This window comes from Drosophila montana, unplaced genomic scaffold, assembly GCF_035044405.1.
Source record: "Drosophila montana isolate Dmon_TW-CO22-7 unplaced genomic scaffold, ASM3504440v1 contig_1963_1, whole genome shotgun sequence".
NCBI classification, from domain to species: domain Eukaryota; kingdom Metazoa; phylum Arthropoda; class Insecta; order Diptera; family Drosophilidae; genus Drosophila; species Drosophila montana.
In genome coordinates, this window is record NW_026996880.1 from 41,029 (window position 1) to 163,282 (window position 122,254).

General features: G+C 36.6%; 15 protein-coding genes and 3 long non-coding RNA genes across 25 annotated transcripts; 10 read left to right on the forward strand and 8 right to left on the reverse strand.

Moving 5' to 3' along the window:
- Positions 1-3,028: 3,028 nt before the first annotated feature.
- On the forward strand, positions 3,029-4,168 carry LOC135426057 (uncharacterized). The gene is made up of 2 exons (XR_010435832.1): positions 3,029-3,302; positions 3,709-4,168. It is a non-coding gene; the product is annotated as an uncharacterized LOC135426057 (long non-coding RNA).
- An 11,404-nt stretch (positions 4,169-15,572) lies between these two features.
- On the reverse strand, positions 15,573-20,087 carry LOC135426060 (uncharacterized). The gene is made up of 6 exons (XM_064679034.1): positions 19,879-20,087; positions 19,554-19,820; positions 18,366-19,479; positions 18,204-18,302; positions 18,025-18,135; positions 15,573-17,952 (listed from the first exon to the last, which is right to left on the reverse strand). Exons 1-6 carry the CDS (start codon positions 20,052-20,054, stop codon positions 16,036-16,038), a joined length of 3,684 nt encoding a protein of 1,227 aa, XP_064535104.1. The 5' UTR covers positions 20,055-20,087; the 3' UTR covers positions 15,573-16,035.
- Positions 20,088-26,931: 6,844 nt separating this feature from the next.
- Positions 26,932-29,184, forward strand: LOC135426063 (serine/threonine-protein kinase haspin homolog). Its single transcript, XM_064679038.1, has 6 exons — positions 26,932-27,096; positions 27,162-27,454; positions 27,514-28,181; positions 28,246-28,449; positions 28,514-28,809; positions 28,883-29,184. Exons 1-6 carry the CDS (start codon positions 27,032-27,034, stop codon positions 29,085-29,087), a joined length of 1,731 nt encoding a protein of 576 aa, XP_064535108.1. The 5' UTR covers positions 26,932-27,031; the 3' UTR covers positions 29,088-29,184.
- Positions 29,185-29,219: 35 nt separating this feature from the next.
- On the reverse strand, positions 29,220-34,496 carry LOC135426065 (uncharacterized). Of its 2 annotated transcripts, none has more exons than XR_010435834.1 (2): positions 34,310-34,496; positions 29,220-29,362 (listed from the first exon to the last, which is right to left on the reverse strand). It is a non-coding gene; the product is annotated as an uncharacterized LOC135426065 (long non-coding RNA). The 2 variants fall into 2 exon arrangements; XR_010435833.1 differs by lacking the exon at positions 34,310-34,496 and adding an exon at positions 29,918-30,107.
- Positions 29,406-32,234, forward strand: LOC135426064 (uncharacterized). 2 transcript variants are annotated; one of them, XM_064679039.1, is made up of 7 exons: positions 29,406-29,422; positions 29,817-29,904; positions 31,077-31,291; positions 31,348-31,459; positions 31,515-31,670; positions 31,734-31,907; positions 31,979-32,234. In XM_064679039.1, the coding sequence occupies exons 3-7, from the start codon at positions 31,085-31,087 to the stop codon at positions 32,143-32,145; spliced, it is 816 nt and encodes a 271-aa protein (XP_064535109.1). In that variant the 5' UTR covers positions 29,406-29,422; positions 29,817-29,904; positions 31,077-31,084; the 3' UTR covers positions 32,146-32,234. The 2 variants fall into 2 exon arrangements, with proteins under 2 accessions (XP_064535109.1, XP_064535110.1); XM_064679040.1 differs by having other exon boundaries at positions 31,734-31,912; positions 31,979-32,121.
- A 125-nt stretch (positions 34,497-34,621) lies between the features above and the next one.
- On the forward strand, positions 34,622-36,311 carry LOC135426061 (TBC1 domain family member 20). The gene is made up of 4 exons (XM_064679035.1): positions 34,622-34,819; positions 34,890-35,674; positions 35,729-35,838; positions 35,901-36,311. Exons 1-4 carry the CDS (start codon positions 34,765-34,767, stop codon positions 36,097-36,099), a joined length of 1,149 nt encoding a protein of 382 aa, XP_064535105.1. The 5' UTR covers positions 34,622-34,764; the 3' UTR covers positions 36,100-36,311.
- Positions 36,312-36,969: 658 nt separating this feature from the next.
- On the reverse strand, positions 36,970-37,760 carry LOC135426062 (uncharacterized). Its single transcript, XM_064679036.1, has 2 exons — positions 37,609-37,760; positions 36,970-37,547 (listed from the first exon to the last, which is right to left on the reverse strand). Exons 1-2 carry the CDS (start codon positions 37,651-37,653, stop codon positions 37,062-37,064), a joined length of 531 nt encoding a protein of 176 aa, XP_064535106.1. The 5' UTR covers positions 37,654-37,760; the 3' UTR covers positions 36,970-37,061.
- Positions 37,761-38,321: 561 nt separating this feature from the next.
- LOC135426054 (uncharacterized) lies at positions 38,322-45,065 on the reverse strand. Of its 3 annotated transcripts, none has more exons than XM_064679025.1 (6): positions 44,630-45,065; positions 40,830-42,017; positions 40,195-40,772; positions 38,910-39,344; positions 38,677-38,843; positions 38,322-38,619 (listed from the first exon to the last, which is right to left on the reverse strand). In XM_064679025.1, exons 2-6 carry the CDS (start codon positions 42,004-42,006, stop codon positions 38,358-38,360), a joined length of 2,619 nt encoding a protein of 872 aa, XP_064535095.1. In that variant the 5' UTR covers positions 42,007-42,017; positions 44,630-45,065; the 3' UTR covers positions 38,322-38,357. The 3 variants fall into 3 exon arrangements, with proteins under 3 accessions (XP_064535095.1, XP_064535094.1, XP_064535093.1); XM_064679024.1 differs by having other exon boundaries at positions 44,593-44,839; XM_064679023.1 differs by having other exon boundaries at positions 44,589-44,839.
- A 1,083-nt stretch (positions 45,066-46,148) lies between these two features.
- IntS3 (integrator complex subunit 3) lies at positions 46,149-50,682 on the reverse strand. Its single transcript, XM_064679044.1, has 11 exons — positions 50,412-50,682; positions 49,733-50,343; positions 48,963-49,596; positions 48,719-48,908; positions 48,444-48,652; positions 47,557-48,375; positions 47,190-47,347; positions 46,976-47,120; positions 46,776-46,901; positions 46,525-46,713; positions 46,149-46,451 (listed from the first exon to the last, which is right to left on the reverse strand). The coding sequence occupies exons 1-11, from the start codon at positions 50,496-50,498 to the stop codon at positions 46,380-46,382; spliced, it is 3,240 nt and encodes a 1,079-aa protein (XP_064535114.1). The 5' UTR covers positions 50,499-50,682; the 3' UTR covers positions 46,149-46,379.
- Positions 50,683-51,121: 439 nt separating this feature from the next.
- Fis1 (fission 1 protein) lies at positions 51,122-52,466 on the forward strand. The gene is made up of 6 exons (XM_064679043.1): positions 51,122-51,278; positions 51,336-51,403; positions 51,479-51,527; positions 51,633-51,800; positions 51,871-51,983; positions 52,157-52,466. Exons 1-6 carry the CDS (start codon positions 51,234-51,236, stop codon positions 52,176-52,178), a joined length of 465 nt encoding a protein of 154 aa, XP_064535113.1. The 5' UTR covers positions 51,122-51,233; the 3' UTR covers positions 52,179-52,466.
- A 596-nt stretch (positions 52,467-53,062) lies between these two features.
- Positions 53,063-55,640, reverse strand: BckdhB (Branched chain keto acid dehydrogenase E1 subunit beta). The gene is made up of 6 exons (XM_064679041.1): positions 55,305-55,640; positions 55,162-55,239; positions 54,068-54,314; positions 53,713-53,931; positions 53,560-53,652; positions 53,063-53,492 (listed from the first exon to the last, which is right to left on the reverse strand). The coding sequence occupies exons 1-6, from the start codon at positions 55,532-55,534 to the stop codon at positions 53,265-53,267; spliced, it is 1,095 nt and encodes a 364-aa protein (XP_064535111.1). The 5' UTR covers positions 55,535-55,640; the 3' UTR covers positions 53,063-53,264.
- Positions 55,641-56,194: 554 nt separating this feature from the next.
- Positions 56,195-57,504, forward strand: Naxd (NAD(P)HX dehydratase). The gene is made up of 3 exons (XM_064679042.1): positions 56,195-56,294; positions 56,359-56,720; positions 56,779-57,504. The coding sequence occupies exons 2-3, from the start codon at positions 56,394-56,396 to the stop codon at positions 57,358-57,360; spliced, it is 909 nt and encodes a 302-aa protein (XP_064535112.1). The 5' UTR covers positions 56,195-56,294; positions 56,359-56,393; the 3' UTR covers positions 57,361-57,504.
- Positions 57,505-58,362: 858 nt separating this feature from the next.
- On the forward strand, positions 58,363-59,754 carry LOC135426059 (gamma-interferon-inducible lysosomal thiol reductase). The gene is made up of 4 exons (XM_064679033.1): positions 58,363-58,566; positions 58,919-59,089; positions 59,145-59,327; positions 59,389-59,754. Exons 1-4 carry the CDS (start codon positions 58,462-58,464, stop codon positions 59,638-59,640), a joined length of 711 nt encoding a protein of 236 aa, XP_064535103.1. The 5' UTR covers positions 58,363-58,461; the 3' UTR covers positions 59,641-59,754.
- On the reverse strand, positions 59,682-62,507 carry LOC135426058 (NHL repeat-containing protein 2). The gene is made up of 3 exons (XM_064679032.1): positions 62,251-62,507; positions 60,978-62,182; positions 59,682-60,916 (listed from the first exon to the last, which is right to left on the reverse strand). The coding sequence occupies exons 1-3, from the start codon at positions 62,432-62,434 to the stop codon at positions 60,095-60,097; spliced, it is 2,211 nt and encodes a 736-aa protein (XP_064535102.1). The 5' UTR covers positions 62,435-62,507; the 3' UTR covers positions 59,682-60,094.
- A 531-nt stretch (positions 62,508-63,038) lies between these two features.
- On the forward strand, positions 63,039-74,073 carry uex (metal transporter uex). 2 transcript variants are annotated; one of them, XM_064679026.1, is made up of 8 exons: positions 63,039-63,544; positions 69,688-70,024; positions 70,090-70,278; positions 70,333-70,548; positions 71,740-71,913; positions 71,990-72,635; positions 72,711-72,977; positions 73,043-74,073. In XM_064679026.1, exons 1-8 carry the CDS (start codon positions 63,162-63,164, stop codon positions 73,600-73,602), a joined length of 2,772 nt encoding a protein of 923 aa, XP_064535096.1. In that variant the 5' UTR covers positions 63,039-63,161; the 3' UTR covers positions 73,603-74,073. The 2 variants fall into 2 exon arrangements, with proteins under 2 accessions (XP_064535096.1, XP_064535097.1); XM_064679027.1 differs by lacking the exons at positions 63,039-63,544; positions 69,688-70,024 and having other exon boundaries at positions 70,137-70,278; positions 70,333-70,402.
- Positions 74,074-76,072: 1,999 nt separating this feature from the next.
- On the forward strand, positions 76,073-80,618 carry Rhau (RHAU helicase). The gene is made up of 6 exons (XM_064679021.1): positions 76,073-77,926; positions 77,982-78,374; positions 78,949-79,062; positions 79,129-79,401; positions 79,462-79,590; positions 80,365-80,618. Exons 1-6 carry the CDS (start codon positions 76,125-76,127, stop codon positions 80,447-80,449), a joined length of 2,796 nt encoding a protein of 931 aa, XP_064535091.1. The 5' UTR covers positions 76,073-76,124; the 3' UTR covers positions 80,450-80,618.
- Positions 80,520-82,710, reverse strand: Ns4 (Nucleostemin 4). Its single transcript, XM_064679022.1, has 4 exons — positions 82,435-82,710; positions 82,043-82,377; positions 80,785-81,985; positions 80,520-80,730 (listed from the first exon to the last, which is right to left on the reverse strand). The coding sequence occupies exons 1-4, from the start codon at positions 82,511-82,513 to the stop codon at positions 80,615-80,617; spliced, it is 1,731 nt and encodes a 576-aa protein (XP_064535092.1). The 5' UTR covers positions 82,514-82,710; the 3' UTR covers positions 80,520-80,614.
- An 8,382-nt stretch (positions 82,711-91,092) lies between these two features.
- On the forward strand, positions 91,093-91,703 carry LOC135426066 (uncharacterized). 3 transcript variants are annotated; one of them, XR_010435837.1, is made up of 4 exons: positions 91,093-91,149; positions 91,208-91,309; positions 91,388-91,534; positions 91,590-91,703. It is a non-coding gene; the product is annotated as an uncharacterized LOC135426066 (long non-coding RNA). The 3 variants fall into 3 exon arrangements; XR_010435835.1 differs by lacking the exon at positions 91,093-91,149 and having other exon boundaries at positions 91,158-91,309; positions 91,378-91,534; XR_010435836.1 differs by lacking the exon at positions 91,093-91,149 and having other exon boundaries at positions 91,158-91,309.
- The last annotated feature ends 30,551 nt before the right edge of the window (positions 91,704-122,254 follow it).

Sequence of the window (122,254 nt, forward strand, 5' to 3'; positions counted from 1 at the left end):
CACACACACTCGCACTCACACACGCACACAGTCGCATGCATGCATTAACGAATTTCATGCATTTGCCGATGCTCTTCGGCTCTCCACAGACCGTGTCACTAATTTAGCTGGTAAAACGGCAAAGAGCAGAGCTTAAGTTAGCCGCATCCAGCAGACGCGACTCAGAAGCCTACAAAAAATGGCCTGATTCGACAATTGTCAAATGCTCACACACTCCCATAACCACACGCCCTCTCCACTTATCTCATACTTATTTGCTGGGCTGAGCGCGTTTGTTTGTCGCATCTACACTTTAGCAAATGCAGAGAGCCTGATAATGTTTTCAACATTAAATTCCCATTAAATTCTGTTTTATTGCACTTGACGCTGCATGCATAATTTACTCGCATCCTGCTACGTGCCGTTGCATACCCTAAAGTGCATGTGGTCGACCGCAGATACAGGGTCCCCCCTGCTTGCGTGTAATTGTATCATTGCCAGCCTGCATCATACCAAATATCTCAAGTTTTCTACCGAGCAAATACATTTATGTAGCTTCAATTGTTTGATTTGTCATCACAAAGCAACTAATTTCGTTTTCAGGGATTCTGTAAAATGCTTTCTGGGTAGAAAGCGGCTGCCAAAGGTTGCATGAGCTAAATTTTACTTTTGTCCAATTCGAAAACACAATTATAAAGATCTATAAAATGAATGCTTTTGTTTGGATTTCCTGATTTGGAAAGTCGCCTTCTCGGCTGCGATTTGTATAATAAACACTTGACCCAGACAGGGCAGGGTAATACAAAAGGGCCCATAGCTTCAATCAAAATCCAAACATGTAGGTTAGTATATACAAATAAATACCAAGCTGAATTCACTGAGATCTTTTTCAATTAAATTTCGTCCAATCGGAATCAAACTTTTGTAAAAACCTCTGCACAACAACTTAATGAATATGTGCGCTAAGATCTTTAGAAATTCCGCCCGCAACTGCGAAAAATTGGCGGAAACCTATTGCATGCCTCATACTTTTGTTTACCATCCGCATGGTCTCAAACTCATTTTACATTCACAGAGTTTACAAATAAAAAAATTCAAGGCCTGATAAAATAAATAACAACCAATTTAATATTTTGTATTCGAATTTGTTTGATTAACTTAATTGAGAAAACTTTGGTAGGTTTTCGAAAACATGTTGACAGTTTTTAATTTAAACATTTTCACCAAACAGTCCCAGAATTAAATTTTATATTATATTAAATCCTTAATTAAAAAGTAATTAATTTTAAAATAAGCCCTGCATTTTATGTTTGTGTTCATTTAGTTTAAGCTCGTCAAACTACATCAGAAAAGTACTCGGGTTTTATCTTGACTTTTTTTTATTTATTTATTTTATTTTCCTTCTGTGACTGTGTGACATACACGTACTCAGGTACAAATGTACCTAACTACCTTGTTTGTATATTTAATATGTAAAAACAGACCAAAAAGCGTGCCTTCAAAATATTGACCACGCAGATACTGGATTTCATTGCAGTAGCAATAAATTTGTAGCTGGGCAATTTAGTTTATTTGCCTGGTCAAATTGTATGCATGCCACAAAAACAATATATCTGCAATACATGAATCACGCAGACATGTTTTAGTAAGTTGCTGTACTTGGCCTTAAATAAGAGTGTATGTTTCTGTGTTAATGCATCATAAGCTAAAGTAAGGCCAAAATTATATGCCCGGAACTCTGCTGGCGTTTTGGCTTCTAGCATAAATAAACAAGAACGCATGCCACAAACTGCAAAATGAATTCCTGAGTAACTAGTCCGTTCTCCTTGAAAACTTTAGGGCCTAATATGGCGAAAATAATGTTTGTACATTCCAAATCTGTTGGGAATGGGTTGGAGTATCCAAAATATGAAAATGACTCAAAACCTTTGACTTTAGCGTACTCTATAAAAGTGTTCACCAAATTGGACAGGCGACTTTAAACTGGAGATGCATCGAATCGAAGAAACAACCTAAGTCCTTAGATTATCAATCATCGTTGGTTTTGGTCCTTCGAGTCCCTTAATCGTTCGTTTTGGTATAGGTATAGAACGATTCGATTGCTCAGCAAAACTTAAACGATTGAACTTAATCGTTTAATTAAACTTCGCTTAACAGCTCTAGTTTAGACTGCAGATGATCTCTGCAGATCCCCGCCGGCAAATTGATATTTCCTAAAGTTTCAGCTATAAAGTCACTGCATTGCAGTTTAGATAGTTTTCTTGTATCTTTAATTTTACTGTTATTACACGAGCAACTTACAGTTATATAAATAAACTCTAATTCAACTTATTTTTCTACATATAAGTCCCGCATAAGAAAATTAACAAAATAATTTGGTTGTCTAAACCGATCTGAGAAGAGAGTATTGCGCAATCGGTTACACGTTGTACTTAGCCTTTATTTAAATTAACAAATAACAGTTAGCCAATCAATTGGTAATTAATATATATGAGAATATATGCATTGCAACAGAAATACATATGACATAAAAATCAGGGAACATTTATCTGAAAATTTAGTCGTTGAACCATTTTGTTAAGAGTCGCGTTGTAACTAGTTAGTTTGTTTAAACCACATAAGCAAAGTTTCGAAACATTTTGTTTAAAATATATGAAATTTATTTTGTAAGTCTTATCTGTTTGCGCTTAAGCCTAAAAAAATGCAATTATCAAAATAAAAGTCATATTAAATGTTAAAATAAAAACAAACAATATGATTGCCCCAGTTGACAGATAATTAAGGATATTGGCATAAGCCGTATTATTTCTGTAATTTATAGATAATGGATAATTGTTATATATAAAACTTATTTCAATAATAAACATGATACTTTATAGGTTCCCGTTTATTTAATAATACTACAATAATGTACATGTACACATATATTATTATAAACATTTGTAAAAATATTTGAATATACACATATTTAATAACTAACAACTGAAATACTCAGAAATGAAATACAGGACAATAAACATATATACTATTTGAAAAGTATAACAAGTACATGTGACATTAAAATCGTTCTTATGTTAATAAATTACAAAATAAATATATATAAATGTATATTCGACTTTGGCTTTAATATTTTTTGTTTAATTCATTTTCAAATTGACTTCGTCAGTCGCTCTGAGTCTTAAAAGCAATAAATAAGGCTCAACATTTGCAAAGCAACTCGAGATGATGTTAAAGAAGAAGACTGCAATGCCCATTGGAATTTTATAAAAGAACGAGAAAGTAAGAATATCTTTGGCCCGCCAAAAATATGCGGCTCGAATATGGTAAGTTTGTTGAAATATCTTTGAAAACAGAATATTTTGCCATATATTCCACCACTATTCCACCGATCTTACCCATCGCAGCTATCTTATATGGTGTTCCGATGCTGACAGTTAAACTTGTAGTAAAACTTTTAAAATTTCTAGAATAGTACATATATATCAAGAATCTTTCATTTTAAAGCTATCGCCCTGCCTACACCCCTAGGTTGTAAATCAAACAAATAAACCAATTGCAACTACCCACCAATTTAGGCCATCATTTTAAAGGAATTGTCTCTTTTGAGAATATACGAATATTATATAGCACAACAAGATCTACTTTTTATCAAGATTGGTTAAGAAGCACAGAAGTTATATGTGTTTCTGTATGCTTTAATTTAGTCATCAACTTTTTTTTTCCTTAAAGCTGTTCAATAAAAACTAAATAAGGAAAAAAGCAAGAAAAACTGCTTTTAATATTTAAAATGCTCAAAAAATATTTTAAACATGAATGAAATAGGCAAAAAGTAAACTTATAGCTCTGTAAAATGTTTGCTCCAGTTGACAATTTCCGTTCCTACTGAGCCGAAGGTTGGCGCATCACTTTCCAATTGTCGCCATGTGTTATCAACAAGCCAATTGGAAAAAGAATTAAAGTAGCCCACAAATGGGAAGCAGACAGAAAAGGAACAGCGATGCGGAGTTCGCAAGTCGAGTAGAAGATACCCTGTTCAGCACTTAAAGTGATTTCAACTTTTCAAATTTGAGGCCATAAAGAACTAATTCAAATATAAGAATATGCAATGTTACGAAACATTTGTTTACTTTGTTTCTTTTTAAATTTATAATATTATAATGTGAAGATTTACACAAAAATTATAAATAAATATTTTTCGATTTAAGGCAGATGTGAAAAGCTTTGGTAAAAATAAAATTAATTTGTTCTGTTTTTTTAAAATTTATTTATTTTTTTTTTAATTAAGTGTATTTGTTTTTAAAAAATATGTACAAATTACTTTTTCTTTTATAGTGACTTATGATGTGACTTACCGTTTTCACAGATTGAACAAAATTAATCCTTTGTGGATTGTTCTTTTGCGAGAGGTACATACTTTTCCTTACCCGTTTTCAATAAGTACAGGGTATAAAATCAATCCCAACAGTATGCAAAAAGGCAAGCGAAGATACCGGCTGCACGCTGTGTGCACTGCTTAGCGATTAGAATGTCGGCGGTCTCTTCGTGGCCGAGCAAAAACAATCTGTGCTCCCAAGAGGATTATGAAATATGGCTCTCTGTGTTGTGCTGGTATCGGAGGCAGTGCAAACCAGACTAAAGCGAGAGAATACTGGTAAGAAAATTGCAATGCAGTCCAACCGTATCAACTGCAAAATACTTCATTCACAGCGTTACATCAGCTTTAAGTTGGTTGCTTTTAGCTCCAAAAATATATCTTTTGAACTGAATCTTGAGGAACTGTAAACTCTTGCAATTTGCGGGCGCGAGTGACCACGCCCACGCATATAAACAATTATATTAGCTCAATCTCTATAGTAGCTTATCAGTAATCAAGCTGATACTCTAAATAAGGTATAAAAGGCACATTCGTTTTTAAAAAACGAGGTTTTGAGCATATGTACTCTGCAGGCTGCAGGTCAAAAGGCTTCTGAGGCATAGCTTAAAAACAAGTAAGAGTCCTCTAGTCCAGAGTACTTAACTAGGAGACACTTTAAACTCCTTCTGCCACGCACTCCGGGACAAGCTTTCTATAATCAAAATATAATGCCATAGATAGACCTTATATAACTTTTTACGCATTCCTTATTTAGTTCAGGTTATAATTAATAAACTGCTTAATCATCTAATGAAATGTATGTAACAGGCAGAAGGAAGCATTTCTGATCTATTGATCTGTCTGTCTGTCTGTCTGTTCGAATCGAACAATCAACCAATACTTTCGTATGGTATGATTTTGAGTACATTAAATATATTAAATAATGGTAAATATGTTTTGGTTACATCAAAAGTTAAGCTAACCTATTGTGTGAAAGGGTTCTTTGCTTTTCCAAAAATTAAATATTAAGCAAATTGGCGGGGCTTTTTGCCAGTAAGCAAGTGGAGAAGAAGAAGACATGACTTTTGCGTATCAACTACAACAATATGTTAGAAGAGCGAAGTAGCTTAGAGCATCGGATGTAGAACTAAACAAAAAGGGATGGCCAAGACAAAATTGGGTCGTTCATTTTGATTATTGGTTGTTGTTTTTTTATTAGAAAATCCTGCTGGGCTGGCTAGTATAAGATAGAAGTAGAAGACACATGTTGATTAATAAGTAGCAATAACGAAGTCTGAAGTCTGATTTGTGATGTTGAGCAGAGCAGACATGGAAAAAACCAGGACTCAAGAACTCATTGAAAGAAAGTATAAAGTTGAAGCTGAAGTTTATATACCAAATATAAATTATAATGATAAATAATCAAAGTAATGGAATATATAAAAAAAACATCGTACACCGAATTTACTCAAGAATATTTTTCATAGTTTAGAAATGGAGTAGCTGCAGCGTGAGGACCTACATTTAAAACTGCAAGTCTATATCCCTGGACAGAAAGAATAACATGACTAGATCGACTCGGCTATTGATTTCCAAGAAAAATATAAATACTTTATGTGGTCGAAATTGTTAAATCATTACGAAGTTATAGGTAAACTAATGACAAATGTTAAGTTGCTAAACCAAGATTAACAGCAAACCTATGTCCTTTATTTTTAGGTTTCACACAGAGTTGTACAAAATATTTTGGGTCCAAAAGTACCTTGAAAAACAGGTCGGTAGTGACCGACTAGCAGATACCATAAGAACGCACCGAACTTCAATTAATACAGCAACATTTTAGATTTCTTCATTGCATACATGCACACATACACATACAGAAACGGGACTCAGGGTATCTCCAAGTCGGGCACTCTAGAGTAAAGCATTTTTCTTGCAATATAATTTCTAGGAGCTTTAAAAACTTCGCTTCCTCTAACCGCTCTAAGCTACAGTTGCACCGCTTGGAATAATTGTATTGTTGTCTGTTGCTCATTCAAGCTTGGCAGCAATTAACGCTTTTCAGATTAACTTAGCCTACGGTGCTTTTTTTTTTTAACCTTTCCGACAGTCACAATCATCCCCAGCCTGGTGGCCCGCTGGACTTTTTGACTGCCTTCTGATTGCTATGTTCCGTTTTGTTGCGCCCAATTATAATTATAATTGCAGTATTTTAATTGCATTTTGTTAACTATTTTGCAAGTCATTTCCCGTACTTAAAACGATAAAAATACTTTTTACTTAAGAGTGTCGCCAAATGTTGCACTCTAATGGCTTTTTGAGCGAGGCATTTGACTAGAAGAAGAACTTTTTTCTATACAGTTTAAGTCTTTAAAGGATTCAATTTTGACAGCCGGTCGAGTAACTGTCTAAAAGAGATGAAGTGAAATTCTTGAGATATTGTGTAAACTATCTCTATATATGCTTGTAATTGACTGACTGACTAGTTGGTGATCAACAGGCAGACCAAACCAAAAGCCCTAGAATCTTTTGAATACTAGAACTAGCATCTTAATGAATACGTGTTAAAGCGATTTTGAAAATTCTAATACGTGCTTATTTACCGATGAACGATTGTATTTACAAACTCATTTTCAAAGATCTCTGTGAGAAATTATTTGATACGTTTTTCACTCTTTTTGCCAAATTTTCTATATAGACTTAGGTAAAAATTTCCCAGCCCTATAACTCGGTCAAAACTCGAGCGATTATCATAAGGTTTGGATTTTTGTTCGTGGTTTGGCCTCTAAATAAATTTGACAATCAAATCTGGCAATTAAATTCTTGGTAAAAATTCATGTGGAAATGGTACCCTCAAATATCCTATATAGACATGGGTCAAAATTTTGCACCCCCATAACTTGGTCAAATTTTTTTTTTTTGGTCATGGTTTGGTCTCTTTATAAATTTGGCATCTAAATCTGGTAACATTATTCTTGGTTAAAATTCATGTGGAAATGGTACCCTGAAATATCCTATATAGAAATAGGTCAAAATTGTCCACCATCACAGCTCGGTCAAATCTCATCTGATTTTCACAGGGTTTGGATTTTTGATCATGGTTTGGCCTCCTAATAATTTGGCATCTAAATATAGTAACATAATAACATTTGAAAAGCACAAATATTCTGAGTATCAGAAATCAATCTTGAATCATTTGAAGCAAAACATTTAATTTATTCATGTTTTATAAACTCAAACATAAACATATTTGATTGAAGTCTGAAATAATTTAAAATAAGTCTTAATTAAGATTCTAAAACTGAAGAAAGCGATAAAGCCAAGAGAAATGTCAGGCGCTCTCTTAAATTATTTATATTTTTTTCTCTGCAGCTGGCGTGTGTCATTTCCTTTTATAACTTTCATGAGTGAGTGCGCAAACATGAAAGCAAAATCAAGTGAGAGTGCTCTAGTCGGGAGTGCCTGACTAACAAATACCCTAAAGCCAGCGCCGAACTTCTGTTAAAAATATTCAAAATTTCTTTTATGAATTTGCGCTTGAATATGGCATACAAAAGTGTGTGTTTACCAAAGCACACGGCAACACCTTCAAAGAAGATTTTTAAACTGTAACAGAGAGATGAATCCAAAAAGAGTCCTGAGTACTCTAAAATACCACGCATCCCAAAGTGAGCGTCTCTAGCTGTAAAGAGCTTAGATTTAGTGCGATCGGAGAGAATTACTGATTTTGTAATAATCTCGATCGTTAAGTGCACTGCAAGCGCTTATACAGATGCAAAAGTAATATACCCTTCAATTCCATTTAGATGAGTATAGGCTATCGCTTTCTTACAGCTGTTATTGGAATGCACATGAGTATTATGCAGTCGGTTTTACCAAACAGCAAACATTCTTACGTGTCATACTGATGATGTCACGTACTGATGACCCCCTTTTGAAACCACCCCTCGACTGCCAATCATAACAGAATATTTCCTCCAATTAGAGTTCCAAATGAACTGTCTTAAAATAAATATAATCAAGAAGGCCACTTTTTTATTGAGAGAGATTGATACAGAGTATTGTGCAGTCGTGGTTTTCTTCATGGCAGTCAAACCGTAGTATTGGTCGAATTGATGAATATTTTTCCAAACGTGGATATATATATATATATGTATATATATTAAAGTATTGTTGGGTATGTGTGTGTTTACATAGATGTAAATACATGTTCAAAATAATCAATGTATGCAATTGTGTGCATTGTATATTTAAAGATGCGAATGCGTTCGTAAATACATAACATTAAATATTTTTGTTTGACAGAAATTATACATTTTCGCATATAGTATGCACACTTATGTGCGTGCACATGTATATGCATATATGCATTTATGCATATACATACGTATTTTTCAGCATATGTATGTATTCTTAAACGCGAATATGCGCCGAGATGTTACACACATTTGTACATATGTACATTCATATGCTTTTTTATGAATGCCAATTTAACAATTTTCTGGCCCGACATTCGGCTTCGAATTAGTGTTGCCAACTGCCACTACCAAAAGTAGCTAAATCTAATGTTGTTGTAGCCAAATTAAATTAGTAAATGTGTCCCCAATGATTAAGTGCACAAGATTGGCAAACAAAATGGCCAGTTTCTTGGCAAGATCAACTTGTCTGTTTGGACAATGCATCGAAAACTTCTCGTAAATGTAAATTTTCTTTATAGATAGACAAATAGCAGTGTTACTTGTACTTGTCATTTAAAAAAAAAAAAACAGAGAAAATGAGTTTCATTTTTATGCTGAAATATAAGTTTACTGTATTGTGTACAAAATATTTTTCTAAACGAAATTGGCATATAACTCGGTTAAAAATAGCCTGATTATCACAGATTTCAACAATTTCCCGCTAGCGACCTCTGAAAATGGCCAAACTTAGCTAGAAAATAGCTGAGTTGGTGGCACTGCCGGCATGCGACACCCTTCGATATCGTATTCGTGAATTGCGCCCACACGGTCACTGTGCGTCGTTCACTATTTACTGGCGTTGACCAGTTGTGCTCGGAATATTTGCAGCGTCAGGAAAAACATGCAAAAAGTCTTCTTATGTATATGTAACCCACAATGTACATACCCAAGTATTTACAGTGGACTTTGGGTAAAATTACGCGATTTCCTGATACATTTTACAAACAGGTTCCAAAAATCATGCATTATCTGTGTCTACTTATGAAATCCTGTATCTGATATTCGAAAAAGTTAAGAATCTCTGACGTCAGCATATTCGTACAAATTTAAATGTGTATAAATATAAAAGTATCTGTATATACAAGGTATAGTCCCCATTGACTGAACGGTAAGCAACGTACTGAAGCTTTGGTTTTGGAAAATTCTATCTGCAAGTGGAGGAAAATTGTGTTCAAAGTTTGTACGAAAAACATGTCAACACAGCGTTATAATGGCGCTTTATACAGGTGTCTTAGGTGTCTGAGCGTCGAACTGACAAGCAACAAGTTGCCGCTTCAACTCCAACTTTAAGTTTTGACATTTACTTTTGGTGAATGCTTTTAGGGTGCATCTGATATGTTTGTAACACTTGCATTTTCTACATTATTATATATATAATACTAGGGGGACTCCTGATTCCTACGAGTCTGATTTAGATTAAATTTCGCTTCGCTTGCAAAATAAATCAAAAGTAAACAACAAAAAATACATAAGACGTAAAATGTAAAAAGTTTTTAAACTAATTTCGTTTACCTTCCTTTCCGAGAACCATTGATTTTCTAGCTCCATTTTAAGTATAAATCAGAAAATGAGTGCAATTAGCATACAAAAAAAAAGGCACTACTACACCACAGTTGGACTTTGGGGTCTCTACAATTGAATTCAAATTTTTTACAATCTTGTACTATTCAAACTACCAAAAAAACCAGACCAAAGGAAACACAAATTCTTTAATTGTTTCTTTAAACATTTTTAGAAGAATGGCATAATTTTTGTTGGTTAGCCCTGGCCGGCACGAAACAAAAAATATTATTAAATATTTTTTATAAGTAGATATAGTTTTTATTAATCTTTGTGACGAACAGCTTATGTTGAACCAGCACAGATTTATTTAACAACTACTTCGTGTTTTTTTTTGTTTTTTTTTTTTTAGTGTGTTTTATGTTTAGGTGTGTTTTTTGAAGAAATAATCAGCAAATAAATATTTGGTTATTCTCTTATACAATGCATCAATTGAAAATGAAATGCAACAGACAGAAGAAGAGCTTTTCGATCGCCCATACTAAAAGAGTTTGAAGTTTTTAATGTATCTTCTTCTATCGCACGCGCAGTACAAGTTTATTTGAACTCATCGAGTTTCCCGTTTCCATCAAATCAATAATTCTGTGTTTTGAAAATATATATTCAAAACTGCTTCAGTTGCGTGACCGAATAGAAGATACCCTGACCCTGCTCTAAAACCAAATGCAGCTCGCAATACGAAATACAAAAGTACAGGAGCTTTAAGACTACGACTTTAAATTGTTGTGTGAATTCAATTGGAATTCTTATTTATTTGATTTTGTGTGATCTTGATCTGTATTATTTTATCTGTATTTATTGAACGAGCAGCTACATGTCAAATACGTTGTTTATAGTTTAAAAACTTAACAATGATTTGAAAACGTATCGAATTGTTAATTAATGGGTTCAGGGTATATTTTATCAAATTGCTTAACCGTGAACACAAATGTACAGAAATGTATTTTTGTCGCTCAATATATCTTATGATAAACAAAAGTTTATGAATTCCCCTCTAAGTTAAAGTTTAATTTTCTTTTCATGAACGCTTTTAAATATTTAAAAAACAATTGATTGAACTAAAAAAAGAAAAACAAAGATTGCCAAACAGCTTCCAAATTAGAAATTTGACCAAAAAATTCATGCGAATTGTCCATAGTACAGTAACCGAGAGTATTGTCACTTAAACGGCAGTGATATTTTTTTGGGAATCAAGGCAACAACAGCTGGGTCACACATCGAAAGCGCTTCGATTGCTACAGCCAAGGATGTAGACAGACTTTCCACAACAATCGGAACCCCCACATTAATAAAAAGAAGAACGACAAAAGACTATAAGGGTCAAAGTAATTGGAAGCATCCTCGTTTACATAACCTAAGTAAATATGTATATATGCACATATCATCATGTACATTTATGTGCAGTATAATTCGCTGTTAATTGTCGGAAATGTCTCAACAGCAAATCAAAAAATGCAGTTAGATGAAATATTTTGATGTATGCTACAATTCAGTGGAGACACATCCGAGCCCCCATAACGATGTGTATTAGATCAGGTCGACGGGCTGAGTCTATCTATATACACATTTACGTTTTGTCTAGAAACGTAAATTTGAAAGGTATGTCCTAATATATCATCTATATCATATATCATATTTATATTATCATTTCACTTTGTAAATTATTTATTTACTTGATAGGTATAAGAAGCTGTGCCAATGTATCCATGTCTGCCCATCTCTGTATATGCCAACTAGTCTCTCGGCTTATTGCCATCGTCATGAAACTTTGCATAGGTTTAAACGTCTTTATCATATTGCCGCCATAGAAGTGATCGGTCACGCTACGCACAAGAGGCACTAGTCGGGAGTTCCTGAACACAGGATACCCTGAACCCTTTGCTACTTTAGCTTTAGAAGAATTAAAAATGAAATAAAAATAAGTTGCCTCTATTGGACTGGATACCCGTCACTGACTGAACTACTTGCCACCACCTCAACTCGACTGTACCAACAGCTCGCTCTCTACATATATACAGATATGCTTTCTTCTGCCCGTTACATACATATATATACGGTTCAGGTTTGTGCTGCAAGCTGCGCAGATGTGCCGTTGTCGATGCATGGTCAAATTATTGCCAACCCTGCATTGGGTCGTTGTGCCCTGCATCTTCCTAGCATCCACTTGTTACTTATTGCCCCAGGAACTAGGTTTACTAGGTTTAAAAAAAGGAGACAGCTGGGCATGTCCATCCTTTTAGAATTATCCAGACAGTGCATATGTACTGCATCATGCCCTAGACCTTTGTGGTCATATCTTATTTTGCTATGGAATGTGGAGTCGTGCAGACCTTTAGTTAATATTTTATGATGTCACTTTATCCTACAGTTGATACGTATTGAAATCTATGTCTTTGGATTTGAGGGGACTTTTTATTGCCGCCAAAGAATGTTCTCGGCTCAACTTTCCTTATATTGACATTGCTTAGATTTCTCAGGTCTCACAGCAAAGCCGGGTTGTTAATCCTGAACATGGTAATCGGTTGTGGATAGGCTAAATTATTCTACGCCAACGACAAATTCCGGGCATCTACAGTTACGAGTAGAATTTCCAAACTCGCTGACTTGCTTCATGTAATTCCTATGTTGGGCTTAGAAAATAAGTTTGATGCCGATCGCAAAGAACTTAAAACTCCACCCGCAGTTGCGAGTGGAATTTCCAAAATCCATAAAACACGTATTTATTTAATTTTTATGAAAGCCTTTGAAAATAAGTTTGAAGTGGATCGGACAGAACTTAAAACTTCTCCTTTATAACCTTCCACCCGCTTTTGTCTTCCAAGAGGGGCGGATTTTGCGAAAAGCGTAAATACACGTCTCAAATTAATTTTCACAAGATTTTTGAAAATGGCACAAGACAAGAAAAATGTAAATTTGTCGCCCTACACAAAACACGGATAAAGTCACGTCCACTGCGAGGCGATCAAAAGCAAACATATAGACATCCCAATTTGTATACCATATACTTAATGAAAATATTCAATACTTTCCAATTTTCAAATATATAGATAAAAAACTTTGAGACACATTCTCCACAATATTTACATATCGGGCCTTTCATGAAGATCTGACAACAAACATAGGAGTTATTCAACATTGCCTTGCAACTACATTTTATAATAACTGAGGGGTACAGGGGATTCTGTAGTCGAGCACACTCGTCTACATCGTTTTTACTTAATATAAATATGATAAAACAAATCTGAGTTAAAGTGGGATTTCTCCATGTAATTCCCAAATTAAAAACAATATTACTTTACCTGACATATCGAATTCCGAGTTCCAATTAGTTTCTGTGTTTATGAATTAGCCATTTTGTTTTTACCTTCGCAACTATGCCGAACATTTCTGGTTTTAATCATGGCACCACGTCCTTTTAACTGGCTGCTAAAGGCCCTCCTTTTACCATAATGATCACGCAAAGGGGTTAATTAAAATCGCAGCATATACGCACTGCACAAAATATGCAACAATGCAATCACAATTATAATTATATTTGTAGAACTAAAAAAAAACAGAGGCATACATACATATGTATGCATGTGCTAAATTATACAGAAATTCTTGACAAGCTTTGAATTTCAGTTAACCGATCTTGAAGAAGTCTTCCGCAGTATATCTTATAACGCCATTGAATATTAGGCAACATCCTTAAAATCGTGGCTATATTTCCAATTGGAATGTATGTAAGATTTATAATGTTGTAACGTTTATTTAATTAATAATTTCAACTTTACGCTGCTGCAGACCAAAACCGACTACTGGCAACAGATGACTTGTGCATATCGCCAGCTTATCGATATATCGTAATATGTTAATTAACAGGATAGTGTTAACTCCAGCCTTTACATGTATGTGTGTACATATCCATTATATTTTTATTTTGACTTGATCCATACTTGACCTGTGTGTTCCATACTGAATCGTTCTACATGTAAAATTTGGCCCTTAAAACTGGCACCTCAATAAACAAGATTTCGATATCGATTCTTATCGATAGCATGGAAACAGAGAAAGTTTCCGATCATTTGATGAATAAACTAACACTACGCAGGCACTTGGAGGACCATGTAGGTTTTGAGATCGACCAGTTCATACATGCGAGCAGAGGGACATAGATAAATACACTGACCCAAATATATATATATATATATATACTTTTTTTCGTATCGTAATTTGTGTGTATGGCCCACTGTGCAGAAAACAAAATATTACCAAACATAATGCTCTAATATCTAAGTGTGTGTGTGTGTGTGTGTATGTGTCTGTTGTGTTATAAATATTTTTATTTAGAGTCAACGCTCAGATCCCGCATTTATTTACCTTCCCATTGTTTTGGTTTCATATAGAATTTTTATTGTGTAACATGAAACAATTTCATTCGTTTGGTTTCGAATTGCATCTGACAGAGACAATTTTACTGCAGAGTCTGCAGCTGCTGCTACTGCGATAACACAGTACCTCCTTTGTCCTCCCCCTAACTCCGGTGCATTAGCACAACTAATGATGACTGTGGAATTGCATCCAACGCGGTTGTAGCCTTCTACTCGGTCCTTTTGCTTTATTCGCCCCGTCTCCGCCTCTCTTTCCACTCTCCCCACCTCTCTCTCTCTCTCTTTCTTTTTATCTCTACCTCTCTCTCTCTGCGCCCTTTTATATGCTAGCTCTGGACGTTGATGATAGACCATTGCATTAGCGCGGTAGAGCGCAACATAATGTCGTTGTGCACTTTCCACAGCAATTGCTACGGCAGCCATGGCGTTAACGGAGACGGAGATAAAGGCAGGGAGTCTGCAATGGAGCTTATGGTTGAGGCTGTAGCTGCAGCCTAGGCCCGAACATTTCTCGTTCCGTTATGTGGATTTTATAATTACGTGCGCTGAGTGCGATTATTATGATTGTTTCTTAATTCACGGATTTACAATATGTGTGTGGGCGAGAGTGTGCTTCCACACAATAATAATTATATGTGCATGTATGTATGTATACACACATGTATGTGTGTGTGTTTGCTGGGATGGTTAATTTTGAAGTCGCTTCTATTTTATTCTAACTTTATTCCTTCTTTCACTCGACGAATAATATGAAACTCTTTTAAATCCCTCAAAGCTGCGAATATCGCTCTTTGAAGTGTGAGTACACAAATGTGATTATATGTGCATGTGCATTATTCGCGCGTGTTCCAGATTTCAATTCCACTTAAAAATTAAATTCCGAAGCATTTTGACTTTTTTCAAATATTTATCGTTATTTTATTGTTTTATCAGAGTAACGCACAGAAAATGTCGTTTTTCACTTTATTCAGGTAAAAAAAAACATACATACTATTGTCTTAAATGCAATTGCTTAAATTTAATACAGCCCAGCTTATAACAATATTTGGCATAGACTTATAGAAGAAATATTTATGATATAAATAATTAATATATAAATGGTAGACTTAACTTTCAGTACTTACATAAATGTATATACAGGCATTTCTGAAAAATGTTTGTATGCTTAAATTAACTATGCTATGCAGCAAAATGTTCTGTCTTTAGCAACCTTTTTACGTTGTATTTCTAAGAAATCTTGAAGATTTTTTTTCAGCAAGTAAACAATGTGATTCTGATTAGAATCCCAGGCGAGTTTTTTAAAAAAAAAGATAGGGTAATAGCTTGTATAACAATTCTTCAAAAGAACACCAACAAATCCAAATGTTTTTTGTTGAGTTTTGATTTCAAGCTTAAGAGAAGTATAATATTTGTCCCAAATCCTGACAGAGTCAGTCATATATATGTTTACATGTTCTTATTCTTATAATTTAAAAATAACAACTTTTGCGACTTAAAAATTCCGAAGTTTTGTCAATTATCAACATATAATCTATGTTTTTGTAGTTTTGGAACCTGCATCGACTTGATGCATTAAGAGCGGAGACATTATGCTATATCCATCTGGCGTGGTAGGGGAAAAGGAACCATTACTACTGAGAGGCACACTTACCGCACCAGATTCGCCATTTTCTACGAAATCTGATAATTTATCATCGCTAATTGCATTAAATTCTAGCGTATTGCCAGAACCTTTCTTTTGTGGAGCAAAAATGTCCAATTTGGATTCGTGATTTGGTGGTGAAATCTTACGGCAAGTCGGTAAAAGTTCCACTTCGTCGCAATCGGACTCTGGCAAGTGAACCGCCGTCCCGGGAAAGTCATGGGACGGAGTCAGCAGTCGCGGATAGGTAGATATATAATCAATGATCTCCAAGGCTGTGGGACGCTTACTGGCATCCTGGCTCCAACAAGCCTTTAGAAGACCCTCCAACTGTGGCTTGACACCGCTCGGAATTTGCAGAGTATTGCCAGCCTTTACAAAGTCAAGAACCTGATTGTTTGTCAAGTCCTGATAGGGATACGATCCAAATGAAATGACTTCGAAAAGTACAACCCCAAATGACCAAATATCCGAAGCATGCGTAAATATACCCAATGACAGCGTTTCCGGCGGCATCCAGCGCACTGGGAACAGTTTTCGGACACCTTTTCGGTTATAGCAATAATAATCGCTTTCAAAAGTCGGTCTGGCCATGCCAAAGTCGCCTATTTTAACGATTCGCTGAGAATTAACCAAACAATTTCTGCACGCAATATCACGATGCACATATTTTTGCTCGGCAAGATATGCCAAGCCCCGGGCTACGTCCATGGCGTACATGGTCAGCCGTTTTGATGAGATGTCAGATTCATCGGTTATTTTTTCATTAACCATGTTTCTTCTGGCCAAAAGGTAGGTTCTCAAATCGCCATATAGCATGAACTCCATTATCGTATAAATTGGCTCGCTTTGCAAACAGACGCCCAAAAGTTTTATAATATTTTTGTGATTCAATTTCTTCATAGCTTCTGCCTCGGCCAAGAAATCCAATCGGTCCTCGGTGGCGCCCCCAGCCTTGAGCGTCTTTACGGCCACAGCTGTCCAGTCGTCCGAGCCCAGCCGGGCTTCCCCGCCGTAGACCGTGCCGAATGCGCCCTCGCCCAATCGCCGATTGACCACAACGTTCTCCTTTGGCACCTCCCATTTGTCCAAGGTATTGATTTTATTACGCGATGGAGAAATTAAGTCGATGCCGAACATTTTCATTATCTGCGCTGATCGCCGCACTTTGCGGTCATATCGCTGTTTCCAAAAGTAAAACGAAACTAGGGACATCAGCACAATTACCAGCAGGCACATGGAAATGCTGAATATCATCGAGGACACCTCACAATTCACATGCAAAAAACGGGCTAAGCCCGAAAATCGACAATCGTATCTGCCATCTTCTGGCACCTCACCCGGAAACACTCCACTTGGCAAACGTGTTAAATTTCCTCCGCTTATATGCACGTTTGCTCCTCTGCCCTCAACTTTAGGCTTGAAATTGGCAACTTTCACGTAAGTTCGATTTTTCCATTGTAAAATATCCAGATCAATTATACGTGAGCCACCGAATTCGCCTTCTCCGAATCTCACGTTGCCGGACAAACCATCAAAATTGGTCTCCCAAATGCGTTTGGCGAACTGGCTAGCAAATTCCTTAGATCTTAGTTTGTTAATTGCATACGAATCTGTCTGCAATAATTTATGTGCTGCAATAGCATAGGCCCATATCGCATCGTAAACGAATCCAACATAATTCGAAAACTTTGGATACTCGCTCCTATAAGAGCTCAGCCAAGAGCTTATAGAAATTCCCTCCTGCATTTTTGCATTTGGCGCGCCGAAAGGCGTGTGCCTCATACTAAAGTGGCCTTCGATCGCCTAAATTTAATTAATATTTAATTTGAATTTAAATATTATTATCATTTGAAGTCTTTAACAAGAACTACTTACATTTCGCAGCTGCTCGGCCGTGCATCGATTGCTCACTTTATTGCTCCACATTTGAAAGTCCTTCGAAAGCCATGAAGGCAAAAACCAGACATAATTTTCCACCTGGGTCATCTGCGAGGCAGAATATACAAATGGATGATTATTGATTTGAAGAAAAAAGAACGAATAAGAGAACTTACACCCAATTTAATAGCCTCGCACACGGCAACAGCAGCATTGCCGCTTTGAAGCTCGGCTATAATGATCCTCGAGTGAGCTTCTTTTAATTTACCCAAGTGCTGCGAAATATATAGTATATAATTTAATTAACATATTAAATTTGGGTGTGTTTAAGCACGTACCTCTCTCATATCGGCAGCTGTGATATCGCTTTGAACCTTCCGACTAAAAGCCAGCGTGAAATTATGAAGTCTTAGCTTGCTCTCCAGGCGCGACATATACTCCGTGTATTGTTGGCTGTCTTCGGTCAGAGTCGAGACCCGAATCCAGCCGAGTTGTTGCATTATTTCTATATACGCATCAACATATTCGCTATTGGACCCAATGGTGCGAAAGAAGTACGGATACGCATTTCGATCGACAAACGAAGCGCCTTCCGCCGAATACGACATCACCATCATATTCAAATGTTTCGAAATTCCAGCTATGGGCTCCACAGTTTCGCTGCAGGCAGGTCCCAATACGCCCAGCATATTGGGTACATTGTAATAATGTATAAATGCCTTCATCACCATATCCGACTTGCACTGTCCGTCGTTAATCATTATTTCCAGATGAAAGTCTGGCAATATTGTTGTATTTCTGTTGATTGCATCGACTGCTTTTTGCGATGCCCCAATTATATTCAAATGTCCGCGATCCGTGATATTGATTGGGAATATGCCACCAATCGATAAGGTTGTCACCTTTTTGGGCAGTATCCAGTTGCCGTATGTCTTATTATTCTGTCGCAGCCAATTGCAGGCAACATTATCATAAATTACTTCAGTATCCATTGAATTCATTCTCTGAATACTCAAGTCCTTTTGAATGTTCTCGAGGTCCTTGTCTGATATGTAGAATGCCCGAAGCGCATGCATCAATTGTCTATCCGAAGACAAGCTTCGTGCGTAGTATTTGAGAATCGGAGTTAGTTCGTATCGGCAATTGGAGCTTTGCAAGTATTTAAAGTCTTCGCATCTGGGCAATGTTATTTGGGTGAATTTTATTTCGGCGTCAATTATTTCCGACGGTACCCAATGTAAGACTATAAATCTTTTTTGTCCCTGTGGGTAATCTGTCTCATATATTTTGGCCAACTTCGTAATCGTATCTTTGAATTCGAATCCCAGCCAAATAACATTTAGAAAGCTCTCCGTCAAATGATATTCAATAAAATATGAATCATTGCGCCATTCTGCCAAAAGCGTAGCGCATTTGATAATGGCACAGTTCGGATTTATATATTCCTCAACACTATAATTAAGAAATAATATAAAATATTATAATATAATATTAGTCATTAAGTAATTTCAAATTATTTTTCCTACCTTCTATTTCTCAGTAACTGAGTAATTTTTTCATCCAATGTGTAAAGAGAATAATGTTCATTATTTATATCTCTGAAGACCTCGTAATGCAAGCTGCAGTTCTTTGTGTCAGTCGAAATTTGTGATTTGGGCACAAACCAACTAAATCGACCCGGAGTTATAGACGCTCCGGCACTGAAGATGTTGTCGTGCGAATTCTTATATACACTGTAGGGCATCCACACCTCCAAATTGATCATAGCTATATTATGTAACCGTTTGTAGCTCCTAGAACGTCATAAATAAAGGTCATATGTTTACATTATGATATCGAATGTTTTGTTACCTTACATAATCCAATGTGTACAACGGATTATGAGGATCCGATGCATTTGTGTAATGTATGGGAATGATTTGAACATCTTTATAATTGAGAACCTCCGTCAGAAACATATAAAATATGCGCGTCATCACCTGATGCGTCGATCTATTTGTCACCTGAAGACCAATACCAAATCCCATAGCTGTATCAATTGTAAAGCTATCTAAAAACAAGTTCAGCAGAATTATGGTCAGTTTACGCAAAATATAATAGTATTAAGTAACATTTAATTATCTTAATATTTAGTTAGCGCTGAAATGCACTCTAAAACTAAAATTCAAATGCTTATTAATAGTTTTTAAAGCTGACATACTTGTGCTCTGTAAAAGATGTTTAGAAAACAATCGAGAAGGTAAGGTATTTCATCGAAGATTTAATACCCATGTAGACATTTGAAGATATGTAAGAATATTAAAGCTCGAAGTTGAGTTTAATAAAAATATCTTAGAAAACATAATATAGACAGATATATATAGACTCACTTTTCGACAGATAGTTTCTATAGCACCTATATTTTATGTTAGCCCTTTGTTGATAAGAACTTACATTCATGTTGGGTACATAGTGGAACCTATAAATGGCGAGTTTTGAAAAAGAAAAACTTTTCCATACAAGTGCTTAATTTTCGCCCGATCGCTCCTATAGCAGCTATATGATATAATGATAATGATCCAATGTAGATAAGATTTTGTATATATGTAGGGAGCATAGTGAAACGCATAATTGAAAAGTTTGGTCAATATATCTTGAAAAACAAAAACTTTTTCAATAAAAGTACTCAATTTCCGCAGCTATAGGATATAGTGGTCCGATGTTGATAGAATTTTGCATATATATGAGGATCTTATTGAATCTAATAAATGCCGCGTTTGCTCAAGATATTTTGCTAAACAAAATAGTTGTTCATATAGGAACCTACTTTTCGACCGGTCGATTCTATGATTTCACATAATATAGTTGTCCGATCCGGCCGGTTCCGAAATATGTACTGTCTGAAAATTTTGAACATTGACGGCGTAAGCTCTTTAATAATGACTGCTTACTCGAAAGAGAACACATTTATTCTTGTCTACTATCAAGTAAGTTTTTTCAGCGCAATAAATAAATGGTAAATAGAAAGATAAAATAGATTTCCAGCTAAAATTGAATTGTAAACAGACAGAATTTAACATAATTAATATAATATATACAACGCAATTAATATAACATAAACAAAATTTTAAAGAAATGCAGAGTATAAAAAATAAATTACGTCGTTATCAGAAACTCTTGTCTGTGCAATAATTTGTGTGCAATTGCGCGATTGAAGGGGCTTGCGTCAGCAGAAAAATAATTAACTTACACAGCAAATCTGTCTTTGGATTTATTTGCGTGTAATTGATTAATTCATTCACACGCCCAACTATATATAACATCAATACGCCCAGATATATTTCTTCCTTTTGGGAACACAGTATCAAATACCTCGTCTCTTAAGGCTAATCGATGTCAAAACGGACACTGACTTACTATACAAATGATTATACTTATTATATGAACACCAAATTGTAAATATACTTGTACTTACTATTGGTTTCAATACATTTATTGTGTGGTTCGCTCTGACAGGGTTGACACATCATGACAAGAATAACTCCTTGGATGAAGAACAAATGTTTTTGCTTGAAATGCATTTTGAGGCAGCTTTGCAATAATCGTTGTCAGTAAGCAATTTTCACACTGTGGAAGAAAATATTTGATTTATCGATTGTTAGTTATAAAATATCAAAATCATCATAAGAGAAGTAAGATCTTTCAGATCTTCCGACAATTTTAATACTTGTATTTGTTTTCGATTCTTCTCCGATATTCTTGGTAACAAAACAGCCGTACCCTTTGGTACATACGTCTGTATAATTACAACAATCTCGGAAAGTAAGAAAAGCTAGAGACTAAGCTATTTTTTAATAATAATAATAATAATAAATAAGTAGAAGTTCTCTAGTCAGGAGTGCCCGACTAGAAAATACCTCAAGCCTCAAGCCAAAAGCAACTCCAGCTAAAAGCTCACTCACTTACGATTTAGCCAAAACAATGCAAGTTTTTTCCTAATTAATATAATTGATTATAATATAACTATTAATATTAAAAATAAAAAAAATAAAAATAATTTTCAGCTGCTGGAATTAATCTTTTTGTGGCACTAGCCGCAACGTGGTTTGCCAAAATGATCACACTTTTCCTTTAATAACTTTTGTTTTCCGAAGCCCTTCTTTATTAAATTTTCTGGACTAAATCTAAGTGTGCCACAAAATGTTCGTATGTTCATAAAAAATACAACATGCAATTTAAAACTTATTGTATTGGATTTTCTGACAGTTATCGATGAAACGCATTCGTACTGCGCGGGAATTGACAGAAAAGCAGTTATGGCTAGCTCACCTGGAAGATGCTTCTTTCGGCGTGTTACATACCCTTATACCCTTTTTATCTATTTTTAACAAGTACAGGATTCTAAAAAGAAGTCTCACTAGAGACAGTGGGATGCTCCCTAAGTGTGAAAGAGTTGATCAACCTCTTTTATAAAGGAGTACAACTTTGGAAGGAGCCCCGATCTGAACTGGAGAATCAAACACTTTTCCTCCTATCCAAAGTATTTGTCAAAATGATATTTGACTGTTTAGGAAAGCGAAAAAGTCTTAAGTAATTTCTTCGAAAATTTCCATTTCCTAAAGCTATTGAGGGATGCTAAGGTTATCGCGATTCCTGATTTGGTGGAAGCCCCCGGGATTCCACACAAGGGGTCTAGGTAAATTCGAGGGGAGCCTCAAGGGAAGCATAACCTAGATGGAAAGACCGTGGTTCAGATATACTTTGCAATAGAAGTTCTACTGCTAGGACCCTAATTCCCTGAAAATGCTCTTAAATTAAAGTTAAGTTAATTAAATTTGTTAAAATGTTGTATAGACGACAGCTTAATTGTTCGGATTCAAATGACTATATAATCGCTAGTATAAACTTCTGCTACAAGGTCAGTTTTGAAGCTAGTAACCCATTAGTTAAATCTCTGTCAATTTTAAGCAGTTATTGCACAGCGAACAGAGTATTGCGCGGATATTTGCAACGCCTTTAAAGTTCTTTAGCTTTGTCATATCATGTTATTGTTGTGACGAATAGAACTCAGGAAAGTTTTTCGCACTCTAGCAAGCAATATAATTACGTTTATTGCACCCTGAACCCATTGAAAATGGGTAAAAAAACAAATGCAAGAAACATCTCCGATCCCAAATATACTCTTGATCAGAAGGGCGAACTGAGTCCATTTCTGTCTATTTGCCTGTCTGTCTATATGAAGCTAGATATCTAAAATTTGAACTTAATATACAATATGTCACTTAATAAATCCAATTAATGAATAAAGATGTTGAAAATTGGATTTAAGCTTTGCTCTTTAATTAAAGGGTATGCTTGGTATGCTCTAATGAAAATACCTCGCCCCATTGTTCCCCAATATGGGAAAAGAAAACTTCTTCAAATTAGCTATAGATGTTATTTATATACACGCATATGTGTGCCATAAATTTGCACTGAAAATCCCAAAAAAAAAACACGCGGACTATAAGCACTAAAGCTATGCATATAGAAGAAAAGTTGGGGGCCTGGAGCCAAGTGCAAGATATCTCTTGGTCGATCACTCCCGACGAAAGAAATATAGAGTATATTGTTTTCATTATTATTTGTAGCTTTTGACATTTGATTAGGTGTGACCCAAACGAAATGATTCTTTCCGTCGTAACTTCGCTTTACTCGTTAAAAATCCAACAAAATCTTTTTAAACATAATTGATATGGCTCAAAATTGTGTTCGATTCAATTTTATTTATTTTGTAAACAACAAATTCGATCAGCATTATGAAGAAAGTTGTGCTTTTTTCTCCATTAATTAATGCGTCGCTTTTTTAATTATATTCTTTGATGCAATTTTGTGCAATATGCGATCTGAGTTTTTGGTCAAATAAAATAACTTAGAGAGCTTTACAAACTTTTATGTATTTGTTTCACCAAAACGATTATGGTCGGAGCTCGCATAGAGAACGGTCAAGAACTGCAAATAAATTCCATATTTTGGTTCAGTTTCAGCTAATAAACGCCCACAGACGAGTTCTTAAAATAAAGCTGGAAAGAATGCTTATAGCGAAACGTTTTGTCTTTTTATATATTTATATTCAATTTTACACATAAACATCTACATATAATATAAGTATTAACATAATAAAAGCTGTTTTTATTTATTTATTTGAATAGACACTTTTGAAAACAGTTCATGTGACTAAAATTTTGCTATACCGCATTTAATTCATAAAAATATATATATAAATATATATACCTTTTTTTTTTGTTAGCAGTAAATTTAAATATTATAGAAAAATATCGTATCATATCACTTAAAAAAAAAAAAACTTATTAAATGCACCTTATTTCGTTTTATTGCCAGCTGTTTTGTGAAACATCGAAGCACTTATTTTGGGGCCGAAGCTGTTTTACTTTAATGTAAAAAATGCAATAACATTTTTATATTGTTTTTAATTTTGTTGTATTCACTCTTCGTATATGTTTTTAGAAACATTTATTGTATATATACGGAAAGCATTTGACACGGTTCGGTATGTTGCCCGATGAAAGCTCGATATTGTACTGAAACTGAAAATGTAAAACGCAAAATAATAAACGGTCTATGCGAAACAAATTCAAGTTTCATATTCGACTGTCTGTCACCAGTCCAAGTTCATGAAAAACAACAAAAATATACTCCACGTTCTCTTGCTCGGCAATTACAACGAAAAACAAGTAGGTGTGTTCTAGTCGGGAATGCCCGACTAGGAGATATCCTGAATCTTCTCATACCAAAACTAGCCGTAGCTAGCAAACAATTTTTAACCTACATAATGGGCGAAGAGATGTAACTAACATTATTAACATTAAAACAATTTATAGATATATTTTTCATAGACTGGGTCAACCGATCCTAAGGCCCTACCAACATTTGTATTTCTATAGAAAAAAATTGTCTGTGAATCCAAAGAGTGTAACATCCTTCATATTAAGCCAATTCAAACTTATCAAAACTTATCATTTATGTACTTCAAATTTCATGGAGATCGGGAATGAGATCGGGAATGATTCCTTCTGACTGTTGCCAAAACTTTTGAACAAACCTATCATACCCTTTTTAGCCATTTACAATGTGTTCCAGGGTATAAACAGAAATTCAGCTGCGACGGAGAGAAAAATGCCGCTATTACAAATGCTGAAGTATTAAAAGTATCAAATGAATTTATATTTTGCATTTAATAGCAAATGTAAAAAAAGAGCAATGCAAGCAAATTTTGCAAAGATAAACAGATATTACTTAAACTATATTCGCGTGCACTCACATGTGCACTTACCAAATTGAGAGAGAGAAAACCAAAAACATACGAACTCATTTCTGTGGTATATTATAATCTTAACCTCCGTATAAGTATGCCGCTTTTAAAAGGATAAAAATATGTTTATTTGTTTTGTGTAAAGAAGTATCTCAAAAGAAGATTATCTGGATTGCGCTAATATTAAAGATCTTGAAATTTTGAAAATATAATCCCTTCTATAATTCCAACAAGCCTTTTTTTCTTTGTAAGTTATTCCCGAATCTATTTTCGGAAGAATAAAAGAAAGTTTAAATGTTCCTGACGGAAATCTGGAGCTATGTGCTAAGTATCTCCGTCGAGGAATCTTGGTTTCTAATTAGTTGATTTATCTCAATAAAGCAAGCCAAAAGCATGACCTACGCTAAAAATATTATTTTTTTTCTTCAGCTCTTATAGTCGACAACGCTCCCCGAAAATAAATGAACGGATAAAAAGCGCTGGTACCTAGAAGAAATTAAAAATCCGCTTTAAATCTTAACTTTACCTGATTTATGGAGTAGCCAAAAAGCTTAGACTCAAAATTTTTACTTTCTTTGGCCATATGGTAATCTTCAGTCTATCCTAATGACCTCATCAAGCCACGTAGTCTTTACTGACTCAAAAACAATTATTATTTTTTCTAAATAATCTACAAATTGTGTTTTTAAACTTATTAAAAACTGTTAAAAAGGGTATAATTTATTTGTAACAGGCAAAAGGAAGCATCTCCGAGCCCAAAAAGGCATATATATATTCTTGATCAGCTTCAATAGCCGAGTCCATCTAGCCATGTCCGTCTGTCCGCCCGTATGTATGAACCCTAGGTTCTCAGAAACTATAAGAGCGTAGGTTTTCTTAGTGCCCGCTTAGTACGAGTTTGTTTCCGATAATCGATAACTTGCCCCGTTTCCCAGCAATCGATCAAAATCGATATCGAAATCCTCTTTTTATGGGCAAATCTCGTAGGTTTAAGGGCTAGAATAAACAAAATTGACATGTGGCTTCTTGGCATATGGCATATCATACAAGAATCAAATTTGGTGTTGTGGTCCGATCCGGCCGGATCCGACTTACATATGTACTGCCAGCAACAGAAAGACGGCCATATGAAAAGTTGAATGGCAATAGCTTTAAAGTTGACATACTAACTGGCTTAAAAAGGACAGACGCACATATATACAGCTTTATTTTGTTTTTATATGAAATAGTTTTTGATTTTAACTCTGTACATGTCTTAATCAAACTCTGGTTCGCTATTATCTTTACAAATCTCCAACATCTCGTTCCCTTCGGACTTCTGTATGATAAATATTCTTTATAAATAATCGATTAGAAATTGAGTTTTTGTATAAAAAGCATTAAATATAGAAATAATTCGCAAATTTACTTCTTTTCTGAAAGGGTGCAAGGGTCTTCGGCGTGTCTTATTATTTTTTCTTGTCTATGTTTTTTTAAGAGTTCGATAGCTCGCTGGCATGAAACAAACAAATTGCTCGATATATAATATCGCTCTGTTATTACTTAACAGAAGGTCGCAATGTTGCTCTTTCTTGCGTTAGCAGTGCCTCATTTTGCGCTTAGATTCCATTTCGAATGAAACAGTATAGTTTTGTGAACAAACAGGAATTAATTTATTTTATAATAGTAGCATGCATAAGCATTTGACTTTTTCTATAATTAACAAATTATAAAATGGACAATACTCTACCAGACGACGCCTGGATGGACTCTTTCGACAGATTATTAGACCGCAGACCGTATGTCGTACAACGTTGAAGGCATCATTTGTTATGCCACTTAAATTAATATATTTTAATTTTAGGCAACTACGGGAACGCAATATAATTAAGAAGAATGTGCGGGCATCATTTAATATTGACTCTAGCGTTGAGAATTCCAATCCAAACATTTTGAGCGTCACCGAGTGCTCCTGGCAAAAGCCGAAAACAATGGATGCTGCTGATGAGCTAAACATAAAGAAGCGGGGCAACTCCATCTCAACTCCTTGCGCGAAACGCCTGAGCTCAAACTTGTTTCATTGCGCATTATCACCAATTACTGGCATGAAATTAGACGGATTACAAAATGCAGATAATCATAAATTGAGTGGCACCGGTAAAACTACAAGACTCAATTTAAGTGGTAATTTAAATATTTTTAATTGTATCTTGCAGAAAAAGAGCAACCGCGGAGGACCGTAAAGCAAGTTTGCTTTGAAGTGAATACATTAAGTCCTGAAAAGTCCAGTGACTCGATTGTTGAGAATAAACGTTTAAGGTTAATGCTACCCAAAAATGCTTGTAGACAAAGCCGATCTTCACTTGTCCTCCAGCCGGGAAAATGGCGCAAGTCTTTGATCAGCTGGCGACGAACATACTTAAACGAGGTGCCGCCTGGGGTTTTGAGCCCAAAGCAATCGTTTCTACCGAGGGCTGTTACTTCGGAAGGTTTGGGAGCCATTCATATACCCCAACGAAAATCAGTGCACTTTAGCGAAATTTCGGAACCGAACAAAAAAATCAACTACGAAACAGAAGTGTTGAAGTACTGTGGTCAGACCAAGCCGTATAAATTTGGTAGAGCTTATGCAGCTGCCAAAATGAGAGATCCTTGCAAGATTGGCGAAGGAGTTTACGGTGAAGTATTTAGGTATGCACAAAAAAATGGCTCAAAAACTGACATAGTCATGAAGGTGCTTCCGATTGAGGGTACTGCTTTAGTTAATGAGGAAATTCAAAAGACTTTTGAACAAATATTGCCCGAAATTATAATTTCTCAAGAGCTGAGCAAACTACAAACAAACCAAACTAATTCGACTGCAGGATTTGTGGATATTTACAACGTAAGAGCTTAAATATCTATAATATATATCTAATATACACAAATAATTATTTTTTTCATTGCAGGTATGCTTAGTCAAAGGGAAATACCCGAAACATTTATTAAGCCTTTGGGAAGAATATGACGCGGAAAAGGAGTCTGAAAATGACCATCCTAAAATGTTTACTGACAACCAGCTCTTTATAGTTTTGGAGCTTAAGTTTGCGGGCAAAGATATGTCAACATTTACCTTCTTAAATGCCGAGCAGTCGTATTTTTCACTGCAGCAGGTAAGTTAATATTGAAATAGTAGTTAACGTGACTGTTTTGTTTTTTTCGATATGTCAACATTAGATCATATTAACACTAGCTGTCGGAGAAGAAGCCTTCCAGTTCGAGCATAGGGATTTACATTGGGGCAACATACTAATCAAGAAAACAGACAAGAAGCAAATCGATTTTAAGCTTTGTGGAAGGGACTTGTCGGTTGCATCAAAGGGAGTTAAAATAACCATCATTGACTATACATTGTCAAGAATAACTGTTGCCGAATGCTGCCACTATAATGACCTCTCCCAAGATGACGATTTATTTGTGGCTACAGGTGACTACCAATATGACATTTACCGCATGATGCGAGATGAGCTAAAGTGAGTATTACTAAAATGATATAACAAAGTGAACATGAGAAATGAAAAATATTTACTTATTATACTTTTAAAGAAACAATTGGTCATCGTACTCTCCAAAGACCAATGTACAATGGCTATCATATGTTAATGCCAAAATGATCGATGGCGTCAATTACAAAAGTGTCAACACGAAGGCACATAAAACTTATATGCAGAAGCTGAAAGCCTTTAAGAAAATCATCCTGACATTTGACAGTGCTGTTGATTGCGTCCGACACCTGTATAGCTTTAATTAGATCCATTTTAGTTTATTTATTTTTAAATTCTTTAAGACATTTAATTATATTTTGTATATTCTTTATTCATACTGATTTGTTTATAAAGCATTCAAATGAACGAACAAGCTTTTTGTCGGCCAACCTTTGATAAGCACCCCTGCGTTTAAAAGCTATTTTAGAGCTTTCGCTCCCTTTCTCCAAAGCTGCTTTCCCAAGGAATTCAGTTCCTGCCCATGACACTTATTTACAAGTGTAGTGAAAAGTGCAGCATTTTCCACAGGCCGAATTGTTATCTGGTGTAAATAAAGAGAAAATACAAAGAACAATATATACATTTTAAAGATCGCATAAATGTATGTAACAAATACAATTTAAGGATTAAACCTAACAAATATGTGAAAACTAGAATTCAGACGAATAGTTTAAATAAAAAACACAGGAAAACTAAAAAATCGATACTGAATCATAATTTAAAATGTATTATTATGCAAAATGAAGCACATATATGATATATATATATATGCATGTAATATATTTAAATATATATTTATTTATATTAAATATATATTTATTCCATAAATACGCATGCATGTATATATTTTATATTATGTGTATATATGTATATATAAATTATTCATATATGCATGTAAACTTATATATGTATGTATTTAATAACTTTTTGCAAATGATTGTACATCAATGCACCCATTGCATATGTATATACATGATTTTTTTTTACTAGAACAGTGCTAAAGATGAATTGAGGATATCTGCGTAATATGTTCAATTAACGAATAAACCGGAGAGCTGTTCTTTTTCAAACGTACATACAAAGGTAAGTAACTTACATACAAATGTATGCGAATGTATGTATATGAGTGACACAAAGTGCATATGTTTGCATGTGTAACTATTTACATATGTATATGTGTCACCCTTATGTACATATACATATATACACAATTTTAGGGGTTGTTTAAGTTATTCACTTGACCGAAAAATCATTGCAGTGTCTTTATCTATTTATGCATCGATATATTTAATAACATATGTATGCAAATCAATTTGTTTTCATGCATTAATTTAATTTAAATATATATACATATATACATATGTATATAAGTAAACTTTATTTGCAGCAAAAACAAAAAACAATAAATTTTGAATTGAAACCTGTTGAAATGTTGCCATGGTGATACATTGTATACATTTTGATGTGCATGCATGTGTTGCTTTGTTTTTCTTTTTCTTAAATTGAATCCTGAACAACTTCTGTTTCTTGTCCGATTTTTATTAAATTTTAAGCGTATAAGAAATATGTGTATATACCAAATCTCAGGACATCAGTTTTGAGCAGTGAAATTTTCTCAATATGTGTATACTATAAAATAGTTTTAGAGTCTGCTTAAAAGGAAGAGTCTCAAAACTCTCGAAAGAATATGATGATTATCTCGTTTTGAGTATGGTATAGGAGAATATAAAGTTGGCTTATGTTAAATGAAATTGTTATTTTAAGAAATGTAAAAATTGTTATATTCTAGGATCCCCAATAGCTCGTTTTATAGACGTCTAAAACAGGGTTTACCAATCAAACCTACAGACGACGCTTCGGTATTAACCCTTAACCAAACCATCTCACATTTTCGTTGGGCTTGTATAATTGGCCTAAACTTATTTTTTTGGGCTATATCCCTAGAAGTATAGTTTATTTCGGGGAAGCAACCTGTTTAGACTACAGCCAGGCCCAACTGACAACAATTCATCCAGCTCGACTGGCAAACTGATAGACATGGCCTGATCGGCCTGACTGTTGATGCTGACTAAAAATATCTAGATCTTGGGGTCAAAGGTGGTTCCATATACCTGTGAAATATCTCTGTATAAATATACTATACTTTTTCCATACGCATATCACGAACCCTGGCACTGGTTACGGGCACAATTTCTTGTTATTTTCTACTACGTTTACTTATTATTATTCAATTATTCTGCTTTCTTATATGAAAGGTTAAAAAATGCATTCGGTGGGTATACACTCCGCCATGGCGATTAAGCGGCAACGCAAACGTCGTGATGAGCAGAAGAGAGCCAAGGAGCGGCGGTATAGCACCCAAAGCTCGGAGAGCGGAGAAACTTTTCATTCGCCGAGCGGATCTGTGAGACGTAAATATAACCATCCCCATCATACGGTCAAAGCCGGGCCAGGAATGTTGGATACCCAGGTTAATATAAATTTATAGGTCACGTTACCAAGTGAATGCTGAGATTTCTCTTTTAGGTCGTATCAAGTATCGGAATGCTGCACATTGGCATTGTATTTATTGTTTTTGGAGTTTTCTTATGTGGCGCTGGCATTATTCCAGATGAGGCCATGTCCTGGAACGTATTTAGTAAGCTCACTCCCAGAATGTTAACCTTAATAGGTATATATTAAAATTATGATAGGCTCCAGTTCTGCTTGGTGGAATGAGGTCACATGCACGGGCCTTTTTTCCTTCGGCTTAGGCTTATTCCTGTTGATTCTAAACTGTGTAATAAGCCGAAAAGAGGAAGAGGATCTGGAAGACTATGTGCAACGGCAGCTAACAAGATCGCGTTCAGGTAAAATATGCACCCACCTTGCAATAAATCATGCAAATTTAATACAATCTACATCATTTAAAGGACATCGACTGGAGCGCGATGTAGAAACTGGAGTATTAACTACACGACATGCGCGAAAAGCTGTCGCCTTGCAGAAAAACGGACGGAATGGCTCGGCCTCACCAACAGATGTCGCGGTCGTACATTGTAGCTCTACGGAAAATATATCTAATGGTCAGATAGTAGGGCGTAATGGTAATGTAAATTTTCGAAATATTCATTTTAATTATTTTTTAGCATAAGAACTAATTTAAGAAGTTTCTCAGGTCTAAATAATTCCGGCGATATACTGCTCGAGAAAATTGTGGAGGAGGACACACCGTACTTGAATGATCACAGTACGGCAATTTCGCCAATTGAAATAGAAAATGATACCAAACAACTTCTAAGAAGGGAATCAATAACAGATGCAATCAATATAACGCGCATATAAAATTTAGACACATACAAAAGCTATTTTTTCGAATTATTAATGTTACTGTTTAAACAATCTATTTAAAATTTCCAATAGCTCTAAGTATATATATTATGTAATCTTTTTAACTATTTTTTTAATATGACAACTACATTTAAATATTTAAATTATATTCAAGATATATACACATATAATGTATTTATTAAAATTAAATGTCAACAAAAAATTATTAAAAAAAAATACTTCTATTAATCCGAGCAAATACGCCAGGATTATAGATAAATTTACAATCTCGATTAATGTACATAAAAATGTGTAAACATTCGACTTACTGCTTTTATACCTATGTATCAATATTATGTAGTGTAAGCTATCAATAATGACTTTCTTACTTTCTTAAACTATTATATATATATATATATGTATAACTTAGACACATTTATATGTAAGTAATATTAAGTGAACTCAGACTTACACCCAAGTATTGTTTATCTTTTTTACCACTTCAATGCAAACTGCGATTATAATCATAAAATGCGTTTTTCGCCTGCTACAAACTGAACTAAAATGTATCCAAGCATAAAGGAGATATGCTTATGATAATTTTTCCACCTTTTGGCATTTATAATTATTATGATTTTTGATATTTTTCGCATTCATTTGTGATTTATATACAAAGACTTTCTGTTGGGGAACATTTGTATTATTCAAGAGGACTGTCTACAGAGTTATTGATTAAAGCTTCACAAATTAATTTGTATGCATGAGTCATTTATAATTTAAACTAGGGCTGTTACAATATATTATCTCACATTTTTATATTATCTATATAATGATTGGGCTTTTTCCAAAATGATCAGTAATATATTTTTTTGAAATTCTGAACCAGCAAAATGCACAACAAAAGAAACAAGACTATTTAAAGTAAACATTCTTTTATCTGTATATACATATGTATTTTTAGGTTTAGATATACCAACAAATTTACATCTAAGCCTAATTTTTATTGCTTTAAAACGAGAACAAAATAAATTATTAAAAAACTAACATGCCAATTTTGTTAAGAAAGTATTTAGAACTAAGCCAATTGTACAGGAATCTCACAGAAACCTCATATTACAAAAGAGAAGTCTTTCACCAACTAACTTTTGCGTTTCCTCCCGTCCTCTGAGAAGTTCAATCAACACCGCCGCCAGACAATACCCAAGGCTGGAAAGAAATATCAATAGGCATACTAAGATCGAGCTCTGTAGCCGCAAGCTGAAGATCGCCTCCGCAGAGCCTTAGCGCCCACAACCCAACAACGACCTGGCAAGCCGCCGATAAAACGAACTGACGCAAAGTCTCTGATTAGCTGCATCGGGAGCAACAAGTGCCATGGGCATGATGAGCATGTCTTCCTAACAATACGAGGAGTTCTCTTTGTGCAGGACCATTTCACTTTCCGCAAGTCTCGACTGGTGTCGCACGTTACACGTCTGCCCCCCTCGGTCGGTTTTTTGCAGCACGTTGCATCGGAATTCGCGCGAACAGCAGTCGCGCCCAGAAGCTGCTTCAATTGACGATAGTTTCCGATGGAGTTATCAAGCCGTTTCATTATTCACCGAGTCGACTGGCAGAGGACGAATCCAGCGCTGTAAAGAAGCAGGTCGATCAATGGGTCGAGCAAGGAATCGTGCGCAATTCGTCTTCAAATGCAACCAAGCATACGATTTTTCGGCCAGATTATTGAGGAAGGGCGAAGCTGGCCGTAGCTGTGTCTGCAAAAGGGTTCACTCTCATAATCCCATTTTGAACACACGCGGGATGCTGACAGTAAAATACATAGACAATACTGCATTTCCAGCATTTATCAGCATCCCAACGACTGCCTCCAAGCGTAAGTGTTGGACCCGCTTATGTGAGGAAGACCCATCACGCAACGTTTGCGTTGAAGTCAGTACATGTATATTTATCTATATAGTATGTATACTTATTCTTCATCAGCTTCAACAGCCGTGTCGATCGAATCAAAGTAATCTAATCAAACAATATATGAGTCAGATTCGGCATTATAGGGCTACTACCATATTTTTGCTTTAGGAACTAATCGGTTAGCACTTTAGATCTTGCAAACAATTATTAGTATTAAGTTTTCATTGATTAAATTTAAATTTTCTTCATATTTGGCATAACATATTACGTGTTCCAATTCAGCGTTCCGCCAATATATATATATACGATTTGTCTTTAGTGTACTGCATGCTTATCGAACTTAGCATACCGGAAAAATATTTTTTTATATTATATGAAAGCAGACCTAAAATATTTGTTTAATTAATTTTTTAACAATTTATTTATATTTATTTCTTGATTAACCGATAGTTTTCTCACAGCAAGAAAACTCCGTTTCGTTAATGCTAATGCAAAGTGATGCACTGTATCAACAATGAAATCGAATATTCGATTATTGTATCGGAACTATTTTAGCGATGACAACAATTATACTTTTTCTTGTAGATGACCAAAAGTTAACCGATAAAATGAATGTTCATAAATAAGTTTGTCAAAGCAATAATCTATTGAAGTTAAAGTCAGTAATTACTAATTGATTGATTGCGTGCGATTACGATAAAAGCCAAATTAAGTTTGTCAACGATGAGCGATGTTGACGAAACTAAAATCGATCTTCCCCCTCTTAGTTTCGAAAAATGTATGTCATTAAAACCACACAAATAATGAAGTTTACACATACACATATATATAAACGTATGAACTTGTAGGTCCAGAAAGCGATGGAGAACGCACAAAGCGAATGGCAATTGAAGAACTCATTGCCAAGAGCCCTGAGAACCGCATTCCACTCGCAGCACTGCGCGAGCTGGCACTTAGCAATTTTGGATTAGTGAACGATGACCTCAGACGAATTCTGTGGCCCCAGTTGGCAGGTGTCGATGTTAAGGATTTGGAACGAGCGCCAACTCTCGATGAATTACAAAGCCATCCGGAATACCATCAGGTTGTCCTTGATGTAAATCGGTCCCTGAAGCGCTTTCCTCCAGGCATTCCATACGAGCAACGTATTGCATTGCAGGACCAGCTGACAGTTCTTATACTGCGAGTGATTAAAAAGTACCCAAATCTACGCTATTATCAGGGTTATCACGATGTCGCAGTAACATTTCTGTTGGTCGCTGGCGAAGAAGTTGCCTTCGCCATAATGGAGCATCTCTCCACGACGCACTTCTCAGAATGTATGCAGGAAACAATGGAAGCGACACAGAGACGACTTATGTTTATTTGGCCTGTGGTCCTCTTCGAACAACCTGAACTCTTTCACTTCCTACAACGTTCTACAGTTGGCACCCTGTTTGCCTTACCGTGGTATTTGACCTGGTTCGGACACAGCCTGAATTCCTACAAAGCGGTCGTGCGATTGTACGATTATTTTCTAGCTTCACCAATGTATACGCCTATTTTCGTTACTGCCGCAATTCTATTGTATAGGGCGAATGTTATTTTACAAGAGGACTGTGATATGGCATCAGTGCATTGTCTCTTATCAAAGGTAAGTTAATTGCAAAATGTATATGAATCTTATGCTAAATTAGCTAACTTGCAGTTGCCAGATGATCTACCATTTGAGGATCTTCTAATAACATCCAGCAAATTATACGACAAGTATAGTTTGACCGTAATTGAAAAGAAAGTGGAAGAACTTATACAGCTTGAGTAAGTATAGCAGACTATTGCAGGCGGCAGCTTTTTAAATTGTTTTCATTTTCCAAACATAGGCAAGAACAACGCAAACTGGAGGAACAGCGGATTAAATTGCGACGTTCAGTTTCTTCTAAATCTAATTATAATGTAAGTAAATGGTTTTTAAAGATCTTAACCCCGAAGTCGGTTATGATGACAACGGCTGTTTCGATTGTGGTGGGCATTTGTGCATATTACTACAAGAATCAGTATTTGGCTGCAGGTATAAGCTGAGTCAGTGAGTATTTCAGTCCAACGATATTTTATGTAATTCGTTCTGAGCCCATTCAGCCTAAATGCGGTTGTATGGTTAAAATTTGCCTTTATTAATTAGCTAAGCTGAACATGCATGTAAAAATGTACATACCCAAAGTAAGTACAGTGTGGAACTCAAAAGCGTATTTGAACAACATTGTAAAAATAAAAAAGAATATGATTTGAAATAATGCATTGATAATTATTTGTTTATTACGATTGTAAATATTTCGTTATATATTTATAAAAATAGGAAATTTAATTGTATAAAAAACACTTATTTATATATATAATAAAAAAATAATAAGTAAAATAACTGATCTACGAGAATATTTAATGTATTCCTTATGATATTAATAATTTAAGTTTTTAATAACATGAGTGTGCACAGTTTTAAGATATTGTTTTTATTTCTATATAAACATTTCTACTATACTATGACAAATTATATTCAAACACAACCCCCTGAACAGATGCTTAAATAGCTGGAATACTATAATAATGCTATTAAACGGAAATCTGTTGCGTTTTTAATTGATGATTTACAATTTCACTGAAATGTATGATTCAGGGTGGACGCTTTTCGGACCTCATCGAGTCGAAGCAGCCATGTCTGTATGAAAGCATCGAATGCAGAAACTTTTAAAGCTAGAAGTTTCAAACTCGGAATATTAACTTTGCTGTCACATGTAGATTTAGTTAACTTTATTGTCATATTCAGTGTGAACCACAATATTTAATATTTGCAACAAAAATTGAGAAGTACATCCGCGGAATAAAGCTCAAGCACCTTTGTATATGATATGTTTATGTTAAAAGTAAATATTGTTATCTGGTTTATTTTTAATCATACATAAATATATTACAGTATTTCGGACATATACATATTTACAATTTCATAATTATAGTTTTAAGAATATTTAAAATTACATTATAACAACTTAGTCCCTTTTAAGAGACTTTTCTAATACTTCAATCATAGCGCAAAGTTTTTCTAAATCCATTTCAAAGAAGATAACTTCGCGATTCGAATTTGATTGGCAATGCAAATTTATTGTCGCCACTTGCCGAATATTGCATCTAAAACTACTGTCGCCCAATATGAGGCGCGTGTCCCAGGAAAATGACATCACAAACTTTACGTGATTTCTTAGGTATTCAGATCTTCCAAGAGCTAATTCGACTGCATCAAGTCTTGCCGCGAGCACCAAGGGCACAAGGGGTCTTAGCTCTGGACTCAAATAGGGCAATTTTTCAGAAATATCTGCATCCCCACCATCTGAACAACAATGTTTGTAGTACTTTGATATTGTGCGCGTAGCGAGTAGAAAATCGTCGGGATTTTGAAACCCGAACTTGTGTGAAAAACGTAGTGCCTGTTGGTCGTTGATGTTGCCAATCAAAAACTCAATAGACAAATGGAGAACCTAGTAGTAAATGAAATATGTATAAATGTTAATGTTTCAAATGGATTAATCCCTTTAGTACCTCCATAAAAATTTCTTTATTATTGATACTCTTCAATAGCTCCATATTTTGTAAGATTCAACTTGACTTGGAACTATTGTAAACAGCCAAGACCGTATTCAATCTCTAACTTTTTTGGACGCTTTAACTAAAACGAAGAATTACCCAGCTGGCAAAATATATCGATAGTATCGAATGAATTTGTATTCGGTAAACTATCGGTTGTGAATGACATGATGGCAAATTGAACATTAATAGCCTTTCCCACTTTGATGTGCATCAACAAAAATTTCATGTTATCGATAACATTAAATCAAGCTGTCCGCAATGCGCACGGATTATGCTTATCATCCGTTATATGTCTATTTTTAAGCGCCTTTATCAACAGCAATCGGGAAATATGGATTGGCCTCTAGATCAATTTGGCATCTTAACTCGGTCAAATCTCATCCGATTTTCACGAGGTTTAGGTCCTTGCTCGTTGTTTGACCTCTAGATCAATTTGGCATCTAAATCTGGCACCATTGTTCTTGGTCCAATTCCATGTGGAAATGGTACCCTCAAATCTCCTATATAGACATTGGTCAAAATTTCCCTCACCCATAACTCGGGCTAAGCTCAATCGATTTTCACGATTTTCGATTCATGTGGAAATGGCACCCTCAAATATCCTATAGTTCAAAATTTCCCACCCAAAAATCAAATTGATGTAGTATTCTATTTGTTAACGGGCAATGTATTAAAATTGATGTAAGAATATGTCTACAAATCTAGGTTAAAATATTTTTCGAACCAAATGTTATCGTTTGTTCTTCATTTTCAAGGACGACATTTGATACGCAACCATCGGGATCATCACGACGATATAATTTATTATCCGTGTCATTGAGATTAATAGCTGAAAATCTATCAAGCACTGGAGCTATTGGCAAGCTGTGGTACTGTTCGTCATCTGTACCAAAGTAAAGTCGCAATTGATGCTGTATGTTCTCTTTCTCGTTAGCGCGGTTTCGTTGAAAATCTTCCTCAACCCTAAAATATAGGAAATTCAAAAATAAAAATACATAGCTTGATTTTGTTTCTGCGTACTTTTTTAGCGCTTCAAGTTGCCCATCTAGTGACATTTTAAGTTTAGCGGGTTTCACAGATTTATCTGCATGCAATTTCTTTTCCAACAAGCGTACGGGATTATTAAATAAGAAACGTTGATGAAATGGCTTTTCATCGTCCAATTTAAGAGCCTCCTCGTTGTTAGACTGTAATCAAAATGTAACTTGTTTAATTCCAATATGTTTTGGGCTAATGAGCTAATGAGATTGTACCTTTATTGGAAAAATTGGTGTTTTGTCTTGCAGGCTTTGAGGCATATGTCGCTGTCTACTTTTGAAGTGACGACTTGTTTTGGCTGGCAGCATATTGTCTTGAGGTTCAGTTGGATGGGCTTTCAATGGACTTGGTTGATCGTGGCTGCCTGGTAGGTACATTACATGCTTTCCACCAGTTAGAAATTTAATCGATTGCGGCTCCACGGAAACCAGCCTTTGCCTTTTACCACCATGTTCCAGACTCTTCGTATAAAGCTCCGTTCCACTAATATTTTTATGAAGCATCCAATTATTGGAGCATTCGAAATTGGTAACACAATTATTTTCTAGTTGAGCATGCGAACTTGAGTTTCTTTGGTTATAAGAGGACGGCTCGGTGCCCTTTACATAATTTTCGGGCTTGGCTTTCTGCAGGCTCTTGTAAATACAAACCTTTGAATAAGAAAATAAATATATAAGCAAGAAATATCTCTAAACATGCTGTTTTTCCAGACTAACCGATTGAGCTAGGAAGCTAGGAGTTATACTAAAGTAACTAAGTCATGCAGGAGTACGCTAAAATTGATGAAATAACGGAACTTGAGGCTCGTGATCTTGAGGGATGATTAAAACTTTTCAATAATCTACCCCTTCTTGGTGAAACTAAGGAATTTCCAGAATCTTATGGCAATTGATTTGAGACGTATTTGGAAATTGATCCTCTCCTGTGTAAAAATGGGTTACAGATTGTTTCGAACCAGGATTTAAGAATGCCTTGATCAGCTTCAAACTTATTTTCAATACTCTACATAAAGACTTAAGAAATTTTTAAATAGTTATAAAACGGGTTGTCCAAATAATGGCTCTTAAATCAAAATACTTCAAAACTATTTTTAAAATTATCTTATTTTTGGAGTTGTGGGGGATTATAATTTTGCTCGAGCGAAAAATCGGGGATCCGAACAAGGCCAGAATATTCCGGCTAATTTTAATACAAAACCAAGAAAGAGGGCTTTACTCGCATTTCAGACTAAGCGATACCCTGAAGCCAACTTCGAACAATCGTAATAACATCGCAGAGTCTAAGCTGCTTATCTTCCTATCCCCACATTATCGCAAATCCATTCTTGATCAACTTTTTAGTTAATTAACATTCATAAAAGTGGCCCAAATATTAGGGGGTATTTGACAAGGACACTGAAACTTTCCTTGAATCTTATTTGATAAGCACGGAAGAGATCTTATTTCTTGAAAATGATATGATGGAAATACTATATATAGAAAAAGTAAATATTATACATACTTCGCCTGTGTTTAAATTTCCGATGCTACGAGTATGTTGTATATGCGAGTCCCTTGGAAGCGAGAGACTGAATGTGTGAACGGGCGTAACTTTATCGGGGATTACATTCTTCTTCTTGCTACCATAGAATAGAAAACCATCCTCTTCGCATTTAGACCGATACTCATCCGAGCTGGAGTCATCTTCTGTACTAAGCCCCTTGAGCTTGTCATCATGTTCATCGCCCAGATCCTGTTCAGGAGTCCACGTTGTGAGCAAGTGGTTCGGCCTGGAGAGCTGTCTAATTTGTAATGTTCGTTGGGGCTGAATAGGCGTCTCACTGGCAGGCATGCAACAATTATGATTTATGCTTTTCGATATTTGTAATTTATCTATGCCATCTTGTTGTTCGATTAGGGAACGCCAAGCCAACATGGGACTGAACGAGGGTGTCTCCACTTGGCGACGCGGCAGGGTCGGCCGAATTCGCACAAGTAGGCCATTGTCATTCAAACTCTCCTCCAGACGCGTCGTCTCCCTATATTCAATGTCATAGTTGGCAATCATTGGCAATGAGTCACTCTGGAGTTTTTCGTCAACTAAAAATATTTTGATTGGCATCAAAGTTCCGTAGTTATAAAGCAAAACAGACTTACCCGTATTTGCCGACTGTTTAAAATCGACAGGGCTATCGATTTCCATGCCAAAATAAAAAGTACGCTGACAACCTTTATCCGGGGCAGAAACAACTTCGTTTTCCAACTTCTCTTTTTGAGTTGAATTCTTGACTACAGGAGGACTATTTTTGATTTGATATCCATTACGCAACGGCGTGTTCTTCGAAGTATCGGGCTGATCTGGTTTTCGACTTCTTAACAGAATCGCATCAGAACTCTTTTCTCGCCGAAAGGGGATCTTAGAACCTTCAGTTGAATTACTTTTACTTTGAAAGCTTCTTTCTTTTATGCTTTTCCTGTTCTCATTATCTCTTTTCAATGCATCGTCTTGGTTCTGCGCCGACTTTAATGTTTGTTTGCGCTCTGAGTTTTTTGCATAATGCATGGGTTTGGCATTATCTTTTATAATTTGAGTATTTCGCAGGACGTCCTTGTTGCTCGGTATAAATGGTCTAGCTGTAATGTTCGCTTGGGGTACTTCAGGAGCTCTTCTCTTTTTTGAATACTTGTTTCGACTGCTGGGCTTTAGGGGAGGCTCTTGAGTATTACTTATTGTGACTGGTGAACTTATTTTGTTAATGAGCTCAGGTTCTGAATACGTGTGTCTTTGCATCCGAGACAGATTTGACTCATTGGCATTAAGGTCGGAATCTTTGATCTTACCCTTGATGTAAAGTAGGGTTTGTGATCGTGCGAATTCGGGCTTTGTATCAATTTTTTCATTTATGCCTGAGGTTCTATCTTTCACATTTTCGATTATAAACGTTTTGGATCGTTGACTGAGTAAATTTGGAATGTTTTGGGGCAGATTCTCATTTTGTTTCCGGCCACTTATCGTACCCCCGGAATTTAATATTGCACCATTTGAAGTAGCTCGCAGATGCAGACGCTTATCCAATTCAGGCAACACTTTAAGCGGCGTTTCTAGCGGACAGTTCGAATCTCTTTTCATGATAGTAGACGGATACGATCTTCTCCATTCAGGGTTTATGCTTCGTTGAGGATTTAGGGAAGTAGATCTTAAGCCAGATTTGCTCCATTGAAACTGACGACGTGAATTCTGGCTTAGATGCTCAAATCGTGTTTGAAAGTGCGAATTTCGATGTATAGCCGATCTTTCGCTATTTATATTATGAGCACTTCCCGAATTCCCCATTTTTTATATTTCTGGAAATTGTATATATAGAACTAGCAATAAATAAAATATATAGATTCTATACAATTCTTAAATAGTTGGCTTATATGGAGCAAAGTTTATAATATTTCTACGAACGCACAGAAGTATTATATATATGTGTGTGTGTGTTTGTATGTATGTTTGTATGTATGTGTGTGTGTGTGGGTGTATGTATGAATATATGTATGTATGAATGCATATTTGTTTTCTTATACCAAACGCAGACCAAGCTTATTTGCCGCTGTGCTGCAAATTTAAATAAAACGAATTTCTGCCAAGTGCTCTCCTCCTCGATTCTCAAGAATTCAAGTAGGCTCTGCAGTTTTGCATGCTTAGCTAGTTGTGAAGTGCATTATTTTTGTTGTTTTCTGTTGTTGTTTGTTTTCGTGTATGTATGTACATATGTAAATTTATGTGTACGTACATATGTATGAATGTACATATTTATGTATGTACATATACATGTATGTATGTATGTATGTATGTATATATGTATGTATGCATGTGTGTATGTATGTTTGTATGTCTGTACATATGTATATATGTATGTATGTATGTTTGTACATATGTATGTATGTATGTACATATGTATGCAGGTATGTATGTATGTATGCAATATGTTTGTATGTATGTGTATGTATGCATGTATGCACGTGTGTATGTATGTGTGTACATATGTATGTATGTTTGCATATATACAACAAAACCTGCATGCATATTATATTTACAAACACGCATACATATGTACATATAAATGCAGCCATGCACACAAACATAGAAACAGGCATACATCTTTGAATTCCATTTCTGCCGAGGAAGCTTGGATTCTGCAAAAAGTGTGAAACACGTCCCAAACGATTTTTCACATAGATCCTTGAAAATGAATTTGAGCGCGAAAACGTCACTCAACAAATCTTTGACCCCTATTTCCACCAAGGAGGGACGGATTTTCCAAAAACTGCGAAACACGTATCAGTACGAGTTTGAGGCCGATCGGATGGTAAGCAAAGAAGTTTCATACAAACGTTTTTCGCGATTTTTCCACGCATTCGGGTGGAATTTCCCGTCTTAACGGTTTGGGCTGTGCGTTGATCACCAATCAGTCAGTCAGTCAATCAGTCAATCAGTCAGTCAGTCAGGACAAACAGTTTTGAGTATAGATGTAACCTTAATTAAATGTGGCAAATTTATATTAACCCACAACCTTATAGTCGTTTATATTAAGAAGTTCTCAATTAAATAATTACATATTGTTGCATAGATCATGGATATGGATAGATCGGAGACAGTCTACGCAATTATGAGAAGAGACTATGAATCACAATTGGCATCATCCAGAAGGAAATGCAGGGACTACAATTAGGTATTGGGGAAGGGTTCCATTCCTTTTGTTGGGCTGAGAAAGGAATGCTATTGCCCAAAACCAAAAAACTAATTTACATTAATTTTGTATTTCATTTAAAGCGTTTATTTATTTGATTTTTTAAGAGTCATTGTCATATTTTTGTTTATTCATTTTTTATCTTATTATCACAAAAAAAAAACCATTAAATAACTTTTGTTCCTTGCTGCGGAAATTTATATTACGATCATACGGTACTATCCACATACTTTCTTATCACCTGACTTCTGTCTTCAATACTTCTATTCAATTTTAAGCTTGCTAGCCAATAGCTGGGTAAATTTAAACTAGTTAATAATTGCTGCTGTTCTATTTTAGAACAAAATCAGATCTTCCATCTCAAGAGTAAGAAGCGCGAAGCACCTAAATTGAACTGGCTCTTCTGCCATTTATATTAATTTAACATTATTCTATAATAAACACACTTCGTATCTGAGATGTTTATATAAAAGCAATGCAAAAGTGCATTTCTTTTTTGTAGCAAAGGAGATTGGTATCCAAAAAGCCAAATTTTTTTAACATATGTACATATGTATATACTTCGACATATAGTTTACGTACAGGATGTCGATTTTGATTCTAATCGATTCTTTGAAACGGGGCAAGATATCGATAATTTGAAATGAACTCGATGGAGGCGAAGGCCTTCGTTAAATATTTTATCACCTACACTCTGATATCGACATGGACACGAACGAGGAAATTAAAATTTTCAGATTTTTTCAAGATACAGTTTCTGATAATTGTTTAAAAACGAGATTAAGGCCACTGTGTTAAATACGATTTGGGCTGACTTTCGTTAGCGTCCGCTATCACCAAAAAGGTTTAGAGTAAAATTTATATAAATACATTTATACATATGTATGTATTTAGGAAAATATGCAACAAGTTTGTTTTAGGAACGATCACTTTTTAAAGCTCAATCGAGGAAAGCAAAAAAAGTTTATATGTAAATGTATACATGAGCGTGCGTACATGTTTGTACATGTACATACATATATGAACACAAAAAACAACAGACGGCTTAAAAAACACGCTGGACATATGTACGTACATATGTACATTCACCTTATTTTTAAAATACGTTTCAATACATGTACGGCACATTTCTCTTTAATACAAACTTATTTTATATTAGCTGACAGTTAAGTTGACTTACTAACGTCTAAATCAGCTAACTTTCTTTTCGCAGAAAATTACCATTTTATTCGGAAGGGCCACTGGAGTTGTATTTGCCCATGTATACATATGCATAAATATGCATAAACAAATGAACTGTTTAATAACTCAAGTAAAGTGCAGTAATATGCATATTGATAATTTATGGCAATATCGCTAGGTCTATAACTTTTAAGACTGTTGTTTTTGTAACTTTGCAAAAATCGCTTTCTGTTTTCTTTTTTTATTTGAGTTGAGTACGTAGACAACAAACACCGCAGCGAGCGCAAACGCTTTCACAACATTGATCTCCGCAGCTTGAAACTTTACTTCCATCGTCATTGTAAGAGTAGAGAGTCAAAAGCTTCTTTTTGAGTTACCAATGGGAGGCAAGTCGAATATTTATTGTTATGTTTGTATGTATGTATGTACATATGCATGTGCATTTGTAACCGGATCTTTTTCGCTCATGACGATCAGTTTGCTCAACTTGTTTCAAACCATTTTTTTTTTTTTGGCACAAGTACATGTATTTTGAAAAAGTTCAAGACAAATATTATATTTGTTAAGTATAAGGCTTAAAATATGTTCATACTGTTTATATTTACACAGATTAAAAGATCACTTCCAACATGCCAATTCAATAAATACTATTGCTAATCTACACACTATTAAAATATAAAAAAAAAACGTATTTTCTGATCTAACTCTGTGTTTTAATCCAGCGAGTAAATGCATCGATTTATACAATTGTTTATTAGATATATATATTTTCTTTATTAACAAACTGGATAGCATATTTCGTCTATGTGTAGGTGTCTGGTTTGTCTGTGCTAAAGACGGAGAACTTCATTACAGTTTCTGCTAAGATGCTGTTATTAAAATAATAATCGTTTTTCCTTCCGATTAAAGTGTCTTAGAAACCCTGCGCAGTTATGGCGCTGTCACAAATCAGCTGCTTGTAAGTAAAACAAATTTACAGTTATTTCAAAGAGAGAGCATTGAGCATTGAGCATATTCTATACATTAAACTCTATTAAATAATTATCCTTATTGAAGTAAACTTGCGTTGTTGTAGCATCTGTGGAAAAGATGTCGAAAAAAGTGTAAAGGATCGATTTGTCAAAGATGTAAGGTGTAATGACTTATAATTAAATTAGATAAATGTGTTTGTTATAGTTTCAGAACCCAAATAACATTAGAAAAATGTGGTTCGATTCGAGTTATAGGTTTATTGGTTGTTTAAAGTAAGTTAGCATTCCGAAACCATTGCCAATTCTTTAGCCATTGTTCAAAATCTAAGATAACTTATTACTACATAATTAAAACAGAACGGCTGAATCACATATGCAAAAAATTATCAAAATCGGACCACTATAACATAGATCGGTCGAATATGGCAAAATATTCTGTTTTTTTAAGTACTATTCACTATTCTGACATATCTGCAAAAATGAGTATTCAATTTGGTGTGCTGAAGGTATACTTCCTTTTTTCCTGTAAATGTAGTATATAGATAGTTGAAGCCGAGTTTTGGACTAGTATAATTCATAAAAGTATGTAGATTTGTTGAATAAACTTTTCTGATTTTTATTAAAAATAAAAAAATATAACGTTACAATTTCAACATTAAAAAAATTCTACAATTGATTTTACTAATTATAAATTGATAAAATCTTAAACCATTTTAAACTTAAGTAATTTCGTTCAAAAACTCATATTCATTTCTTGTGTAATTTTCATCATCAAAGGAACCGGTTAAGACTGAGGGCGGCAATTGACGTTGACACTGTCAGTCGGAATCGTTTATAGCTTTTTTTCTTTTCTTTGCTGCCTGTGTAATTTTATGTTTTGACCAATCCTCCTAGAATAGATAGATATATATTTTTTAAAAATATGTAAAGTCTGTTTAACAACTTTAATTTACGCTTTCCTACCTCACTAGAGTTCTCATCAGACGAGTATATTGTTTTCACAACATCCGAATTCTTTTTGCTGCCCGTACTATGGTTATTTGAGTCCTTTTTACCAACTGGTTGCTTTCGACCGCGTCCACTACCACCTCGGCGACCAACGGCAGTGGTCTCATCTTCCGCTGCCAAGGCGAAAAGATCACTGAACTGTTTCTGCTCAAAAAGTTCGTCAATATAGTAAAAAGAAAATTAGTTGGTTTGAGGGCAATTTTTACCTTTGTGCTTTCATTGCTATGTGAATACGCTGATTGTAGTGCTCGCTGCATCATATCATGAACATAGAGCCCGGTACCGGTTCCATGCCTACAACTTCTTCTATAATGTTCAAGATGATTTAATACCTATACCAAAAAAAAAAACAACGAAAATAAATAGTTTGACTAAATGTCAATTGCCACATAAGTTAACTACGCACGTGATCAGCAGATGGCGTACTGCTTGCAGCGGAGCTACCTTTAGACGGCCGCTTTCTCTTGTTGGGCGATGAACTAGGATATTTTGATGTAAGAAGGGATGCGATAATTTCGGAGAGTTTTTCTTCACAACGTTGACACCAAAACCTGTTAATAAAGCATTCAAGGAAATCATTTAAACAACAACATTATCATAAGAATTAAGTTGTGAGGTACCTTAAAGCAGACGTGACGAACGGATCCCCTCTGGTTTTCGCTTCCCTACTGAGCAAAAGTCGGATTATTTCACTTGTTGGCTCCTCATTCTTTAACAGCAGCAGCAAATGACTTAGCGCTTCGGGATGATTAGCAGCTTCTAGTTCTGGAAGTATATCCTTCAAAAAACAAAAAATTTTAAAACATATTATATTTTATGCCCTTTGTGAGATCGCAAAGGTCCCGACTTCGTTTTCGTTCAATTTTATAAGAAAGTCAATATGTATTAAGTTACGTTTGGAAATTTTTTAGTCTTAGATTCCCAAACTTCAAAATTAAGTTTGTTTTTTTTTTTTTTTGCTTGTGGATTATTAGAATTTTGACTTACCTGTATACATTTTAGAGGTACATCATGGGCCTGAATAAGCTGCCATAGGCAAAACTGTTCGTATGTCTCATACTCGAGGCTGTCCCGTATACAATCAATCAGACCGTCTTGCTTGAATATTGTCAGTTTGCCCTGCGCAATAGAATACATAATGTCACGTACGTTTTTTGCGTCAACGCAGCGTAGAGTTATTCTCAAAAGGTCCGTATTATTTATGGCTATTGTTTTGAACTCTCTGTAAATATCAGGCAGCAGCCATAAATATATTGTGGTGTTTTCCTTTTCAAGTAAATCAAGGTCTCGCACCAGACAAATGGCAATCTTCTCATCCGTGGCCTCGCATATTTGTCTATAAACTGTCGTCTTAAACTGATACGATTGCTGGGCATTCTTTCGCGTCTGCAGCTTGCAATGAATCTTCATGAAGTAGAGAAGCAGATAGCCCGTTTCACTCAACCGCTCACATATTTCAGATAGTAGGGTTTGAAAGGGCTTTTTGCTTTTGTCTTCATTCTCATACAGAAAGCGAAATAAACCGTACAGCGGATAGCTAATGCTCTTAGCCAAATACTTCTCCTCAGTTTTACTCTCTGAAAATACGTTTTGTTGTGGCAATGTTTCACGGAGTATCAAAACCGTGTTTGAGATCACATAATTGAGCTGCGTTTCGTCCAAAGTTGAGGCAGGAAGAGTACGAAAATCTTTCAAAAATGCTTCCCATGTAAAAGAGTTGCGCTTTGTAACAAATATCTCGAACGATTCGGCTATCGCGTCAGGCAGCTCTACTTTTTCGGGAACTGGCTTTTCCTTAAGACGAACCTTAAAAGAGTTTTGTATTATTAGATTATATGTAATAAGTCCAGATTGCCATCGACGCCAATACTAACTTTAGATAGTGGTAGGTCATCGTCGTCATCGGTATTTTCATCAGTTTTGCTACATCTTCCGATATTTTCTCCGTCTTCATCACTAAATACAGCTTCAGTTTCACGTTCCGAACTTTCTACAGGTGTTATAGCTATTTTGTTATCGTCGTCCACAAGTGAAATGGTGCCACTATTAGCCGCGAATGCTCCGCTTCCCAAATCAATGTTTTCTGCAAATATTTTCGAAAAATATCAACTTATCGTGTTTTAAGTATATTTACAAGAACATTATTTACCACTCTGCATCATCCGCTGATCAGCTTCTTTTTTAAATATTGGTGCCTGGATTGAATGTGTTGCTGGATATATGGTTTGTGGCATATTTGCAACGGGGGTTACAAATTCCCTAAAGTTTTCCCGAATTAAGTTACGTAATTCTCTGTCAAGTTTCGGCGATTCAAATAGCGGGTGTAAGTTTGGAATGACCTATTCAAGAAATTAGCGACTGTTCAGCAATTATCGTATTATGCCAGCTCTTACCTGTTTATCGAGTATCAGTTTTAATGAATTATATACACCCAACCTAATTTTGTCCTCGTTCTTTATATAAAAGTTCTTTGTGATGCGGCACAAGAAATCCAGCAGTGTGCTGCTGACAAAAGGATGATTCCGTATAGAGTGGTACATCACTAAAATGCCGGGCTCAATATTCATGATGTTATCCTTCGCCGGATCGAAAAAGAGCCAATCGTAAAATAGTGACAGCTTGGCATTAGCCGATGCAATTGGGTTTGTACATGATGAGATAAGCCAGCCAATAATTGCCCATCGCGGGATAATATCGGAGCATAACATGTCATTTGTGGGATGAATTACGTTTATAATAAAGCGAATCAGGTCAGACCGCAGGCTGTGCGACTCGGGCGTAGCAAAATATTTGTCCTGAAACCAATCCTGGTAGCGCTTCTGATTGCCAAATTTTACGGACGAAGCTAAAAAGTGCAGCTTACGCTCCATTTCAGGAAGTAGCCGACATTGTAAAAATCGCCGACTGGTACGTATTTGTAATAAATGCCAAATCCCGTTAAATGTCGGATGTAAGCTTTTCGGATTGCATAAGATATCTCGCCATAACAGTTCGAATTCCGGAATGCGTGCAACATTTTGTAAAAGCCTGCGGGAAAATAACAGAACAAAACAATTGTTAAAATCTTTTTAATATCAAAATGATTAAGATAATTCTCAGCAATAAAGACACAAAACAATTTGAATAGTAAAATATATTGAGAAAAAAACTATGGTCGACTCACCGTACAAAATCTCTTCCCAACGGTATAATATCTTGAAATCGATCCCGAATCAATGATATTGTAAACTTAACCTCTTTTTGACGCAGTGGCATCAAGGCAGGATTGGCATGGTCCTCTATAAGGCGTACAAAACTGTAAACCGACGACTGTACTAGGAAAGGAATGGCTTCCAGCCACGCCCTATACTCTATGAAAATATCCAAAAGGCTCTCCACGAGAAACAGATTTTTATGGGAGACGTCCCCACCGCCGGCTTGACGCAAACAATTCCAAATCACATTTTCGACACTAAGAACCTGGTGCTTCACAAATTCACGCAACACCCAGATCAGTTGTCTCCGAGCAGTCTCCGTTAGTTTTGCGTACTTTTCGGCCACTAAAAGGGTGAGATTTGCCACAATTACATTCATGCCATCCCTGGACACAAGAGTTATGTCCCGATATGTTTTTGGAGCCATTGCCGGATCAGTTAATATTATGTATAGAAAGCCAATGGAAATCTCCTCATGCTGTTTCTCCTTGCAAACGATTTGTGTGAGCATATCGTGCATTTCCTTATCACTGAGGCCTGCAATTTGTTGTTGCAGGCTAACGTACGCTCGCTCGAACTTCTAAATAAGCACAAAACAAAAAATATTGTAGTTGCTGCCATCTAATTGAGTGGTAAAGCCGAATTTACCTCTTCGATTTCATCTTTACAGTCAACAGCCGTGCAGACAAACAACTTAGAGACGTGAGCTACGCTTTTTTGTTGCTGTTGCTCCATTTGCAAGTGTGTTGTAGATACTTTGATTGAGTATTGCTCCTTATCACCTGATATGGTTTTAGTTCTTAATTAGTTTCATAATTACACTAAAAAAGAAACTGAAATATTGGAAAACTGAATTCGTAAAACCGCATTTATTAAACCATTACTATGTATGTAAGTATTTCTGTTTTGGTTTGTAGACAGAAAAAATATGGTTGCCTAAAACAGGGCTGCCAGTCAAGCACCTTGCCAGATATCGGCAATTAAAATGTTACCAGACCTTGCAAATATTGAATGAACTAGTTTTCGTATTGTGTACGCGACTATTAACTATTTGCAGTATTTTAATACATTAAATTAATAGACAATTGTAAGCAAGCTTTATTTAAATAGCTTTTATTCGTAAAATGTGCAATACCTTTAAAAAAAAACTGGTAACATTACTAATGCCCACAATTAATAAATCAATGGTTTTGAGACGTGTTTTAAAGAAAGTTTTGTTGTAATGAACAATGGAATTTTGTGACGTAAATAACATAAATACGTAAATTTGTGCTTTCTAAAATAAACCCAGTTGGGCCAATCTTATCTGCACACCCATTAGACTTTTAAATTATATGTAACAGTTACAGTAACCCATAAATCACTCATCGCTGGTTTTTCATCACTAAATACTATCGTGGAAATTTTTTCCTCTATGTACATTCATATTTACATACAAGCAATACTTAATATTGTGAAATACAACAAACAATGGAGGAACTGTTGAACGACGTTGTGCCCGTGGAAGATTTGGAGGTATGTGTATAGGCATATGGACCACATATGAATATGTGTAAAGTTATTTTGTTCCAGAGGTTCGAAAGGAAATACCACCATGAGCTTGAACTCGATGGCGAAGTCTCAACAGAAACAAAATTTGAGTACGTAAGAGAGTTTTGTGTTCTTCCCAATTTTATTTAAATGTTACGATCTGCCTCTACTTCTTGAAATGGTAGATACGCTTTCTGTCTCGTTCGGAGTCGCTACACCAATGACATTAGAAAGGTGAGTCAGTATCTGCACTTACTCTGCATGCGTAGTATGGCTAATGATTACATACATACATACATACATACGTACATATTACTAATATGTGCAATTTAAAAACAGGGCATCATGATTTTGGAAGAGCTTGCTCGGTTACACCCGGATGGACGACGTGATTACATTTATTATCTCGCCTTTGGAAATGCGCGAATTAAAAACTATTCAGAAGGCCTCAAGTACTGTAGAGCATTTCTTGAAATTGAATCAAATGACCAAGTACGCTCGTTAGAGGCAAGTTTGATATTACAAAAAAATATCCTAGTGTATAAGTTTAATATTGCGATTTTCCTTTTTATACCAGGAACACATTAAGAAACAAAGCGATAAGGAGGTTGCGAAGGGTATTGCAGTTGCTGGAGGAGCAGCGCTCGTTCTCGGTGGCATATTGGGTCTAGGAATCGCAATGGCTAGAAAGTAAAATATTATAATTTTCAAGAGCAATTATCACATCCCATTTATTTCCTATGCCGTGATTTTATATACAAATGGAATATCATAATTTATAAACACAGTTTTAGTTGTAATTATTATTAAAAATTAAATGTATTAACTGTCGTTAAAATAATATTCTTATACCTTTCTTTTAGTAAACCAAAACGTGAAAAATAGTGAAAAATGTGATAATACACTTTACGGAATCCGATTCCCTCCCAATATGTATACATCAATATACTATCACTGTGAGGATATGGGTTAAGCACATAGCGCAAAATAATTAATCTAAAATATATTTCAATTATTACAATTTCTTCATTAGTCTTTGTTAATTTTTTTTGTAATTACATATATTAATAGTTATGAAGTAGTTGATATGAGCAAACCTCAAATATAAACATATAAATTAATACGCCCTGTTCATTGCCAAATATGTTGGTGCAATAAATCATCAAACTAGCATTTTGATTGTTCTCGAATATTCCTTTACAGCAGCTGATTTCCGTTGTACACGTATTGAAATCTTGTATTTACATTTAATTCTAGAATGATCACTAGAATGTTGTATTAGCACGGCCGTAATATTGTTTACTCTATCTTTAAAGGAAGTCTAGAAGTATAAACGCAAAATTTCATAGATCTGTAGGATTATATAGCCGCCCGTTGAGGCCGTAACCAATAAACAACACTAACACGGATATACACGAGTATATATTCCAACTATCAAGTATCTAGCTTCATAGGCGGACAGAGCAAGTCGTACTTAGTACACTCTTGTCAAAGCGAAGCGAGTACAATAAATTATCTCCCACGTATTAAAGTGGGTTTCTAATAAATTATTTCTCATTCAGGCTTAACCTGACTTTCATAATACACGTAAAAATTAATAAACTTCGAGGTTTATTTAGGTTATTTATTTTACCCTAAGAGTGTAAGTCTACCATAACAAACAACAATCTAACAACAATCAATCTAACAACAGGCATGGTATAATTAAAACGCTTAAAAAAATATTTTCCAATATCGAAATCGTTAGAAATACTTTTTATGATAATAAATTCATTTGGAACGCCTAGGCTTTATTTTTTTTTATATATGTATACAAAAATATAGATTCGTTTGTACCAAAATTATTTATTGGTTTAGCTCCTCAAACCCCTCCGCATATATTGCGATTAAGTTATCTAACAATTGTAATAAAACAACGAAATAATTGAAAATAAATGCATCCGTTACTAGTATATAGTTATTGATATAAGATCAATAATTGACGATTTCTTTAAGAGCGGCCAGGCACCGGTGTTTGTCGGGTAAATAAAAAGGTTCGAACACATGAGGGAATGGAGTGTCCCAGCCAGTCACCCGCTTTACCGGGGCTTCAAGACGCAAAAAGCACTTCTCTTGTATATAAGCTGCCATTTCAGAACCAAATCCTTGAGTAAATGGTGCTTCGTGGGCAATCAACACGCGACCCGTTTTATTAACAGACTGAAATAAAAAGAAAGTTTATAAATACAAGCAATAGAATCTACCCAATATAATGAATGTGTCTCACATTGCAAATTGTCTGAGTATCCCATGGCAAAATTGATACCAGGTCTATAACTTCACAATCAATGTCCAGTTGCTTTTTCGCCAGATCTGCGACCTATAAGTTGAAAATAACCACATTATTTTCATTAAATTTGGTTCTTAAACCAAGACCTACCTCCAAAAGAACATGAACTTGTGTACCCCAGCCGACGAGAGTGACATCTTTGCCCTCACGCAAAATGTCGCATTTTTCCAAATCATCCGTATAGGCTTTCGTTGGCACTTCTTCAACCGCGGCGCGGTACAATGTCTTTGGTTCGAACATTATGCACGGGTTAGCATCGCGAATACACGCCAGTAAGAGACCCTTTGCCTTAATTGGACCACGCGGAATCTGCAATTTTTTTTGTAATATATACGATGTAATATAAACGATTGTATAAGTCAAGCTAATTAACTATAACACAGATCTAAACATACAGATCTAAAACACTATTTCTTTTTTTATGAACCTAAAACAAATTTCTTACCACAACACGTAGGCCGGGCGTGTGCGCGAAGTATGCTTCGGGACTCTGCGAATGATATAGAGCACCATGTCCAACAGCGCCACAAGGTACTCGGAACGTCAGGGAACCGCAGTCGAATAGGCCACCACTTCGATAACGGTATTTGGCAGCCTCATTTACGATTTGATCAAAGCTTGGAAATATATAGTCGGCAAATTGAATTTCGGCTATGGCGGTAGCTCCTGTGTTAGCCACGCCGATTGCAAAGCTAAAAAAAAATTTATAATTTAAATTTAAAATAATAATATTATAGAAATATTCGATTATAAAATTATTATATACAGTCAGAATCAATCAGAAAAAGAAGAAAAACCGATGGATCGAGTTTCGGTTTAATCTCACATCCAAGGATCTTTATAAAAACTCATGTGAGTCATGTTTCAATGTTTTTGTGACATCAAACTCTCCTGGATGGAAAAAACGTACTTACAAAATTAGTTTAAAGCCGAACGAACGAAACTTGAAACTTTGACCTCGCAACTTTTGGCGATTGGACGGCAAAGTAAAGATTTCGTAAGAGCGTTATCTAAAAACTTACCACATTTGCTAGTGGAACATGCAAAAATGTTTTGTCTTTGTAAAAATATATTTAACACGTTTTAGGTTTAATGAACAATAGTTTCTTCTTCGGCTTGAAGACAGCACGGAAATCTTGATTCCAACTTTTTGTTCCTTATTCGATGATCTTCAAACATATTTTTTCATTAGACGTGGAGTTGAAGATAGTTCGGGTAAATTTAAATTTTCAACCAGCGGGAACTGGTAAAAGCCTTATGTCTAAAATTTTAAGCACAAAACTGGCAAGGCTTCAATCCGATAGTATAGATATATACTTTTGAACTTTGATAAAATCTATTCTAAAGCTTCTATGCTTTTATGCTAGAGCAATGTTTTCTACCGATTGCTCCCAATGAAAGTTATATGATATAGTTGCCCGATCCAGAAAATGTGTCTTTGCAGTTTGAAAGATTTTGGTTTCATCTTAATTGATTTTCTTCTTTGAATTAAAATTAAGAGTTTGTGAAATTTAAAGTCAATGTAGAGTATATACAAACCCAGCAATGCCTTGCTCGCACAACGGTGTATTAAAGACACGATCCTTTCCGTACTTGTCCCGCAGATTTACAGAGCAACTGTAATAAAAAAAAAAAAAAAACATAAGCATGGTATAAAAGATCGCAAGTTAAATTAAAAATACCGGAAAACTCCACCAAAGCCTACGTCTTCACCGAATAGTAATGCTGACGAGTCTTGTTCAAGAGCCTGATCCATCGCATTATTTATTGCTTGGAACATATTCATTTTTTGTACATCGCCGGCGCCTGGCGAGAATTTGGTCGGGTAATATGTGAAGTGCGAGCGCGTACAAGATGCCGCATTCGACTTTATTGCACTGAACAATCCCCGGGCCAGCGAAGATACTTTCATGATTATTCTTTAAATTTATAGAAATAATATGGAATAAAAAATTTAAGTTCTTAACACTATTGCGCAACAAAGTATGTTGATTCGCTGGCGAATGTACGTATGTAAATATATACAATGTGGACAATATACATCTTATCACATAGATCAGGTGGCATGGGGCTACCAGATCTTCAATTTTTGCTAATAAATACATAAAGGGTATTCCTAAAGTAATAAGTTCTTATATTATATATCTAGCATAAATACTTTTTTAATTTGATTTGATTTGATTTTCACTGCGAAAATAGCCTCAGGTTTCACATTTATCGCTTAAAAAGAATATATTTCTCTAAATGCTTCCACAGTAGCGTTATCTATTTGTTGGCATATTTTGACCAATTGATAAGGCTGCCACCTTTACACGAATAAAACTAGCAGCTGATCGTAAATGCCAGGAAAATACGGCAAGGTAATAGAAAATTGTCCGACGTGAACTTTTTTTTTATGACCAAACTATTAACTAATATCCAATAAGTGTGTTAAAAAGAAATCAACCAAATCAAGTTTCTATTTATGGTTTGCATTTAAAATTTGTATTAGCTTGCCGCCATTCAATTGCTGATTTGTAAACAGAGAACAGCTGATTTATTTCCCTCTTCATATTTCTTATCGATAGTTGAGAGGGGCATGGCTTAGCATTTAAAAATATCGGTATATTATATCACTCCAAAACAATCGAATTGGAAATTGGAACATCGATGTGGTCAACAATCTTTACAGTGTAAAGTTTACAGTAAAAGTGTGAAAAATATAATAGTTTATGCGGCTCTCTCTCTCTTCAACAGCCTACTTCAACAAAAAATTCGATCTATAGAGCAAAATGTCGAAAATAATACAAATACCAGTGCATACAGAGAAACTGCTGACAATATTCAGAACAATTATACCCAAACTGAGTAATGGAAAATATAAAGGTCAATATGGTCGCATCGGTGTAATCGGTGGATCCCTGGAATATACTGGAGCACCCTATTTTGCAGCAATAACTGCTATGAAAGTGGGAGCGGACTTGTCGCACGTTTTCTGTCATACTGAAGCAGCGACAGTTATAAAATCATACAGCCCCGACCTAATTGTACATCCTGTGCTGGACCGTGACGATGCTGTTGAGCTAATCAAACCGTGGATCGACCGATTACATGTTCTTGTATGTACACAAAAAACTATATGTTTACCCACTTTACAAAGCTTTTTTTGGCTTGCAGGTAATTGGACCTGGCTTAGGGCGAGATTCTCGTATCCTTAAAACCGCTACAGATGTAATGAAGCTATGCCTTGAGATTGGGAAACCAATTGTGATAGACGCAGATGGGCTGTTCATATTAAACGATAATATCGAGCTAGTATGTGGACAACGGGACGTTATATTGACTCCAAATGCAATCGAATTCCAAAGATTATTTGGGAAAGACCCGGCGACTGCACGCGAACGGATGTCACTGCTTGGTGATGGGGTTGTGATCCTTGAAAAGGGCGCAAATGATAAGATCCATATACCACACACCAATGAAGTGTACACCATGCCAACAGGTGGATCGGGCCGTCGTTGTGGTGGTCAGGGCGATTTATTGAGCGGTTCTCTGGCAACGTTCTTTTATTGGTCTTTGCAGTCCAACCAACCCAATCCAGCATATTTAGCTGTTTGTGCCTCAAGTTATTTCGTGAAAAAAATCAATTTCGCAGCATTTCAAAAGCTGGGACGCAGTTTGGTCGCTAGTGATATGATAAAGGAGATATCGTCAGTGTTTAACGCTGAGTTCGAAAACACGAATTTCAGTTCTCAGTAGAATCTTGGTTTGCAGTGCAGTGTATAGATTAAGGGTGCTAGAACCGAAGTCCATAATAGTCACGTCTATTTCAACGCTAGATAGATAGTTGGTTATTATATTCTTTACCAAAGTAGAAAAAAAATAAAGTGATTAACAAGGAGATCTGAACAGTGACTGATATTAATATTGATGGATTGGCAACTATTTAGTATAGAAGATACGATATTTAAAAAATTTAACTTTTTCTTAACCTGAAGAGCATAAAATAGAATGAGCTCTCATCTTCGGTTCCCTGATGTGTGGGAGAGCTTAAGACTTGAAGTTTTGAACGTAGGTCCTCTAAGTATCCGCACAGTACGAATTTGTCGCCGATTATCGATTATTGGTAGAGGGATTAGGGTATCTTCTGGCTAGAGTACTCTTGTTTTCAAATTCCAAATATTTCAACTTAAATGTTTTAGCTTTAAATCGTCAATTTTTTATGTGTTACAGATTTAATCTTTGTTAAATTCAAATTAGTGATATATATTTATCTTCAGTCATACCAAATAAAATTCCTCTTAGATCCAAATAAGTGTTGTGTTTATTTTATAAATTTGACAATTATTATTCTTTTGCTCTTGTTTTATGTTACTTTAATTGGTAGAAAACCGTGGAAATAAAGAATATTGTAAAATTTGTTAACCATCCGATATCATTCAAAAATTTTGATCTTTAATATTTTTAGGAAAAATGTTTGTTTAATTTTATTCATTTCAATTCATTCATGGTTATAAAAACAATATAAATTTACAGTATCAATGCATTCATTTGAATTAGTATAAATATTACGTGTTTTGTATTTTCCCCAATTAAAATACTTTTTTAGGTGACCAACTTTTGAAACGAGGCCTTTGCCTTCTTTGCATTCCGCGTGTGGTATTTTTATACATTGTTTTTGGTGTATTTTAGTACTTATGAGATAGGAGTTTGGGACAATACGTGTTTATTGATATAATGTTGGTTTATTACTTATATTTGTTCTCCCCTCTTTGTACACCTATGTATATGTCTTGACGTGTTTTGTAATTGCACATACTGCACAAATTATTTTTTTTTGCTCAATGAATTGGATACTAAATGATACCCACAAGGAAACGAATTTTTATACTTATATTCTTAATTGTCACACTAGGACTTTTGCTGCGAATTCTACTATTTCCCCAGCCATTACTGGTTTCAAAGGTAAGTGCTAGTAATAACGCATAAATGGTGATAAAGCATTTCCGTATGCATTGATTTTAAGTAGCTGTACGACTACCTACCTACATGAAAAACAGGTGTCTACATGAACACTTGGCTTTGATCTTGCGGTTGACATGTAAAACGTACATATGTTGATAAGTATGGGGGTGATAAGTGAGCGCTAGATGTTTACCGGCGGGGGCCGTGAGGGGCAAGAAAACAAAATTAGATTCATGTATGGGGAACGGTTTGATTTAATTAAAGTTTTTCATTTAATGGTTGCTATTGTGATTTACCAGATCTAATTAATATATGTATGTATATGTATTTTAATTTTGGTGTTGCTTCTTAGGAGGAACCAAACTATCGCAGGGCGTCAGGCGGAGCCCCACTGCCCGTATTAGTAACGGTATTTTATGAAGCTCTCTGTCCGGACTCCAAATACTTTATTACCAAGCAACTGCTGCCTGCGTACAAAGTCGCTGCCCCGATTATGGAAGTGCAGCTTGTGCCTTATGGCAAGGTTAGTGTAAATGTATACAGTACTTTAATTCGGAAGTCAAAATTTTGTATTTAAGGCACACACGACAACAGACGATGAAGGGAAGCTAATATTTGACTGCCAACATGGTCCGACGGAATGCCAAGCGAATACGTATCATGCATGCGCTGCAGAAGTCATTGATGATCCACTAATTCGCTTGGAAGTGGTGAACTGCATGATTCGAGACAATCGCATTCCCAAAGATGCAATGCAAAAGGTTCAGCTCGAATTATTTCAACTCAATATTATTTATGTATATATTCCTATATCCCTTGCAGTGTGCCAAGCAGTACAATGTTGAAAATATTGATCTTATACAGAAGTGTTTTGATAGCGACCACGGCTCCGAGTTAATGAAACTCAACGGAGATGCGACACATGCGCTTCGACCGCCAGTTAAATTTATTCCAACAATAACAATAGACGGTTCGCAAGGCAGACAAGAATCCATTTTAAAGGACTTACTTTCCGAAGTTTGCAAAGCAACTGGAGGCTCGGAAGCGGCTAAGAGAATTTGCAAAAAACCCTAGTTCAAAATGTTACTGTCAGTAATGACACTTTTTTCATACAATTTATTTAATAAACATCAAAGTTTTATTTCAATAATAATAATTAAAAACATCAAGATCATGTTATACACAAAATTTTACAATTTCTCCATTAAGATTAATACACAATGGCAAATCCCCATCAAAATGTAATGTAATGATGGTCGATTTTCCTAATTAAAGTCTGTGCACAAAGTCACAAATATTATATTGGCTTTACGTAATGTTGAACTACATATAATTATGTATGCCAAACAAACTGTAAAGAAGTCCATTTGATATAAAATTCTCAAAACTATGGTCAAGGAGACAATACACATGGTTCTAGTTTTTTATACTTTTTTTTTTAGAATTTTACATTGTTATTTACTTTAATTGTTCCAATTTGTGAAACTAGACTATTTTTAGTTGTCTAATCAGGCACCTGTTTTTTTTATTAACACAAACTAATATTAGATTGATTTATATATATTCCAATATCCGCGTTAAGTGTATTATCACCACCAGTGACACTGGGTGGAAGAGGCGAATCTTCTACGGGACGTTCACTTACAATAGAAACAGTGAATTTCTTCATAAGGCAGCTTTTAGCGTCACAAAGGCTCAGCGCAAATTCAATTACCAAAACAGTTTGATTAGCTTCGCTAACTGTTTCAGAACTAATATTTTCTAAATGCCTTAAATGCAAACTACACTTTCCTTCAGTTAATTTTCCACATGTTTGTTTCATTTCCAAAGCCGGATTTATAATTTTCATTGTCCACTTTTGTGGAGCATCGGTCGTAAACTTTAGGTCCGACGAAAGCCTCATTAAGAAGTTTATAGTGCTGCCTTTGTGCTGAAGCAAAGGAATAGTCTTTACCAGCTGTGCGCCAATTCCTCTTAATGAAGTTGCAGGTGCGTCTGTTTCGCTGGTGCTAGAAATTTGTTTAAAGTCCAGCAAAAATGGTTGCGCTGTGCACGTGGCCAAATCAATTATATGAATGGTGTGGTTATTTGTGTCGGCAACTAATAATCTATTTCCTTCGGCATCCACGCAAATTCCAGATGGCTCTCTAAGTGCCAGGATGCTGTTATCTTTGTTCCTGATGACCAACGTAGAAATTATATTTGTGTCGGTATCAATTACCTTTATTTTGTGATTATATGTGTCGGCTACATAAAGCTTGCGATCTATATGGTTAAACGCTACGCCCAATGGATGCTGAAGTTTTGCGTTGTAAAGTTTGCCATCTTCATCTCCAAAAGCAAATAGATTCTATTAATGTAAAATAATTAATTAACACGCTTTTCTTTAGATTTAAGGCCATTTAACTTACCAACGGGTTGCGATCTCCCCCAACCACGGGCATGACTTTACCGTCGACCATTGAAGCTTTTCGTATGCTAGAGCTTTCACTGTCGGCTATGAAAAGGTAGTCATTGGACATGGCCAAGCCTGAGGGCTGCGCAAATGCGGCGTTCTGTGGATAGGAGTTGTTTCGATTTTCCTCGAGACCGTTGCCTATTAATGACACACAGCAGCGTGGCTCGAATTTGCGAAACTTCCACCAAATAATACCTTCGGGGAAATAACCCCAAATCTGATGTGTGCCAGCCATGGCTATCAGTACAATTGGTTTCTCTGGCACATTAAGCTCGTCTACGTGGAAAGACATGTCCATGTCCCGAGTGCGGAATACACTCACATCCCAGGGCGACGATATTGGCTGCAACGGTCCCTGTTTTCCTCCGGTCCGGTCGTTGCCCTGATATCCTGTTCCAGCTAGTGTTTCTACAGCTCCACTTTTTAGGGAAATTTGCCGAAGTGCATGATTATCGGTATCAGCAACTATTAGTGTATCTTTATCAAGAAACGCCACTCCCTGAGGATTATTAAATCGTGCCGTATTTAAATTGCCGTCCACAAACCCGGCCTCGAGTCCGCCAATCTTGTACTCTACTACTCCAGAAGTTGTCACTACTAGCACGCGATTGTTGCCAGCATCAGCTATAGCATAGGAGTCGTTAAACATAGCAATTTTTGCCGGGAAACGCAAATTAGATGCCGGATGGAGATCTGTGGACAGTTGGAGCGGCAGACTGAAGGTGTTGATCTTTTGCTGCCGGCCAAAAATGGACAGAGCCGCGCCAACAAAGTCGTGCAGAAACGCACCGTGGCCTTCGCCCATCAACAACAACATCGGCAAGCCGCTGGGACTTAAAACCAATAGCGAAGGCCAACATCGTATGCTCAGCGCCCGCCACAATGCGGATTTTGAGTCGTTTACTATAGGATGTTTTATGCCATATCGCTGCGCAGCAGAGAGAATGTTGGCCGCAGTACGCTCGTTTTCGAATTTGGGGCTATGTACTCCCACAACAACAAGTCCGCTCTCGACGGGAAACCTCTCCTCCAGAGCTCGCAGCTCGGGCAGCACATGCATACAGTTAATGCAGCAGTATGTAAAGAAATCCAAAACAACTATTTTTCCGCGTAGTCCAGCAAGTGTCAACGGCCTACTGACATTGAACCAATCCAAATCTAGATGCATGGATGCAAGCGTAAAAATTAATTATTGATATATTAAATGAAGTAATTTTTAAACGTACCAGGCTCGAATTCAAATTGTAAAGATTTCACCTTTGCAATGGAGCTGTCGTTCGCATCCCACCGCTCGAGAAATTCTTCAAAGACTTTCGTTTTGTTAGCATTGCTCTTGCGGTAATTTTGCTGTAGCTCCTCAGTTACGAATGTAACAATGTCAATTGCAGAAAAATCCTCCAAATTTTCCATATTTGGCTCCCTTTTGTTATTTTCATTCACTTTGATATATTTCCAGCAACAAAATAAAACAGTTCACATTAAGTTCAAATGAACAGAACATTGCAATGAACTACTCAGCTGGTTCAGATGTGTTCCGGAAATCTTTAAATGTCTTCAGGTTTTGTAGATTTTGAAAACAGTCAAACAAATTCAATCTTTAATTGATTTGTAGTTACATTCAAAACGGAACTTCTGATATTGGGGATTGCTTTGAATAAGTACAATGAAATAAACAAAAATAAATTTATTTTACGCAGTTTCACTACTTTTAATTAGTTAATTGGAAAAAATAGTTTTGATTATAAATGAATAACATGAAGAGTAGCTTAATAGATAAAACTGTTGGACCTGCCAATGTTCATCTGCAGCATGTACATTTGTGTTGGGTGAAATTAAATAATTTTGTTATTATTTCGTGACTAATTTTCATGAAATTTAAGACTATCTATCAGTTATGAGTTCCCTTGATTGGATTTTTTTTGGTATTTTCCTATTATATATTAAGTATAATTGTGTATGCCGCTACGGTCACACTGCTGATTATTACATATGTACGTATATAGCGCATAGCACGAGCAGGTATATTGCTTCTTGGAGCTTTATTTGTGCCAACGTAGTATTGCGCGGACGGAAATTGTAATATTAATATAATATAATTATTAAATACTACGTGCAAAAATCACAACAAATACGTATTATGGAAAAGAGTGAAAAGTGTTTGGAACAATGTCATAGGCGGACTAAAGTGTCAAAATCAAAAATAATTACCGACAACTCGATTTTGCGAATGCCGCGTGTGAGAGATGGAAAATCAATTGCACGGCCAAAATTATGTGTTACATTGGAAGGTCCACAAACAACAAACGTCATTTGTCTTGCTTTTATAATTACAATTCTAGCATTCGCAAATTGTTTAAATTTGGCCCTTGGCTCTTATGCAAATGATATTGATGGCGATGCTCCGTTCACAGTGTTAAAACCATTCAATTTCATTAATAATCTTCGCGAGGAGGACAACAAAAATAACTCGAACACAGACACAATACTGAAGGAATTGCAGTTGTCAGAAGCACAAACAAGGTAGGTCAGAATACAATAATATAATATAGCAAAATTGATAGAATTCAATATAATTACTATGCTTTATATACATGCTTTTACTAAGTTTAGTGAGACGCTTGTTTGACATATGTACTTGTAGTTGTAGTTGTGTGAAAATGGAAATACCTAGCATACAAATTAAAGGTTCGGATTTACCTACAAATATAAGTACTTATGTATATGTACATTTCCATGTACGTAATCTGTATGCAGACAGAGGGCAAGTTGGGTACACGCCTTATATAGTAGATAGCTAGTAGTTCGCATGTTTTTATCCTTCTAGGAATGTTTAGCTAAGAACTGGCAAAACTGGCAAACTGAAGGGAGTCTAAACAAAAGGATTGGGCCGTATTCCTACCTCTAGATTGTCAGAGTCCCTTGCAAGAGTACTACACACGTTTTCTGATCCTGTGGAGGCCCACGGGATCCCATAGAAGGGCTCCGGGTCAATTAGGGGGATTTGAGCTATATGATATTTTAGCATAGTTTGCTACAAAAAAATTGGGATTTTTTTTTTCAAATTTTAATACAAATATGTTTAAAGTTGACAGAAAACTGATTTTTGTACATAACAAACGACGCCACAGTTTGACATATTCGAATTAAACAAACTTATGAAATAGTTTATAGAAAAGCAACATTACTTTATATTCATAAAATTATGATCCTAATTAAAATCCTGTCAATTAGCAAAGAAGAGAATATAAATGTGGGTTTGGTCAAGTCTCGTCTATCTTTACTAATAATAACATTAGGACTTGGCTGGACTTATTCGGGCTTTGTTAAGTTGCACAACATCATTTTGAAAGCTATTTATAACGGGTATATTGACATTTATACCGCATACCGACTGAAAAAGATTTCAGTCGAATGCATTCTCGACCACATTTAGTTCATATATTGTGTTGATACTGGTTCGATCTAGAAATGTGCGTCGTGTGCTTGAACGAAACTTTATCAAAGACTATGAATGAGAGGCGCAAAATTTAAAATATAAGTTGGTGTATGCATAAACAAATTATTTGAACTTAAGTTCATTTTCCACACTGCTTTTTAGTCACATCTCAGAGTATATAAAAGCTTCGTTTAGTATAGAAAAATCAAATGTTTTTCACTTTTTCATCCTAAGATTGAAAAACACATTTTTAGGGGCAATTATGAGAAATCTAACAATTTTCTTCTGTAAATACATTTTTATTGTAATATTCTTGTATACAATTTCCTGCAGTTTAGAAATTTACTTTTTTAAATTTCACTGCTAGAAAAATAAATAAATGATGATTAGCAATTACTAAAATTATAAACAAGTTTTCTATCAAATCTGCAATAAAAAATATATATATGTATTTATATACATCAATTTTCGTATGCTTAAGCATAAGTAGCCGAAAGACGAGCAAGAAATAATAATTTTTCTTCACAGTTCCCTGTTCGTTCATGCGATACCGATAACTACATATATATATTTCATTATTCTCTGAAGGCTGGGGCTCTGACTCAATTTCTTGGTGTTATCATTCCTTGTTTATCAACGCAGAACACACACACACACACATACATATACACACTTTAGTGTACTTTGTTTGTCTTTAGATTTGTGCCTAAATGAGTTAACTTGTTGCCTTAATAAATCTCGCGAAACTAAAGTAAAATTTTAAAATATTAGGGTCACAGATACATACACATATACAGACCATACATATACATATATGTTTATGATGTTTGTACATACATACATATACATATATATAGACATGCATATCAATTTGAAGCATGGTAGTATTGTATATACTCAAATTCATTACATAAATACATAACCGCATACATAAATATACATATAGAAATATGCTGGTGATGTTTTGGCTGCCAAATCTATTTATATCAATTTTTAAGTATGCAAAATCATCACCATTTCTTGTTCGCATTAATTAAACTATTGTATTTATGTGTAGAAGATGAGTTCTGTATGTATGTACTTGATGTACATGTATGAAAATGAGAATGGTAAAACAAAGCTATGTCTTGTTCGGCATCATCAGGCCAAAAGTGTTGCAATTCGGTTTTTTCCAATTTCAATTTTAAACTGAACTATTTTTTGGCTTCTCAATGCCAAGTTGATCTTCCCCTCTCCGCCTTTCTGTCTGTCTGTGTTGATCTCAGAGACTTTTCGATCTACACAACTTTGGAATTTAGTTATAAACATCTGATATTTTCAATTACCAAAATACAATTAATGTTGCTGTACAAAAATGTACAAACTTTAATAATTTTGCTAAAAAAAATATGAACAACATTTTTGTGTTTTAAGATATTTGGACCAATCGGCATTTATAAGCTTCAATATGCTAAAAACATATGGATAGGCAAACTCTTATATAGATACAATAGGAACGATCGGCTAACTAATAAAAACTCCGAACATTTGCCGGATATTCGTCGTGCCGAATTTATTTTATTTAACTTTTTGGTATACGGCAGATGAATGATGTGTTATACAATTTTAATGAGCATATTAATTTCTACCGGTCAGCCACAATCGTCTAAAACACTGCAAATAACCGCAAACATTTATTTATTAATGAGTCACTGCGTTCTCATTCTCAGCCATTGCCACTCTCGGCGTGAGGCTTGTTTGAGTGTGAGTTAACAACTCAACTATACAGGCTCGTAGTACAGGTGTATGTAGACGCATGTATACAAATACAGATGCATATGTGTGTATAAGTGTGCGTGCGTTTAGCGAAGCCGCACGTAAATCAATATACTCTCTTATGCTTGTATATGTAAGTATAAGTGTACACACTCTTATAACATTTTGAAAGCCAGCAAACTCAAGAATAATGCGGGTAATTCTTATTTTTGTTTTACCGTAAAACCAAACAAATCTGGATTGCGTCGGTTGAAGCAAGTATTCTTCATTTCTTTTTTGTTCTGATGTTTGCGTTTGCGTTTCGATATCTGTACATGTACATAATTTATGTATGCACATATGTATGTAAATGAAAGTATATTTATAAGTATATACGTATATATTCAGATATCCAGATATCCATGAGTGTCTAATGTACAAGTGTACATACCCATGTATGTATGTATGTATGCATACAGGTATGTAACGCTTAATTGGATTGAATCAGCATATCAATAATATAATTGCAATTTTTTGTTGACATTTTTGTTTTGAGATTGATTTGAGATTTTGATTTATTTTTTATATGTACATATGTATATTTTGTCCGATTTATTTTGGTTAAAGGATGCCCTTCGGTTTCACTCTTATAAACTCTTTAGACCATTTGCAATATTTAATCTAATTCAAACTCGTTGTATCAGATACCCATTGCAATATATGTTTCGAATTTTAGATCAAAATACCATTTGGCAATTTCCCATATTTATGATTGATCGACAAAGCGAGTGTCAAACAAAGTACATATATAATACAAAAATGAAAAGCTAAAAGCTTAAAAGGAACACCAAAATTTGTAACATCGCAGATATTATGGTGGTTTATTATTTGCCCTTTCGGCCAGCTATTCACAATCGACAGCTGAAGTTGGTTAGTTGGAAAATAGGTATTCTTAAGGAAGAGGTGTTCTTTCTTTTGTACTAAACTAATATACCCTTTTTAGCCATTTTCAGTGGGCTTAGGGTGTAACACGTCGAGTGCGAGGGACCGCACGATTTTGTGCTTCTGCATTCTCTAATAACTTCAAATACTAAAAGCGTTCACCGAAACCACCTGCTAAAAAATAATATTAAAATATTCATTTAGTAAAAACATCAAGTCGCTGTGTGAGACTTAAAGATAGAAATGAAATTTACAAACACGATTTTTTAGTTAGTATTAATCGGTATTAATCGTTATCCATGTCCTACATATATATTCTTTACGTGGGAGGATGATAATGGTTTTCTTCTTTCTGTCTGCAAAATCGTGTCTTTGAATTATGTCAGTCTCCGACCAAATAGGCAATACGTATGTAAATGACGTATTTTCAGTGTCTGCCGACGGCCATCTAATTAATTTAGTATATATATGTATGTATGTATGTATTCTGTTGAAAGCGCCTGCTTACGCATTTATCTATACAAATGCACAACACATACGCACATACATACAAATGTCCTCAAACGTACGTATGTATGTGTGAGCATGCAGTGTACATACATACATATGTATGTGTGAGCATGCAGTGTACATACATACATGTGTTCCGATTTCTTGTAGTCGCCTCTTTTGAGAGAGGGCACACATAAAGTATACAAACTGAAACGAAATCTCTCCATCATAATCGAAATATGGTCAAAAAATTTGCGTCTTTTTATACGCTAATTTCATTATAGGAACGGTTGGCAATGCTTTACTCTATTCACAGCCTAATAGCATCTGGAAAGGGGGCGAAACAATTTTTTACTCTAGGTTTGTAAACCCCAAGCAATTTAACTGTGACTACAAAATACCGTGGCCGCAAGTACGAGGTCAGTCTTACAAATTTGTTGGCTCTAGTCTAGAAATCAGAGAGATATTTACTTCCAATTTCGATTTCGATTTACCCAAACCTGGTTGCCAACAAATTGGAACAGCTTGTCCGACGTGGAAATACACAGGAATTCATTCAACAAAGATTTTATAAAATATTAAAAGCATTCTTTAAAGCAGAACCATGGTCTTATAAATGGAGCAACAATAATTTGTAAAGAATATGTAGACTTCTGATTTGATTGCACATTCCGACCCCATAAAGTATACATATTCTGACCAGGGCGATCTTAGAAACAAAAAGAGCGAGAGCTGAACTTTTAAATATGTTAAATTTCTTATATTGGGTCTGTGTATACTGTACGTGAAGCTTAAGGGAGTTTGTATTCCTTATAATACCAAAATGAGCTCAAAAATATGTTTATTTTTGCATTGTACTTTTTCTTATCCATTTGATTGGAGTACTGTGAAAAAAAAAGATACGAAAAATATTAAAAACTCGCACCCATTTATCATGGGCGCCCTTCAAACCTCGAAACGCCCCACGTCCACTTGAGCATACGTGAATGCTTGTGATGCGTACTTGATCAAATGAGATATACGAGTGTGTAGTATTGCGTTGATAATAAAGTTATAAGCGATAAGGCCATGTCGGTTATGACGCAAGCTCAAATCTTGCGATCGTTTCAAAAAAGAGATTATATTTTTTTGGATGCAGCTCTTGTCAGTATTTTCTGGTTGACTCGAGTTATTAGTATGTTGGAACCGTTTTATAAAATAACTCTACTGATATGATAATAAAAATGCTTACGCCTCTCAAAAAAAATAGTCGATGCATAATAGTCAAGTGGGTGCTCATTTAGTCACAACTCTTTTGATCAGCGAAATCAGTCTAATAACAATTTATGACTATGCCAATTGGTCTTCTTGACGTTGTTCACTTTATCTACACATCTATGTCAATTCTAGAAAGGTCTCCTTTAAGGGTGGACTATCTATCTCTTCATCCCCTTGTATTGGGTATTACATTTTTATTTCAAAATATGTAACGAATGAAGGGAAACGTCTCCTGCCTCTTAAAATATATATATTGCCGATCAGCAGAGTCGATATGTTCTTGTCAATTTGTATCAAACTAGTCTCAAATTTAAAGCCACGTTCAGGAATGGGGGCCGCTTCTCTTTACAGAAATGTTCGTGACGGCCGGATCAGACACCTTATCGTAGAGCTGCCAAATTAACCATCGAAAATTGAGGCTCTTTGAAGATCCGTTAATTATATTAAATCTTACCTTTCCTTCCTTCATAACCCTTAAGAAATCTAATAAATATGGCATTTAGGAAATTCACAATGCTTTCAATATGTGAGCTAAATCCAAGCGACATCGGACCTCCGTCTTATAAAGCTGTGAAATATGAGTCATATCCTATTGACATCGGAATGATCGATCGAAAATTAAGTTCTAATATATATTCACAAAACACTGCAATTACGACCTTTACAACTCTCTTAAGATTCTGCAAAACCATAACCAATATGTTTTCTATTATAATTAAGAACCATTATTCTTTGGATTATTCTTTGCTCCATCAAAAACCAACTCAAAGCTAATAACTCATTTTGGTACATTTCGTTTTAGAGTTCGGATACCTCGAGAAAGTAAAGTAAATAGCTCCGTTCGGATTATTGGATTGCGTTTGGAAGATGATAGCTCAGAGTCAAATGATGGCATACCGAGTGTATTGAGTAATAAGGAACAGACGATTCGCATTTTCGGAATTGGCTTGGAGAAAAACACTGTAATCGCGTTTACAATTGAGGAAAACGAGTATCAGGGAGCATGTCTAAAGCCGACAACAGAAATCTTTAAGCCCGAAGAGGTGTCCGCGGACGGAACGACAGCTACATATACGGTTAAGTTTCCGTACTCAAGCAGCGTGATGTATGTTTGTGCAAAAACCGACGAAGGTACAACTGTAAGTTTTGCGCTTTTAATTGATAACTAATAAAAACAATAGGCAATTAATGAATTTCCTAACAGCACAGCAGCGCAGCACAGACTACGCCACTTGAGCATCAGGGCAATGCCAAATGGATGAAAATCGAAACGCATCAACCTTTATTGCCCGTTTGGGTGGCAATTCTTGTTATTGTAACGTGCCTCTGTTTTTCGGCCCTATTCTCGGGTCTGAACTTGGGACTGATGGCGATGGACCGCACCGAATTAAAAGTATGCAGGTACACTTTAGGCTAGCAGACATTTTAATAATTGTCTTTATCATAGATATTAAGAAATACTGGCACGGAAAAAGAAAGAAAGTATGCCGCGAAAATTGCACCTGTCAGAGATCAAGGTAATTATCTGTTGTGCAGTATTCTCTTGGGTAATGTGTTGGTTAACTCCACCTTTACCATTCTACTGGATGGTTTGACCTCTGGACTCTTTGCTGTCATATTTTCCACCCTGGCTATCGTGCTCTTTGGTGAAATAACACCTCAGGTAGGCTGTCGGTTTAACTATATCGGTTGGGTTCTGTAATAGTTACACACGCTCAATGAAAGTAATCCATTTACAAAATACGTCTATTACAGACCCTCAAGCTCTGTCACTATATTTTGTGAAAATGCAACTGAATCACTTTATCAATATCTACCTGGTTTTAAAGAAGATAAAAGCCTTTAAAATATTTTAAGCAAAATATGCTTTACTTAAACATTTGCTGTGAAACAGTAAAAGTTGTGTCTAACGCAAAGAAGTCAAACAGGAGCTTTATGTCGTAATAAAATAGAAAATGCTTTGTGTACACATTATTGCTTGAAAGCAATAATATTGCTTTTTTCCGAATATTCCAAGTCCGTCTATATGTACGTGTCGATCACGTAAACTACAAAAGCTAAAGACTTAAAATTGGAATTATACGCAGAACGGGCATATAATTTTTTTGCGATACCAATTTCACCATATCAATAAATATCGATTTTAAAACCTAAATTCTTAGAATACGAAATTGAGCCTTTGGGAAAATTGTCTCCCAAGGTCGGAAAATGGGCAGAAAACTCGCAGCAATACAACATTTTATTCTCTAATGCAATCAGCATCAACTTTTTATGAAAACAACAGATGGACAACTTTAAGCAAAAGTATGAAGAGAACCCCTTGACTCATACAAAAGTAATAATTGTTAATTATTTATATCTGGATGTCTCTTGATCTGTTGTTAAAATATCAAAAATCATTTTACTTTACATTCACAAATATATCTTTCCACAAGCAAACACAGAAATTTTCTAACTGTGCATCCGTTTTCCCAATCTAATATCATAAGGTTAAAAGCTTCTTTGTAATCTGAAAATACTTTTCGATAACATGTATAGAATCGATATTTATCGGTTGTTGAGAAACTGAGAGAGATATTCTATGTTCTAATTTATTGTCTCTAAGTCTTGTCTATCTAGAGAGACTTTCATGCCCCGTTTCCAAGCTATAATTGACTAAACAAAATGTGATTCATATGCGTTATTCACGACATTTTTCTGTTTAACAACACAAAAGTTTTTATCTAACTTTAAAAAAAGATCAATTTGAGCTGCATAACGCTGTTACATAACCTTATCATCTTTCAAATTAAAACCAAACTTTATAAAAAATGACCAGAAATAATTATTCATCCAAAAATTATGTGCCCTTCAGGCTGTTTGTTCAAGACACGGCTTGGCTATTGGAGCCAAAACTATATTGATTACCAAAACGGTAATGGCCATTACAGCCCCGCTGTCGTACCCAATTTCTCGTATCCTAGATGCTTTATTGGGTGAAGAGATTGGCAATGTATTTAATCGTGAACGCCTAAAGGAACTTGTTCGAGTAAGTACCAAACTACTTTTAGTAATAAACATTTTAGAAGCTTCTTCGAAACCTAAAAATAATGATTATTGCGCAGGTCACAAACGATGTAAATGATTTGGATAAAAATGAAGTGAATATTATATCAGGCGCGTTGGAGCTGCGCAAAAAGACGGTTGCCGATATTATGACACACATTAATGACGCTTACATGCTTTCATTGGAAGCTGTGCTGGACTTTGAAACCGTGTCGGACATCATGAACTCGGGTTATTCGCGTATTCCAGTATACGATGGGGATAGGAAGAACATTGTCACTTTGCTGTATATTAAAGATTTGGCATTCGTTGATACTGATGACAACACCCCGTTGAAGACACTTTGTGAATTTTACCAAAATCCAGTGCATTTTGTTTTTGAGGACTACACGCTAGATGTTATGTTCAATCAATTCAAGGAAGGTACAATCGGACATATAGCATTTGTGCATCGCGTCAACAGTGAAGGCGACGGCGATCCATTTTATGAAACCGTTGGCCTTGTTACATTGGAGGATGTAATTGAGGAGCTTATACAAGCGGAAATTGTTGATGAAACCGATGTGTTTGTCGACAACCGTACAAAAACTCGTCGCAGTCGTTATAAAAAAGCCGACTTTTCTGCGTTTGCCGAACGTCGCGAGGCTCAAACTGTGCATATATCTCCTCAATTAACGTTGGCAACATTTCAATACCTTAGTACAGGTAAAAATATATTATTTTTTTCTTGTTTATACAAATACTTAAAACCGTACGATAATTTCTGTTGTTTGCCTACAGCTGTTGAAGCGTTTAAGAAAGATGTTATATCAGAACCGATCTTGCGGCGTTTACTTAATCAAGACGTTTTCCACAACATTAAATCAAAGGGGAAAAATAAGGATGATCCCAGTCTGTTTATATTCACACAAGGAAAAGCTGTTGATTTTTTCGTACTTATATTAGAGGGTCGTGTAGAAGTGACGATTGGCAGGGAAGGTCTTCTTTTTGAAAGTGGGCCATTTACTTATTTTGGAACCCAAGCATTGGTACAGAATGTTGTTGTTGGTAAGTGTGACAGAATGATAATATAATATAATATGAATTAGCCTTTACTAATAAAGACGTTGCAGATTCTCCAACCCAGATGGGATCAATGCAGTCTTTGAATATGGATACGAAAATTCGGCAAACTTTCGTTCCTGATTACTCGGTTCGCGCTTCTGGGGATGTGATATATATTGCAATTAAACGAAACTTGTATCTTACTGCAAAAAAAGCAACATTGTTAGAAAAAAGTCGTAAATCGGGCACGTTCTCCAGTGAAACATTCGATGACGAAGTTGAACGTCTTCTGCATTCGATAACTGAAGATGAGAAGCCTCGATTCCTGACAGCCTCTCAGGGTGCAAGACGCTCTTCTAAACCAAACAGAAGTACAACATCGTCACCTACAAATAATACTTTGTCCCATGATGATCGAAGTAATAGTGCTAGTGGTCAAATCCCAACAGGACCAAGAATTGGTCCAGGACATACTGCAGATGGTTCATTCAGTAGTTTGGTTACTTCGGATGTGGCAGGTGATCTTCAGAATGGAGATAACGAGGACAGAGATGGAACAGCGGCGTCAACACCGCTCTTGCCAAAGCCAGAGGAAAATAACGAATCCAGGCAAAACAAGCCACAATAACGACAGTCTTCGCAGTACCCCAGACATTAAAACCTAGTTGCCGCAGATTAAATTTTCCCTAAGTATCACCCACAATTGTTCTAATGTAAAACAGAAATATTCTTGCTGTTTCCTTAAATATTATTAACATTACTATTGTTTATTTTTCAACTACAACTTGAGATTTGACTAGAATTTTGTTTCTTTACTTTGTAAACGTGAGTTAGCGATTTATGTTTAGATACAAGAAATTAATGTAACAACCAATGATGTTTTATTTCGTTTGTGCTTCAGAGCGAGGTTTCGTCTGTAGAAGAGCATAATAATACTTTTGAGAATTTTCGAATCCTAAAATTACACACATTTACACACATAATAAATACCTCATTAATTACGTACTTAAGGAGAGAAATTAAGCACCACTGCTTGCAATCCACCCCACATTTCTACTTCCAATTTAATGAATAAATATGTTTATGACCCCAGCATTAATAGGAATTTGTTGTTAAATCTGTTAATTGTTCAGTGTATATCACCAATACTATAGTTTCCAAATGAAGTCAGTCTAAATATGTTATTTAATCAACAATATTCCTATACACTATACCAATGTGCACAAGTTTTGTTTTAACTGTTGTATTTATGTTTGCGTTATCTAATCAAATGCATTCAACTACATTAATTATACCACTTCATGTAATAACGCAACTATATTACTTGGGAAGTTTAAAACTTCTAATTTGTTGTTCATATAAATGAATGCCTATTATGTCTTAAAATGAAAAGCATTACATACATAAACCTATGTTAACTTAGTATAAAAGAAAACTACAACATATACAATATGTACGTACATTTATGTACAAGCAGAGTAAATTGGTTTTTATATGTCCATCGCATTTTTTAGTGAAGCCAATTGACTGTTCCGATCAGCGTTGGCCATAGGTAAAATATTTTGAAAGATTCTTGCAGAGAACCTAAATATAATGAAAAATGTGCTTGCAATAAATTATACATTTTATAGAATTCATATATTTACGATAAAAATATAAAACATTAATGTCAATAGAGATACTTTGTTACTTCCCTATATTTACAATATATATATATATATATATATATATTCATATTTAAAAGGTATAAGTTTTACAAAACAATATTTATTGGGTTACTTGGGTAACATTTAGACGCTAAAAATATGTCACAATATTAAAAAAAAAACAGTCGAGAATGCTCGGCCCCTACATTTGTAATTATACACTGCGTTCTAGTTTTAGCTAAATATCGCAATAAAATTTTAAGTTTATTGTTGCAATTAGTTTAATTTATTCATAGTTCAAAAGTGTTCAATCTTCGCATCTCCTGTCTTTTGGATTAATTTACGGATATGAAGTGCACTGTTACTCAGGACTAACAGTCTTATTTTCAGAGGTGTGATTAATAATTTTCGTTACTTTAAAGTGGAATTCAGTAGCCAGTGAAACACTCCTCATATAAGGAAGATTCAAATGATAGATGACTTTTACGATTACATATTGCCCGTTACCGACAACGGACCCTTGCTAATGGAATCGCAGAATGTGAAGTATATAAATTTAAGAAATGTTAAGCATGGAATCAGGCGCTAACAAGAAACGTATTCTATTTTGTTTTACAATAAGAAATAAAAAATATACTTTACCTGTGCTCTAGGGCACTACTTGGGAAAAGTTGAGAGACTTCACTGAGCCAATAATTAATAATAAATAATGCACCCGCTCAGACTTAAGCGCCGCAAAGTTATCCTTCCAAAGGACAAATAATACTGCCTCGTAGTAGGAGCTCCATTTAATGAATTCCTTGCGAGATTTTGCCATCTTAAAACATTAAAATCTGTGATTTTGGTACAATTTAAAATTTGAATTTAAAGTTCCCGCATACCTTCGGTGCTCTTTCAGCTGTTTGTAGTAATGATACTTTCATATTTTTCAGAACATCGATACGAAAATCTATAAATATTCGCAAAAAAATGAATTAATCGGGGCGAATTCCAACATTTTTTGCAAATGTGAAAAATGTGTTTTTTTTTATGGGGAAATGTAAAGGCAACGTACTTCTTAATAATAACAATTGATTGCATTAACGCCAATATGAACATTCAGTCAGTCATTAGAAATTAAAAATTAATGCGAAGAATAAGAAATTTTAACAAGAGCTTTGCAGTTGTTTTTTTGTTTTCAAAAGAAGAGGTATAAATGTACCATAAATGTACGAATACTAATGAATCTGTTAGACTGAAAATGTGTTCTTAATTGGGTTCTTAAACTGGTTCCATGACCGAGAATTGAAATTTTGTTCTTACAGCCCTAATTTCTTTTTTCTTTTACGCACTGTGTGCATTAACTTGGAGGTGAGAATGTGGCTTCATTCAGAAGTGTAGAAAGGGAATACCACTTATTTAAATTATCAGGGGTGCAAAATAGTTATCGAATAAAATTTCTGGTTTGCTCAGCCTGTTATTTGGTTATTGTCGAACTATTTATTGTTTATTGTTTATAAAAAGAATGCAGAGGGGGGGAAGATCGCAGTCACGGCGCAACGGTCGCCCGCCAGGACTAACTGGAAAGGAGATTGGCTTGTACTATAAAAACCTTTCGCGGCAACGTAAAAGCGAAGCCAAAAATGAGAACAAGATTAATCTGGGGTGCGATGTCAGCGTACCGCCGGGTGTGCTTACGCGTGTCAAGGAATACATGGAACAGTTTAAAGCTGCACGCGAAACTGGGCAGGAACAGTTGGATGCCAAGTTCCAAGAACAGTTTCGCCATTTGCTAAGCGTCAATTTTGATGCATTCATTGAAGAGACCAAAAAACAGAACCAAGACCTGCACCTGCGGAACAGCAACCTAGATGCCCAACTTAAAGAGCAGCAAAGGGAACGCTTTCAACGTGCGGACTTTCAAGATCGCTATAAGGAGCGCATGAAGCTGCCTACAATGAATCATTCTGCAGATATTATCGACGCTGTGCAAAAAAATCAAGTTTTATTAATTGTGGGTAGCACCGGTTGCGGTAAGACAACCCAGGTGCCGCAGCTACTGCTGGACGATAGCATTTCCAAAGGAATGGGATCTGGCTGCCGCATTGTGTGCACGCAGCCTCGTCGCATCTCGGCCATAACTGTGGCGGAGCGAGTTAGCTTTGAGCGTGCTGAAGCGCTTGGTCACTCTGTAGGTTACCAGATTCGCCTGGAAAGTTGCAAGCCACGTGAACGTGCTTCGATAACGTACTGCACTACAGGCATCCTTTTACAGCAGATGCAGGGAGATCCGTTGCTGCATAACGTCAGTGTTCTTCTCCTGGACGAGATTCATGAGCGTAGCGTTGAGACGGATCTCCTGATGGCATTGCTTAAGATTATACTGCCACATCGTCCTGCGTTGAAAGTTATATTGATGAGCGCGACGGTGCGGGAACAAGATTTCTGCAATTATTTTAATGCATGTCCAATGTTTCGCATTGAAGGCGTCATGCATCCCGTTGAGATGCTCTATCTTGAGGATGTGCTCGCATTGACGGGTTATCAATTTGACTCTCGAAAGAATAGACGTGCCCGTTCGCGTAGCGATCAGTCAGATCATAGACCCATGATTGAGCCATATATAAGACGGGTGCGTGACAGGTACGACAGCAAAGTTCTGGACCAGCTTCGACTGCCCTGCTCCGAGGGTTGCGAGGACATTGAGTTTATTGCGAATCTCATTTATTATATATGCACAATGAAGTCAGAAGGTGCAATCTTGGTTTTTGTACCGGGATATTCTCAAATATCTGAATTGCACAACACACTGTTAAGGCCTCGCTCACCCTTGGGTCAGCGCTGGCGCGATCATCTATTAGTCTATCCACTGCATTCAATGCTGCCCTCGGTGGAACAGCAGTCGGTATTCAGAAGAGCACCCAATGGAAAACGGAAAGTCATCATATCCACCATCATTGCCGAGACTTCGGTAACTATCGATGACGTTGTTTATGTCATCAACACTGGCCGCACAAAGGTTAGCAGCTATGACATTGATACGAACATACAATCTCTGGAGGAGTGTTGGGTCACACATGCAAATACACAGCAGCGCAAGGGACGCGCAGGTCGCGTGCAGCCTGGCGTCTGTTTTAACCTGTTCAGTCGTGCACGTGAAGCGCTTATGTCGGAAGTGCCGACACCGGAAATATTACGCTGCAAGCTGGAATCCATCATACTCAGTCTCAAGTTGCTGCACATCGATGATCCCTACGCATTTTTTCCAACAATGATTGATGCACCTGCCCAGAAGGCCGTAAGCACTGCTATTAACTTACTGAACCGGTAAGTTGTGGTGATGTATTATTTTGGAATTGGAAATCGCAATAAATCTACTTAGGATTGAAGCACTTGATAATAATGGCCAGCTGACGCCGCTGGGTATGCATCTGGCCAAGATGCCTATCGATCCCCAAATGGGTAAAATGATTCTGATATCAGCGCTATTTCGTTGTCTGGATCCTATTACCTCAGTTGCGGCTGCTCTCTCCTACAAGAGTCCTTTCTATACGCCCTTGGATAAGGAGCAGCGGGTCGACGAGGCCAAACGCAGGCTATCCCAAAATATGCGCAGCGATCACATAATGCTACATAATACCATTTGCGGTTACCGCGAAAGCCTGCAAGCGCATCGAGACCGCGACTTTTGCTATAATAACTTTCTCAGCAAGATGACGCTTCAGCAGCTGGAACGCATGAAGCAACAATTTTCGGAGCTTCTGCATAACTCTAAGTAAGTACACCTTTTTTTGTTCGAATTATCATCAAAATAAACCAAAGATATTGCTTTGAGTATGTATGAAGGCAAATTTTACATCTGCTATAATCTTTGCTATAGAATTGAATTTACAAAAGGGCAACAAAAATAAACACATTATTATTTGATTGTTAATTAACTTTATTAAACAAAAAATGTATAGAGTAGGTTTATTAATGCAAAAGTTATGAATTAAAAAACAAGAAAAATTCAGTCTGCATACTAGAACTAATTAATATTTGATAGAGTATGCTCTATTTTTAATACAAGCCTTAGCTCGACTAAGGTTGGACAATACAAGTTGTTTCATTTACGATCAATTTCATCCACAGTTTATCCACGTTTCTTTCAACACATATGTTAGTTAGGATTTTGTTATTCGTCTTGAGCTTGATTCGCCCATGGGTCTTGTCTTGATGGCTTTTTTTGATTACATCCTTTTCCAGCTCTTCTACACACTCGAAAACTTCAAAAAAAAAAACCCCAAAATATTATATGTTATATTTAATTTAATCAAAGTCTTATTCCTTACCTCTATTTCTGTTTACAGGTTTCTCACTTCAACCAATTGTATGGACGAATCATCTAACATGAATTCAGAGAAGATTCCGCTGCTTCGTGCCATTATCGGAGGCGGCCTCTATCCAAACATGGCACATTTGTGGTAAGCTCTAGGCATTCAATTCCTTATTCTTTCACAACAATTTTGATTTAATGTATTTTTTCACAGTAAATCACGTCAAATCAAAAATCGTGTTCGCGCCATACACAAGATGTTCACCGACGATGGGCGTCGCGTTAACTTTCATCCCTCATCGGTAAACTGCGGGGAGACAGGATTTGATTCAAACTATTTTGTTTACTTCCAGCGGCAAAAGTCGACAGACCTGTTTCTTCTCGACGCCACCATGGTTTTTCCCATGGCCCTTATAATTTTTGGTGATGGCGTCGAGTCTGGCGTTATGGACAATACACATTATATATCTGTGGCTAAAGCCTACCAGTAAGCTGGCAATGTTACAAACATTTTACAAATAATTTTATAAAATAATCTCTTTTCTAGTTTTAAGTGCGATCCGGAAACAGCTTCAGTAGTTCTTGATTTACGCACAAGTTTGGGACTCTTGTTGCTTGAGAAGGCTTTGTACCCAGCGCCCATTGAGGAGAACAGTGATGCTTATAAACTTATCAGGTGGGTGTTACTTTTTACAGAAACCAGCATTCCAGTCTTTTTACACCTTGGTTTTGTGCCAATGTATGTAACAGCCAGAAGAAAGCATCTGCGACCCTCTAAAGTATATAAGTTCTTGATCGTAGTCATATCCGCCGACCTGTTTGTCCGTTCGTATTAATAAACGCTTCGATCTCGGAAACAATAAGAGCTAGGAATGAAATTTTGAACGTAGGTTTTCCTAGTACTCGCGTATTACGAGTTTCTGTCAAATTATCGATAAATTAAGCCGTTTTAAAGCAATCAATATTAATCTATTCCGAAATCCTTGATTTTTAGCATATTTTCGATAAACAATTTGTATAGATTCCGAAATATTTCACTTTTTCGATGCATCCCGTTTATAGATATAGTCTTCGACTTTGGTATGTAAGCACTTGTGGATGCCTTGTTTGTACCCCACAAATTTCATTCAGATCGATGGACACCGAAGGAGCGCAGCCGCAGCATAAACTGCGTGCGTATATGCGTGATTTGTCCATGCATGTGTAAAAGAAAGCTAAAATATTTGTAACGACAGCTCGGCACAGGGCTCAGAAGTTCCTAGTTGTGCATTCCCAACATCATCACTTTTTTTTAATCTTCCATATTTCGGGTCTGTCAGTTAATCTGTCAATAACTATGTTCTTTTTCGCTCGTAGCTTTTAATATAATTTATTTCGTTGCAGCAAGTGACTGCGCTGAGCTAAACTTTTCTTTATACTATATGTTTACGACTCTATCTTTTTTTTACAGAGCCATTGAGCTTCTTCTCTCAATTGATGATAAGATGGGCGAAGACTACGATTTGATATCCGCGGATGAGATCGACGACATTTAGTTTGGCTATAATATATAGGTTTATTTTGTAATCGATTAAATTAATGTTAAACATTCACAAATCGAAGTAGTTCAGTTCAAATTGATACCAAAATATATGTGTATATTTTACTGTATATTAAAAAGTATATAAATTAAAGATGCCAAGTATTAGCTGTCATCTAACTTAATCACCCTCTAGAAGCTTAAAGGCGTTGTTTGACCGCGCTTGCGTGTCATCGCATTCATCCTCATCCGCGTTTGTTTCGTCGTTAGAGCTGTCCTCGTCATCACTATCGGCGGCTGCAACATTAACGGTTAACATAATTGAATTTGTGAGGTTTTTGCTCTACTTACTGTCCGAACAAATAGAAGATGTGTCCTCATTGGTCTCGCTATCTGGCTCTTCGGCGTATACCTGTTGATATTTGTTAACCTCAGCGAAGTCAGGATGCTGCCGCCAGCTTTCCTGTTGGCCATGAAAGCCGGGTGGGTAAAACTGAAGCACTAATTGCTGCTGTCCGGCCAGACACATGCGCAAGATATGATTGGCGGCACGATAACGGTCTGGGCGTGCTGCCTTTGCGGTGAGAAAACCCCGCTTGTACGCCCAAGCATCCGCGAGCGCCACAGCCGACCACTCGTCATAGTCCTCAGGCAGATGCACGCGAAGAAGTTGCGGCAGATTCATGTGCTCAGCCAGCAACTTGAGCGAACGATAAGGTACTTGCAGCTGTGCGATAGGAAAACTGCCAAGCAGAACTTGCAAGCTCTTTGGCGTGCAAGAGGGAAAGACAACACCAGGACAGTCGCAAAGGCGCACATTCGGCAACAAGAATATGGTTTGGAAATGTTTAGTGTGGCCGGGAGTACGACTAACGCTGACAACTTTACGTCCTTTGATGGCATTAATAAGCGATGATTTTCCTACGTTTGGAAATCCAATGCAACCAACGGTTAAAATACCGCTGTTGTATTTCACGTGCTGATGTGGTGTGGTGTCGATGATATTGCTGATTTTTATCTCTCCTTCCACTTGAGTTTTGTTCGTGGCTTCGTCAACGTCCAACTGCTCAGTGCGCATATCGTCACGAATTTTTTGTTCCCATGCTGAGAGATCTACGTCGCTTTGAACGTAGCGTTGGCACTCGCGAAAGATATTATACACTCCCTCCATGCTTTGACGATGAGCACGCTGATAGCGACCACGCTGAGTACCTTTCTGGCTGCGCACTGCATACGATGCAAACAGCACAATAGGCAGCTCCGGGTAGTGCTCGTTGAAATAGTGTCGCCAGGCGACGACAGCCTCGGGTGCGACTAGATCCACTTTATTAAAGACAACAATCGCATGCTTCTTCAGCGTCCGAATAATATAGTCGTAAAGGGATGGTGGAAACATGAGCGACGCATACCGAACATCCACAATAATTAGCAAAATGTCTGAGAACTCAAGCACACGCCAAAGCTGACGCCAAGTCTCTAAGTTTAGTTCAAAGAGGGAAAGTTCTTTGCTATTGCTGCGCTGCTTTTTTTGTAGCAGCTCGTCGATATACTCCTAAAAAGGGTAGGCCATTTAGATTAACATGTGTATCCAACTTAACAATTGACATACCTTGAAATACCTATTTTCGTTTCGATCCAAGAGCTCTTTGCTCTGGTCAAATGTCCAAAGTGGTCGCACAGGAAAATCATAGTTCTCAAAATAGCGTGCATCAATCTCCCTTTGTGCGTCGGTCAGGACATCCAGCGGTTTGAATCCCTCCTGCTTCATTAGCTCTATCTCCTTTTTGCTTTCTTGCATAAATTGGAGATTGTATCGGTTTACATTCTTGTTTCGCCCAGCACGCGTAAGCGGCTGCTCCATGAGCTTTCTATCCACGGTTGTCTCCGGCGCATCGCTGTCCTCGTAAGATTCTTGATTGCTGCGCCGCAAGTTGCTCGGCTGACCTGGGAACATCGTATTTTTTAGAATTTTGCCAATGCCAATATTATTACTTATTGTACCTTTTGCGCTACGCTTTTGCAGCAATTGGTCCTTCTTCTTTTTGCCGCTGAAAGGAAGTTTGCGACGTTGTTGCGGCATCTTTATGTTTTATATGATGGCTTACTTTTTTCAATTTGTCAATTATGCTGTTCTGTTTCGCATTCGTTGTTGACGCAAAAACTGGGTGGGTTAACGCAAAAATGAGCCGATTGACGCAATAATTATAATAAGTTGTGCACAGAATAACATTTTTAATTTAAAACTTTTTTTGTATTCTTATTTTGAATACTAAATACTTGCTCACTTGATTACTGAATACATGAGCAATATTTATTTGCCACAAAGTGCAATGTATCGCTTAAATGATTATAGTAGTGTATTTAAGGGCCATTTACAACGTAAGCAGTAGCAGTAGCAGCAGCAGTTGCAGTTGGCAGATGGCTGAAGTTGCAGTAATTGAACAGCTGATTGGTACTTTAGATACTAACGGAATTCCTCAAATCTATTTAGACTGCGTCGATCAGCTGTTCACAGCTGCTTCATAAACATCGAGCCAAGTAGGAACTAAGGTACACGCAGCTCCGGTGCTGATTTGGATCTGATTTCATTTTGCTTGCCGACTTTTCCCTTAGGTACTTTTCCCTTCAAAGAAAATATGGAGAAGGTCGTATGTTTTCTGCATTACTAGTTTTAACATTTAAATAGTTATTGATTAAATAAAGATAGAGATATATTTATGGATTTTCAAAGATCTTTGAGAGTATTTATTTTAAACGTGCCACGGGCAAAGCCGGGGTACCGCTATTATCCTGTATAGACATATGTCAAAATTTCCCACCTCCATAACTCGATCAAATCTCATCAGATTTTCATGAGGTTTGGCTCTTTGTTCACGGTTTGGCCTCTTGATCAATTTGGCATTCAAATCTGGCAACATTATTATTTTTTAGATTTTTTCCGATTTGCATCAAACTAATTTTCAAAGCTCTACATAAGAACTTAATGAGTACGTGTTTCTGCAATTTGGGAAATTCTACCCATAACAGTGGTTGATTAGCGAAAACGGTTGTTTGAAAGTTTTTTCTTATCATCTTTTCTTATCAGCTTCAAAAACATTTTCAAAGATCTTCGTAAAAAATTTTCGGCTGGGTGTTTCGAAAATCTTGCATTCCAACTGGTTCTTTATTCGATGCACTTAAAACACATTTTGAAATGGGAGTGCAGACCAAGATGGATAGATTTAAATTTTCCACGGGTATGTACCTAGTGGAAAGGTAATATCTTAAATATTTAGCAGAAAACGTTCCACTGGCAAGGCCGGGCAATACCCAATAGTTATGTCCTCAACCCATTAGAAATGGGTAAAATGGGTATGTTCAAGGCAGAAGGAAGCATCTCCGACCCCATAAAGTATATAGTCTTAGCAAATCTCGTAAGTTATAAGAGCTAGAGTCACCAAACTTGACATTTAGCTTCTAGAACAGTATATAAAAATCGGGGTCGGTTCGAAAATCAGAACTTTTTTGATGATTTTTTTTGAATATCTCGGGTAAATATTGTCAGATTTTGAAATGTTATACCTTTTTGAATTCGTACGGATCCCTACTATCAATTGGCATTCAAACAATTCAAAATTCGATGGGTTAAAAAAAGTGGTTGACCAAAAACCGATTCGTTTGTAAAGTCAACCTTTTTTTTTGATAATTTGGAATATCTCGGCCAAATAATGTCCGATTTGGGAATTTTATACCATTTTGGACTTGTAAGGATCAGTACTATCGATTGGCATCAAAAAATTGAAAATCTAAATTTTCACCAAAATCGGCAAAATGGCAAGGGGTTACATCACGTTTTTTCTAAAAATCGGGGTCGGTTCGAAAATCAGAACTTTTTTGATGATTTTTTTTGAATATCTCGGGTAAATATTATCAGATTTTGAAATGTTATACCTTTTTGAATTCGTACGGATCCCTACTATCAATTGGCATTCAAACAATTCAAAATTCGATGGGTTAAAAAAAGTGGTTGACCAAAAACCGATTCGTTTGTAAAGTCAACCTTTTTTTTGATAATTTGGAATATCTCGGCCAAATAATGTCCGATTTGGGAATTTTATACCATTTTGGACTTGTAAGGATCATTACTATCGATTGGCATCAAAACTGTGAAATGTCTACCATATACATATGGTTTGAAGTGATTAATTGCCCAATGAATTGCTGATATCTCTTGTTCTGTGGTTGACTTATTACTTTCACTTTTAGTGAAATTGCGAGATGCATTTGCTGCAGGTAATAGTAGACCATTATAGTTTTGAGTTAAAACTGCTCCACATGCCTCTTTGCTAGCATCAGTGATTATGCAAAATTCTTTGCTAAAATCGGGGTACTGCAGTAAAGTTGGATTCATTAATGCCGTTTTAAGATGTTTAAAGGCATGCTGGCAATCAGCTGTCCATTCGAATTTTACATCCTTTTAACATAATCTTGTTATGTGACGAGAATAATCGGCAAAATTTTTAATGAAACGTCTATAATAGTTACAAAATGCAACAAATCTTCTACCGCTGTCTGCGTCCGTAGGAACTGGGTATTTATTAATAACATCATATTTGGTGTCGTCAGGCAATATACCTTTATCGGTGCATTTGTGTCCGAGAAAAGTGACCTCCTTCATGAAGAATGAGCACTTATCTGGATGCAACTTGATGTTGTTTTTTCTGCATAGATCGAAAACATTTGTGAGATTTTTGGTCATATGCTTCTTAGAACAACCAATGATAATTAAGTCATCCATGTATAGGAATGCTTGAGATGGTGCAAGACCTGTGAATGCGATTGTCATAATTCGTTGAAAGGAATTACGAGCTATTTTTAAACCGTAAGGTAATCGTGTAAAACGATAAGAGCCATTGCTCGTAGAAAAAGACATTGTATTTCTTGAATTTTCTTCAAGTTCTATCTGATGGAATCTAGACATTAGATCTAGACACGAGAAGTATTTTGCTCGGCCTAATTGATCAAGAATATCATCTATTCTTGGAAATGAAAATTTATCAGCTATAGTCTATCACTAAACGCAACTTTTTCTCCGCTAAGGATTTCTTTGGTACTAATAGTAACGGGCTATTACATTCAGACACAGAGGGCTCTACTATTTTATCTATAACAAGTTTAGTTAATTGTTTAGCTATTTCAGCTTGTTGTGAATGAGGAGTTCTATAGTTTTTAATATATCTTGGTTCATCATCTTTCAATCTTAATTTTTGCTTGTAAAAATTATTATTTGTGATTGGTTCTGTTTCCAATCCAAAGATATCTGTATATTTTGAACATAATTCTCTCATTATTTTCTTATATGCTGTTGGAAAGTACTTTTTTAATTTAGTGAGAACTGATTCTGCTCTTTGAGAGTCGTGTGAGTCCGCTATTTGGTAATTGGATAATGGTTCAAAATTTATTTCATTTATTTAGAATTTTATTGCTGTTAGTTGTGTTTAATATTCGCACGTATGCGTTTGTTGAATCTGCAATTGAATTACCAACAAATATACCATCTCTTGTCTCCTGATTAGGTATTAGGATTTGGTTATATTTAGAATTAACGTTAGTTTTTCTGATTACTTCACAACGTGATGGTATAATTATCTCGTTGTTGTTAATACTATGGGAAATTGGTATTTGTATAGAATTGCAATACTATTGGGTTTTGAAATGAAACAGTCACTTTCTGTAGTCTGACCAACGTTATTAACCGATGCTTTGAGATTGGACATTTCCCTTCCCAGTGGAAACGAGCTGAGGTAATTTTAATACCAAAGCCTGGTAAACCTGAGGCCAATCTCTCCTCTTATCGTCCCATAAGCTTACTGGCTACTCTCTCTAAATTGCTCGAAAGAGTCTTTTTACGTAGAGTGCTGCCAGTATTGAACGAGGCTGGTTTGATCCCAGACTAACAGTTCGGCTCCACGGAACACCGGAACAGTGCCATAGGTTAGTAGAGCGAATAATGCAGGCGTTCGAAGAAAAGAAGTACTGCTGTGCGGTCATGCTCGACGTGAAGCAAGCCTTTGATAGGGTATGGCACCCCGGTCTACTGCATAAACTTAAGGCAAACTTACCAGCATCCTACTTCGAATTTCTAAAATGCTACATCTCCTGCAGACAGTTTTACACTAATTGCGGTGATGCTATTTCATCTATAAAGAACATCAGGGCCGGAGGCAGCGTTCTGGGACCTCTGTTATACACGGTGTACACAGCCGACATGCCTGTCAGCCCGGATCAGAGCCTCTTGATTGCCACGTACGCGGATGATACCGCCTTTCTTACAACGGCCAACACGCCGCAGTACGCGTCCTCCATTATGCAGCGTCAATTGGACTCCCTGGACAGCTGGCTGAAAAGGTGCAACATCGCAGTCAACCAAAAAAATCGACCCATACCACTTTCATGCTGCGCAAAGGAAACTGCCCCCCAGTTTTCCTAGATGGATTACAGATTCCGGTAAGCACAACGCCCAATTATCTTGGCATCACACTCGACAGACGGCTGACATGGCGTGAACACATTGTGCGCAAAAGAAAGCAGGCTGAAAACAAGCTGAAAAAATATTACTGGCTGATTGGTAGACAGTCCAAATTGAAGCTTCCCTTCAAGCTTTTAATCTATAAAACAATTATCAAGCCAACATGGACTTATGGCATCCATCTTTGGGGTACCGCCAGCAAGAGCAACCTGAACATTGTTCAAAGACTTCAAAATAAAACTTTGCGTATGTTATCTAACGCGCATATTTACCATGATAATAAGGTAATTCACAGCCAGCTTAATATACCTTGGGTAAAGGAGGATATTGCCAAGCTGAGTGATCGATACTTGGCCAGACTAGGCAACCACCCAAAAAATCTTGCCACCAGCCTTTTAAACAACAACTCAACAACAAGACGGCTCAAAAGGAAACACCCACTTGACGTCCCCCAAAGAGTCTAACTCCACACATTCCACTGCTTCCCCTACACTAAACACACAAAACAGACACATAGATACACGCAATACATAACTGCCAACGGTCAAAGAAAACATTTAATTATTGCCCAAAAAGCGGGCAGATTTTAAATAAAATAAATAATAATTATGTTCAAAAAAAAAAAAAAACTTTCCGTAGTGAAATCTAATTGACAATTGAATTTTATGTAAAAATTATGTGGTATAATGAAGTTAGAAGTTTGCATTTCGATTAATGCTAAACCTAATGAGCCCAATGATCCTTTACCAATTCCTGAAATTTAGGTTATATTATCATGATCAATATCTAAAAATGTATTAGAAATTTCTTTTATGACTGTCAGCTCCTGTATCTATTAAAAATGTTATTTTCCTACCAGTATGTTCATTTTGTATATTGATAAATATATTTAAATTAAGATTGATGATGTGAACTGTTGTTTTTATTGATATTGAGTGCTTAAGGTTTCCTATTGGTTTTTCCCTGTCTGTTTGAATTTCCTTGATTATCTTTTTTTTGGTTATTGTAGGAATTACCGTTATTACGATTATTTCCTATAAATCCTCCACGACCTCTGTTATTATTATAATTACCACCGTGGTTGTTATTGCCACCATGGTAGTTGCCACGGCCATTTGAGTTGTTATTATATGAGCCATTTCCCCTTCCTCTGCAATTACCTCTGTTGGTATTACCTTGGACGTTTCTTCGTCCTCTTGTGAATAAAATAGAGTTCATACTACCAGTCATCTCAGTGCTGTAGTGAACGTATTTGGCTACCGCTTCATTCATTGTTTTGAATGAGCCTGCCTCAAGAATTGTCTTGAGCTTTCCATTTTCGCAATTTCTTTTCATTGTTGTTATTGCAATATCTTAATAATATCTACGATCTTAGTCTCATTTTGAACTATGTAGAGGGTGGAGCCAATTATTTTTGACTTTATTACTTCAATTGCAATGCTTTCATAAGGTCCCTTTGTCAGATTGACCAAATTTGAAATTTAAGTCGGATCTGAATCTTGATCTGAAGATTCAGCTACTGTTAAGACAGCTGGAATTGTTAGATCGTTTAAAATTTTTCCTCTATATCGGTATCTGAATTGTTTACCGACTCAATCTCTTCCTGCTCTGTCAATTCAAGTTCTTGCTGGTCTGTCGATTCATGTTTTTCACCTGTTTTGAATGTGAAAGGGCGTTTACAATTGTTGGGTTTTCTATATCCAAGCTATATTTCCCTTTTCTTGATATCAAGTTTGATCGGAGCATTACTAAAACTTTTAATACCTCTGACCAGTTTTTAGAGTTTAACTTTTTCTTATTGTCATGTATTAGTATACGTGCTTCATTAAAGCATTATACTAATATCTTAGCATGTTTATTAACAGTAATCTCTTGGGTAACTCTCTTTTGCGCTAGCGACTTAAAAGATTTTTCAAATTTGTTTTTGATTTCCATAAAAGTGGTACGGATTTCCGCCCATTCTATAATGAAAATCTATTTTCTAAATAATTTTATTTATAATTTTATTCGATTATTTGGAGAGAACCCTTTTTATACCCTGAAACCATTAAAATGGTTAAAAATGGTAAATTATATATGTGCAAATGTATGTAACAATCAGGAGGAAGCATCTCCGACCCCAAAAGTATATACATATATTCTTGATCAGCATCAATAGCCGAGTCGATCTAGCCATGTCCGTCCGTCCGTATGTATGAACGCAAGGATATCAGAACCTATAAGATCTAGAGACTTGAAATTAGCTGTAGGTCCTCCTAATGCCCGCGCAGATCGAGTTTGTTTCCGATATTTGATAACTTGCCCCGTTTCCAAGTAATCGATAGAAATCGATATTGAAATCCTGTTTTTTGAGCAATTTCGGCAAATAATATAAGCTAGAGTCACCAAACTTGACACGTAGCTTCTAGAATAGTATATGTGGAAGCATAAGTAGTTTGAATATGTTGGCGCCGTGGCGGCGTGTGCTAGAAATGTATGTGAGAATTGTATTGAGTTTGTGTTAGTGCGTATTTGGGTATTTCACCAGAATCGCAAGTACATTGCGATATTGCGTCAGCTTGTTTGTGTGTCTGTTTGTGTGTCTATTTTGTTGTCTGTTTTACTATGTAGTTTGGGAAAGTCCCGTTTTGGCGGGCGACAGCGTCTGTAGCTGTCGCCGAGTGTGGTTGGGTAGAAAGGCACGAGAAAAAGGGAAGACACAAAGTTAGTTGTGTTTAGGATCCCGGTGCGACCGAAACTCGCTGCGCCTAAAACGATGGCAACTAATAACGGAAATAATGACGCTGCCACATCAGAAGTGGGATCTGGATCGCTACCTAATACGTCAATTGATCCATGGCGAGTGTTAATGGAAGTACAAAATAAAAATTTTATTGAACTTGTGAAAGCATTGAAATTAACGGCTTCCGAAACAAAGAATAATAATGCAGTAGTTTTGCCGAAATTTAACGCGGATCTTGTAGGCGCCGACGCATCGGCGTGGTGCGCTACAGTAAATATAATTTTGGCAGAAAACAACATAAAAGGCAGTGCGTTGGTGGTGGCTTTGAGTGCAGCATTGGAAGGCAGTGCGTTGCAGTGGCTCTCACAAATATGTTATCCTGACATAAATTGGGCTGATTTTAAGGAACTTTTTCTTCAGCGCTTTACCAGTGTTGAGACACCAGCAGCTATGTTGTTAACAATGTTATCAACTTGCCCGACTGAAGGAGAATGTCTCTCCAATTATGCTAGTCGCATGGTGACGTCACTCCTCACCAAATGGCGTGAGATGGATGTGGAGGAGATTGCTGTTTCCGTGACGCTTGCTCAGCTGGCTCATATTGATAGCAGATTGCAACGTCTTACTTTTACATCAAACGTGCGCACCAGGAGTGAACTACAGACAGAGCTAAAAGCTTTTACGTTCAACAAACGGAAGAAATCCTCACAAGAAGAAACAGCGGCATCCGACTCGAAACGACAGAAATTTTCAACAATAAAATGTCATTACTGTGGAAAGTTGGGTCCCAAGATGGTTGAATGCAGAGCTAGACAGCAGCAAAATGTTCCTCCCCGTGCTGCTGAGCGTAGCGGCAAGAGCGTGTTTGGTCACCAGCAGCAATCAAATTTAACCTGCTTCAAGTGTGGAGAGGTTGGACACATTTCAACCCATTGCAGTAAGCCCAAAATGGACAAATTCAAAGATACGCATCAGGTGAAAAGAGTGCAGCTATGCGAAGTTGATGTGCCCAAAGGAGAGATGATTCACCATGGCGAGACTTTCACGACAACGTTTGACTCTGGAGCGGAATGTTCATTGGTTAAACAAAAGATAAGTGCTAAGTTAGTTGGTAAAAGAATTAACAATACAGTAATGTTGAAAGGTATTGGAAATGACAGCATTTGTAGTACATTGCAAATACTTTGCATGGTACAAATTAACAATCATTGTATTGAAATGTTATTCCATGTTTTGGGTGATGAATATTTGAAAAATGATATTATGATTGGTAGAGAAATAATGTCGCAAGGATTTTATGTCATTATGTCACCTGGAAAATTTGAAATTGTTAGATCAAAATCTGTTAACTTTTGTTCAAATGATGATGTATTTTCTAAATTGAATACTGATCTTGTCGGTGAAGATTAAGATAAATTAAACAATTTATTGGAAAACTATTCAAAATCTTTTACAAAGGGAATTCCTTCATCTACTGTCAGTACAGGTGAAATGAAAATTAAATTAGAAGACAATAGAAAAATTGTTCAAAGAAGACCATACAGGCTTAGTCCAAATGAAAGAGAATTGGTACGCGACAAGATTAAAGAGCTTTTGGAATGCAATGTCATAAGGCCAAGCTGCTCTCCCTTTGCAAGTCCTATGATGTTAGTAAACAAAAAAGACGGTTCTCATCGCTTGTGTGTTGATTACCGTGAATTGAATTCTAACACAGTTTCAGATAGATATCCTTTACCCCTTATAGCAGATCAGATAGCCAGACTTCATGGTGCTAAATATTTCACTTGTTTGGATTTGGCAAGCGGATATTACCAAATCCCATTGCATGAAGAATCAATAGAGTGTACGGCTTTTGTCACCCCAGATGGCCAGTACGAGTTTTTGTCAATGCCGTTTGGTCTGAAAAATGCACCTTCAGTTTTTCAGCGTACAGTGATGCATACACTTGGAGAACTGGCAAATACTTTTGTGGTTGTCTATATGAATGACGTGTTAGTGGTGGCTGCAACGAAAAGTGAGGCTTTGGAAAGACTTGATGTTCTCACGAAAGCTGGTTTCTTGTTCAATATTAAAAAGTGTTCGTTTCTGAAGTCAACTGTTCAATATTTGGGATATGAAGTGAGCGAAGGTCAAATTCGTCCAAATTCTACCACCTCCTCAGTCGGTTTCTGCTTTAAGACAATTTATTGGACTTGCGTCTTACTTTCGGCAATTTATACAGGGATTTTCTTGTTTCTTGAAGCCTTTGTTTTTGTTGACATCGGAAAAGAACGAGTTTATTTGGAAGCCAGAACATGAAGAAATAAGACAAAAAGTTATATCTGTTCTTACACAGAAGCCAGTTTTGGTTATTTTTGACCCGCAATATCCAATCGAGTTGCATACTGATGCAAGTGCTCGTGGATACGATGCCATTTTGTTGCATAGAATAGATAACAAGCCCCATGTCGTTGAGTTCTTCAGTAAGGCTGCTTCACCTGCTGAGTTAAGATACCATTCTTACGAATTGGAGACTCTCGCGGTTGTCCTGGCCATTAAGCATTTTCGTCATTATTTGACAGGCAGAGATTTTGTTGTCTTTACCGATTGCAATTCGCTTAAAGCATCAAGAAATAAACGTGACCTATCGCCCAGAGCACAAAGATGGTGGGCTTATTTACAGTACTTCTCTTTTGAATTACAGTATAGAGAGGGTAAACGAATGGCTCATGCTGATTTCTTTTCAAGAAATCTCCCATCTGCTGATGCAATTGATGCTCGTAAAGTTTCTGAAAAAAGAATTAATCTGGCAGAGATATCTAGTGATTGGCTGATGGCTGAACAGCGCAAGGATTCCGATATAATTAATATTGTGAATAAACTAAAAGACAATTCTCTTGCCTAGAGAGCAGGAATAATTTATCGGAAAATACAGAGAAATGGCAGAACTCGATCTTTGCCAGTTGTTCCAAGAGCATTTAGATGGTCCGTTATTAATCAAGTTCATGAGACAATAATGCATTTGGGTTGGGAAAAAACATTGGACAAAGCCTACGATTTTTACTGGTTTGAAAATATGTCAAAATATGTAAGGAAATTTGTTGAAAACTGTATAACTTGCAAGATGTCAAAGTCATCCTCAGGTAAAGTTCAGGCTAGACTTTTTCCAATACCAAAGGTCGATACACCTTGGCATACAATACACATAGACATAACAAGCAAGTAAGGTGGCAAGAGTGATCAAAAAGAGTATGTTATTGTTCAAGTGGACGCTTTTACTAAATTTGTTTACTTTACACACACACTCAAGATTGATGCTGACAATTGCATAGGTGCTGTGACATCGGCTGTATCCTTGTTTGAAGTACCAAACCGCATAATAGCAGATCAGGGTAGGTGTTTTGCCAGCTCTAAATTTAGTGAATTCTGTTCTAAACAAAATATAAGTTTGCACTTAATTGCGACAGGTGCAAGTAGAGCTAACGGACAGGTAGAACGCATTATGAGCACTTTGAAAAACTTATTAACGGCAGTTGAAACTAGCAGCAGATCTTTGCAAGACGCATTGGGCGAGGTACAGCTAGCCTTAAATTGTACTGTAAGTCGAGTACATGGGGTTGCTTCCACCATGTGACGTGGCACAAGAAGTTGATTTGGCAGAATCAAGAGCAGTGCAAAATGTATCAGCGGCGGCAGCATATAGCAAAGGGCAATTTGATAAAACTAAGGCTAAAGTTGTTGGGTATGAAGTAGGAGACTTTGTGTTGTTGAAGAATGAAGAAAGGCATCAAACAAAGTTGAGTCCAAAGTATAGAGGACCTTTGCAAATTGTTCAAGTACTAGACGGAGATAGATATATCCTCAAGCGTTGACAAATAATAGGAAGTTCAAGTACGCTCATGAAGATATAAGGAAATTGCCAGAGGGATATGTTCCAAATGATTTAGAAAGTTGTGATGAGGATTTGAATGATATTGAAAAGGAAGCTGTTGCAAGAGACAGTAATGAAATGATAGAAAAAGAAACTGTTGAAAGAGACAGTATTGGAATGATGGAAAGTCAAAACTGTTGAAAGAGACAGTATGGATGCCTGAAAGGCTGATAATAAAACTTGAATAAATTTGTCATATCTGTAATGCAAGCACAAGTGCAAAACAAATGTTTTGATCATGGCGTGTGATGCATAAAATAATGTAATGCGAAACCAAGTGGGTTTATGATAATGAAGAGAATTATTAAGAAAGTTTAATTAAGTAAAAGATGAATTTTATATTAGTTTAAGAACTAAGAATGGATGTTTAAATTCTGCATAAAGCTATGAAGTTTAAAAAAAAAAAAAAAAAATAAAATAAAATAAAATAAATAAGTTGTAATGGAGAAATTTATAAGAAAAAGGAAATGTTAATGTTACATTTTATTTGATGATTTATAAATAAAATGATTTAGGAAGCTAAGCATTTTTTTTAGAATTACACGAGGTCGTGTTATGGTCAGGTTGGCCGTGTGGAAGCATAAGTAGTTTGAATATGTTGGCGCCGTGGCGGCGTGTGCTAGAAATGTATGTGAGAATTGTATTGAGTTTGTGTTAGTGCGTATTTGGGTATTTCACCAGAATCGCAAGTACATTGCGATATTGCGTCAGCCTGTTTGTGTGTCTGTTTTGTTGTCTGTTTTACTATGTAGTTTGGGAAAGTCACGTTTTGGCGGGCGACAGCGTCTGTAGCTGTCGCCGAGTGTGGTTCGGTAGAAAGGCACGAGAAAAAGGGAAGACACAAAGTTAGTTGTGTTTAGGATCCCGGTGCGACCGAAACTCGCTGCGCCTAAAACGATGGCAACTAATAACAGAAATAATGACGCTGCAACATATATATATCAAGTATCTATCATTTTATAACTATCGCCACCTCCCCACTACCACCACAAAGCTACAAATCAAGTTTATTATCCAACTTGTATTGCCCATCAATTTAAGCCACAATTTTTATGTAATTGAATTTTTGAGAATACACAAATATTCTTTATTCTATTCTACAATAAGATGTACTGTCGCAAAATTTCGTTAAGATCGGTTAAGAAACACAAAAGTTATGTGCGCACGTATATAAAGTATATATATTCTTGATCAGTATCAACAGCCGAGTTGATATAGCCATGTCCGTCTGTCCGTCTGTCCGTCTGTCTGTTTCTATGCGAACTAGTCTCTCAGTTTTAAAGCTATCTTTATGAAACTTTGCAGAATTCCCTCTTTCGCTTGCACGCAGCTCATATGTCAAAACCAGCTGGATCGGACCACTATATCATATAGCTGCCATAGGAACAATCGGTCGAAAATTAAGTTTTTGTATGGAAAATTTTTATGTTTTTCAACATATCTTGACCAAACTCGGTACTTATTAGTTTTACTAAGCTCCCCATATATATGCAAAATTCTATTAAGATCGGGCAACTATATCATATAGCTGCCATAGGAACGATCGGTCGAAAGTTAAGTTTTTTGTATGGAAAATTTTTATGTTTTTCAAGATATCTTGACCAAACTCGGTATTTATTAGGTTTACTACGCTCCCCATATATATGCAAAATCCTATTAAGATCGGACAATTATATCATATAGCTGCCATAGGAAAGATCGGTCGAAAATTAAGTTTTTGTATGGAAAATTTTTATTTGTTTCAAGATATCTTGACCAAACTCGGTATTTATTAGTTTTACTACACTCCCCATATATATGCAAAATCCTATTAAGATCGGACAACTATATCATATAGCTGCCATAGGAACGATCGGTCGAAAATTATGCTGTTGTATGGAATTTTTTTTGTTTTTCAAGATATCTTGACCAAACTCGGCATTTATTAGTTTTACTATGCTCCCTCCACTTATGCAAAATCTTATTCACATCGGGCTACTATATCATATAGCTGCGATAGGAACGATCGGTCGAAAATTAAGTTGTTGTATGGAAACCTGTTTTGTTTTTCAAGATATCTTAACCATACTCGGCATTAACTATTTTCCCTGTGCTTCTTAGATGCAGGCAAAGCACTATGAGCATTTTAAAAAGGTTGGGTCTGCAAGGGTATTAAATCTTCGGCGTGCCGAAGATAGCACTTCTTTCTCGTTTTTTTTTCGTTTAGTTTTTAATATATATATATATTTTTTTTCTTATAAAAAGTTGTTTTTACATTATATTGAGGTCGTTTGTCCTACTTGAGTATTTCTTCTTAAGGCACCTATTGTGCAATTTATACAATTTAGTGAAAGTGTTGGCACACATCAGTACGACAATTATTATTAGCAATATAGTTCATAGTTTCAATTCGGATTGTGAAACCCCGACTGTATTTATAACATTTGCGTTTGAATCCGCAACTTTTGAATTATTGCTCAGTTTTACAATATTTTTTTTTAACAATAATAGTAAAATAGTAAGTAATGGGCGTCGCCGGATGTGGCACGCTGATGCTCCTTCGTTGCCGCAAGGGGCGGTATGCCTCTCTCAGCTGTTGCTATTTCCGCTGCAGTCTTCCTTCGTTGGCGCAAGGGGCGGTATGCCTCTCGCACTTGTTGATATTTCTGCTGCAGTCTTCTAGTCTTCCCGCGTTGGCGCAAGGGGCGGTATGCCTCTCACCCTTATTGTTATCCCTCTGGCAGGTGTACAGACAGTATACGCTGTATAGAGGACCTTCACAGTCTGCTGGGCACTTTTTCTCTAGCTTTGGGGTTTGCTGCTTATGTGGAGGAGGATTTTGTATTATTTTTATACTGAGATTGATTATTTTTGAGCTAGAGGTTGCCGTACGATTTTTTGTTTGTTTTTTAACTGACTCTAAATGGTCGACTCTCGGTCGCGTATAGCAGATTGTGGAGTTCAGATTTTCTTTCTTTTATTCTCTTCTGAACTCCGCTGCGTCTTGTCTTCTTTTTTTGTTGCACACTCATTACCTCTACTCATTCAGTATAAAAAGGTTCCTCAATAATTGAACCTGTTGTTGTTGTTGTTGCCGTTGTTGTTCTGGTTGTTGTTGTTGTTCTCGTTGATCTTCCCCACGTTGCGTGACACTTGTCACGGTCGCCATGTAATATGTGGGACGTTATGGTCACCAAGTAATATGTTGGACATCAAATTAATACTCTTGCATGACACTATTCACTTCAATCAGAAACACATCCATGTATTTTGAGTTGTCTTTATTCATTGAACTTTAATAACTCATGTCTTATGTTCTAAGCCTTAGCTGCGCAACTTCGCTGCCAGTAAACGCCGGCAGAGTTAGCGCATTATGTATTCCTTATATGCTCAGCGCTGATAGTAGCGAGAGCGCGAGAGAGAATGTTATATACATACACATACATGCTAAACATGTTGACTCGGCATTTCTACTGCCCATTGCATACTTGTGGAATCATATTACGACATATACATAATAATATACATAATATACATAACATAATATACATATGTACATATATATATACATAATACTATGCATTATTACTTTGAATTATGCTTGGGTCTTTGGCTTATGTAAACATTGCAGCTAAGTGCTACAATGTGTTTCAATTTAAATGACACTGGGTACAGTGTGTATTCGATATGTATGTTTATTACAGTATACTACACCAGCTCACGGACCAAAGAGGGCCATCAGTTTAACCCCTAGTCCAGGTTTCGGCTCATTGGCGCACATCGGCCATACCCTCGGCGCTCGTACTACTATTAGATTTCGTTCTTTTGGATAAATATATATATACTCAAGAAAACTTTCTAAAGCGAGAACAGCGAGTGACCGACCCCAAATGTTATTGCATCGGTCTATTTAATATAAAAGTTAAAAATTTTGTATTTGCACGAACAACACGCACATACATACCTATCTTAAAATACCCTATCTATCCCCCCTTACCGCCCCCAGAAAGCTCTTTAGGTAGGGTAAGGTAGATTGAAGCGATTTAATACCTCACATACCTGCTGGCATACCCGGCTCTAGGTTAATTTATGTGGGTATCTTGTTCCCATTGGTGCAACGTTTTTTTTTTCGCGGCGTCTGGCAATAACCTTTGGCAGTGTTTTCGTCGCCTGTTCAATTTAATGTTGTTAAATAAAAATTTATTCTGTATGAAAAATAAAATTTTAGAAATTAAGGTCAATGTTCAATAACAAAAAGAGAACGCCACAATTATACGCTGGTGAAGTTGAGAGAAATGTCCGCTTGCATGAGATAGTAAATGGCTGCAAAGATAAATGCTATGAGCAATAATATTAATTGTTAATAATTTTAAGGAAATGCAACCAATTATACGCACACATTGCAGGAAAGTAATGTCCGGCTAAATATCCATTGATGGGGAGAGGGGGCATGACAGCCGACAAGGGCTGATGCAGGCCATCTAGCCGCCAAAAATAGGGAGACGAGAATAGGGGATCGTCTCAGGTAGGGTGGGTACGCTGGGTCCGGAGCCGGGACCCGATTTGGAGAAGTAAAGTGGATTAATAGTGTGTTCTTTGTTATTTTATATTTGGCGTCTCACATTTCGTATTGTTACAGCTGTTAGTGTTGTTAATTTGTCAATTGTCCATCCGTTTGATGTTATCGATTATGTGGTTCATTTTGAATAGTCTTGTGTAGGTCTGTTTGGCTACAGACTTTGTAGCTTTGTTGATATCGATTGTGCGTACTGCGGGGCAGTGATGGGAGGCGGCCCGAAGAGAACAAGTAACAAGCGTAACCACTGACGCGCTGGCACAAAGTGCATGCTTAGCGTTTCTCATGCGCCTTTACATACTACACCTTCCTTTTTAGAAAAATCACGTAATATTCTATGGAGTTATTTAAAAGTGTAGTGTATATATTGTTTGTATTTATTATTATTTGTTTTCTTTTTTTTTTTTTTTTAATTTTATTTATTGGTTGACCAGATGAAAATTTCATGAAAATTTTCAGCTATTATACTTTTTTAACCTATACTTATGTACTCTCTGTTTCTTTTGATTGCTATCTCCAATTAAAATATTATCATTAATTTATATATAAGGTCATAAATATACCGAATCTAAATTATGACCTGCTTCATTTCTTAGCAATGCTTTATCTCCTATTTTAAATTCAAAATCTAAAGCCTTTTTATCATAGTTTAGTTTTCTATAAGCCTTAGCTTTTTGTAACATATGTCTAGCTTTTCAATATGCTATTTTTAATCTAAATTTTATTTCTTTCGAATAATTGTCTATATTATAGATCGGATATATTCTATCTATCTTATTAAAATCTATGATCTGTCTAGGTAGTCTTCCAAATACTAGTTCGTATGGACAATATTCATGCATAACCGAACATGTTGAAACAATAAGTAAAATATATGATCCAATTGTCCCAATCGGTTTTGTATGCGTAAATGTATGAACGAATATATTCATTGAATGTTTTATGACTTCGTTCTAGTGTCCCTAAAGTCTGGTGATGATATGCAGTAGAAGTAAGGTTATTGATCTTCATGTACTTGCACATGTCTAATATTACTTGATTCTTATACTAGTTCGTAAAGACAATATTTATGCATAACCGAAGGTGTCGTGTTGAAACAATAAGTAAAATATACGATCCAATTGTCCCCCCAATCGGTTTTGTCTGCGGAAATGTATGAACGAATATATTCATTGAATGTTTTATGACTTCGTTCTATTGTCCCTAAAGTCTGGTGATGATATGCAGTAGAAGTAAGGTTCTTGATCTTCATGTACTTGCACATGTCTAATATTACTTGATTCTTTTACTCAGTTCCCATGTCCGAAATGAACGTCTTCATTGGACCTTACTTTAGTGTACAATTTTCGAATATTGCTTTTGCGGCATTATTTGTACTTTTGTTTGCAATTGGTACGGCTACTAAATATTTTGTTAAGTCACATATCAGTGTGACGATGTATTAATTGCCATATTAAGATTTTGGTAGTGGACCAACGGTGTCCACTATCACTATGTCGAAAGCATTTGTTGGTGTTTTTGTGTAAGTCATATGTGTCCACCGGCTGGAGTAGCGCTACTCTCAATGATTTTATTATTTTATTGCCCATTGTTTTGAAAGAATCTATTGAAATTGATTCAAAGATCTTTTCACTTGGTGCCACTTCGAGTTGGCTGATTTCTAAAGTACCGGCTTGCGTTTCAAGCCTTTGGAAGAACTGACCTAATCGTCAACATCATAACTATAACTTTATTCCCTTGTTTCAATAAACATTTTGATTCAGTTATTCGCAAGGTCACTACTTTCCGCACTTCGTTATTTGTAATGACTTCATGTACGTTGGGCTTAGATACATTTTTAAGACTTTGCCATGGCAAAAGTTCTTTGTTGTTAACTGTACAGTTTTTATTTTGTCTACTTTGTTGCCTAGTAGTGACTTTCAGGACTTTGTTTTGAATATTTTTCAGATCGGATATTGTTATTCGCGATAGGGCGTCTGCCTCAAAATTATCTTTTCCCTTTAAGTACTCGACCGTAAAATCATATTCATAACTATATTCTAATTCAATCCTCATGCGTTTAAGTTTTGAGCTGGAATTTGTCATTGAAAATAGAAATGGTCGAAAATGTGTTTGCCCAATGAATAGCAGCTAACTCTTGTTCTGTTGTGCTTTTATTAGTTTCACCCTTTGTGAATGAACGTATTGCATATGCTATTGAGAGTTGCATTCCATTATGGTTTTGAGTTAAAACTGCTTCACAAACTTGTTTACTAGCATCAGTTATTATGCAAAATTCTTTGCGAAAATCTGGATATTGATATAACGTAGAGTGCATTAGCTTTTCTTTAAGATGTTGGAATGCGTTTTGGCATTCGTCTGTCCAATTGAAATGTACATTCTTTTTACATAATTTAGTTATGTGCCGTGAATAGTCGGCGAAGTTTTTAATAAAACGACGGTAGTAATTGCAAAATGCAACAAATCGTCTAGCGCTGTCCGCATCATGTGGGACTGGATAATTCTTGACGACGTCATATTTTTTATCATCTGGCAAGACTCCTCTATCAGTGCTTTTGTGACCTAGAAAAGTCACTTCGTGCATAAAAAATGAATATTATTCTAGATGCAATTTTAAGTTGTATTTCCTACATATTTCAAAAACACCTGTCGTTTTTAAACATATTTTTTTCGGAACAACCTATTACCATTCAGTCATCCATATAAAGGAATTCTTGAGAAGGTGTAAGTCCAGAGACTTGGTCGTCTTGAAACGAGTTTGGCGCTATTTTTAAACCAAATGGCAATCGCGTGAAGCGATATGAACCATTGCTTGATGAAAAAGATGTTATATTTCTTGAACTTTCTTCCAGTTCAATCTGATGGAAACCTTATCTTAAGTCAAGGCATGAGAAGTATTTGGCTCGACCCAATTGATCTAGGATGTCGTCAATTCTGGGGAGCGGAAATTTATGGGACAAAAGCTTTTTATTTATTTGACGATAGTCAATTACTAATCGCCATTTCTTTTCCTCTGATCCCGGAAGGCATTTCTTTGGAACTAGCAAAAGTGGGCTATTGTTTTCGGAAACAGATGGTTCGACTATATTATTAGTGATCAATTTCCCAACTTGTTTCTGTATTTCATCTACATGGCTATAAGGACTTCGATAATTTTTATTATACCCTGAACCCATTGAAAATGGGTAAAAAGGGTATAATGTATTTGTGCAAATGTATGTAGCAGGCAGAAGGAAGCATCTCCGACCCCATAAAGTATATTTATTCTTGATCAGCATCAATAGCCGATTAGATCTGGCCATGTCCGTATGTCTGTCCGTCCGTATGTATGAACGCAAGAATCTCAGAGCCTATGAGAGCTAAAGACTTGACATTAGCTGTAGGTCCTCCTAGTGCCCGCGCAAATCGAGTTTGTTTCCGATATTCGATAACTTGCCCCATTTTCAAGTAATCGATATAAATTGACATCGAAATCCTGTTTTTTGAGAAAATTTGGTTAATAATAAAAGCTAGAGTCACCAACCTAGACATGTAGCTTCTAGAATAGTATATATATCAAGTATCTTTCCTTTTATAGCTATCACCACCTCGCCGCTACTACCTCATAGCTATAAATTAAGTAATTGTAGCCTTTGTCTACTATGGTTAAGAAATGCCACATTTTCAAATTGCACATATTGGTATTCCATCGGTTGTCGGTAACATGCGAGTGACAAAAGTACCGCTTCTTTAAAGTAGGGGCTCCATTTAATTGACTCTTTGCGGGATACGGCCAACTTTAAATGTTAAAAACTGTGGGATTATTAAAATTTCAAATTATAATTTGAAGTTACCACTGGCCTTCGATGCAATATCAGGTGTTTATGGTAACGAACACATTCACATTTTTCACAACATCGATAGAAAACTCGATAAATCATCGCAAAAAACACGGACTGTTCGGGGAGAATTTACACATTTTTCAAAAATGTGACATTTTTAAAAATGTGTGAAATGTGTTTTCTTATGAGAAAAAAATTTACACATTTTGCAAAAATGTGACATTTTCAAAAATGTATAAGAAATGTGGTCAGTGGACAAAGACTATTAAACCTATTTATGATGCCCACCAATAAAAGTCACAACTTAAGTTCAATTGTCATTTTGAAAATACACGAATAGTTTGTAGTTAAATAAGATCTACTGTTGAAAATTTCATCTAGATCGGTTAAGAAACACAATAGAAAATATGTTTTGGCCGCCTACGTGTTTGCGGCAGCAAGCGCAAATTGCAAGAATTTCTGTATACAAATAAGCCAATATCGCCTTCCTGAGAATGTTGTCAAGACGTCGATGAAGGCGATGCTGACGGCCAGTGATCCAACTAATTCTCTGGTTACGAAGATTAGGTTGGAAGATCGACTGGTTCTAATTAATCACTGGCCTTGTGGCTCAGTAATGCAAAGATTATAATTATCAATTTGTACGGCCAATGCCGCAGCGATATACTTCCGAAGCTGTGCGTCGGATCAAGAACAATATAAAACTAAAACTTAGTGTTTTACAAAATAAACTTAAGCTAGCTGCACAGCCAGTGCTGCCGCGGAGCCGCTGTCGCTGCCCCAAAAATGCAGCGTTAACGACTTGTGCATGGTGTCGGATGACCGTCGCGGCTGGCAACATAGTTGCGACACATCCACCGCACGCATGACTCCGGTCATCAGCTTCTGTGAAACGCTAGGTCAGCAGATGCCGGGTCAGTAGTTAACTGCCCCCCCTCTTGAAGTCCGACCGTCATCGGTCGAGTTGTAGCCCTTCATCATTCATCATAGCCGATGGTACCAGTAGACTATCGCTCCCAGGATACAAATTAATAATATTATGCCAAGCGCTATCATGACTTCTCTTATGAAGATTTGCTGCGCTCAGCCGGTGGGTGTAAGACATACTGAGCACCGTCTCGTGCCCGCTGATATTGAGTAGCGGAGATGCTGCCACTGCCGGAAATCGACGTGACGAGGTTTGTCCCGCTGATGTTAATAGCAGCAAAGTCGTTCACGATGATAATGCCGTCGCCTACTATAGTTACAGGGTCGAGATGGCTTAGTTGCGTCAGGCAATACGACGTGCCTCCGGAGTAAAGCCCTAGCGCACAGATGTTGCCTCTGGCTTGCCTGCAGAACGTGACAGTTGCCGTCTGTGAGCACTTCGCTACGGCCAACATTTGGCCGTCGCAATCGGCCACCAGGTTGTCATGGAGCTGGAGTGTTGACCCGTTGTTGGCGACTGGAAAGATGGTTATTTTCCTGCACAGCTTGCTTATGATAGGACATTGGATTAAAAAATGTATTACATTATCCTTACGGTCTGCCTTAAGACTAGACACTTTCAATGTGACGGTAATTGAAATCCCTGTGTCTTGGTCATTGAGGATTGTTGTAAGATTAGAGTGATCTACAATTGCTGGATTTATAACTTAACTTTTTCAAGGGTTGAAGTGAGCATTAGATTTCCTATTTCTGTTGCGAGTTGCAGGGGTTTCAATAAGGTGTCCGGTATCGGCCTGTTTGTTTATCGAAGTTTGGAGGATCTTATTAACGGTCTCGGTAAGCTGATTGATTTTTTGCTGGGTCTTTGTCTATTATTTGCATCGAACAGCTGCAACTGCGTCAGTTCTATGTTCCTAAAGTCATTTGCGTCCGGAGTGCCCGCCACAACCTTAAGGGTTGTTCCCAGAAAGTCAAGGCTACCCACCTTGCGATGGTACTTACGAGGGCAGACAACATGTTCCGTACGTATCCTGTGTCAATTTCCAACAGTTTCGTCATGTGGGTCTGCGGGAACATGTCCGTCAACTTCATTGTCTCGTCGGTCATTGTCCAGTAATCCGTGAGGTTAGTCGTGTGGCGAAGGTAGCCGTACCGGTCCCACAGTTAAATGTCTTCGTCCACTAACGGTATGTAGTCCGCGTGAGTGTAGTCCGTTACTCGTGCTGTCCTCGCGGCCATATTGAAAGTATTGTGAGCGTAATCCTAAAACGATGAATAACAAGAAAGAGGTTCTAGTTGCGAGCTCCCGACTAGGGGATACCCTGAACCCTCTTATTATCTTATCTTATCTTAAAAAAAACTATCCCTCACATATTTATGTTCCTAACCCCGTAGAGAAAGTACCGCAGCTTAGCCAACGCCCAGACGATGGCCAACAATTCTCGCTCGTTAGTCACGTAGTTTGCTTCTCTGTCTTTCAACGCGTGGAAAATGATTGTTATAGGGCGGCCATTTTGAGGCAAAACAGCCCCTATGCCGTAAGCAGAAGCGTAAGTGGTCAAATCAAACGGTTTTTTGTAATCTGGGTACATTAATATAACATATTCCGAAGCTAATATGTTTCTTAGTTTGTTAAATGCGTTGCGTTGGCATTCGTCGAACTGCACTGGGATTTTCCTCGACCTGATTTTACTAACAGACCCCTTTTCTCCCTTTAAAATGTCGGAGATAGGTTTTGCGATTGCCGCGAAATCCTTGATAAAGCAACGGTAATAGCTTTCTAATCCCATGAACGACCTCACCCCAAATACCGTTGTCGACTAAGAGTACTCCTGAATGGCTTTTACCTTTTCAGGGTCCGATTTTGCGCCGTTCTTTGTCACTATGAAGCCGAGATACTCGACACTTTTTTTTAAAGAATTTTGACTTTTCAGACGCATGTTTGCGTCTGAACGGCTTTTTAGAACCCAGTCGACATGCCTTGTTTTCCAAAAATTCGATGACGTCATCGACGTAAACATAGCATGATTTTCCAATCTGTTCGCGCAGAACGTCATCTATGGTTCTTTAAAAAATGCTCGCTATATTCTTCAAACCACAGAGGAGTCAACAAAATTCGTACTTCCCACCGTTAATCGAAAAAAGCCGTTTTTCACGACGTCGCTCTGCCAGATACTTTACGAATTAGATTAGCCAATATCATGGTGATGCTTGGCATCGGGTATTTGTCGGCAATTGTTTTGAGGCTGAGTTTCCTAAAATCTATCACTAGACGTTTTTTTCTGTTTCCCAACTCATCTGTGCCTTTTTTGTCTACCACCCACAACGGATTGTTGTACGGAGAGGAGGTCGTTGACCTGTGAGGCGACAAAATCTTCCTCACCTCTGGGATAGGGGTATAGCTTTGAGTAGACCACATTTTCGTCGGTCGTACGAATCGTGGCCACGACAGCTGTGTTATGAGGCAGCGCCTGCCTTCAACGCAGGTGGTCCCTCGATTTCTTTGTTCTATCTGTGATTGACGTTCGTACATTTGTAGTACTGCAACGACTCCGATGTCGCACCATATTTTAGCATGCCTTCTTCCAAGCATAAAACCGCGCTCACTAGCTTCAGCAAGTCCAGCCCTGATTCCGTCGAACTTTGATAAGGGATCAAGTAGGAAAAAAAAGGTGTCGCACCCAAACATGGAAAACTTGCATTATTCAGCGATGTTTTTTGAACCATGAATAGAAGGGACAACAAAATGGGATTCGACAGGGCTGACGCCTGATGTAGTTTTTGGCCGCACCCGTGTCGATTAAGAATCTCATATCTGTCCGCGCTATTCTCCGCCGTATGAACGGCAGGAAGGGCCTTCCCAAAAAAATTATCGCTATCACTTTCGTAGTCAGCCCCGATTTCATCGTCAATTTCGGCCACAGCGTGTTGTGTCTGCGTAATCTGTACCCCCTTCAGCGCTTGCCTGCAGGTGATCTACCCTTTGCCGCCTTTGTCCTGTCATACGATCGGGTCCGGCGGGGCGTTTGTTTGCCTGGCCCTGGTTGGTGTTTAGCCTCCCAGAAACTTGGTTTCTTTGAAAATTTGGTATTCTGCCTAAGCTTTAAGGACGAACGATCCACGTCCATGGGCTCCGGCGCACTATCGCCTCCGACCCTAGCCTGGGCCCTGTCTGACGGCTTGCCGTTTTGCTTTTTGAAGTGCGGGCTCTTGCCCTGAACACCTTGGGGAACGTGTTTTCGTTCCTGTTGCTGTTGCTGCTGACGCACTTGCATACTCTGTTCCGGGCGCCTCTTTTCTTCTTGGGCCCTGGCTAAGCTTGCCGCGAAGGCATACCTTACGTGTTTGGCCTCGACCTCCTGGGCCAGCGCAAGTGCCGTCGACAGGTCTGGTGGATGGGCCGAAAAAAACACATCAGTTAAACTACGCCTCAGCCCGGAGATGAACATGCGGAGCGCGTCACCCCTAAGCTTCTCACACATGCCCGTTGCCAGACTTTTGTCGTAGGTCATGTGGGCTTTATTCATGAGTAGGGTGAACTTATTTTCAACCTCATCATAGTATTGTAGGATTGACAGACAGCATGGATCGGACGCTTATAACTATGTATGTAAAGTCAAGCCTCGCGATAAAGGCCTCAACATTCAATGGCGTATTGAATGATGCGAGGACTGCATCCGCCGGCCCTGTATCTTTACTTCTAATGATAATGATGGCTTAGTAATGACGAGAGCTTCCATCATATCTTTCAAAAATTTTGTAAGCGGCGTGTGCGGCTTGTCTCCATGCCACATATGTCTACCATGGAACTCAGGCAGGCATTTGACCGCGTCAAGGAGCTCATCACATAATACCTCGTCGGTAATTTCGACATCCGTATAAACCTTCACCTCAGGCACTGTGTGCTCTTTAGTCTGAAAGAAACCTCTGCAAATTTTTATCCACGTCCTGCCTTAAGCTAGCTCCTCTTCTACTGAATTCTTGCGCTTGCGCTGCGAGTGTGCTCTGCACTGCAGCGGCAATAATCGCGTGCAACTGTTCTGGATTCATAACTGAATCTGTTTTAAAATGTAATGCGAACGAGACAGCGCACTCTGGCACCTGCAAGTTATCAAAGCTCAATAAAACACTATCGTCACTGTGTAGCGCTTGCTACGCTTGCCGTTCTCGTTGGAACCGCTGTCACTCATTCGAACGCGAAAACGAAGCTAAACCGTACACTGCACGAATGGTATAGTTACGTTCTTTTTATATTAATATTGTTTAACTTGAGAGAAAAAGAATTTGTCGAATGATTTTGTCAGAAATAACCTCTTGCTCACTTGTGACAAAAAAGCAATATGATAGAATAATTTCAATTTAATTTAATTTAATTTTAATTTTCTTTTTTTTTTTAATTATATTTTCACTTTGCAATGTCACTCACATTTTTTAAACGTATTTATCTAATAACTATTAGCAGCCTCCCTCGCTGCAGTCACTGAATATTTTGTTTTGTTTTTCACTGCGCACTGTTTGAAGTGCGTGGGCTGTTAATTGTTGGGCGCCAATTAGCCAATATCGCCTTCCTGAGAATGTTGTCAAGACGTCGATGAAGGCGATGCTGACGGGGATCCAACTTGTTCGCTAGTTACGAAGATTAGGTTGGAAGAAAGACTGGTTCTCCTTAGTCACTGGCCTTGTGGCTCAGTAATGCAAAGATTATAATTATCAATTTGTACGACCAATGCCGGAGCGATATATTTCCGAAGCGGTGCTTTGTATTGTGATATATAAATGTATAGGTATAACAGTTAGGACACGATTGCAGAAGCACGTCAGTGCTGATTAGCTTGGATAGTAATAATGTCTTTATTGAATTCAGTAATGTTCTTAGCCTATGGATAACATGTATAAACTTATGCTGTTATCAGTTAACAGCTACAAAAAGAGGGAGAGTGTGTAGCTTGCATCTGGCTGTGTTAGTGAGCATATATATGTTGCTCATGAAATGCGTTTAGACGGAGCGTGGGATATGCAGCGTAAGCATAAACGGTCAGCTAGTGAGGCTAGTGAACCGCGCTGCGTAATATGAGACAGAGCCTGGGCTTGTTTACTGTATAATTGTTATTGTATGCAACTCAGAGCCGCATACTTTATATTTAAATACAGGGTGTTCTGTTAAGGTATATACACACTACAGTATCAAGAATAATATAAAGCTAAAACTTGAAGTGTTCTACAAAATGAACTTAAGCTAGCTGCGCAACCAGTGCTGCCACGGAGCTGACGTCGCTGCCCCAAAAGTGCAGCGTTAGCCCCTTGTGCATGGTGTCGGATGACCGTCGCAGCGAACTGGCAATAAGTTGCAACACATCCGCCGCGGGCATGACTCCGGTCATCGGCTTGTGTGAAACGCTGTGTCAGCAGATTCCGGGAGTCATTGTTTACCTTGCATGTACACAGACACATTCATGCGCGTTTGCTTTGAATTCTATCAGCAGCACTGCAATTGCGATTTTATTGGTTTGTGTGCTGCTATTTTTTCGTTTTTTTCTTATTTGGTCTCAATAATTGGTGTGGCTGTTGCGTAGAGGCGGCGGCACGTAGTGCGGTCTGTTGCTAGTTCGAGACATACCGAGGAAACAATTTTTTTTTCTTTGGCTGTTGAGGCTGTTGAGTAAAGGCGGCAGCAAGTAGTGGGGTAAGTTGCGAGTTCCAACCCTCCCAAGGGAATTTTTTTTGTATACCCTGAACCCATTGAAAATGGGTAAAAAGGGTATAATGCATTTGTGCAAATGTATGTAACAGGCAGAAGGAAGCATCTCCGACCGCATAAAGTATATATATTGATCAGCATCAACAACCGAGTCGATTTAGCCATGTCCGTCTGTCCGTCCGTCCGTCCGTCCGTATGTATGAACGCAAGGATATCAGAACCTATAAGAGCTAGAGACTTGAAATTTGAGCTGTAGGGCCTATAGTAGCCACGCAGATCGAGTTTGTTTCCGATATTCGATAACTTGCCCCGTTTCCAAGTAATCCATAAAAATCACACACATTCATGCGCGTCTTCTTTGAATTCTGTCAACAGTTTTGCAATTGCGATTGTATTGTGTTCTGTGCTGCTATTTTAATACGTTTTTTCTCATTAAGACTTAATTATTGGTTTGGCTATTGAGTGGAGGCGGCGGAAAGTAGCGCGGTCAGTTTCAAGTTCGAGCCCTGCTAAGGAAAATATTTCTTTTTTTGGCAGGTGTGGCTGTTGAGTAGAGTCGGCAGCTAGTAATGCGGTCAGTTACGAGTCCGATCCCTGCCAAGGGATCTTTGTTTTTTTAATTTATTTTTATTACTACTAAAGCAAACGAGTTCCTTCTGGAGTTGGAATAAGAAGGTTCAGGGTATCCCCTAGCCGGGAGCTCCCGACTAGAACTTCTTACTTGTTTTTTGTAAAATAATATATTATTTCGGAAAAAAAATTAGGGCGACCCAGAAGTGGTAGCCATTCCGCTCCTCTGATGACCTGATCCTCCTAGTCCGATAGCATTCGTTTTTATCTTACTTTTTTCCCACTTGCATCCGGCTTACAATAGCACTTAACAAACAAAAACGCTTCTAATTTTGTGACAGTTGCGTCCTTGAATCTAACGGCACCTCTCTTTGGCACTGCCCAATATAGATATTTTTTAAATAATTTATTCCTGTACGTAACGGCGTAGTCGACGGCGCACAGCTTCCAAACTTATTTAGAAATAAGGAATCACCCAAAGTCACTTCACATTTGGGTCTCATAGATAAATCTTATTTTAAGACCGAACGCAAAAAAACTTAACTTGAATCACTATTAAAATACTGAATTTGTTACCAAACAAGTTGTGAATCGGCTATTTGAGCCCGCCAACCCACAGTTCTAGATCCACGGCAAGGAGCCGTTATGACGTCATAATTTAATTTGTTTTGATAGTTTATAATTATTAAAATAAGATCTTAGCTAAGTAAGAGGTAAGGAGCCTCAGTATTATAAGTGAGTTTTGTTAATTGTAAGAAGGATTAGAATAAGAGAAAACCAAAACTAAAGGCATGAAGCCGTTAAGCTTATAGTTCGTAGTATCATTGGAGTTAGGGCAAGGAGCCACGCATAAGTCAGGTTTGAATTTAACCGCCGGCCGCCTCAGCAACCGTGCGTTACCGATCGGTTGCTCAACACTGTCTCGAGAGCGCAGCTTCAATTCGGCGGTGTAGAGCGAAAGCTCCGAGGGAGGCGCACGGATCGCCTGCTGGCACTTTTGGAGCGAGCATCAGAGTATGTAGATGTGTGCAACAGAAGGCGAAACAAAGGAGACTTTGGGTGCGCAGCGGAGCACTAGGGCTCCGAACAGTGCAGCAGGGCTTAACTTAGGGAAATCGTATAAGGTAGCGAATAGTAAGTGGATATGAATAAATGAAATTAGCAAGAGAAGTCAGTTAACTCTCTTAATTTTTGATTAATTCTAACTTCGGACCCCGAAGTTAACCAGTGTTCAGCATAACCTCTTCTCATAACTTAGCGTGCCGTGTATGTGTGAATCGGAGCTTAACCTATCGACCGCGTGAGCAATCTCGGCCGCGTATGTGTGAATCAGGGCTTAGCCTATCGATCGCGTGAGCAATCCCGGTCGTGTGTGTATGTGAATTGGAGCTTAGTCTGTTGACCGCGTGAGCAATCCCGGCCGTTCATGTGTGAATCAGGGACTGACCTGCTGATCGCGTGTGTAATCCCGGTCACGTGTATGCATTTCCATCCTTATCCTATGAAAGTAGTAGGAACCATAGTTTATTTTAAGCACTTCCTCCCCCCTCTAAACCCTCCATCCCAGCAAACTAACAAATATCTTGTAGATTGCTGGTCCTGGTAAGACTGAGAGTTGTACCGCGGCCCGTAGCTTCCTTATAAGTGGCGCCCGAGCAGGAACTCGGGTGGCGTTAAGGGGAGTGGCATGTGTGCGGATTAAAGCGGCAAAAAAAAAAGGAAAAAAAAAGGGGAAGTGGCTTTTAGGGTATTTTTAGTGGGACATACCCTAGAGAGTATGTACCCTAGCAGAGAAGTAGGGTAAAATAAGGCGTCACAATTGGGTGAAATGGCAAATCAAGGGTATTAGGTAGCCAGGCATACCCTAACAAGGGCATTTTCAAACCCTGTGTCGGACGATAATATGAACACTTGCAAGATATAGGCAACAAAATATGTGCAAAATCGAGCACAAAAGGCAGACAACGGAAAGATAACGGTCGTCCGAAATGGTACAGTGCGCGAGTTACCGTATCGACCACCCAGGGCATGTCACAGTCGATACCGCCAACAAAGCCGCCTAGAAACAGCTAACTATACACATTCCCGCCGACAACCGTCGCCCACTCAAACGTTTTGTAAACACATGCCTCTCACACGTCTCTCGTTTCCCACTTTAAAAGGGCAACAGTTTATTGTAACATATTCCAAATTTCATGTTAAATTGCACACTAAGCGTTCTAAGAGGATGTGCCGTTGCGACATTTCAAGTGTTAGCCACATGAAACCGCTACAACAGCATATTCTCGGACTCATGTAGCTAAACATGTTGACCGAACAGCAGGTTATATATAAGATATAGAAATAAAGACAAATTTACTCTTTGTACGAACTTCAAACAGTCCAGTTCAGTGTTTTTAATTCCAACAAAACATTTTAACCACATAATCAATTTAAAACATAACTACAACAAAACTTCGTGGGTGTTTGGATACTAACGCACTCCTCCGATTACTACCACATCCTTTGTTACCGAGGGCCACACTGATAACTGGCGCAGTCAAGAGACGTCGAAGACTATTACAACCATAATTCGACGAGAAGAACCATGCTCTTTAATTGCATATTATTAGTAGATTATTATTGAGCCTGTGAGTTGAATACATGTATATAAAAATAAAAACAACACAAACACACCTTCGCATACACAAATTATGCTAAACAAAATCCCAAAAGTGTAGACATTTGTATACAAGAATAATTAAACAAAAAATAGAAAAATGAAACACATTCAATGTATCAATAAATAATCAGTGAGTAGTATACTAAACGTAGTAACGTAGCATAAGGTGAGGTGAAACTCGATGAAGACCAGTGCATATAAAAATAAAAAAAAATAAATTAAATAAACTAAATTAATTGTATGCAAAAAACGAATACATAAACAACATCAAGAAAAAATAAAGACAACAATGCTATAAATGCATGAAATAGGAGCTATGCAGTTTCCGCTGGGGCAGTGATGGTCACAACCAACTTGTTGGACGCGAACGTACAGTTCGAGTAAGTCATTGAAACTCGTTGAAGTTAATATTTTACAGGGCATCAAAAAATACAAAAAATTAAATAAATAAAATTAATTGTATGCCAAAAATGAATACAAAAACAACAACAATGCCATAAAAGCATGAAATAGGAGCTATGCAGTTTCCTGTCACTGAAACTCGTTGAAGATCATATTTTTACAGGGCATATAAAAATACAAAAAAAAAACGAATACAAAAACAACGCCAAGAAAAAACGAAAACAAGAATGCTATAAATGCATGAAACAAGGGCTATTCAGTTTCCGCTAGGGCAGTGATGGTCACAAACAACTTGTTGGACGCGAACATACAGTTCGAGTAAGTCATTGAAACTCGTTGAAGATAATATTTTACAGGGCATATAAAAATACAAAAAATTAAATAAATTAAAGTAATGGTATGCAAAAAATGAATACTAAAACAACAACAATGCTATAAAAGCTTGAAGTAGGAGCTATGCAGTTTCCGCTAGGGCATTGATGGTCGCAATCAACTTGTTGGACGCGAACATATCGTTCGAACAAGTCACTGAAACTCGTTGAAGATCATATTCTATAGGGCATTAGCAGTCACAACCTTGTTGAAGACAATTGTAGGCTATCGGAGATCAGACAATGGGACATATAATAATATTGCAATTATCTCAATTACAGGCATTTAAAAAAAAAAAAAGCCCCCCAACAAAAACCCAAACAAACAATAATACATATTAAGTATCAGTACCTACATAATCTAAAGACTCTAAACTAAGTCGCATGCCAATGCCAATTAAGAATAAATACACAGCATAAATTAAATGTCCAAATCGGTAAAAAAAAAAACATCAATCTTGAGTACTCTCACTGGGAGCCAGGCTAGACAATATAATAATACCATCCCCAAACCTAACGAAAACATCAATACACACACACTAGCACATAAATAAATAAATAAACATAAAGGACAGAAATGACGACCAACGGACTCGCTAACTTGCCAGGAACAACCTCACAGGAAGCATGTTTAGACATCCCGGACGCTATTAAATGCCTCCTGGTTTTCGAGGGCAGCCCAAACTCTTTAAAACGTTTTATAGATAATGTTGAAGAGATCCTTATGGTCATAAGAGGAAGCGATCAAACGCCCAGGGGACAACTCCTTTTGAGAGCAATTAGGAATAAAATAGAGGGACGAGCTAGAGAAATATTGGATCAGGCAGACACTCCCCTTAATTGGGTTGAAATGAAGAAAGTATTGTCTAAAAAATTATCAGACCGAAGAAACGAATTCACTATTATAGAACAGTTACATGATATTTCATTTAAAAATTGGACTATTACACAACTATACGACTCAATACTCGAATCCAAAAGAACTCTTTTTTTAGCATAGTAGATAATAAAGAATTATCGGTCCAAACGATAGGCGAGAAAAAGGAATTTTATACGACATTGTGTCTTAACACCTTTATTGAAGGATTAACAGGAACACTAAGAAACATCGTTAGATCGGCGAGACCTACTAACTTAGACGAAACCTTTGACTTAGCTATCTTCGAACGAGATACGTATTGCCAAGATAAACGCAGGGACACATTCCAAAATAATTACAGCAGTTATAACATTAACAACCAACACAGACAACAAGGACCAAGACGAGTACCTTATAACCAACCAAACTCGTACAACAATAACAATAATAACTACGGACAAAACCAACCCAACTATCCCAGACTAACAAATTCACAAAACAACGGAAATTCAAGAGCAATAATGCCGCCAACAAACCAAAACTCAGGTCAAAACTCACGACAATTTAAGAATTCAACTGTGTCTAACTTCTCACAACAGGGTTATAACAATAACAAACAATATAACAACTCTCTTAGCAACAGCAGGCAGACACACCAACACAACTTAGATGAATCCGAAAATTTTCAGCAACCACCCTCAACAGACAAACAGGATACCTAAGAGAATACAAAAACAGACACGGACCGAACTTACCTAACATTTTGATAAATTCACCCTTTGGCAGACAGCTATTATTTTTAATTGACACCGGAGCTTGCCATTCTTTCCTAGACACAAAATTAGTATCTCACGGTAGCAGAACCAAATTAGAAAAACGCGTTATAGTAAGAACAGTACTCAAATCCATAGAATTATCCGAAAAAGCAAACTTGAAAGCATTCAAAGAGTTTAATTCATTCGGCACCTTCTCCTTTCTCCTATTTAAATTCCACGACTATATCGATGGGCTTATAGGAATAGACATTCTAGAATCGGTTAAAGCAAATATCAGAATAAACGACCGTATACTCGAAACTTCCCACGTAAAAATTAAACTAGCAATGAGACAAAACAAAACCACACAAGTTCACATAATAGAAGAATGACTAGAAACATGCTAATTTTACCCGTGCAATTAAAAGAAGGCAGTTTTTGGTTTAAAGGCAGTAAAGTTGCCGACAATACCTTTATTTCAGAGACATATACGAAGCTTCTAATAACACTGTCTATCTTGAAATAGTCAACTACGCGGAAGATAACGAAAAATTTTGTTTAGAAATACCCTTAGAAGTTGAAAAATGCCAAGAACAAGAAGTCATAAGTCTTAATTTTTCTACTCGGTTAGAACCTAACGACACTAATAGCACACAACAAGCCTTAGTAAAAAAAAGACCATTTGAACAAAGAAGAAGAAAACGAATTAAAGAAACTTCTCGCTAAATTCCCATTTTTATTTTATGACGAAAAAGACACTCTTACATTCTGAGACATAGAAAAACACCAAATTAATACACCCGACAACATACCACTATACACACGACCCTTCAGATATAGTTATTACGAACAAAAAGAAATCCAGGGTCAAATCGATAAAATGCTAGAACAAGAAATAATAAGACATAGACGTTCCCCTTGGAGCTCACCAGTTTGGTTAGTTCCCAAAAAATCAGACACCGGAGCACCCAAATGGAGATTGGTAGTAGAATATAAGAAATTAAATCAAAAAACAATTAAACACAAATATCCCGTTCCAAATATAAACGAAATCCTCGATAGAATAGGTAGAGCAAAGTATTTCTCCGCTTTAGACTTAGCAAGCGGATATCATCAAATAGAGATGGAACCCAATGATATTCAAAAAACCGCTTTTATATCATTAGGAGGACATTACGAATTCCTTAGAATGCCTTTCGGACTTACCAACGCCCCAGCCACTTTCCAACGAGTCATGAACAATGTCCTTGGAGAACTTAAAGGAGTTTGTTGCTTGGTATGCTTAGATGACATAATAGTGTTTTCCGGATCATTACAAGAACACATAACGGACTTAGAAAAAGTTTTTACTAAACTTACCAAAGCTAACCTAACGTTACATCCTGAAAAATCAAAAAGCTGTAATTATATCGGATGAATTCGTAAACACCTTTGAAAATTGTAAAACACTCCTTTGCAACGATGCCTTGTTACAATACCCAGATTTTTCTAAACCTTTTATTTTAACCACCGACGCTAGTAACGTAGCAGTGGGAGCCGTATTGTCTCAAGGCAACTTGGGTAGCGACAAACCAGTTTGTTTTGCTAGTAGAACCTTGTCAGAACCCGAACGAAAATATTCCACGGTCGAAAAAGAGATGTTAGCAATAGTATGGGTAATTCGATATTTTAGACCTTACTTATTTGCTTCAAAATTGACAATTATCACAGATCACAGACCATTAGATTGGTTATTGAGTTTCAAAGAACCTACCTTAGAATATACATATATACATAGCAGAAAAACCACTGAATGACTTTAATATCCAACTTATATTCAACCAAGGCCAAACTTCAAACATTAAGACAGAAATCCCTTTTAAAAACAAAATTAGAAGAACAATCACAGAACCCAATTTCAACTCGAACTTACTAATCAAACTTCTTAAAAACATCTTGAGACCAAACAAAACTTGTGCTATTTTCGCCAATGACGACATTTTTAAAATTATCCAGGAAGTATATAAAAACTTCTTCGCGCATAGTAAAATATTTAAAGCAGTCAGATGCACAATTTTTCTTACAGATATTCAAAATATCACAGACCAAGAGAATCTAATAACAAAATACCACACTGACACCAATCACAGAGGCATAGATGAAACAACAGCACATTTAAAAAAAAAAACAATATTACTTCCCTTATATGAGAAACTAGCGGGTATAACCCGGCCTTGCCCGTGGCACGTATGTTATAAAATCAACGTTCTCAAACAAATTTGAAATGATTTTGAAATTGATCGGACGGTAAACAAATTACTTTCATACAAACGTTTTCCGCCAATTTACCACTGTTGCGAGTGGAATTTCCCAAATTGCTGAAAGACGTATTCATTACATTCTTATGTAGAGCTTTGAAAATAGGTTTGAAGCAAATCGGACACAATTTAAAACATCGCACAAAAAATCTTTGAGTCGCATTCCACCCGAAAAAGTTTGGATTCTGCGAAAAGTGTAAAACACGTCTCAAATGATTTTTCTTATAGATCTCTGCAAATGAATTTGAGCGCGAAACGTCACCCACCAAATCTTTGACCTCCATTTCCACCAAGGAGGAACGGATTTTCCTAAAAGTGTGAAACACCCCTCAAATGAATTTGAACAAAGATCTTTGAAAATAAGTTTGAGGCCGATCGGATGGTAAACAAAAAACTTTCATACAACCGTTTTCCGCCAATTTACCACTGTTGCGGGAGGAATTTCCCGAAACCCCGTCTTGACGTGCACCTACATCACATAAGGTAGCTACAGTGAAAATTTCAGCTTCCTAGCTCTTACGGTTTGGGTTATACGTTGATTAGTCAGTCAGTCAGTCAGTCAGTCAGTCAGGACAAACAGTTTTATATATAGAGATAAAATAGCACAAACTATTAATAACTGCGACATTTGTCAAATCCTCAAATACGAAAGTATCCCACAAAAAATTGAATTCAAAAAAACTGAAATAGCAAAACAACCTTTAGACATTATACATACTGACCTCTATACAATTAACGGAAAATATGTAGTAACTATCATTGACAAATTTTCAAGATTCGCATACGGTTATACCATCAATAATAGAGACGCGCTAACTATTCTCAACTCCATTAAAACTTTTATAAATACATATGGCATTCCTAAGAAATTCATTTGCGACCAGGGCGCAGAATACGCGTCTAACATCTTTAAAGACTTTTGTAGTGATAAACAATACCAAATAGAATTACACACGACTTCATTTCAACAGTCTTCTAGTAACGCTCCTGTAGAGAGGTTACATTCTACTCTCACGGAAACATATAGGCTTATCTTAGACGCTAAAAAGAACAGGGAACACACAATTACACATGAAGAAATCCTAACAGAAACGTTTATAACATACAACAATGCCATACACTCGGCAACACAATTAACCCCCTACGAACTTTTTACAAGCAGGACACACCTTTAATAAGGATATCGTATTCAATAACGAACACGACTACCTAGAAAAATTGAACAAATATAGACAGGAAATCTATCCAGAAATAGTTGAAAAGCTAGAAAAACAAAAAAAATAAAAATATAAACAAGTTAAACGCCAATAGAACAGAACCGATACCATTTCACTCGAGCGATACAGTGTTTAGGAAGGAAAACAGACGTAATGAACTACCCCCAGATTTTCCAAACAAGTAGTTCACTCGGATGGTTCTATTACATTTAGAACTACACGCGGACAGAAAATACATAAAACCAAAATTAAAATACTTATTAGAAGAAAACAATAGTAAAGAATCATTAATATCGAACAACAACCAGTAGCAACGATGAACTTAGGCGAAACAAGAACAACATATGCATACAAAACGATATTACATGTAATACACCTCGCCGAATACGAAACTTCCATTAACAAAATCAAGACTTAGCAGAATTAACAAAAACATTGTTGAAAAAATGGGAACAATAAGAAGATAGATTTAATAGCCTGATGCCCACCAAACGACAAAAGCGGGGAATTGTGAATGGCTTAGGGTCAGTTATTAAAGCTATTACAGGAAATATGAACGCAACCGACGCAAACGAAATTGAACGAACACTGAGACAAACTAATACCAACGATCTTACTAACAATTTAAAAACACAAGTAACCTTTAATAACGAGGTGACAGTGAGATTTAACAATTTGACACAACACATTAACAACGAACAAGATACCATTAACAATTTCATCTCATCAAACCAAAATTCATTCTAAGTAGAGAAGAATTGGACAGAATAAACATAATGATGTACCATCAAAATCTTAAAATTATATCAGACGAACACATATATCGTATACTATCACTAGACTCCATAATAAACAATACCGACATTATATTTGCTATCAAAATACCTTTGTTAACATACAATATCTTACAAATAACTTATTCCCCTCCCGATCAAGAATTCACAATTTGTAATAGCCCCACATTTTATAGCACTTAACAAAAACCAATTGATATATTTTAATAAACCTTGCGCTAAAATTCACAATATTAACATTTGTAACTACCAAGATCATGAATCAAGCTTAGTTAACGTAGATTGTTTTAAAAATTTATTGAATAACAAGACGAGTAAATGTGAGACTAGAGATATAGGTATTAAGAAACAAATTTTCGAACCTGAGAAGGGGCATATTTTCATATTCAATGCACATGGACTAAAGATCAATTCAAATTGTGGGAAGGAAAGCATCATCAAACAATCAGCAATAATCCACTACAACAACTGTTCAGTCAGCATCGAGGACCAAACCTTCGACGACACTATAAATCAGATCGAAGACCAATTCCACTTCACAGTCCCAGAAATCCCGAACCTGAAAACTAATATCACAATAGACGAGTTAGACCTTAATAAACTACGATTAGAAGGCAATAAAAGCCAAACGCAAATCTGTTAAATTGCACACTAAGCGTTCTAAGAGGATGTGCCGTTGCGACATTTCAAGTGCTAGCCACATGAAACCGCTACAAAAGCATATTCTCGGACTCATGTAGCTAAACATGTTGACCGAACTTTTGTATACAGCAGGTTATATATAAGATATAGAAATAAAGACAAATTCACTCTTGGTACGAACTTCAACCAGTCCACTTCAGTGTTTTTAATTTCAACAAACATTTAAACCACACAATCAATTTAAAACATAACTACAACAACTTCGTGGGTGTTTGCATACTAACGCACTCCTCCGATTACTTCCACATCCTTTGTTACCGAGGGCCACACTGGTATCTGGCGCAGTCAAGAGACGTCGAAGATGTTACAACTATCTTCGACGTCTCTTGACTGCGCCAGTTTCCACTGGGGCCTCGGTAACACAGGATGTGGTAGTAATCGGAGGGGGGCAGTATAGGCACGCCCAGCAGTTTTGTTGCAAGTCTATGTTTTAAGTTGATTATGTGGTTAAAATGTTTGTTGGAATTAAAAACACTGAACTGGTACTGGTTGAAGTCGTACAAATAGGAAAATTGCTTCATTTCTATATGTCTGTATATACAACTGCTGTATACAAAAGTTCGGTCAACATTTTAGCTACATGAGTCCGAGAATATGCTGTTGTAGCGGTTTCATGTGGCTAGCACTTGAAATGTCGCAACGGCACATCCTCTTAGAACGCTTAGTGTGCAATTTAACATGAAATTTGGACTATGTTACAATAAACTGTTGCCCTCTTAAAGTGGGTAACGAGAGACGTGTGAGAGGCATGTGTTTACAAAACGTTTGAGTGGGCGAAGGTTGTAGGTGGGGAATGTGTATAGTTAGCTGTTTTTAGGCGGCTTCGGGTGGCGGTATCGACTGTGACATGCCCTGGGTGGTCGATACGGTAACTCCTCTCCCCCTAGATTGAAGTGAAGGCCATATGGAGGCTATGGGCTGAGCGTCGGATTCTTCTGGTTGATTGAGTTTGAATGTTGTAGTTCTTTTTGCCATACCGAAGAGTAGTGTTCCAGCGACACATCATCATGCTTTATATGTGGTTTAGGTGCCAGATTTGCGTTTGACTTTTAATGCGCTTCCAATCGTAGTTTATTAAGGTCTAATTCGTCTATTGTAATATTAGTTTCCAGATTCGGGATTTCTGGGACTGTGAAGTGCGAATTGGACTTCGATCTGATTTATATTGTCGTCGAAGATTTGGTCCTCGATGCTGACTGAACAGTTGTTGTAGTGAATTATTGCTGATTGTTCGATGATGCTTTCCTTCCCACATGCATTTGCTGGGGCGATTGAATATGAAAATATGCCTTGATCAAGTTCGAAGATTTGCTTCCTAATGCCTATATCTCTAGTCTCACATTTACTCGTCTTGTTATTTAATAAATTTCTAAAGCAATCTACGTTAACTAGAGCTTGATTCATGTTCTTGGTAGTTACAAATATTTATATGATGTGTTTATTAAAATAGAACAATTGGTTTTTGTTAAATGCTATAAATGTGGGGCTATTACAAATTGTGCATTTTTGATTGGAAGGGGAATAAGGTGTACTAATTGTAAGTTATCGTGTGTTAACAGAGGTATTTTGATGGCAAATGATAATGTCGAGTATTATTTATTATGGAATCTAGTGATAGTATACGATATATGTGTTCGTCTGATATAATATTAAGATTTTGATGGTACATGATTATTTTTACTCTGTCCAATTCTTCTCTATTAAGAATGAATTTTAGTATTACGTTTAATTTAGAAAGAAGCAAACTTTCTGCAATATTATTAATGTGATTAAGAATGATGTCGATACTTATGCCTTTTCTGGTGGCGTAATCTAGTAATTGAATTTTCTTGTTTTCTTCATTTATATCGTTGTAAATTCTATTTTCGTTTGATGAGATAAAATTGTTAATAGTATCTTGTTCGTTGTTAATGTGTTGTGTCAAATTATAAATCTCACTAGCACCTCGTTATTAACGGTTACTTGTGTTTTTAAGTTGTTAGTAAGATCTTTGGTATTAGTTTGTAAATGTCTCAGTATTCGTTCAATTTCGTTTGCGTCGGTTGCGTCCATATTTCCTGTAAAAGCTTTAATAACTGACCCTAAGCCATTGACAATTCCCCGCTTTTGTTGTTTGGTGGGCATCAGGCTATTAAATCTATCTTCTTATTGTTCCCATTTTTTCAACAATGTTTTTGTTAATTCTGCTAAGTCGTTTTCGTTTTGTAGGACAAAAGTGAGTCTTTGATTTTTTTAATGGAAGTTTCGTATTCGGCGAGGTGTATTACATGTAATATCGTTTTGTATGCATATGTTGTTCTTGTTTCGCCTAAGTTCATCGTTGCTACTGGTTGTTGTTCGAGTAAGGTCTCTATTTTAATGAGTTACTTGTAACGATATTAATGGTTCTTTATATTTCTTCTAATAAGTCTTTTAATTTTGGTTTTATGTATTTTCTGTCCGCGTGTAGTTCTAAATGTAATAGAACCATCCGAGTGAACTACTTGTTTGGAAAATCTGGGGGTTAGTTCATTACGTCTGTTTTCCTTTCTAAACACTGTATCGCCCGAGTGAATGGTATCTGTTTGTTCTATTGGCGTTTAACTTGTTTATATTTTTATTTTTTTTGTTTTTCTAGCTTTTCAACTATTTCTGGATAGATTTCCTGTCTATATTTATTCAATTTTTCTAGGTAGTCGTGTTCGTTATTGAATACGATATCCTTATTAAAGGTGTGTGTCCTGCCTGTAAAAAGTTCGTAGGGGGTTAATTGTGTTGCCGAGTGTATGGCATTGTTGTATGTTATAAACGTTTCTGTTAGGATTTCTTCATGTGTAATTGTGTGTTCCCTGTTCTTCTTAGCGTCTAAGATAAGCCTATATGTTTCCGTGAGAGTAGAATTGTAACTCTCTCTACAGGCAGCGTTACTAGAAGATTGTTGAAATGAAGTCGTGTGTAATTCTATTTGGTATTGTCTATCACTACAAAAGTCTTTAAAGATGTTAGAGGCGTATTCCGCGCCCTGGTCGCAAATGATTTTCTTTGGAATGCCGTAGGTATTTATAAAAGTTT

Excerpts from the sequence above, each read along its gene's own strand:
- LOC135426060 (XM_064679034.1), bottom strand. The coding sequence starts at position 20,054 with ATGGGATTTGGTATTGGTCTTCAGGTGACAAATAGATCGACGCATCAG. Across the intron at positions 19,821-19,878 it reads TACACATTGGATTATGTAAG|GAGCTACAAACGGTTACATA; the intron begins GTAACAAAACAT and ends ATGACGTTCTAG. Across the intron at positions 17,953-18,024 it reads CGGCCGAGCAGCTGCGAAAT|GCGATCGAAGGCCACTTTAG; the intron begins GTAAGTAGTTCT and ends AATTAAATTTAG.
- LOC135426063 (XM_064679038.1), top strand. The coding sequence starts at position 27,032 with ATGGACAATACTCTACCAGACGACGCCTGGATGGACTCTTTCGACAGA. Across the intron at positions 27,455-27,513 it reads TCATAAATTGAGTGGCACCG|AAAAAGAGCAACCGCGGAGG; the intron begins GTAAAACTACAA and ends TGTATCTTGCAG. Across the intron at positions 28,182-28,245 it reads GATTTGTGGATATTTACAAC|GTATGCTTAGTCAAAGGGAA; the intron begins GTAAGAGCTTAA and ends TTTTCATTGCAG.
- LOC135426064 (XM_064679039.1), top strand. The coding sequence starts at position 31,085 with ATGCATTCGGTGGGTATACACTCCGCCATGGCGATTAAGCGGCAACGC. Across the intron at positions 31,292-31,347 it reads CAGGAATGTTGGATACCCAG|GTCGTATCAAGTATCGGAAT; the intron begins GTTAATATAAAT and ends TTTCTCTTTTAG. Across the intron at positions 31,908-31,978 it reads TCAGATAGTAGGGCGTAATG|GTCTAAATAATTCCGGCGAT; the intron begins GTAATGTAAATT and ends GAAGTTTCTCAG.
- LOC135426061 (XM_064679035.1), top strand. The coding sequence starts at position 34,765 with ATGAGCGATGTTGACGAAACTAAAATCGATCTTCCCCCTCTTAGTTTC. Across the intron at positions 34,820-34,889 it reads CCCTCTTAGTTTCGAAAAAT|GTCCAGAAAGCGATGGAGAA; the intron begins GTATGTCATTAA and ends ATGAACTTGTAG. Across the intron at positions 35,839-35,900 it reads GAAGAACTTATACAGCTTGA|GCAAGAACAACGCAAACTGG; the intron begins GTAAGTATAGCA and ends TTCCAAACATAG.
- LOC135426062 (XM_064679036.1), bottom strand. The coding sequence starts at position 37,653 with ATGGAGCTATTGAAGAGTATCAATAATAAAGAAATTTTTATGGAG. Across the intron at positions 37,548-37,608 it reads ATAAAGAAATTTTTATGGAG|GTTCTCCATTTGTCTATTGA; the intron begins GTACTAAAGGGA and ends ATTTACTACTAG.
- LOC135426054 (XM_064679025.1), bottom strand. The coding sequence starts at position 42,006 with ATGGGGAATTCGGGAAGTGCTCATAATATAAATAGCGAAAGATCGGCT. Across the intron at positions 39,345-40,194 it reads GAAATTTAAACACAGGCGAA|GTTTGTATTTACAAGAGCCT; the intron begins GTATGTATAATA and ends TCTTATTCAAAG. Across the intron at positions 38,844-38,909 it reads CACCAATTTTTCCAATAAAG|TCTAACAACGAGGAGGCTCT; the intron begins GTACAATCTCAT and ends TTTTGATTACAG.
- IntS3 (XM_064679044.1), bottom strand. The coding sequence starts at position 50,498 with ATGGAGCAACAGCAACAAAAAAGCGTAGCTCACGTCTCTAAGTTGTTT. Across the intron at positions 48,653-48,718 it reads TCAGCGGATGATGCAGAGTG|AAAACATTGATTTGGGAAGC; the intron begins GTAAATAATGTT and ends AAATATTTGCAG. Across the intron at positions 46,452-46,524 it reads CTGATGAGAACTCTAGTGAG|GAGGATTGGTCAAAACATAA; the intron begins GTAGGAAAGCGT and ends TATCTATTCTAG.
- Fis1 (XM_064679043.1), top strand. The coding sequence starts at position 51,234 with ATGGAGGAACTGTTGAACGACGTTGTGCCCGTGGAAGATTTGGAG. Across the intron at positions 51,801-51,870 it reads ACCAAGTACGCTCGTTAGAG|GAACACATTAAGAAACAAAG; the intron begins GCAAGTTTGATA and ends TTTTTATACCAG. Across the intron at positions 51,984-52,156 it reads GGAATCGCAATGGCTAGAAA|TAAACCAAAACGTGAAAAAT; the intron begins GTAAAATATTAT and ends CCTTTCTTTTAG.
- BckdhB (XM_064679041.1), bottom strand. The coding sequence starts at position 55,534 with ATGAAAGTATCTTCGCTGGCCCGGGGATTGTTCAGTGCAATAAAGTCG. Across the intron at positions 54,315-55,161 it reads TGCGAGCAAGGCATTGCTGG|CTTTGCAATCGGCGTGGCTA; the intron begins GTTTGTATATAC and ends ATTTTTTTTTAG. Across the intron at positions 53,653-53,712 it reads AAGTTCATGTTCTTTTGGAG|GTCGCAGATCTGGCGAAAAA; the intron begins GTAGGTCTTGGT and ends TTCAACTTATAG.
- Naxd (XM_064679042.1), top strand. The coding sequence starts at position 56,394 with ATGTCGAAAATAATACAAATACCAGTGCATACAGAGAAACTGCTGACA. Across the intron at positions 56,721-56,778 it reads TCGACCGATTACATGTTCTT|GTAATTGGACCTGGCTTAGG; the intron begins GTATGTACACAA and ends TTTGGCTTGCAG.
- LOC135426059 (XM_064679033.1), top strand. The coding sequence starts at position 58,462 with ATGATACCCACAAGGAAACGAATTTTTATACTTATATTCTTAATTGTC. Across the intron at positions 58,567-58,918 it reads AGCCATTACTGGTTTCAAAG|GAGGAACCAAACTATCGCAG; the intron begins GTAAGTGCTAGT and ends GTTGCTTCTTAG. Across the intron at positions 59,090-59,144 it reads AGCTTGTGCCTTATGGCAAG|GCACACACGACAACAGACGA; the intron begins GTTAGTGTAAAT and ends TTTGTATTTAAG.
- LOC135426058 (XM_064679032.1), bottom strand. The coding sequence starts at position 62,434 with ATGGAAAATTTGGAGGATTTTTCTGCAATTGACATTGTTACATTCGTA. Across the intron at positions 62,183-62,250 it reads ACAATTTGAATTCGAGCCTG|ATTTGGATTGGTTCAATGTC; the intron begins GTACGTTTAAAA and ends CCATGCATCTAG. Across the intron at positions 60,917-60,977 it reads GGGGAGATCGCAACCCGTTG|AATCTATTTGCTTTTGGAGA; the intron begins GTAAGTTAAATG and ends TTACATTAATAG.
- uex (XM_064679026.1), top strand. The coding sequence starts at position 63,162 with ATGGAAAAGAGTGAAAAGTGTTTGGAACAATGTCATAGGCGGACTAAA. Across the intron at positions 70,279-70,332 it reads TGGACCGCACCGAATTAAAA|ATATTAAGAAATACTGGCAC; the intron begins GTATGCAGGTAC and ends TCTTTATCATAG. Across the intron at positions 72,636-72,710 it reads ATTTCAATACCTTAGTACAG|CTGTTGAAGCGTTTAAGAAA; the intron begins GTAAAAATATAT and ends GTTTGCCTACAG.
- Rhau (XM_064679021.1), top strand. The coding sequence starts at position 76,125 with ATGCAGAGGGGGGGAAGATCGCAGTCACGGCGCAACGGTCGCCCGCCA. Across the intron at positions 77,927-77,981 it reads GCTATTAACTTACTGAACCG|GATTGAAGCACTTGATAATA; the intron begins GTAAGTTGTGGT and ends AAATCTACTTAG. Across the intron at positions 79,591-80,364 it reads GATGCTTATAAACTTATCAG|AGCCATTGAGCTTCTTCTCT; the intron begins GTGGGTGTTACT and ends TTTTTTTTACAG.
- Ns4 (XM_064679022.1), bottom strand. The coding sequence starts at position 82,513 with ATGCCGCAACAACGTCGCAAACTTCCTTTCAGCGGCAAAAAGAAGAAG. Across the intron at positions 82,378-82,434 it reads GCAAAAGCGTAGCGCAAAAG|GTCAGCCGAGCAACTTGCGG; the intron begins GTACAATAAGTA and ends CGATGTTCCCAG. Across the intron at positions 81,986-82,042 it reads ACGAAAATAGGTATTTCAAG|GAGTATATCGACGAGCTGCT; the intron begins GTATGTCAATTG and ends TACCCTTTTTAG.